A 112,440-nucleotide genomic window follows, 5' to 3' on the forward strand; every position below is an offset into this window, starting at 1 on the left:
CACCTTAACCCTGGCATCCCTATTTAGAGCATATAGATGACATGTATTTGTATTTAAACAATGGCAGAACTACAAGCTCATGTGACCTATTGTGAGCGTGTAGATTGGCCATTTTGTCTTAAAACTAAGTATATAGGGCTTAAGTAGTTAATAGGCAAGGTGTGATCAGACAGTACATCAGTACTTTTAGTACATGATGCATTGGTGGTGGTGTTAAAAAATTGACCCTGTTTGGCATCAACAATGTCCTGTTTCATCTCCAGCTAGCGAAGACCCTCAAGGCTCAGGTTGAGGCATGGCAACAGGAGCACAACAGGGAATTCTTAGTCAACGTGCAGCAGTTTATCGAGTACATGAAAAGCAGTGGAACAACCAGACAGAGAAAGAGCTGGAAAAGATGGAGAGGGTAAACTACACTGGACTAAAAATCAAGTCTATTAAAGTCTCATCTCATTTAAAAAAAAAAGTGTGTTCTTTTTAATAGCAACCGAAGAAGATCAAGCAAAAGGAAGAGGAGATGCGCTTCGGCACTACAAGACTGACCCTAGCCAAGGGGCGGCTGTAGCCACTCCCACCTTGCTAAAGGCCAGCTCCACACCTGCCAAAATGACAAAGGTAAGATGCTGTGCAGGGTTGTTGTGGTTCATCATAGGGTTGCAACAGTACATCGAACTAAGCAATTGAATTGATTTAAACCACCTTTCATTCCACAGTCCACCAGCTCCCCAACACTCTCCACATCCAACACCACCTACAGTTCAGGCTTTTGAGGAGCTAATTGTAATATGATAAGACTGTCTTCTAGCCATGTATGTTTATACTGATCTCCTGCCATGGTTTCATATGAAATATATTTAAAAATGCGATTGCATCTTTCAGGGATATAAATATAGTTTGTCAATTAAGGTATTTACTTTTTTATTTAAAAGAAATCTCCCAGAAATGCACATGTAAAACATGGAGGCACATTGTTGAACTGCGTAATTAAAGGCTCTTTTCCACAATAATTCTTATATCCACATGTGTACTAAAGGCTCTTTTCTTTCCACAGTAATTCTAAGGCTTAATTAATCTCAGAGTTGAGAGTAGTTATCGTTTTGCATTCATAGCGGTGGACCTACAATCAGGGGAAATTCCCAAGAAAAACTACAATGACATCACTGTGGTTTTGGGGGGAAACCCACAGTGTTTTGGGGGGACTCGTCCTGAAAAGTTTGGGAACCCAACCCTTTACACAACACTGATAGTGCGCTCAACTTGTGTCAAGTCTATGATGAAGCCATCTATGAAATTATGAAAAGTTTAAATCTGCAACACAATTTCATGTATTAGGGGTCCCTGCTTCATCTCTCTCAGCTAAGGGGCCAGAAAAACGAAGACCCCTGGTTTACAACATAGGCATATCTGAAGTTCAATCATTAGCACAGCCCATGGCTCTGAGTAATTTTAACTAAAGCAAACAAATTGGAGGCTACAAACTTAAGAAATGTCTTAATATGAAGCTCAGTTGAAAATTCTTTGTCGCAAACATTTCAAAATCATTGGTCACCAATGGTTTCGAAATGTGTGTAGCATAAATGTACACACACACACACACACACACACACACACACACACACACACACACACGCACACACACGCGCACACACACACACACACACACACACACACACACACACACACACACACACACACACACACACACACACACACACACACACACACACACACACACACACACACACACACACACACACACGTCGAATGTGTTTCATGCATATGGATTTACCTTCTAGAGACCAAGACACAGTCAAACTTTCAAAACACTTTAATTTTCATCTTCTATGCCTCCCAAAAAAGAGAAGATCACAAATAACATTTCCTTGGTGAGTTTGAACAAGGCAGTGACACATATAGCCTAGGTAAAGCGTAAAATGAACATGACATTATCTGCACCAGTCTAAAAACTTGGAAATGGATCAGACCCCTCCATGTAAAACCTTTGTTTGAGCTGGTTTGATTCTCTAAAACACATCAGCATAAAACAGCATTAAATATAGCCATTTTCTTCATTCCTGTTGATAGAAAAAAATGACCATGACCTGAAAGACAAACAATGCTGATCTATTGTATATATTAACCTTTCATTTAATACTCTAAAATTAATATAAATGAAGGCAGACCATGTTATCTCATGCTTTATATACACATCACATTCAGAAATTAGGCTGGAATGGGTAGAGCACAACAGAGATTATAGTAGCACAGATGCATTGTGAGAGAAAGGTTCGTCCCAAATGGCTGCAGATTTGAGCGTTTCCAGCATCTAAAGCCTGATGTATACTTTGTCATACAACGGTGAAACCTGTCAGAAACCTTTTAATCTGTTATTTTGAGCAGCACTGCTGTATAGCAAAGTAAAAAAATAGACTTTACTCTCTCAGTCTGGAATATATCTCTGTAATACGCCAGCAAGGCTTTCATTTCAACATCACATACAGAGCCATCACCAAGGGAACTGGAGATTTCCATGCAAACCACTGCCATGGAGACCCAGCAGCTGCTCTGTGATGTCACAGGTGGGTGATGGCAAAATGACACACCAAAAAGTTGCAGTTGAGGTTGGCGGTGGTGGTAGGGGCCTTGGAGACCTCAGTGAAAACAGGGGCTCCTAAGAACTGCTTTCCTTTTTATTTCATGACCAGAGAGATAATCAGTTTGTGATACATCTACACAGTACAGTATTGTAGATTTTCGGAACCTGCAGTATGCGTACCTCACCATACCGTAAAAACAAGTATTCAGCATACAGAGCCCTGCATGTGACTTGTACAGACTTGTACAAGCTAAAAACTTAACGCTCATCCAGCAAGTTGATTCAATGTAGATGCATCGTCACTTTTGGTCTTATTTGGGTAATATCCACAATAAAGTCCCCAGTCATATCACAGATACACACCTTCCCCTCAGCAGACCTAGAATGGCACTAAACATATTGCTGCCCTTTGACAGTTTGGCCGCATTTTTACAACAGAGTAAAAGACTATCAATAAATACACAAAATGGTACATAACAGGTAAAATGTATGTCACCGGTTAATGTGGACGAAATACAAATACTACACATTTAACTGATCAGAGCATCTTTCCAAAAAAGACCAGATTGAAAACCGATACACTTGATCCCTAGATCCCTATTCTTGGGCGAAAATAGATGATCTACAAGATCACAACGCGCCACGTTCCGATACGTTGTGAGCTTGCAGATCAGCTATTTTCGGCAAAGACATTTGGTGTACAGGGAAAAAAGGAGGAGATATAGTAAGTATAGGGTTTAAGTGGTTAAGACTATGTTGGGGGCGGGGTGGGGGATTGTTTCTGCAAAGAGAAACAAACGCACGGATGGGAGAGAGGAAGTGCAGAGAGAGAGAGAGCTAAAACAGCCACGCGGATAAGGTGGCATGGGAAAAGAGGCAAACATCAAAGGCAAACGTGCTAAAGTTCAGACCAAACATTCAGTTGTACATGTACATATAAAACTGCACATAATGAATGAACCACATACAATGCTGGATGAATGTTGCTCTTGTTAGAACTTTGCACGGCATGACACTGGACTAGAATGATTTCTACAGCCACATGGAATTGACTCTTTTGAACCGCCAGCGTGGTCACAGCATGCATACGATGACATTCACAAGTCCCCACAGGAAGATGGACACATTCAAACATGTATTCATGCACATGTACTGTATATAGACATACACACACAGGCACTCAAATGCCTGCACGCACGCACACACGCGCGCACACACACACACACACGCACACGCACACGCACACGCACACACATACACATCCTGCTGTATCATAGCCCTCCTGCACTACCCCATGCATGTGTAGTGCAGGTGTTCATGTGGCTGAAAAAGTGGGCGGCTAATAGCTGAATGGTTAAAGAGCCCTACTGGGAAGCCTAAGTCCCACGTTCGATTCCAAGCCCCAGCAATGTGTCAGTGTCCCTGAGCAAGACACTTAACGATTAACTGCTCAATGCTTCTAGTAGTTATAGGATGGGTAAATGCAGAGGACGAAGTTCATGTATGTGCAAATATACAGAGACAAAAACACCCCAAGGAGTGGGGACCAAATTATAATTATAAAGTAACTGAATGTCAAACAGCCCTCCCTGCTGGTAAAATGCTGGCACTGCAGCTGTTCAAGCTGTAATCTTCGAGCCTGAGTAGAAAATGGCTATACACCTCAACAGCGAATCATTAACACAAGGTGCGTCATGAGATGCAAATGGCCACTCTTTTCCCCCACCCACCAAATAATTCAGGATTCAAAGCAGTGATTGTTCCTTGGTGGCAAGTTCCCCCATCTCATTGTCTTCCTTTCATATTTCACATACTCTGCTATGAATGTTATGTAATAAAGACAACCGAGCATGGATCTCTGATGACCAAATTAAGCCTAATTTATACACTGTCGTGTGATAGCTTATAAATTAAGCCTTACTCATGCTCTTAGGTTATATCACATCTCTAAATCTTTAGTACCATATCTACTCCATACTACTCTACTTCCGTATATCTTGATCACTTACAATTCTCAGATACATACTGTACGTACATAAGCATTCATGTAATACTGATATTACATAGCTTTGTTGCCTTTTACGTTCACACTATCGCTTAAATAAAAAAGAAAATCTAGAATGCGAATCATGTAACACTTTTGGGAACTTTAGGTACAGTATAAGGAATGTCAACTATACATACTTAATGCATATTCACATCAGTTTGCTGATTATATCGTAAATATACTGTCAGGTATCATACAATATAAGCATACATTGGCTGGCAACTTATATACAACATAACCTGTGTGTTTACAGTGAATATGGATAACATAGTCCTCATAAATATATTTTCAGTAGCATATTTCATCATACATTGGACATACATTACACAAGAGAAGGAGGGGTAGGCTCGACATCAACCAACCGACTGTAAAATACTTTAAAAATATTTAAAAACAAGAACATTCAAAGGTCTGCCCAGTGAGTGACAAAACAGCGATTTGGAAATGAGTTTATAGGTACACACAGGGATTTCACATGGCAGAGAACATGGCTAAACACTAGCATGAAGATAAAGTATTATATAACCCCCTCTACCAAAAAAGGTTAACGTCTCTGAGCCCTCTGCCACCAACACCCCCCTGATCGGCCAAAGAAGTAAAGGCCTAAAAATAAGCTGTATGCTTGGATGCAGGCATGCGGATCACTTGAGCAAAACAACATTCAGCCAAGAAGAAGAAAGAGAATAGAAGCACACCACGGGACGGAAGCAACTGGGGAGGGGAGACAGCTGTTTTGTTTAGGGAGGGAGGGAGGGAAAGAGGGGTTTGCGGGAGTAAAAAGATGATGTTCCCGTTTGCTGAGATGCTTTAGCATTGACTTGAGTGTTGAGCTTCTAGCTGATCTCATGACTTCCGACTGTCTGCCAGAGGACCGCTATAGGCAAGAGAGGAGAACCGCAGCCAGCCTCCTCTGGTCTGAGATCAGATGAACCGAGAGGAGACAAAGGGAGGATCAATTGCCATCTCCTGCCTCCTCTCCCTTAGGCCAACCTCAGCTCTGATCCCGTGTGTCTCGTACACGTCAGTCCATACGTGTTCATATTCAACTTGATACCACCTCTCACATTCAGCTAAATAAATCTCCAGGAGCTCCAAATCTAGAGCTACAGACAGGCTCCCTTGTGGAATGTTGTGAACACACCTCTGTGATGTGGCAAAGAAGGGAACAGCAATGCAATGACTCTTAAGACCTGTTGATGTTTAACTCTAAGACCAGTGAGCATCACACCACTTTAAAATCGGACCGGCGGTGGTACAGTACTGTAACTCATCTCAAGTCAAACGATCAGTCGTCTGAGACACAGTACGGTTTTCCAAAGCGTAAATGTGTTTGGTCCCAAATCAGAGTAAGAAGGTTGAGAAAAAGGTGTGAGGGGTTGTCTGGAGAGGTGCCTGAAAAGAAGCTAAGGGAGAGACAAAAAAACGGATGCTGGATGTAAAAGTCCCTGTATGGTCCCTCCCAACTGTTCCTTCCAAGAGCATCCTCTGTTTCACCTGCACAGTACAGTGTGCTGCCACAGCCAGCGTGTCTTCCCCCTGACACCTCAGTTTAAATGTGTGAACCTTCCCACCACTCCTCCTGGTATCAGCCCAGTCACAGGATCAGCACTTCCTGTAGTGGACGAGAAGATCGGGGTGCCGTGTAGGGTGCCACATACGCTGGGTGGGGTGTGAGTGTATGTGTGTGTGTGTGAGTGTGTGTGTGTGTGTGTGTGTGTGTGTGTGTGTGTGTGTGTGTGTGTGTGTGTGTGTGTGTGTGTGTGTGTGTGTGTGTGTGTGTGTGTGTGTGTGTGTCTGTGTGTGTGTAGGGAAGCTTGTGTGTGTGTGTGTGTGTGTGTGTGTGTGTGTGTGTGTGTGTGTGGGGGGGGTTGTGTGTGTGTGTGTGTGTGTGTGTGTGTGTGTGTGTGTGTGTGTGTGTGTGTGTGCGTGTGTGTGTGTATTTGGAGGTGCGGGAGGGTAAGACCCTCCTCCTGTGTTCCCCCTTCAAAGAACAGAGCTCCAAACGCTTACAGGAAATTCTCAAAATCAAAGCCCCCGAGCAGGGAGACAGCCTGCCGCTGGCCAAGCGCAACGCCACGCCGCTCCTGGGGCCCCCCCGCTCCCCGCCTCACTTCTTGACGGCCTGTCGGTAGCTGTGTCTCTGGCCCTGGCCCTCCTGACGCGGCGGCTTGCTGCAGCTGCCGCTGCTGCCCCCGCTGGCCCTGCTGGTGTCCCGGGCGCTGCTCGTCTGGCTCGCCAGGCTGCTGTCCTGCAGCGTGGGGCTGGAGTGGGCCCTGTGCAGCGCGTTGTCCTCCAGGAGCTGGGATTCAAACACGGACAGGTCCTCCTCGCCGCTCCGTATCTTTGCCCGCAGCAGCATGACGTAGGTGCCGTATCGCGTTTTCTAGGAACGGGAGGAAGGTGTTCGAGAGGGAGAGAGAGAGAGAGAGATGTACCGGAGTGAAGAATGTACTTCAAGTACCAAAAGTAAAAGTACTAAAATGTTTGAAAATAGCAGATCTACAAGCTCACAACGCGTTGCATCGCGACACGTTGTGAGCTTGTAGGTATAAAGCTTGTAGGCTTGTATGTAATCATTTATATCTGCAAAGTAACGAGTAACTAAAGTTTTCAAATAATTGTAGTGGAGTAAAAGTACAATATTTGCCTCTGAGATGTAGTGGAGTAGAAGTAAAAGTAGAGACAATTGGAAATACTCCAGTAAAGTAAAAGTAACAACAAATTGTACTTAAGTACAGTACTTGAGTAAATGTACTTAGTTACTTTACACCACAGGAGAGAGAGAGATGTACAGGAGTGAAGAATTGGTACACTTTTGTTTATGTCTCAGTTCTTTTGAAGCTCGGCAGGCCGGGGCACTCCGACTTACCTCAAACTCCAGATACTCATCGCGCTGACGGTACTCATCCAGCTCGCGCCCTTTCACCTTGCGGTCGGGAGGGTACGAGCGCAGCTCTGCGAGCTCTGTGGAGATTGCACGGAACCGTGTCTCGTGGGATTTGACCTGCTCTTCCTGCAACCAAAGTGTCAGGGTCAAAGTTCTCATCAGGGAGAGGAGGGTCGACCAGAATGCCCTTCCTGCCTTTTGCTCCGTTACGGCGTGGCTCTACAAGCGTAGAGCCGTCTGTGTGAGTCGGTCGTTCTGTGTGTCTGGAGATAATCTCTCAAATCGCTGGACTGATAAGTGCCAAAGGTCTTGTGCACAGTAGGCTACACAAGTACCTCCACAAAATGTTTTCACATATGTTATTATACGTGTTGAAATATCTTACTTTAATAAAGGAAGTCAAAGGGACTCAAATTTGGAAGTCTGAGATCCACATTGGAGCCATGGCGAGCCATGGCGTTCAGTTTAGTTTTTTACTTGTCCACCCAATTGGTTGCTGTATTCGAGACATAATGATACTTAATGTTACGCACTTAAACACAATTTCATAATTCACAAATTGACATGAACCCAGATTATACTACATGCTACAGCGGTAGCCTAATAGTATAGCCTTACAGTACATGCTGCATCCATGCATCCATTCCACTTCCAGAAAAGGGCTTATTTGGTGAAAAAGAAATTCTCTTGGACACAAGCGAGCCGGCCACCCAGCCTAAATGATTTTGTACCTCTGTCAATTTGGAGGATGTTCCCGGCAGCAGAGGCCGGCTGAACTTCTTTTGGGATCCAATGGCTGCTGGGAAGGGAGGTGCTGAGAACATGGCTGCTACCGCGTTGATCCGCGTGATCCAAGACTGCATCTGCTCTGCGTTTCTGTGAAGACACGTGCAAACACAAGTACACACACACACAAATAAGCACAAACCGTAGACGCAACCACACATGCATATACGCGCGCGCATGCACGTTATTTGATTTATACTTAACAACCTCACAACATGTAACGCTGTGACATGATGGGCTTATATAGATCTGCTATGTTTGGTGCGCGACACCCGCGTGCAACTAAATATAATGGGGCTTTTACTCTCCGCGGTACGCATGCATGTGGGCACAACATCAAAGAAGTAACCATCAGAGAATGCAGCCTTGCTGCTGACAAAGAAATTAGTTTGCAGCCAATTAATAATATAAGAGAAAAAGACCAGTTATACACTAACAGACCTATTAGAGGCCCCTGAGAATAATCAGATTGAATCAGACAGCCTTGCACCATGTCCCCAGAGAAAAGCTAGAAAGAGAGAGGGGGGGGGGGGGGAGAATGAGAGAGAGAGCGAGAGAGTGCATATGAAAGAGAGTACAGTATCTGGGACAAATGCAGGCGGCAACTAGAGCAGAGAGCCTGTCCTCCTGGGGGATGGGAACATGTGGCCATTCATGTGCCACTTCCCGGATCCCGTTAATGTACACACCTCCAGCCAACTCTAAACGCACACTATACATTCTACATACAAATATACACAGTATCTGCGTACAGCTGCTCAGCTGTAATTGGCCAATAGAAGAAGTTGGCCTGGCCCTGCACACTGTTACTTGTGGTCCAAAAAGGAAACAGGGTTTGAGGACGTCGGTCCCTCCCTTCCCTTCGACACCCGGACCAACACTTCAAGCGTTCTAGACTCTTCTCCCTCCTGGCTCCCAAGCTGTGAAATGACCCCCCACGCACACTCTTCAGGACTGCAGACTCACTCCCCATTTTCCGCCGCAGTCTGAAAACTCACCTCAGCCCCTCCTCATTTATTTGTATCACTTCTTGTTGGCTATTTTATTAATAGATGCTCATACTATGAAGATGTATAATGGTTACTTGCTCACATAGAATGTTATAGATAGTTATATTATTTAGCATGTTGTTTAGACAGATGCTAGGTTATATCTTTTACCTGTTATCCTTATCCCTGTTACTTTACTTAAGTGCTACTTTACTTTACTTAAGCATTTATTTTCCTTCCATTTTGCACAGTAAGTTGCTCTGGATACGAGCTTCAATTGAGGAATGACCTTGCAGGGTTCATCCCTGTCTGCCAACTTCACAGTGGTGCAGGAGTTATGTTCTGTCTTTAGCTGAGAGGAAGGATTAGAGAGTGCAGTTGATGTGAAGTTGCTATACCTACCATGTGCATGTGCACAGCGTATATGTGTGTACATACTGTATGTGGCAGTGTCTCTCTCTCTCTGTGTGTGTGTGTGTGTGTGTGTGTGTGTGTGTGTGTGTGTGTGTGTGTGTGTGTGTGTGTGTGTGTGTGTGTGTGTGAGTGTGCGTGTGCGTGTGCGTGTGCGTGTGCGTGTGCGTGTGAGTGTGAGTGTGTGTGTGTGCGTGTGCGTTTGCTGAATTACACTGACATTTCTGAAATAAATACGCCTAGGCATATTTTATGACTTTGAAAAACATGGTGAAAATAGACGATCTACAAGCTCACAACACGTCGCTGTAGATCGGCCATTTCCACTATCTTAAAATGTTTTTCAGAATAATAAAAAATGCCTAACAAGATTAGTCATAAGGCATCAGACACCATGGAAAATAGGGCCCTTAGAGTTATATTACCACTTGTGATTTTACTGTGTAATACAATCGTTTCCACGCAAAACGTTTCCACATTTCCACGTGCAATCACGTTTCCACAGGCTATTAGCTAATGGGCAAAAAAGTCCATTGCTTTCCATTTCTATGAACAGTCCATTTCAGTCAAAGATGAAACAAGCGGTGGCAGGAGGCAGGACACTCACGGTGCCTGGAAGAGATAGACCCTCCAGTCAGCAGTGCGCAGGTAGAAGACGTTGGGCCTCTTGCTGTAGTCTGAAGCCTTCATGGCCAGGGAGTGGTGGATGGACACTGCGTTCTTAAGGTCTTCATCTGACAGCTGCTTCTCAACTCTGAACTCCCCCTGGAAGGAGACAGATTATTTTAACCAAATGAACCCCCCACCCCCCAAAAAAAATAAAAAAATGAAAAAAGACAAAGCAATATATATATATATACTGTATAATATATATATATATATATATGATGATTGAAACCAGGGGGCTTTAATACCCTATTTAACCAAGACAAGCTGACAAATGGGAGAAGTATCATAAGTGTCAAATGAGGAGGAGAGTTTAATTTCATTTAATTTCATCCTTTTGCTCCCGTTTGAGCTGACAAATCCATTGGCGCACTTCCACGGTGTCAGGATGAGAACTTCCCTGGGTGGGCGGGACACTTGTTTCTGTCCAAGCCGGGGGATTTAGCATAACAGCGGCCAGGGGAAGCTGGCTTCCCATATAGCAAAGAGGCCCAGACCACTTGACCATATGGACCCATCTACACAGTGCCAGGGGGGTGTGACCGGCTGTGCTGGACACATTCCACTATGTATGTCAAAGTGCTCTGTAGATACAGTAGGTAAACAGCAGCTACCCATGGACAGACTGCCTGATTGTACAGCTTTCAGTTTGTCATATAGTTTTGATCTGGTATTTTCATCTTTTTTTACAACAATGTAATTTAATGAGTGAATAAAACTCAACGTGGAACATTGTCCATCGGTTACATTATGACTTTAAAGAGGTGGTGCCATGTTTTTGCACTTTTTCTGTTTTTCATGTGTCTATGAGGTTGATAGAACTTCATTAAGCCCCCCGGTGGTGGTTTTATGGAGTTTTATGTCTTCTCTGATTATTTGGAGTTTCTTCCTGGAGGCTGAAATCTTGAGGGTCAAACGTGCCAATAGAGAAACAGCCCTTTAGTGACATCACAGAGCCCCCAAAAAACATACCCTCCCCCTCATTATCATAACACAACAGGTGTGGGCATGAGGAGGAGGAGGGACTAGGACAGGTGGGTGGTGCTAAGGTGGTGGAGGAGGTGCTAAGGTGAGAACCAGGCATACTTAATGAACTGGAGGCGTGTCCACATAAACATTTTTTTTTAACAATTTCTGTACACTTTTTTTTTTTGAAAACAATCCTTACATAATAATAATACCTTATGATCAGGTTTTAGGGTTGAAAAATATCTTGGCACTCCATCTTTAACTTCAAAATTAGTTATATGTTTTTTTTGTTTTTGTTTTAGGCCTACTTTCATTCATAAATACATTTAATTGTATTATTATTATTGTATTATTGTGATGTTATATTGTATATATTATGTTAAGAGCTCATTTACCTTTTGCAGGTACAGGATGAGGCCCTTCAGGTGGACGTAGAAGGTTTTCCAGCCTCTCTTCCCTCTTGGTGCTGTAGACAGAAGAAACGCTGTCATGAACACTGAACAAATGTAATTCTCTGGCTCTATCAGTTACCATGGAGAATGTGCAAGATTGACATCCACAGATATCCAACATATTGTAGCACCGAGCTGGGATCTAACCCCACTCTCCTCCTCAGCAACCCTGACTCACCACCCGCCACGGCAACAGAGCTGAGCTGGATTGACAGAGCTGTTGGAGCAGGGTCTCGTTTGGGGTCACTTCACTATATAGTGCATGTGTAGGGAGCAGTGCTGTGCATGTGCAATATTGCACTGATATGACTCATGTAAAGGCTTCTTTTTTTGTCAAGATGTTGAGAAGAGGTCTAAACTTTAGCAGTAAGTATACTACAGCAACTGGTTGAGGAACAAGAATGTCCAGTTCATATGACTTAACCACTTAAGCCCTATACTGTACCGTACACTTTATCATACGATGAATAGCTGAAATAGACGTGCGAGCGTCACAATGTGACCCGTTTTTTTACCTACAATGAAAATAGCCAATCTACAATTGCGACAAGTTGTGAGCTTGTAGATCTGCTTTCGCCTTGTGACACTGTTGTACAACGAAATATAAATCAGGCTTTAGTTTAATGAGGAGAGGGTGGGGCGAGGGCAGGGGTGGATTGGGCATCTGGCATATGCCCAGTGGGCCGACCATTAATGGGCCGTTGGTCTGCAAATTATAGAAGACTAGACCATACCCGGTGAAGGGCGCAGGCAAAAGTAGTTGCAAAGTTGGGGTTAATGCACGTCCTGTCGCGCGGTTTCTCCCCCGCGCGCGCCCCGTCGTGGCGCCCCCCTATTTTTAAGTATTTTTACTGTTTTTCTCAACTTTTAGGTATTTTTAGTGTTTTTATCAATCTTTAAGTATTTGTACTTTGTTTTTCAACTTTGAAGTATTTTTACTCATTTTCAGTACTTTTAAGTATTTTTACTCATTTTCAGTACTTTTAAGTATTTTTACTCATTTTCAGTACTCTGAATTATTTTTACTCAAGGTATTTGAGTATTCTCTCCGTCCCTCTCTCTCTCTCTCTCCATCTCCCTATTTTCACAACGCATTGCGAGGCATTGTGAGCTTGTAGATCTGCTATTTTCACAACGCATGGCGACGCGTTGTGAGCCTGATGATGAGCTATTTTCAAACATTTTAGTACTTGTACTTTTGGAACTTTTAAGTATATTTTGATGGCAATACTTTTGTACTTTAGGCCTTTTACTTGTGTCAGAGTACTTCTACATTGCAGTATTGATACTTTTACTTAAGTTGAAAATGTGAGGACCACCACTGGGCGTTTTTTTAATGTTATAGGGGGGTGTTGTGATTTATTTCATATAAATGTAATTGCAGGAGTAGTTAAAACAGTTAAAAAAGGAATGTATTAATTTAGAGTTTAAGAAACGCATATGATTATTTCATTGCATGGTGTGTGTATTTGTTGCAACCTTTATTGTGAAGGAACCACCGGAAGTGCTAAGCTATTCATTCCGTGTTTGTACATCCGGTAGATGTGTTGTTGTCGTTCGTGCTGAAAGCACGTTGATTGGGGGACAGGGCCAGTACCATGATCCGAGGCTTCTGGTGGCGCAGTAGGCCGCGATTCCCGCGAGCTGCGTCCATTGTGTCACAGTCAGAAACCCCCAGAAGTCACCAAATTAACACTGTTCAACGGGCTAATTAGTTAGCATTGATGACATTGACCACACTGACGTTCATACAGGTTGTTGATAAGATGTTTAACGTAGCTGTTAGCCGTAGCATGCTAATTGCTAACGCTACCCAGTTGCAAATTTGGGGTTAATGCACGTCCTGTCGCGCGTTTTCTCCGCCGCGCACGTCCCCGCGCGCCCCCCCCCCCTCCCCGGCCCGCGGTCACCCCTCCCCACACACACACACACACACACACCACGGTACATCCATGCGGCCCGTGGCCTGTCGCAAACACACACGGGCGATCATCTCCCCCCCCCAGCCCCCAGCCACACACACACACCACGGAGGCACGATGCTACTCCCCCCCCGTCCCCCCCGTCGTCGCAAACACACACACACACACACACGAAACACAGCAGAGTTTTTGACACACACACGCTCACTTTTAGATCCAGTCCTATTTTAAAAGTCTGCGTATGGGGGATGCAAGTATCCGCGCGCCTCGTGTAGCCGGTGTCTCCCGGTTTGGCTCCAATGGGAAACATGGCCACAGGCTGACTAAACAAGCGATTTAAACGGGTAGTTTCGCTGGCGACCTAAAATATTATGCAGCCGACCAAACCTTAAACATCCGTGCGGTTTAGAATCTACCATTAGTTTTGGGATACGATGTATACAAAAGGGTAAACAGCGGAGCCTTGGCGGACGTTCGCCCGATCCTGGAAGAGAACGACATAGAACCGTTCTTTATGGAGCTAATGTGCATTGTGCATCGTGTGTGGGGGAAAAAATCTGGAGTGTTGACTTTCCACAGTAGAGAGTGGGCGGGGTCTATGGTGTAGCGTCGGCGTCGGTGTTGCCATGTCCGCCGATTGTAAGCGCTTTAGGGCCGATGTTGGTGGTATAGGGTTCGTTTGGTTTGGCCTCGTTTTCATAGACCTTGCTGCTTGTTTCTCTCGCGAAACCTGGCAACGACGCATGCGCAGTTTGATCGGAGTCCCAAGACCCCATCCACCGTCAGCTTACTAGAATTATAGTAGGATAAATAAATAAATGCAAAATAATTGCATGACAAGTGGCATCATTCCTGTTGCCCAGGCAGACCATATGGGCTTAAAGGACATTTATCAAACATATTGTTTCAGTCACAGTGTTTTACTGACCTTTTAAAATGTTCATAGGGTCATACATAGCTGTTCTTAAAAACACTGAATGACTTGCTACAATGAAACAACTTATTTGCATACACACAGTACGCAAATTACAGCCTTTGCTATGTATAAGTTAGGCATATCCTGTTATGCCATCCTCATACAGCTTATAGATCTAACCTATAACAGATGCATTCTCAGATCATATAGCCTATATACCCTTGTTTTCTATACTTTAGCAAACTAAAGTTCTGATTGCATGCAGACTAATTTTTGCATGTAATCATGTTCATACTTCACCCATTCATAATAGTCCTCTACTGCTCAGTCCAGGTTTGTAATAGGTCCATTACATAATCTCCAGTGGAGATGATCTCCCCAGAGTAGGCTTGCTTGCTGCCAGTGCCATGATGTGCTAATTAGCCTGCATCCTCCTTATAAGAGCAACACACTCTCATTGTTTGTGATTACTGTAGGCTAACTATCATATTTATGGGTTGTGTAGTTGTGTATGGGTCGTGTTGTTATCATTTATTTTACTCAAGGCTCCAGAACATGGAGGGATGCTTTTCAGTAAGAGTGGTGGTATTAAGGGTATGTGCGTTTGTATGTGCCTCGACGGAGTGGGGCGGTAGAGTATCTGCGCGCCGGTTGTGGTGGGCCGGTCTGGGCCAAAAAGTCTGGGACGATTTTTTGTCCCAGTCCAGCCCTGGACGAGGGGGTCTCAAAAACGTACTTCTTTTGCCGTCTGAGTCGGCGTGCACCTTGCGCACCAGAAAGCCATTCTTGTACAGCAACGCTTTGGAGGGCTCGTCTTCCTGGTGGTGGTGGTGGTGGTGGTGGTGATGGTGGTGGTGCCTCCCACTGCCACCCACGTGCTCGTGTTCGTGATCGTGCTTCTCCACCGGCTGGGAGGCGGTGGGGTCGTCGCCGAGCTCCGAGAACGACTTCCGCAGCTCCTCCTCGTCGCTATGGAGACGAGAGAAATAAAAGAATCTGATGGGTGATGGACACCCATGTGCCACGGGCTCATTAGGGATGCGTATCGACACATCGTTATCATCACCAGCGTGGTCCCAGCCTGCTCCTCAGCTGCCACTCGCTTCGTGTCACTCTGTTACAGACCCAGAGCGCATACAATAATAATAATAACCACACAGATATGATATCTATGATGCCCCAGCTGATAGGAACTTCTTTTCCACGCACGTGACGTGAGACATTATTGCCACTGAAGGTTCGTTGCTCGCCAGAGGTTCTGTAATACAAAGCACCATCTACCTAGGGGAAACCTGTGAGAATGAAACCGTGCCTTCAAAGCTATAATTGTGTTCTCTCTCTCTCTCTCTCTCTCTCTCTCTCTCTCTCTCTCTCTCTCTCTCTCTCTCTCTCTCGCTGTGTATTTGTGCTTCTCCCTCTTCTCCTGACGAGTGGTCCACTCCCCTTGATCAAAAAGCATCACAGCAGGAGAGAAACACCATTGATCCTCTTACAGCTCTGAGGTGAAAAACAGGAACATCCTTGTCACTGGGGGACCGGTCCTATCAGGAACACTATTTCATAGTACGTCTCTCTCTCTCTCTCTCCAAGAAGCACAATGACTATCTCAGTTAAATCTGCATTGTAACCTCAGTGTTAATTTGGCAATATTTTACACTCTCAGAGGTGCCTCATAACTCCTAATCTTGTTGACTTTTTGGGACAAAAAGTGGGGGTTTGGGACTTTTAAGTCCATTTGTTTTGTGTAAACACCTCTAGATACCCACTGTCTGCAGCATGTACCTGTACACAGTGTTAATTGAATTCTGAAAGTCCATTTGGTTCCATTTGTACCATTTGGTGCCTTATGGGTCCAATTGTACACTCTCAGAGTTAAATTACAGTAACACAGATTTTACTGTGTATGTTCTACAGTATATTGGCCTGGTACTGTAGAAGGGCAATTCCACTTGTTATCTCACCGGGCAGGGAGGCCCTGATGTAAAAGTTCAACCTGAAAATAGAAAATGGATGGATGGATGCCACCCCACCCCCCATCCACCCCCCTCTGAGACTACACTATGATTAACCATCAGTACGTAACAGCAGTTAACCTATACAGGAGCCTGGGAGAGACAAAGAAAGAGACATAGAGGGGGAGAGAGAGAGAGAGAGAGAGAGAGAGAGAGAGAGAGCATGTGCAAAGTGTTCTATCCTGTTGCCTGGTAACTGCTAGCCTGCCTGAATCCCACACCATACAGAGTAGAAGGACAGGCAGAGTGGGGGGATGGATTGAGAAGAGAAAAAAGATGGGGCAGAGAAAACAAAGCCAGAAATAAAGGCAAAGCGCATTAGTCTTACATGAACATTATGAAGAATAGAGTATGAGTGAGAGGGAAGGGAGAGGTGAGGAGAGGAGGGGAAGGGAAGGGAAGGGAGGAGGGGAGAAGAGAAGTGAGAAGACACGGGGTAAGAGAGGAGAGGAGGTGAGGAGAGGGACAAGGAGAGGAAAATAGAGGACAGGAGAGGAGGTGAGGAAGTGAGGAGAGGAGGGCAAAGGGGAGAAGGAGAGTACAGTAGGTGAGGAAACCTACTGTACAGTGACACAGTTGGTCATGTGAAAGAGTCCATCCATCCATTAATGTTCACAAATCCAATATGCACTGCAATATACTCCTAAATTCATATTTTAAAAGAAGTGTACACTTTTTTCTGTTAACGACTTAGCTAACAGAGCCTTGAAATTATTACTATGATTGCAACTACATTCAATAATATATCATTCCTAATGCACAAAGGTTTCAGCTGTTAGCGTCGTATGAATGTGAAAAAGTTGGCTCCAGCAGGCAATAGAAAGACAGGGTTATTAGAGCCAATGACAGGGGAAGAGAGAAGGATTAGCAGAATAAAAAGAATAATAGAGCAGATGGGAGTAGCTCTCGCTCAATCCGCATGCTGTACGCCTCTCTATTCTTCATGTTGATCTCTCTGTTCCTTTTTCAATCTCTCTCAAACTGTCCTTCCATTATTATGTTTCAGCATCTGGCTGTATCACTGACTTGTCAAGTCTCTCCGTCTCATATGGAAGGAAGGGTTGTACAATGGCCATCACCCCCCTCTCTCTCTCTCTCTCTCTCTCTCTCTCTCTCTCTCTCTCTCTCTCTCTCTCTCTCTCTCTCTCTCTCTCTTTCTTTTTGAACCCCCAGAGCTCTTCTCCATCCTCAGAAAGCATGTGGTCATGTGTGTGTGTGTGTGTGTGTGTGTGTGTGTGTGTGTGTGTGTGTGTGTGTGTGTGTTTGTGCGTGTGTGTATGCGAGCGCGCATGTGGCGTGTGTGTGTACTGTACATAGAGAGTGCAGAACATGTGGGTGCATTCAACTGCACCGGGGAAAATGGCCAGAATGTCTCTGTGGGGGTGTGAAATAACATCTATCACTATGTTTTTCATCAGAGTAGGCCTATACAGACAAACAAACAGACAGACAGACAGACAGACAGACAGACAGACAGACAGACTGACAGTCAAATTCCATTAAAAGCAACAATGTCGACCTTTTTGCCTAAATATTTTAAACGCGGAGATACCATAGGCATAGAAAACAAGGGTGGAATTAATCTAAAAAAAAAGAAATTCCTTCCAATGAAGTAAATGCTGGAAACGCAAACTATGCCAGCATTGGCAGCATAGATACCACAAAAAAAGAAAAAGACAAGCAAAAACAAGCAACTCGCATAGACCCAAGATTCCAAATCTGTAAGTCTCCCTTTCAATTTCTGTGCTGCATGCTCACTAATTTGTCTCTTGACAAAATTGACAGATTTGGGCCCTGGCTGGTTCTTTTGTACAGCTTGTTGAGAGAGAGAGAAATAGAGAGAGATTTCTATGTCAGGGTTCATTTCCCCTAGTGTATTTCAACAGATATATTTGATGGGGAAGTTGTTTGCGTGTCTTAATTTTTTCTTACGACAGGGTTGCAGGGTTCTTGTGTATAGTATATGGTGCGTGGTTGTGTTCAGGGTTCTTGTGTACAATACAGTATGTTTCTTTCAAAACAAGCCTGAAAAGCTATGTATCAGGAGACCACAAGGGGAGGTAAATGCAATTTCCCATAGAAAGGAGGTGTCATTCACTGCTCACCCTTTTTTCCTTTTCTCCTTTGTACATATAGTGTTTTTTATTTGTTGATGACACGTATTATTGTGTTATTTTTTATGCTATGTTGATGAATTGAATACATAGGACCACAATGGAAACAAGTCCCCAGGACTTTTTTTGCGTTATCCTTTTAGCCTTAATCTCCAACTGCACCTCGTACTATTTACATTTCTGACTAATAAAGTATTCAATCAATCAATCAATCAATCAATGTGGTGTGTGGTTGTGTTCAGGGTTCTTGTGTACAGTATGTGGTGTGTGGTTGTGTTCAGGGTTCTTGTGTACAGTATGTGGTGTGTGGTTGTGTTCAGGGTTCTTGTGTATGTATGTGGTGTGTTGTTGTGTTCAGGGTTCTTGTGTATGTGGTGTGCGTGGTTCTATTCAGCGATCTTGTGTATGTGATGCGTGGTTGTGTTCACGACGGCAGTGTTTGAATAGCTGTTATTACTTCAGTTTGAAGTGGATCGCCTCCCTCTCTCTCTGAATATCCCGTCCTCGATCCGCTCCTCCAACCAGTACTTTTATTCTCCCCCCCCCCCCCCCCCCCACCTGCTCTGGGGGCGCTGCTTCTATTTTTGGGTGAAGTAGTGGGAGGCTGTGGTCACACCATTGTACTGGAATGCAGGTATGCACAGTAATATCCTGAGGGTTAGTTTAACAAAACCAATGCTCAGGATCTTGCTGTGTAGAGGTCTCTTTCTTTCTCTCTCTCTCTCTCTCTCTCTCTCTCTCTCTCTGGCTCTATTTACCTGGCTTTCTTCTCTTGTTTTCGATGTGTCCATGTGGGGAGGTGACATATGCTGTATGCACATTCTACAGTATGTGTTAGTTTGTGTATGTACATTTGTGTCTATGTGAACTTTGATGATTGTGGATTGTGTGAATGTGTGTGCATACAGTACTGTATGTGCTTGTATGGGCTGTATGTGTGTATGTGTACACTTTCAGGGCTGGGTGTGCGCGCGTGCACGTGCGTGCGCGCTTGTGTGTGTGTGCGAGTGTGAATGTGTGCGTGTGTGTTTGCGTGCGTGCATGCGTGTGTCTGAGTGTTTGCACTAGCGAGAGAATCCAGGGAGGCAGGAGCCGATGCGGTAGCAACGACTCGTAACCATGGTGACGTAACTATGGCAACAAAGCTTGGAAAGCCAGTGACTTAATTGGCATCTCGCAGGCAGTGCGGATCCTCCATCCAGAATAGACACCCTTGACACAGTAATGTTACCATCACAAGCCAGACAACACTCAACGTCATTAATAAGGACGCTAACAAGCTAATCAATATCCTTCATGCTATACATCTGTGCCCTTCAACAGACACTGCTTGTGTGGTGTGCTGCGCTGTGCTGTGTGTGTGTGTGTGTGTGTGTGTGTGTGTGTGTGCTGTGTGTGTGTGTGTGTGTGTGTGTGTGTGTGTGTGTGTGTGTGTGTGTGTGTGTGTGTGTGTGTGTGTGTGTGTGCGTGTGTGTGTGTGTGTGTGTGTGTGTGTGTGTTTGACCGCCACGTGTGAATGTGAGAGATAAGGACACAAGAAAGAAGGGAGAAAACTATAGCCTGTGTGTGTGTGTGTGTGTGTGTGTGTGTGTGTGTGTGTGTGTGTGTGTGTGTGTGTGTGTGTGTGTGTGTGTGTGTGTGTGTGTGTGTGTGTGTGTGTGTTTGTGCACAGGTTTAAGTGATTTTTTTAATCTATTGACCCTTGATATCATCCCGATGTTAAGGAGATACTCACATTGTCCACTGCATTTTCTGATTCTTGATTGAGTTGTACAGGGCCTGCGGAGATAAACCAGAAGGACATGTCGTTTGATGACAGTGACAAAAAGCCAACAGATTCACGTAGCCTCACAAGGTGATTTGTATTAATTGAACGGCAGAAGGGGGAGGGAGTGTCAATTGTGGCGTTCAATCTATGTGCAACAACTTTAATCTCAATTTACCATCTTCATTTTCTCATCCAATCAATCCATCAATCAGCCAATACGTCAGCCTACAATCCATCACTTTCACAGTGACAACTACTATCGGACAGACAATCAATGGATAAACAAATCAATAAATCGACCAATAAATAATTGTGACTCTGCAGTAGACTCAATGAGGCAAAACCACATTTCAGCATCAGTACAATGGTGAAAACTAAACTGAACTAAACAAACAATCAGATGAGAACTAAATGCTCGTCACACTCTTCCGCTCCTATCCAAGCCGCATATTATTCTCATCTGTGAAACCAATCTCTGTTTTGCTTGCTTGTCATGATACATTGTACATGATGTGTGCCTGTCTTTGCTATCACAGCACTGTAAAACAGGTGAGAACTCAACTAACTTTGTAATTCTAAAGGGGTGTACAAACAGATGACTATCACTGCTAGCGAGGTAGCCGTACCACCTGCAAGTACATGGTAAAATAAAATCCTCAGTGTTCAATTGTACATTTTGTATTCAGAATTATACTGTCAGAGTGAAATTAACACTTTAGATTGTACTGTGCACACTATGTATGAGTACAGTTTCCCAGTGACAATGTCCAGTGAAACAGAAGCCTCAGGGAAAAAAAGGGGAAAGGGTGATATGATGAAGAAGCCCAGCCATTTGGCATCTCTGCTGCTCTGTCCTATGCTGAGAGCTGCAACAGGCTTGGGAGACACGGCACGTTAAGGCTTCAACCACCACAAAATCTGTAATGACAAGCCAAGCCATCTAGACGCTTCTTGCTCCAATCTGTGCTGGTTGAATGCGATACAGCGCCTGGCCGCTTAGCAGATAAAGCTACAGGTCTGTGGGGGTGATGCTGGAGGGGAAGGAGGGTGGAGGGAGTGGAGAGGAGAGGAGAGCATTAAGCCATCAGACGATGGGGGGGGGGGGGGTGTCCCGATACAGATCAAGACGGGGGAAGAGCCTTGACAGACAACCATGACATCAGAGGTGATGGAGAGGACACTGGGGGCTTGTGCCTCACCATCCCATTCACTGCTAATGTTGGTTAGAAACGCTTCATATTGTACAGTGTGAGTCTATCTCTATTACTGTGACCACAAACAGCCATCTGGGGAGAGAAGCCTCGCCCCCAATCAAAACTGCTCTCTTCCTTATGACGCTGTTAAGGAACTAACGCAGATGGTTCACACTTCTCTTCTGCCTCTTCACGTGTTCTAAATGCGATGCTATGATTTTGCATTGAGATGTTCTTTTCCAGAGTCAAGTTACATTTGGATTCATAATGGCTCGGACGCAGTGTGACTAATCTAGTTACATTTACAAAGTTCTCTCAGAAAGTGGGACTAATCCAAAACAGTTGAACACCAGAGCATCGTGAATATTCATATCCAGCCTGTGCGGAATTTATAGCTCAAAATGTTTCTGTAAAAGCTAAAGTGTTCCCAGCTCGGCTGTTCATGAATATTAACCGTCAAGACAGAATAGATACCAGTTCCCAGGAGACCAGACACGTACAGTCATGTAATTACAGGAGAAAACTTTCACAAATGTTCTTTCATATATATATATATATATATATACACGCACCTCACAATGCATCCATTGCGATGCATTGTGAGCTTGTAGGCCAGTTATTGTCTCTATTCATCATATGACAAAGTATATAGTATATAAGGCTTAAGTGGTTAAAGAAGGGAAGGCTTTTGACAAGTCCTTTATGTTGTAGCACAAATCAGCTTGACGTCAAATCTTCACAATGATCATTTGTAGGCATAAAATGTGTATTGATCGGCCGGAGCTGGAAAGGCCATGGACTCTGGCTACAGGCAGTGGAAATAAAGAAATCTCTCAGAATCCACTAAAACAACATACACTAATAAGCTAGGAGTCTAGCCTGTACCTAGCCTACTTAATGTTGCGTTCCGAACAAAGACACTGAAATGGACCATATTGTTTTTGTTTTCATGATACACAATGAAGAGTGATCTTTACTTACAAGAGGCAAGTCTCATCTGTGCATGTACTGCATGAATTAATACATCTCACAGCCATCTGAGCTTATCTGACAAGATGGCATTTATTCTTCACTTGAGCCAGATTTGACCTCTTAAAACCTAATGAACAAGATCAAAATCCAGCTCAAATCTAACTAAAACAGGAAGCTAGAGGAACGAGGGCTGGTGACAGAGGGACAGACAGAGAGATAGAGAGAGGGAGGAGGTGTTCGTATCGCAGCATCAATCAAACTAATTTGGCCTCGGGCCTCATTGAGACAAGGATGTATATATTTTTTACCTCCACCTGCAAGCTTTATCGCCGTCACACAAAGCACAGCAAATGTGGGCCAATAGCCTTGAGGGGAGGACTTACAGAAAACATGCTAAGTTGTGTTTGGCCTAATCGGCTCCACCAATCCCATTATGGTAACTCACAAATTAATATGCACAATACAATAGTCTATACAAGACATTTTTATGGTGTCTAAATCCAGCAACAGCTTAATGACATGGCTTGCCAGCAGACCACACTAAACGGCCATTTAATCTAGGAAGGGGTGAGCACCAAACATTAGTGTTCTAAATGCAAATGTTCATAATGCAAAAACCAATCGACCATCTTCAAAAATCAACAAATCAGCTTTTGAAGGACAGCAGCCCATCAGGTCAATAACGTGCTGGATGTCATATTGACCTAGAATCCAAGTGGTGAAAATCTATTTGTCTCTGGGTTTGGGAGATTATGTACGATAGTATTGACAGTTCCCTGTCAGCAGCTGTTTTTCTATAAGCTATGATGAATGATGAAACAATTTAAAACAATTCTCAGGGTTTGAAATTCCCAATTCAGTTGGATTCCATTATGATTTGTATTCTTCTGCATATTTTACCTTCCTCCTCTTAACGGCCTGTGGGTGGTTCTGTCCATCCGTGGCCTTGCCCAGCAAGTCTGGGAACACCAGAGGCTTGAGCGAGCGGGAGCGCGGGGTTCTGGGATACCGGAAGGGGTCCATCATCCGGAATTCCCGTCCGTAGCGCACAGAGCAGAGGGAGCGTGAACGAAGGCGGCCAGACGAGTGCAGGCTGTTAACGCCGATCATGGTAGGAGAGGATTCTACAGTACGTAGACACAACAGAAGTATGCTCTATCTCTTTGGACTATTATTGGACACTCACTTCATTCACAGTCCACCAAAGATACAGCCTCAGTGTTTTCACTTCCTGCAAATGTTGTGCAGTGGTGTAAAATGACCACAACAAAAATGCTGCTTTATCCAATAAGAAAAATTGTGTGGCAAAAAGGCAGTTAATCTAACTTGGGTGCTCTCCAATGGCTGACACTCTTCCCCACACAGTTCCCAGGTCATAGTTAAGAGAAGCTTCAGCGTTGAAGTGGTTGACCAGCAGACAGCAATGGGAGTGCTCGTACTGTCACAGAAAACAGCTGTTGAGTGACTGTTGAGTTACCAGGAAATCATCTGTCCAGCCAGTCAACCAGTTGGTCAGTCAGTGGTGCCACAGGACTGTCAGCAGGCAACAAACCTGCACTGACCCTCCTGAATGTCCCGATCAACACCCTCCGGGCATCAGCACCAGAGTGCACACTCGCCTCTGAATAATTGATCTGACGGACATGTATTATACATGCGCAGAAATGACGGCCACTGCTTCACTGAGACTCGACGTCACGGCGTTGCTGATTTAGGCTGTTGTTTTTCGGGCTCTCTTCCGTGAGTCAATCAATGCTGTTGGTGGTGATTATTTCCTCTCTGTTTCAGGTTAAATCCAGAGGCTTCTTCTTCCAGTGTGAAGGCACAGGTGTTCTATAGACCTACACTCTAAAGACATGGGCTCTGAAAACGGCACTTCCTGCTTTCAGCACTTCCTTCCTTGTTGTTAGTGAAGTGGTCAGGCGTTTCTCTCTCTGCCCTCAGTTACTCCTGAGGTGGCACCTTTCCAGCTGGCAACTTTTTTTGTGATAACCAGTGGCTACACAGAGATGTAAAGCATACACACACACAGGGACACGGGCTGACAGCAAGCTCACAGATGATAACCTGTACTTGCAGAGAGGTGTAAACAGACGTCCGACGTGAGCCAGTTGGGTGCAGAGGGCGGAAATTAGGATCCACAAAAAGGCACTGGCCAATTCAAGGCTCTTTGGCATGAGCCCAAAAACCACATGAACACACGCAGTGGGGGGACAGATAGTGAGAGAGAGAGAGAGAAAGAGAGAAAATTGAAGGAGGGATGACCAGTTTGCTACTTAGGGAGCAGGGACTCCAAAGAGTACTCTCACATCACTAGCCGTTGCTATAAACAAAATTAATTCGTCACAAACGCAGAAATGAAGAGAAGCCCAGCAAGCATTTGCGGGTGGCGGGGAGATAAATGAACGAGCACAGTCAGCACACAACACAGGTGTCGAGGTTAAGAAGCTGGAATTCAGTCTGGCTCAACAAAGAGCAACCAGCAATCCTGTTGCTTCTGCTTTTAAAATGGATACCAGTCAGTCAGTCAGTCAGTCAGTCAGTCAGTCAGTCAGTCAGTCAGTCAGTCAGTCACAGTGATGATGGCTGTCAGATCACCACTTCTTCTTTACAGAAATAAGTCCATCACTTCTTCCTGCTGTCCTCTGTCTAAGTGGACCGGTCCCTCGTCAACGTTTAGTCCTTCTTCTTCTCCCCCCGCCCGTACCCACTGAGGTGTACTTCTTTCAGTAGCTCTCCACCGGCGCTTCTCTTGATCATCCCTTTTCACCGGTTTTAAAATCCCTTCCCATTGCACTGCACTGTGGGTGTGGGTGGACGTGAGTGGAGGGATAAAGCCAGTCCCCCGCTGATGTATTTCAAGGCTTGTTTCGTTCTCTTTTCCGCTTGTTCGTTGATGATTTTCTTTGTCCCTCGACCCAGTGCTTTTTCTAGCTTTTCTGTCTGCTGCTGCGGAAAAGGGAAAGGAGAGGAGAGGAGAGAGCAGGCTGGCTGAATTGCAGTGAGAAATGAAGCTGATAGGGACGGTGCTCTCTCTCTCTCTCTCTCTCTCTCTCTCTCTCTCTCGCGCGCTCGCTCACTCCGTCAATGCGTACCTCCCTCCCTCCTTCAGTCACTCGGCAGCGAATCACAGTCTACCAACTGCTTTCACCATGAACACATACATAGACACATGCTGACGTGGACACAAAAGTGTGTGCACACGCACTTGGCCACACACAAACACGCTTTTTAAAATATACTTTGAATGCCAATTAGCATTCAGTGGCTGTCTTCATATTGAGATGGGAGAGCCTATCGTGAGAAGAGCGTGAGATGGGAAGAATCAGCAAGAATGGATGTGTGTGCGTGTATGTAAATTTGTGTACTTTATGCACATGCACACGCAAACACACACAAAACACACACACACACACACACACACACACACACACACACACACACACACACACACACACACACACACACACACACACACACACACACACACACACACACGTACACACACGCGTACACACACGCGTACACACACACACACACACACACACACACACACACAAACACAGACACACACACACACACACACACACTTCAGCACTACTTCATGAACAAAGCAACAACCCGCCAAGGAACGTGACAAACAACTGTGCATTTTGCATTCAGCAGGACTGCTATTCAACTATGAATAAAACATTACAAAAATAAATAAATAAATAAAAAATGCACCAGCATCATTTCTCAAACTAAATTTGCCCTGTTCCTTTGGTCTGCGCTTGAGTGCCACTGATGATTAGGGTTTTTAGCTTTAATGAATTCTTAAGAGCGTATGAGCCACGGCCATTGCTCTTAAAATGAAATTGGACTGTATACCGGTATGCACTGATCACAGTCAGTCAGTGTATACGCTACCTTCGACACTCTTGTATGACAAACACACTGACTCATTTGTATACAATTTCTTATCACTAAACCCAGTGTTCCCTTTACATTCTCTCATCACTGATAGACAACTAATACCTTTTATTTATTAGTGATGATTTTAGTATTGTAGTACTTCAGCATTCTTTTAACTAGGAGTAGTTTTAGATTATAGTAAGCCAGTGGAACGACAATTCGGTCAATTATGCATTTCATGTATTGTTGAATGACAACAAATTGAGTGTATGAAAAGAGAAGAGATAAGATAGAGCACCTGCCACATCCCTGGGTTTAGAAGATGGATGAAGTAGAATTAACCCCCCCTGAGGAGATTTGTCAAACAGAAATATTGACTAAATAATGGGGAACAGGAACGACCCAAAGAAAACCCAAAGTGCTCTGACAGCAGATTTAATGAGAGTGTCACTCACACAGTCCAGAAATTGATGGGCCTGATGGTTTGTGGTCTACAAACCATCAGGCCCATCAATTTATGTTAGCAGCACGGCTATAAGAATGGCTGTGTTGGTCCGTGTTGTCCACCCACCGCCAAAGTGGTGCACAGATGGAGCTGCCATGGTAGGAGGCAACTCCTACCATGTGTCTCCTACCTGCCTACCGTGTCTCCTACCTGCTCCGGTAGGAGACACAAAGTGTCAACTTTGAGTCTCCTACTGGAGACATTAGCATCTTTCCGCCGATTATAAAGTTATTGGCTTAGAAATGCGACAAAAACAAAGCAATCTCCATGAATTGAAGGCTTCATGGGGTGTGTAATTGATAGAACATAAGTAATGTTTTGGGTGAACTATCCCTTTAACTATTTTAGTGACTCCATGACCTATACTCTAGCACCAGCCTCAGGCCAAAGGTATCAACTTTTCACACAAGATATCTCATAATAGGCAGATTTCAGGAAGCAGCCTGCTGATTTTGGTGACCCCATGGCTTTTCCCCCTTCAGCTTTCCAGTTGGGGGTATGGTGCAGCATTGACTCTAGGCTTTTGAAATCTAAAGGCCTGATTGTACTTGCCGCATATGAAGTTCTATCAATTTGGTGTTGGCCGACATGCATGCATTCCACACATGTGCACTACACTACGCTACGCTATACTACACTTATCACTAGCAGTGTAGCCTGTGAGACAGGCCTGCCTGCACACACTTCCATCTCTTCTAACAGTAACAGCAAGCCCATTGGTTTGTCTTTACAGGCTTTTAATGACAAATTAATAATAAAGATGCGGGTAGTGACAAGTCTCCTCACACAACCTCTCTTCAAATGTACGTACGTGCAGTCATAACATCTCAGAGGCACACAGACGTCTGTGCAGACATGAGCTGGTGATGACAATTACGTCATATGAGGCTAACATACACAGACGTAGCAAGGGGATTCAGCTTCAGCATGAAGTGAATCATTCGCAAACGCACCTGGGCACCTTGCCCGTACATATAATTTCAGATTCTGTACAGTAGGCCTATTCTAGTAGGCTGTTCTATTTTGTGGGGGGGTTTTATGTCTAGGAAAATATATATAAAATAATCTTTGTGACTTATTAATGATGCCGTTTTGTTTAGCTAACATGTATTCCAATTATTCAAGTAAGTTTGATTTTGGGGGTAGGCCCTGTTCAGCAGGTAGATGATTGCGTCCTCAACCCCCATGTCCGCCTGGTACACAAACTGGAGGGGGTCAATGTGGTCACTCACCAGAGTACTTAACAGTACTTAACTAAATTAACTGATCTCCAACTGAGAAGGTTGGAAAACAAGTTATTTCCAAAGAGTGACACGGCTATATAACAAGTAGAAATTAGCCAAGAGGTTCAGTAGCAGACAGTGCTGAAGATAAGAAAGCCCTGTCACTGGATTCAATCACTTTCAGTCTGTCTTTATCAGTCAGTCTCTACTGTATATTCCCCTCCCTTCCTCACACTTTCCAGAAGTCACGCTTCTTCCCTCTTTAAAGAGAAAGGGTTTAAAATAAACTCCCTCTCTTCGGGATTCTGTCTGTCTTTCTTTCCATCTCTTTCTCTTTCCCTCTCCCAGTCTCTGAGTAAGGCTCCCCAGGCCAGCTACGTGTTTGCGTTCTTGTCTTTCTCTCGCTCTCTCCTTCCCTCATGTTACGCACTGAGACAGCTTGGGGAGCAAGGGGAGCACAGGTCTCTGTTGACCTCAGCATCCACACCCTTCTCCACTCTGTCTGTCTGTCTCCTCTCTCTGTTTAGATCCTTCTCTCTGTCTCTACATATGGGAGTTTATTTTTAATTAATATGTGAAATAACGTTTTCATGATTTGCTCTGGTCTTTGCACATAGTAAAAGTATGCTTTATTGTGCTCAGTGTTATTATTTTAGAGACAAAAGTGCTTTAGTGTAGTGAAGTGTAGCGTAGTGTGTCTCTACCCCCCCCCCCCTCACTCTCTCTCTCCTTTTTCAGGCATGACCTGGTTGTCTGTGCCCAGACAGGCTGGTGAGTGCTGGCACCACACATATCAGCACGGAGCCGGCTATGCTCTAGGGCCAACATTTTTTTGACATGTTTGTGGTCGGACTTGGTCAACATCGGGGACAAACGCAAAAGCTCACGTATTCTCCTCCATTTCACAAAAGTGAATGAATTGACTAAAATCCTCCATCTTTCCTCCCAGTGCGCCAGCCCATCCCTCAGCACAACCAATAACATCAATACGCTTAATTACTGTTTGGGGGTGTGGCTCACATGTGTGATTGAGCTGTACTACATTTTCATTTCAGCAGAATTTGTTCTCTTGGTGTCATGTGGGCTGGTAACCTACTTCAGCGCATCATTAGCTTACACTTCAAGCTGTGCAAGAAGCAGAGAGAGAGAGAGAGAGAGAGAGAGAGAGAGAGAGAGAGAGAGAGAGAGAGAGAGAGAGAGCGAGAGAGAGAGCATGACAATGAGGTTTGCAGCAATTCACCAGCTTGGGCCAAAAATTCAAATGATATGGGATACTGAGATAACAATAGCAGCAGCTTCTATGTTTTTATTCAAAATGACAAGGGGGAGAAGAAATGTTGCACTTTTCTCATACTGTAGGCTTAAAAGCTGGCTTGCGCTGTTACCACAAAAATGACAATATTCTGTCCAAATAGTGTATTATTAGTAACATAACTTATGCCATTTTCCAGATGCTCTTATCCAAAATGTTTTACAGTATAATGACTACATTTTTTTTTTTTGTTATCAAAGTTGGCCTCTATACATGGCAGTGTCAACGTCAAACTCTACACATTGATTTATACAGGATCCTTAACACAACTATAAACACACTCAGCCTGAATACTGAATAAGCCTGTTTATCCAAGCCTCACTCCGACTCTGTTTGTTCGACCTTACCAGTCAAACATACCGAGTATATTGTTTTAGCAGCTAGGTTCACACACGTAAATCAAAAACTGTGTATTGAAAACATTATGGCTCCCTGCTGAAGGTGATGCGACAGGACAGTATTGAAGCAGCATCAGATAGTCAAGTGTTTGTTTCTAATGAATCTTAGAAGATTATTATTTTCTAACAACGCTTTTGAATATCATCGCCTTAGGGTGGAAACCTTGTATGTCCAAAACTGTTACTTTTCAGGAAATGGAAAATTAACATGTGTTCCAATTGGATCCAATATAGTTATTATTTAGTCACAAGGTCTTGTTTTCTTTTGCAAATAGCAAATCTTCTTATTTCTGATTATGATTTGCATTGATTAAACATTTTATGTATTATGTTTCAGTCATCTGAACATTTCACTTTCCCGGACAAACTTAATTCCCATGGGGTTTGGATAAACCAGGTTATTCTGTACAGTCTGTGCAGCAGTCTGCACAGAATTTCACCCACTTTTTTAGACCTGTAAACCTGTGATGAGAGAATAAAGTTGAAGCAGTCTGTGTCACTTAAAGTTATTGTGTGTAACTTTCAATCAAACAAAAGTTATTTTTCACTGTTAGCAGCACGGCTATAAGAATGGCTTATTATACTGGTATATTTTTCCACGTTTCTGACTTTGTCCAAAACATCTTCAGGTGCTAGGACGCTACAGCATTCCTTTTTCAGCGTGACTTCCATATTGACAAACACAAATAACAACGGAGCCACAAGGGGTGTCGCTAAAGCATACTACTGAAATGCGTGTTACACAGTATGACTTAAACCGTATGGAACAAGGCAGGGGCTTCTTTTGTTATTAGCTGCAAGACCAGTGCAATTAACTGTCAGGCCAGCTGTGGTCCTTTCATACCGTAGCTGTCGGGAAAGAAACTTTGTATCTTTATATTTAAACTTTTTATGTTTTTTTCCTAAATTAATACCTTAATTACTTCATCAAACAAAAGTGTCACAAAAAGTAGCAAAAATAGCAGATCCACAAGCTCACAACGCAGCTTGTAGATCAGCTATTTTGCTATTTTCTATGTTGAAAGTGAAATTCAAACTGGTTCAAGTCTGTCTGTGGGTTTTCTAAATATTGAACCAATGAAAAGTGACTAAATAATGACTACACTGGATCCATTGGAACACAGGTTCTTTTGACAATTTCCTGAAAAGTAACGGTTTTGGACGTACACGGTTTTCTGCCCGACAGCAACGGCGTTCCATTTCTGCGAGGGGAAAAGTGAAGCCCACTCAGCCTGGAACAGTTCTGCTGAGTGATAGCACGGGTAACTAGGGGAAGAAATGGCCCCAGTAGTGTACATAGTTGATGACCTCATTATGAAAAGCTAGAATGGGAACACACTGATTGTGGCAAACACACTACAGCTCTAGATGGGCACATTAATATTATGTGTACTTACAGTAATGTTGTTTGTTACCATCGTACTTCGTACTTCATAAATGTAATAGTTTATATGGATTATTTATGAATGTTAAATAAGTCGGGAGTAGGAGTAATTACATTTTGCTTCTTCCTACTCCTTTTTGAACATGTTGGGGATGATAAATGATCGCATTTTAAATGTTTTTGTTTACTTCATTTTTCATTTGATAGTGTGGCTTTCATTGTTATTGTTATTTCTTGTTTTATTTGACCTGCAAGTTCAAAATAAAGTTTATCAAATCAAAATCAAATCAAAATGCCAAACTCACATGAAACACAGCTTTACCAATAATTTTATGTGGGAAGCATAATTCATGTACATGTTTTTATGGTAGAGTAAACCTCTATGACATTGATTTTACAGGCTACATTGTTAGCTCATAGCAAGTCGTGTGAACAGGATGAGTGAACACAGGTGACCTTATTTGATGACCTTATTTGAAACGCAAATCTACAGCTGTGGTCATAATGTAATGTGCAGATAAAAAGGCAGTCGCTGAAAATGTTATACAGCAAGCAGGCTACATGTCTACATGTACATGACTCTATTACTGTAAAACACACGGCCATAAATCATCAGATTACAGTAAAGGCGAACAAGCATTTGAGAACTTAAGGTGGCATGAAGAACATGGGCAGGGTGGCATGGTGTGTTGCAAAGCACAGCTCCATAGTAGCTCTGCACACCCTATTCCAGAGATTACTGCATGCTAAGTCCTTCTATTGTGGTGGTAATGGGAACAATATCAGTGGGTTTAATCATATGAAGTTATTCTGGAGAGAGAGAGAAAGAGAGAGAGAGAGAGAGAGAGAGAGAGAAGAGAGAGAGAGAGAGAGAGAGAGAGAGAGAGAGAGAGAGAGAGAGAGAGAGAGAGAGAGAGAGAGAATAGATTAAGTAAGATTGAATAATCGAAAAGAAAAAGAGAAAGGCATGGAGATGAGGAAAAGAAGGAATATTTGACAGAGGGAGAGGCAGAGGTAATGAGACAGAGGGAAATAAATAAGAAGATTAAGTAATGAGGGACTAAATGAAGAAGAGAGAGAGAGAGAGAGGGGGGGAGGGAGAGAGACACATTTGAAGAAAGAGAGACAAGAGAGAGAGGCAAAGCGAAGTACCATGGGGATGCCAAGTCACACTCATTACTTTCCAGACTGCCAGGCAGCTGATTTGTGTTTTAGCTTGAGGGTTCAGCAGCACTCCTCCTGTGTTCACTGTCCCTCCGAGTCAAGCTGCAACATATGGCAAAGGCTTAAATAACCCAAAAGAATCACCCCGCACTAGTGTGCTCCAGCATCAGAGCAGTCCGTATACAGTTCGGAATGAACGCATACTGTACGTAGACCACATCAACATGATCAAATCAAGAATCCAGAGGGATTATTTGTCACTACTCATAAGCGTACAAGCAGCGGAATGCTAGTGTAGCGAGGTCTGCAAGACTGTGCCAACAGCAACACAACGACACAGCAACACAACGACAACAACAATGACAATAATACTGGATATGATATGATAATAGAAATATTCAATATAATATTAAAAGGGGTAAGAAAGATAAAGCCCCATGAGGAATTTCTTTAGCAGCAGTGTGTGTTGGGGTTGGGGACAGCTTAGTGTCTAGATGAATAGAACGTGCAATAAGGCATAGCCGTGTATACAGATATATTTGTACATTGTGTATCAGTTTGAGCATTCTATACAACATTAACTACAGTTTTGAATGCAATGTGTTGTATTTCGTTTTTTATTTTTGTTCTTATCCTTTTGTTTATTGTCCACGTCCTTGGGCCAGGGCTCTATATTATGTACTTTCAAATAATATATTATGCCTGTAACATATGTAGACACAGTACTGTATATACAGTACTGTACTACAGTATACAGACGGGTGACACATTAAACAAGTAAGTTATTGTAAGGTGGGGGGTCCCTGGAACAACATATTTTGAGATGGGGGTCCGCGGCCAAATACATATAATTTTGGGGGTCCTTGAAAAAGTTTGAGCAACACTGATATTATAGCAACATAAGTGCTTTTGGTGTGTGTAGGCCTAAAGTATGTATGTATATATTATACAGTATAACGTCGGTGTCCAGCCAGGACCAGCTAACTCCATTTTCAGTTTTTTTTTTCATAAATCAAGGCTATTGAACACCCTTTAGGTCTGTGTAAAATATCAAAACATTTGAACCAATGAAAAGTATTAAAAAGCGCCTCTGACGAAAACTCCCAACTCCATTGGATCCTCAAACTGTCCGTCAAAAACAAACAACTCCCCCCTCTCCTCTACAGCGCTGCTTTTCAACAGCATGAGTAGAGCGCGTTGCACAGTGAACGAGGAGGAGGACCACGTAAACAAGCTCCCCGTAGTCTGTTAAAACTATGCAGTGTACCTGTTTATCAAACTTAGCACTGACGCTAATGTTATGAAAACAAGTAATTATATTTCTAAAATCTATTAAGTGTTTAATGAGGAGAGCAATGCGACAAGAAGAAAGGCGTTCATAGCATTTCTGTCGCGCTATTCTACTACCTCTTTGCAGAAGTTATTGTAATATTTAAAGTCCTGTTTATTATTGTAGGCCTATATAATAAGTGGCATGAAGCATCAGGGCATTAATTCACACGTTGTTGTGATGCATTGTGAGCTTGGAGATCCATTGTTAGCTTTTGAGAATTTGTACCCTTTTGAAACCTCTCCCTCAGCAGCGAGTGGAGCTACTGTTGTTTGGACACCTAACTTTGAGATTTCTTGCAAATGTAAAGTGCGTTATAAATAAAATCCATTATTATTATTATTATTATTACCTAACTCCACTTCAGCTTGATTTCTGCTCGTCTGAAACTGCTAACTCCACTTGCGCTGGGTAAAGTGTTGATTTACCCGCGATTTGGTTAAAGTGTTGATAATATAATGACACATGCAAGTATCTGACAATATATAAAGTCACTATACCAACTTTGATGAGGCAGTATTGCTTTGTTTTAAAAATATAAGGTTTTCTTCATTTCCTGAAAAACGTATATTTTGTTTTTGCGTTTCCTGAACAATGAGCGTTTTGGAGTTAGCAGTTTCTGGCTGGACAGCAGAGATATACACGAACCGCTGCAGATAATGAAACACTTTGAACCTCATGAAAGACCACACTGGTCGGGAGTCGTGTCAGGAAGGTTTGTGAAGAGCCATAGAATAAATGTAAACTTTTGTCTATAGTAAAACCCACAGACAGAATTAACCACTTTCACTTTCAAAATGTTAGAACGTTGAATGTTTCAAAAATAGAACAATTAGTAGATCTACAAGCTCACAGCACATTGTGATACAGTACAACAATGTAGAGCAAAGTACGACAAAGTAGGGCATTCATTTACAAAAAATATTATATATAAAAACTAAAGTTGAAATATGGAGATGCAAGGTTTCTGCCTGACAGCGACGACATGCTTGTTTGTGTCAGATCAGGTCTGAGCAATAAATTGTTTCAGCATTGACACAGCAATGTCTGTAACAAATAAAAAAAATGGCAAAGAATGCAATGTAAGGCAAACTGGGACCATCAGTCACACCATGTTAAAACTAATTTAGCCTGACAGAAAAACAAAAAATAGGAAGATTCTCATTTTTAATGACTAATCCTGAAGAAAACGGTCTAGACCATCTGATGAATATACAATTTATTGTGATAATGGTACTGTCAGAGCCGAGGCTCCTAGAAAGGGTTCTGTATGTGTGTGCATGCACGCACACATGTGTGTGTCTGTGTGTGGGTGTGTCTGTGTGTGTGTGTGTGTGTGTGTGTGTGTGTGTGTGTGTGTGTGTGTGTGTGTGTGTGTGTGTGTGTGTGTGTGTGTGTGTGTCTGTCTGTCTTGTCAGGCTCATGCTAACACACTTAACGAACCAGAGGAAAACACACATGGAAATGGGAAAGAAGGAAAATGAGCAGAGGAAATGATGGAATGGAAGAAATAGCGTGAATCATTTGGTAGCAGGAAATGAGTGATTAGACAGGAGAGAAAGACAGGGGGATGAAGAGAGAGGCATCGAGAGGAGATACAAGGAAATGAGAGGAGAGCTACTCGGAGTGGGTGGAGGTGAGAGAGGCTTCGCAGTGTGACAAAGATAAAGGTGCAGCGAGAGAACGAGAAAGGTAAGAGAGAGAGAGAGAGAGAGAGAGAGAGAGAGAGAGAGAGAGAGAGAGAGCTGAACAGTCGAGACAAGAGAAGGATCAAGTGGGAGTGGGCAGGCAGAACATTTAGAGAGTTGGAGAATAGAAAGACAGTGGCTTGAGGGTGAAAAAAGAGAATGGACAATCTGCAACAGAAAGAGTACAGAGTGGGAGTTGGTGGAAAGCATATTTTTAAAAACTGCTCCAAGATCTATAAAATACATGAATAAAACAGCTACCCCGGGTCAATGGACCTATTTATTTCTCTCTCTGTCCCTCCTTCAATCTCTGTTTCTCTCTCACTCTCATGCTCACTCTCACTCTCTCTCAGCTTATAGCCATACAGAGCCATGAAATGCAGGCTGATGCGATCCGGATCTTAATAGCGACCAAAGTCTTTCATTTGAGAATTAATTCTGTTCTGCAGAAGGACGGACACTGGCCCATAGCTCCCTGCATGCATTATAGATACCCCATTAACACTTGTTGACTTGTGTTCTGGGGCGATGCGTGCACATAAAACTAATCAACGGCATCATCGTTAAGAGTGCGTCAACAAGCCAGGCAACCCCCGCTGATTGGGTTATTTCCGCAAGTCGTTCGCCTCTGGGCCTCGCAACCTCGAATGTCTGATGGCCCCAGATCTATTCTAAGCGAACTCAACAGGGTTAAGCTAATAGCCCATGCTGATAGCCTAATCTAATAGCGTTGCGGCCGAGCAACAGAGAGCCCGAGGGGGAGTTGCGTCTCCTTCCTCTTGTCTCCAGACAACACAACAATTAGTCTCCCACCCTTGCCTTCGCCGAAGTGAAACCAGGAAGTGGCAGACCTAAGCAGGCCTCTGATTGGAGGCCCCTGGAGACAAGGTGTGTGTGTGTGCCAGCTGGCGCTGAGCGTGAGCCAAGCCACTGTGTGCTCAAACACTGATGCAAGGGACAATGCGGTGCTGGAACACAAGCAGCTGATTGTCTCTTTTAACAGAGGTGTGAGGTGTGTGTGTGTGTGTGTGTGTGTGTGTGTGTGTGTGTGTGTGTGTGTGTGTGTGTGTGTGTGTGTGTGTGTGTGTGTGTGTGTGTGTGTGTGTGTATGCGCGCACGTGCGTGTTTGTGTTTATGCACAATTCAACACCGCTTAGGTAAATATTCCCACCTGATATAGAAATGAAATGAAATGTGCGTGCGTGCGTGCGTGCGTGCATATGTGTGTGCAGTGTACAGTATATAAAGTATGTGACTCACTTTGAGCTGATCTCTGGGAAAATCCTGGCCATCATTTAGTCCTTCCAGGTTCCCAATGAACTGTGTGCATGACATCCTCTTGCCGATGTTCTGAAAAGAACACAAAGGACTCAACTCATCTAATATCTCATACCGTCATTAACCAAATGCAAACAAATTGGCCCTTACGGGTCTATTTGGTTCCCTTTGATCAGTTACATTAACACTAAGGATTCACATACAGTACAGTACCTGAGGAAGTTAGACTTGCTTTTTTTTTGTCTTTTTCATCTCTTCTTAGCTCATATTTTTTAACATCTCTCTGTGTGTGTGTGTGTGTGTGTGTGTGTGTGTGTGTGTGTGTGTGTGTGTGTGTGTGTGTGTGTGTGTGCGTGTGCGTGTGTGTGTGTTTTACTGTTTTATTACGGGGCCAGAGCTCAGCTCTGGACCTGTTTTGTTATTGGCAGTATTCTGTCACTTCTTCTTCTGCCACTTTTCGCAGTTCTGGCTGAACCGTGCAGTCGCTTTTTACGAAACTCGGCCATATGGTAGATGGTCATGAAAAACTATCAAGAAATAATTCTCACAATCTTTCGTCCAAAGGTGGCGCTATAGCACTCAATTGAAAATGGCAACTTTGAACAGGTACAACTCATGCCCTGTTTGACCTACAGCCATGAAACTTGGATACACATATGCGTCTCCTCATGCAGAACAACTTTCACCCTCTGACTTTTGACCTCTGACCTTTAGATCTCCCACCATTTTGAATTATATGAAAAACAGTCATTGGCTCCTAACTTCTGCATTTTTTCACTTATGGAAAATCCGTTGGAAATTTTTGTAGGCAGAGGTCCAAAGTTGAAGTGTTAAACGTTTCGTGCAGATTGCTCAAAAATCCCAGGAGGAGATAGATTTTAACTATTACAGTTTTATGAAAATTATTCATCTGCACCTAAAACATACGTGCAGACTCACATTTCTTTGAAACTTTGCAGAAATGTACAGGGTCATTCCAAATATCACTGAAACCAATCTTACTCCAATTGGCCAAAGGGGGCGCTATAGCAATTCTTTGAAAATGCAAACTTTAAACAGGCTTAAGTCATGCCTCGTTTGGCCGAAAGTGAAACTTGCTTACACTTGTGCCTTGACTCATGAGGAACACATGTATCGCTGACCAGTAAGCTCCGCCCTTAGATTGTCCGCAATTTTGAGCAGTTTGAAAAATACTTGTTTTTGGCAATTCTGGCTTAACCATGCATAACCATTTTTACGAAACTCGGCCATATGGTAGATGCACATGAAAAACTATCAAGAAATAATTCTCACACTCATTCGTCAAAGGGTGGCGCTATAGCACTCAATTGAAAGTGGCAACTTTGAACAGGTACAACTCATGCCCTGTTTGACCTACAACCATGAAACTTTGATACACACATGCGTCTCTTCATGCCCGACAACTTTCGTGGTCTGACTTTTGACCTCTGACCTTTAGATCGCCCACCATTTTGAATTATATGAAAAACAGCCATTGGCTCATAACTTCTGCATTTTTTCACTTATGGAAAATCCGCCGCTTTTGTTTTGTCGGCAAAGGTCCTAAGTTCATGTGTAAAATGTTTCGTGCAGATTACTCAAAAATCCCAGGAGGAAATAGATTTTAACTATTGCAGTTTTATGAAAATTATTCATCTGCCCCTAACACCTACATGCAAGACTCACATTTCTTTGAAACGTTGCAGTAATGTAGAGAGTCATTCCAAATATCACTGAAACCAATCTCACTCCAATTGGCCAAAGGGGGGCGCTATAGCAATTTTTTGAAAATGCAAACTTTAAACAGGCAAAAGTCATGCCTCGTTTGGCCGAAAGTCGTGAAACTTGCTTACACTTGTGCCTTGACTCATAAGGAACACATCTATCGCTTTGACCAGTAAGCTCCGCCCTTAGATTGTCCGCAATTTTGAGCAGTTTGAAAAACACTTAAACCCAGGATTTTTCAGCTATTTGCGTGAAACTGTATCATCTGTGTGGTCTCGTTTTTCACAGTTCCTTGTCTGTTGGTCCAATGGCGTCTCCCTTAAATGAGTGCCTCACAATCTCAAGGTCGCCAGTTCAAGCCTCACTTGATGCAGACTTCATTTAAGTTGAATTGCAAACAACATGACTGTATCAATGAATACATGTGCAAATGGTAAAGATAACCTGAAATGCTTATTTGAGAGTACGCTTTTTCAATGTATGACATACTTCATTCTGAAAATAGCCGATCTACAATCTCAAAACTTTTCAGATAGCAACGTGTTTCTGAGCTTGTAGATCAGCTGCTTTCACTGTTTTCGTTTGCGAGGAGACATACAATTTCTCTATTGGTAAATGGTTTGTGAACGAGTGATCTTAGTGTTGGCTTGGTTCATGACAGAAGGCAAGAGTTTATGATCTTCAACAGACATCATCAGCCTCTCTCTCTCTCTCTCTCCAGTTTCCACGTCTCTCTCTCTCTCTCCAGTTTCCATCTCTCTCTCTCTCTCTCTCTCTCTCTCTCTCTCTCTCTCTCTCTTTCTCTCTCTCTCTCTCTCTCTCTCTCTCTCTCTCTCTCTCTCTCTCTCTCTCTCTCTCTCTCTCTCCAGTTTCCATCTCTCTCTCTCTCTCTCTCTCTCTCTCTCTGTCTCTTTCCCTCCCTCTCTCCAGTTTCCATCTCTCTCTCTCTCTCTCTCTCTCTCTCTCTCTCTCTCTCTCTCTCTCTCTCTCTCTCTCTCTCTCTCTCTCTCTCTCTCTCTCTGTCTCTTTCCCTCCCTCTCTCTCCAGTTTCCATCTCTCTCTCTCTCTCTCTCTCTCTCTCTCTCCAGTTTCCACGTCTCTCTCTCTCTCTCCAGTTTCCATCTCTCTCTCTCTCTCTCTCTCTCTCTCTCTCTCTCTCTCTCTTTCTCTCTCTCTCTCTCTCTCTCTCTCTCTCTCTCTCTCTCTCTCTCTCTCTCTCTCTCTCTCTCTCTCTCTCTCTCCAGTTTCCATCTCTCTCTCTCTCTCTCTCTCTCTCTCTCTCTCTCTGTCTCTTTCCCTCCCTCTCTCCAGTTTCCATCTCTCTCTCTCTCTCTCTCTCTCTCTCTCTCTCTCTCTCTCTCTCTCTCTCTCTCTCTGTCTCTTTCCCTCCCTCTCTCTCCAGTTTCCATGTCTGTCTTTCTCTCTCTCACTGGCCCCGTATTATCGCTGCTTGCAGCTATATTTATTATTATTATTTTTACTATTTGACCTTTAAGCGTCTTCTTTTTAGCTTGTTTTTATCCTTTTTGTTATCTCTCTGTAAAGCAGCTTTATAAACCATGGTTTTGAAAGTGCTATACAAATAATATGATTATTATAATAATGTCATTATTATAATGAGTCATACAATAATGACGAATGACAGCAGCAGCCATGATGAAGGTGCCCATGACAATAAGTCATGTAGCATCTATCAGCCACAACAATCACTGCAATAATTGATAGTAATGGAGATGACAATGACGACAATCACAAAACCCTTCCCCAGAATCATGAGTGATGATGATGATGATGATGATAACAGTGGCCATGATGAAGATAAGAGACGCATCGTCCGGGGCCATTCTTTGAATCCTTCCCAATTTTGCCCTTGAGAGCAGGTCTCTCATCTGCAGGCCTGCGTTATCTCACAAAGCAGTGGTGGATGGCCTAGATTTACCAAGGGGAGGCTTTGAATGTAACAGTAGCGGATTTATGAGGGTGAACAGAGAGAGCCAGGCTGGCAGACCTGAAGCCTCCTCCCACATGAGCTGAAGGATAACTCTGGGTCTTATGTTTCCCCTAAAGCAGTGTTTCCCAAACATTTGTCATTTTTATGTCTTATTATCTTCTTCTTCTTTTTTTAAACCTCTTTTTTTTTTACTTACTCCTTTTGTTGTTATTATTATTATTATGTTACAAAAAAGGTTGATTTAAAGAAAATGTTTGTAACATTGTGCTACTTATACATTCATATATATGTGCTACTTATACATTTATATATATATATATATATATATATATATATATATATATATATATATATATATATATATATATATATATATATATATATATATATATATATATATATATATATATATATATATATATATATATATTACTGTAGCCTATATACGCACATTACAGCAAACTCCAAACAAAAACAAAATGGCTGCAATGTGGTTTATTACAAATGCCAGCTTGTACTTACATGACCATGCAGATCAGTGTTCAGCAGCATCAGGGCACAGGTGAGAGTGTGGACTGAATCTAAAGGATGAAATGCAAACCATCTTTAACACGAGATCAGAAAACTACTATCAGAAAAATGTAACACCTTTAAGCGTGTACAAATGTAACCAAGTGGTGGTTACATTTGTACAAACTCAGAGTTACAAATGGATAAATGAACACTGAGGTTTTTATGGTATACTGTCCACCCACTCTGACAAAATAGTACATTCTAGGCTAACCACATTACTAGACATGTGAAAATGTTAACTTGTCAACCATGGCCACTTTTGGCATTGTTGTAATGGCCATGTAAAACAAATGTCCCTTGAGGGTATAAATCACATGATTACCAAATTGATCCATAAAGAAATACGATTAAGGTCATTGGTACTTCTAGGATAATATGACCTTATGTGTAATGTCTTTAAAAAAAATCCTCTGTAGTGTCAGTACATTACAGAGGATGCAGTTATATGTACGCCGGTATTTGTTTTTTTTCTCCTTAATTTTTCACCTTGATTTAGCCGTTGCCAATTGTCCCCATGTGAATAGTCCCTGTCACTGCCAGCCCTTAATGTTGGGGGTCGACACAGTCGCCATCTGCTTCTCGTCACCTGACAGTGAGGGGTTTCACGGGGAGGGTGTAACGTGCGTAGGAAGTTAGGAACACGCTATCCCTCCCAGGTCCGCTCCTTGCTGAACAGGTGCCCTGATCAACCTACGGTATAGCACTAGCGTATCGCTAGTGCTATACTGCTATCGACAGAATTCACCCTCCGTTGCTAGCTTCCCACCCATGAACACGGCCATTTGCGTTAACTGGAACGCCCAGCCAAGCTGGTGATGGGCAGGAACTTTACCCCTGTGCCACCCAGACAAAATCTGTATTTTTATTTTTGTTTTCAGGATGATTATCAAACAGTGGTGGACAAAGTGCACAATCCCATTACTTGAGTCAAAGTATTACCTACTTCTAACTTAATTGGGTGAAACCACCCAATGAGTGCACTGACTTGCTTGTAGGACCACTATGCTACACAAAGCCTATAGAAACAAACGCCTATAAAATCAAAGCATAGAAATAAACTTGAATGGACAAAAAGGAAGGTTATTTTATTTCTATTTATTTAAACACCTCCCCTACACAGACACAAAATAGCATGGCAGTGTTCTGTGTGTGGTTGTAAGCGTAAATGTAGGCTATTAGTCAGACAGTGGAATTGCTGTTGATGCAGATTCCTTAGAAATATAAATAAACCGAAAAATAAAACAATCAACCTACTTTAAAATCCCAGTTACACTTCCAGCTTAACTGCCCAACAACACTGCTTCTAATGTGAGACAAACTCAATAAAGTATTAATTCACAACCAAGCAAAGCCTTGTTAACGCCCACTCACTTTTTAAAGGCAAAAGGAAGTGTACTGTGTTGGGAATGACATCTACAGTACAGTCCATCTCAAATGAGGTAAAACCAAGGGGCAAGGCTTGGATATTTACGATGAGGCCAACACGGAAGCTTATGAATGGCCAGAGTGAGGCACTGTTTTACCCTGCGCCGACCTGCAGTGTCAGAAAGAATTTATTTTAACGCAAGTGAATGGGTTTTTGACAAACTTTAGACTAGATTTTCTTACCGTAATAAAAATTGTCATAAATTCTATATGCTTCCAGTCGCTAGTTTAAAGTCTCCTTTCAATCATCATGATATGCGTTTTGCTAAATTATGGTCCCATTTATTCTAAAATTGACGATAAAGTAGGCTATGCTCTTAGGAGGAGGAGGCCTTAGGAGGGCCATTCCATTCCAGCGTACCGCAAGCGGAGCTAATACCATTAGACGGCCCAATCTAGTGGTATCGGCCCAAGGAACCATCACGCCAGAAGGAAATGTTTGGATCGGGGCGGTGCATCTGATCTGGCGCAGCGCTCAGGTCCTGGACCTGGTGAGACGAAGGAGGAGCCCGGCCAGGAGACAACCCACAGAGCCTAGTCCCTCCACGTGCCAGAGCCTCCCCGAGTCCCGGCAGAGTACTTCCGGAGAAGCGGACTGAGTGGCCCTGTCTTTCCCTATAGGACTGACCGTGGGTGCTACTGGGACGTAAGTCGGGGCTTGATCAACCCTGGCTGGGTCACCTGGGCGAGGGTGTATGTTGTATGTTGCGAGACCCGAAACACCCTATGACCCCAGGCTACAACACTGATGATGCGTCCCAGTTGCATCCATGCGATGTATTTATTTATTATTGCTCCAGGAGGGGCGGGATGATTTGATTGACAACCTACACAACCAATAGCATTCATTCCCAGCCCTGCTCTTGATTGACAAGCTACCCAACCAATAGCATTTTTGGGGGTTGTTTTCCGGTTCGCTGGTCACGTGTCTGGTCTCAACCAATAGCGTTTGAGTTCCGGCGTGGCCAACTGTATATATTAACGATGGAGGAATGCGCATTCCTGAACTATCGGCTTCATTTTCGTTCTGTAGAAAGCAGGGGAGTGGCTTTGTCCATTCCTTTTTTACAGTCTATGGGTAAAACAGATCTCTAGTGGTGAGAATTCTCAGCCTGGTCAAACTATTCAAATTTGAAGAAGTGCTGCTGACTTCAAAGCTATATGCTTAAGTGTAACAAGTAACGGCAACCTTCATAGAAATGTAGTGTAGTCAAAAGTACAATATTTGTGTCTAGTAAAAGTCCAAAATGATTATGAATAAATAAATACTTAAGTAAAGTACAGCAGCCCAGTATTTTGTTACTGTCCACCACTGGTATCAAGTAACACTTTGTTCCCCAATTGATCTATTCTCTTTACTGGCTTATAATGTACCTACCCTCTGATGGGATGACTTTGGGGTTGCAGTGGAGATATCTCCTGGAAAAGTGTGACAGGACTCTCTCCCTCTCCTGAGTCTCCCCCATCAGAGCAAACTGCCTGAGGAAGGTCCTGGAGCAGACATATAGGAACAGCCAGTACACACAGTCTGTGTTAATTTAACTCGAAGAGTGTACGCATACTGTACACTCTTAGTTACAAATGAATCAACTAACCCTGATGATTTGACTATGCACGACCAGGGTTGGGAATATTACTTTCAATGTGACCTTTCGTTTACAATTACACATTTTAGAACCTACGTAACCGTGCTTTACCAGATCTGATCTGAGCGTGAACATGCGTAAGGTTTCAAAAAGGAATTACAAGTAATTCAAAGTAAAGTTTTTATTTTAGCCAACTGTAAGTGATTAAATACACATCTTGTGCTTAGGTAAGTACAGTATAATCCCATTACAAGTAATCATTTGCTTACTAGTATACAGCAGATAGACACACAAATGGAAGGTCATATTTATCCCCAGTCCTCGTCATATAAGTTAGATTCAACAAGTTTGTAAGGGGGCACTTGAGCAAGGCACGTGACCTCAAACAGTAGAACACTGTGGCTGTATTAGGAATATTACAATTGTGAATATGTATTAAAGAGCATGCAAAGACCTTCCCCACATAATTTAAAGTACAAAAATCCCCTATGAGCATTAGTGGGGCAATGAATAAATTGACTGCAATATGTATAATTCCAGATCAAAATGCAAAACCAAGGCTGCCCTCTAGAGAGCAGCATTACCATCTACTGATTATTACACTGATGCTATCAAGATGTCAAGAGAGACAGCAACATCAGTGAGGACAAATCAAGCACCATGCAGTAGCTCTTCTGTTAAGATCTCACTTTGTAACACAATTTGTCTATGTGATGAGAGTATTTAGTACCATCTCTGTAGATCGGAAATATCTACTACAGCCAAAGCAATAATTACTCAAACATTTCACTCCTTTGCCAAAAGACTGATAATAAAAAATAGAAATGGGCCTACAGACAATTGTAACACACTAACAGGTTTACATAAACCTGTTATGAATGTGTGATTGTAACTATGATGTGAAGAGTCAACTGTTGCATAGAAAATGTTAGAATCTGTGTGTGCTGTCCTTCAGTGACTATCAAAAAGCTAACCAAAGAGATCCAGGCTTGTGACCATGTTGTAGGGGAACTTACCGTAGAGCCTGGTCTACAGCTTGGCCTGTGAAGTTAAAGAAACTCGAATATTCTTCTGCCACCGTACGGCTGAACTCATTACTGTAGACAGACAGACAGACAGACAGACAGACAGACAGACAGACAGACAGACAGACAGACAGACAGACTTAATGCAATAATTAATTTATCATGAAACAAAACAAAAACTGACGAGAGCTAAATGTCAAGGTCCAAATGGTCAAACACTGTCTTTCAAAGCTCAGACAGTGGCCCCAATTGAGGCTGTCACTTTGTCAGCTCCAGATACAGACTGGAGGCCAAACAAAAAAACTTTTAGATTCCCAGGTGCATCTGTCACCTTTTAATTCCAAATTCCTTCTCATCATCAGTGCCAGGCAGCCACTGACTGACAGGCTGATCCAGTGAGCTCAGCAGCAGAGGAACGCAGACAAGTCATAGACCATGGCAGAATTTAGATACAATGTAAAGTGACAGGTAGAGGAAATCGCAATGGGCCTCATTCACTAAGGCAGTTGCACACTCCAGTGGAACAGCCAAACTTTGTTCGGTTCAGCAGGGATTTGTTCGGTTCGGCTTTAAACCCAAGGCTTGTTTCCACTCTTACAGTAGTGTTGAAATCTGACAATCAACACACATGGGATTTTTCCTTTCATAGTCCATTGTACTCAAAGCCTACCAAACCCATTTTATGGTCAACATTTCCCATGGACAGGTCTACACTGTCAGAAGAATTACCTCCACCTGCATGTGTTTGGTATTTTAGGGACTCTGTGTGGGAGGAAAAGTGCAGTAGGGGGTGTGTTGTTTACAAAGCAGAGGTGAATGAGGACCGGAATGTGGGCTGTCCGTCGCCCACCTGCTTGGCCCCGGTCTACTGGCATATAGTGAGGTGCACACTCATTCATTGTTATTTTCATGTGTGATTTTGGTCTCCAAAATCACACAAACCTACTTCATACAGTATATTATGTTTGTCTATTTCACTTTGTTATGAATCCAACAAAAACTGTTTTGTTGTATCCAACAAAACTGTTTGATACCAACAAAACTGTTGACGCACAGATAGTAGTGACTATCCTCTATAAAAAGCTTACTGACAGATAGATTATTAGTTAACCCATTTGACCTGAGCAGACCACTAATAGTAGCACCTATAGTAACAGGCTAAACTGAATCTATTTACGGCATTACATTGCTTCACAAACTTAGCAAATAGTGTTCTAACCCGACACCCTGAAGTGATCGCTGCCACCCCTATTGATCTAGAACACATTCTATCTTACAATTTAATTACTGCCAGGTTCTGTTTGGCTCATCGCCGGACATCATTAAACCTTTTTTTAAGGCGCATCTTAAGGTACAACTTAATGTAGTGTTAAAAACAGGGAGCAGACACGTACACAGAAGTGTGGACACTTTACTGCACTTTCATGATCCCCGATGGTCCCTACTAATTTCGGTGACCCCATGGGCTTTCCTCTAAGCGCCACCATTAGGCCGACTTTTCTAATTGCACACAAGATCCATTTGCACAAACAATGTCTCAAAATGTAATCGGTGGATTGACATGAAACTTGCTGAGTGCATTCATGTTCCTGGAGGAGCAACTATTTCAGTGACCCCAAAGCCTTTCCTCTAGCTCCACCCACAGGTCAACTGTTAACTTTGCACACAAGATATCTCCTAATCTAATAGGCAAATTGCAGCATGAACCCCATTGGCTTTGGAGACCTCACGGCCTTTGACCAAAATGTTTGGTTGGGTGTAAGGAGCGGCATGCCCTCGTGGGGCTTTCATAGACTTAATCTGGTTTCTTAATGTTTTGCAGTTAGACAGACAGTCAGTCAGTCCGTCAGTCAGTCAGTCAGTCAATAAGGGGTAATGACATTTCTACGCCATCACTAAGTAAAAAATACTGCTAGAGTAAGGAAAGATATTAGATTAGCAAGGATGAATAAATCTGTAATTAAAAAGAGATAATTAATAAGCCTAACAGCTCAATGACTCCTAATTAATAATCCTAACAGCTCAATAACTTCTAAAGATTGTAACAACAAATAAGTATAGCAATTCCTCACTTCTTGCTGAGATGACGCGCCACGTCTGACTTTCTGAAACCGTCTAGGTTGTAAAGACGCTTGGCCAGGCGTTTGGCAGCTGCCACATCGACACGGTTGCTGCCGTTGGTGAGCGTGTCACTGCTGCCCAGACCCAGCCTTTCGCTCAGGTCCTGATCCAACTCTGAGTCCGTGGCCAGGCGGGCCTTCTCCCTGGAGTGAGACAAGATGTGAAGGGAAAAGGGTTAAGCTTTAAGGGACAAAAGTAGCAGTGAGTGTGCGTCGGGGACAGAGATTAAGGAGACATAACAAATTAATAATCAGGATCCACATGGGAACATCGTGGCTCCCATGTGGAATTTGGACTTCATGTCTGTCATCTATGACGTCAGTCGACATATCTATGACGTATGACTCCATATTTGACCAAGGTTTCAACTCGATCAGAGCCCCTTGACTTCCATTATAAAATTAAAGTTCAATATTTTAAACAGTATAACATATATTATGTGAAATTCGTGGACATACTTCTGTGGCCTACTGGCAGTGTGCACAAGAAATGTGGCACTGATTGGTTTGCGAGATTAACCCTGGAAACACAGACAGACAGACAGTCACACAGATAGACAGACAGACAGTATGTAACCTTTATCTAACCAGGAAAAAATCTGACAGACCCTTTTCTAAAAAGCTAGACTCCCGCAGACAGAGCCACGTCATAAAAAAGGGATGTCTGTGGCACAGAATGGCACAGGGGGAAAAGTTCCTACCCACCACCACGGTTGGTTAGTCCATTAAGACCGGGTACGTATCTGTGTCATTTTAAGATTTCTTTGGCTATTTTCTGAAAAATCGTGGAACATTTGTGCAAATCTTTGAATATATGTATATATGTTTTAAAGCAAACATTTTCAACTCCGATCTGTGATTCTGGGGAGGTCCCTGGAACAACATATTTTGAGATGGGGGTCAAATATATATCACTTTGAGGGTACTTGATATGGAAAACACAGCTGCACACAGACACACACACACCTGCCCTCTGCAGTGCTCTAATTTGAAAGTGACTGGTCTCATTTCTCTGCAAAAGCCATTGAATATGATGGAATATGATTAAAGATTACTGTTCTGCCCCCACATGTTTATTTTCTATGACACCTAGTGGTGAAATGTTGTATTGCATTTAGTGCTTTGCTTTTTGTGTAAGTCCCTTTTGGCCCTCCTGTCTTGCCATAGCTAGCTCAGAGTGTGTGTGTTTCAGACAACACATGCCAAACAATTGAGAGCACAAAAATACAAGCTGCAGCCTCCAAGCTTTCTTCCTTTGTTTTGTGGACTTTGAAGGTCTAATCCTGTAAGTTTACTTTGAAAATAATATGCAAATGTATACTTTGATTTATTATTTGTGCATTTTCAGTTTTAGACTGCTTTACTGTGATTTTCATGTTTACTGTTGGAAGCTAATTACTAGAAGCATAACACTAACAATGTTAGCCTAGATGTCAAGTAGGTCTCTTAACAGGCTACAAATGTTTTCATTTTGTCTTATGCAGTAGATATGTGCAAAATGTATGCTGAATGTAAGTTGTATTTTTTTTGTTTTATGTTCACAGTTTTACAAATATATTGGATCCTTCACTAAAAGGACTAAACTGCACTCCAGTCTCCTGGGTCTGTCTTTTTCATGGATTAATATAATGTTAGCTATCTGCTAAGCTGACAAACAGAAAGCAAGAGCAGAAAAGTAAAAAGGATTAACATTCAGTCTGCTTTCAACGGAAAGTGAGCCATTAACACTGCAGACCAGAAAGGCATCTCATCTTAGATTCAACAATCTATCATGGATGAACAAAAACATAAACCAGACAATCGACAAGCACATTCTGAACACTCCAGTCGTTCCAGTCGCTCTGGCAGCTCTAGCCATGCCTCATCACACAGTTCTGCTGCTATCAGAGCAAGAGCCAAAGCGGAAGCTGCAAGAGTCAAGGCTACTTTTGCTCAAAGACAAGCAGACATGCTAATCCAGCAGGCACGGATTCAAGCTGAAGAATCAAAGAAAAGAGCGGAGTTTGAAGCGGAACAGCAATGTAGAGCAGTTGAATTACAGGCTAACCTTGATGCGCTGAAGGTTCAGGGTGATGCTGAAGCAGCATGCGCAGAGGCTGAAATCTTAGAAGCTTATGAAGGAGAGTGTGGAGAACCTACAAAGCAAAATGTGACAAGATTGGCTTCATACCCCTCACAGCAACGCACTAGTGAATATGTACAACAACATTCTGTAGACCATGGTCAGCAACAACTCCAACACCAGGAGCAAGAACCTGTTTCTTCACCAAAGCACCAGCAGAACATGGACAACGGTGATACGGATAATTGCGGTGACTCGTTCCACTCGTTGCATGAATTGCCAGCTGAACGCCAGAGCAAGCCCAAAGCCTACAGCCAGCCAAACCCTGTGAACCCTTTGAACGTAAGGCGTACCCAGCAGCTCCACTTCGCACCCTCTCAAGGTGCAACCAACTTCACACCTTCTCAAGGTGCAACCAACTTCATGCCCGCTAGATTGCCCTCACATGATCAATCAGGAACGTCAGACTTAGCCAAATACCTTATTCGCAAAGAAATGGTTAGCTCTGGACTCCTGAAGTTTGACGATAGACCAGAGAACTACTGGGCATGGAAGGCTTCCTTTATCAACTCCACTAGTGACTTGAACCTCAGCTCCAGAGAGGAGCTAGATTTACTGTCCAAGTGGCTGGGACCAAAGTCTGCAGAGCTGGCCAAACGAATCCGTTCAGTCCACATCAATGACGCCACAGAAGGGCTCCTAATGGTGTGGAAGAGGCTGGAGGAATGCTACGGATCAGCTGAAATGATTGAAAATGCCTTGTTGATGAGGTTAGAGGAGTTTCCAAAGATTGCAAATAAAGATAACCAAAAGCTGCAGGAACTAGGAGACCTATTGCTAGAGCTCGAGGCAGCCAGAAAAGATGGATTCTTACCTGGACTTTCTTACCTCAACACACCCCGGGGAGTCAATCCCATCGCACAGAAGCTCCCTTATAACCTTGTGGAGAAATGGATCTCAGTTGGCTCGAGGTATAAGGAAGACTTTCGGGTTCAATATCCTCCTTTTCACATCTTTGTACAGTTCATCCAAGACCAAGCAAGGATACGAAATGACCCCAGCTTTTCTGAACTTACCATGAGTGGTTCAAACAGGACAGATAAAACAGAGAAACAATCTGTCTTCACCAGGAAAACTGAGGTTTCCACAGACGGTGCAGACAAACAAAACAAGGACGAGAAAAGGGTTGAGGATCCAGACAGAATGTGTCCTTTACATAATAAGCCCCATCCTCTAAGAAAATGCCATGGCTTCCGCAGAAAGACCTTAGAGGAGCGGAAAGCTTACCTCAGAGAGAAACACATCTGTTTCAAGTGTTGCGCCTCATCAAGTCACATCGCCAAGGACTGTGCTAAAACTGTGCAGTGCAAAGAATGCAACAGTAATGGACACCCAACTGCGCTACACCCAGGGCCAGCAGTATGGAATACAGTCAGCTCTGTCATAAGCGAAGATCAAGGCGGGGAGCAAGAGGAGAATGAGACTACAGAGGTCATGTCGAAGTGCACAGAGGTCTGTGGGAATTCAGTTGGCTCCCGATCATGCTCCAAAATATGCTTGGTCAGGGTATACCCTGCAGGTCACCGAGAGAAGGCTGTTAAAGCATACGCTGTCCTCGATGAACAGAGTAATAGGTCGCTGGCCAAGACTGAGCTATTTGACCTGTTTGGAATTGGAGCAGGTGCCGCTCCTTACACCCTTAAAACATGTGCAGGGGTCATGGAGACGTCAGGAAGACGTGCAAGCAATCTCATAGTTGAGTCAATAGATAGTAGTGTACAGATCCCACTTCCAACATTAATTGAGTGTGACATGATGCCCGATGACCGTGCAGAGATCCCCTCAGCAGAGATAGCGAGTCATTATCCCCACCTCAAGCCAGTGGTAGACAAAATACCAGTCATTGATCCTGACGCAGACATTCTCCTGCTCCTCGGCAGAGACATACTACGTGTACACAAAGTACGTAAACAGTTCAATGGACCCAACAATGCACCGTATGCTCAGCAACTTGACCTCGGCTGGGTCATTGTTGGAGATGTATGTCTGAGGGGAGTCCATAAGCCAAGCCACATTAATGTCTATAGGACCAATGTCCTACCTAATGGACGAACATCTTTCATGAGTCCATGTACAAGTGTTATCCATGTCAAAGAAAAGTTTGACAAGAACACATCAATGTGGCGTAATCAAGGCTCCAGAGAGACAGGCCTCCTGGAAGATTACGCTGATGACCTTGGAAGTAATGTATTTGAGAGGACAAAGGAGGACGATAACATAGCATTGTCTATAGATGATAAAGCCTTCCTTGAGATCATGGACAAACATGTCTACATGAATGATGCCAACACCTGGGTAGCACCCTTACCATTCCGTTCCCCAAGACACCGTCTTCCGAACAATCGAGGGCAAGCGGCAAAACGACTCTCATCTCTGTGTCGCACACTGGAAAGAAAGCCAGTCATGAAAAAACAATACACAGATTTCATGCAGAAAATCTTCGAGTCAGGCCAAGCCGAACTAGCTCCACCGTTGAGGGAGAAGCAAGAGTGCTGGTACTTACCAACTTTTGGCGTTTACCACCCACAGAAGCCTGATCAAATACGTGTGGTGTTTGATTCTAGTGCCAAGCACGAAGGTATTTCCCTCAACGACATCCTCTTGAAGGGACCAGACCTTAATAATACTCTTCTTGGAGTCCTTATTCGCTTCCGTAGGGAGCTGGTTGCTGTATCTACAGACATACAGCAGATGTTTTACTGTTTCACGGTCTTTGAGGAACACCGTGACTTCCTGAGGTTTTTGTGGTTCGAAGACAACGACTTCACAAAACCAGTGACTGAGTACCGAATGACGGTGCATGTGTTCGGCAACAGCCCTTCGCCAGCAGTGGCCATTTATGGCTTGAGAAGGGCTGCAGAAGAAGGAGAGAGAGAACATGGTACAGATGCCAAGCGGTTCATAATGAGGAACTTTTATGTTGATGATGGGCTTGCCTCATACTGCAATGCAGATGAAGCCATCACCTTACTGACAAGTGCAAGGGAGATGTTGGCGGAGTCAAGCATCAGACTACATAAGATAGCATCTAACAGCAGCACTGTTATGGATGCTTTCCCCCCTGAAGATCTTGCCAAAGGTCTTAAAGATCTGGACTTGTCATCGGATCCACTACCTCTTCAACGCAGTCTAGGCCTCAGATGGGACCTGCAAACAGACAGTTTCTCCTTCTGCGTGTCTGATAAGGAAAAGCCGTTTACAAGAAGGGGCATCCTTTCAGTGGTCAACAGTCTCTACGATCCCTTGGGATTCGTGGCACCAATCACAGTTCAGGGCAAAGCACTTGTGAGAGATGTCTCCACAGAAGAGTATGATTGGGACACTCCATTACCAAAAGAGAAAGCAATCCAGTGGAATGTCTGGAAAGATTCCCTAAAAGAACTTATGCAGCTCCAGATCCAGAGAACCTACATTCCTGTTTCTCTACTCTCCACAGTATACAGAGAGATTTGTGTATTCTCCGATGCTTCGACTATGGCTATATCAGCTGTAGCATACCTCAGGGCAATCGACACAGAAGGATGCATTCATGTCGGGTTCATCATGGGGAAATCCAAGCTGGCGCCACGTCCTGCGCACACTGTCCCTCGTTTGGAACTGTGTGCAGCCGTCTTGGGAGTTGAAATTGCAGACATGATAATGGATGACATCGATGTAGAGATTCACAAAATCAAGTTCTACACGGACAGCAAGATCGTACTGGGCTACATTCATAATGCATCCAGGAACTTCTATGTCTATGTGGCAAACAGAGTGACAAGAATCAGAAGGTCCTCTAACCCAGATCAGTGGCACTACATAAGCACCAAACATAATCCTGCGGATCACGGATCTAGGGGTGTCCCAGCGGCTCTCCTAACAGATACCAACTGGTTGACAGGTCCAGCTTGTCTGACAAGACCCGAGATGGATGAGGTTCCACAGCCAGAAACATTTGATCTTCTGCTTCCTGAGACGGATGTAGAAGTCCGCCCTCAAGTTTCAACCTATGCTACGAAAGCTACAGGCGGACTTCTCGGCTCTCACCGGTTTGAAAGATTCTCCAGCTGGAAATCTCTTACCCGTGCAACAGCCAAGCTCATTCAAAAAGCCAGAGTCTTCTCGAAAACTTCAGACTGTAACCAGAGAAAGGATGAACTCAGTCAAGCAAGACTGATCATACTGAAAAACGCACAACAAGACGTGTACAAGGAAGAATTGAAAAGCCTAGCAAAAGGTGAAGAAGTGTCAAGGCACAGTACACTCAAGAGTTTGGATCCCATCCTTGATGAAGAAGGCTTACTGAGAGTCGGAGGTCGGACTTCATTAGCAGACATGACTTGGGAAGAAAAGCATCCAATCATCCTTCCCAAAAACAATCACGTATCTACATTGTTGATACGATACTACCACGAACAAGTGGCCCATCAAGGTAGACACTTCACTGAAGGCGCAGTTCGGACAGCTGGACTGTGGATAACAGGAAGTAAGAGACTGGTGTCAAGTGTGATAAACAAATGTGTCACCTGCAAAAGAATGAGAGGAAAACATGAAGAACAAAAGATGTCTAACTTACCTGCAGATAGACTTACCTTGGATCCTCCTTTCACAAACGTTGGACTTGACGTCTTCGGGCCTTGGACCATCTCAGCGCGCAAGACCAGAGGTGGCTATGCAGAGAATAAACGCTGGGCAGTCATGTTCACGTGTCTGAGTACACGAGCGGTACACATCGAGCTCATAGAGACAATGTCAACCTCCAGTTTCATTAATGCCTTGAGGAGGTTCACCGCCATCAGAGGGCCTGTGAGACTCCTGCGTTCCGATAGGGGCACAAACTTCATTGGAGCTTGCAGAGAACTGCAGATAAACTCTGAAGACCCGGAGTTGAAAGCTCACCTGCAAGACAAAGGCTGCACCTGGATATTCAATCCGCCACACTCCTCTCACATGGGAGGTGTGTGGGAAAGGATGATCGGCGTTGCACGCCGCATTTTGGATGCCATGTTGTTGAAGGACAACTGTCGCCTCTCTCACGAAGTACTTGTGACACTTATGAGTGAAGTCATGGCAATCATGAACGCAAGGCCTCTAGTTCCAGTATCGTCCGATCCTGACATGCCAGCAGTTTTCACACCCGCAATGTTGCTCACTCAGAAGATTGACCCAGTATCTGCTCCTCTAGGGAACATAGATCTGAAGGATCTCTATAACAAGCAATGGAGGCAAGTCCAAAGTCTTGCCGAAACTTTCTGGAGACGTTGGAGACAAGAGTACTTGACGACCCTCCAGGCCCGCAAGAAGTGGAAGTCAGACAGACCAAACTTGCAAGTAGGAGATGTGGTACTCCTCAAAGACACTCAAGTAAAGAGGAATGAGTGGCCCACAGGCATAATTGAGGAAACCATCCCCAGCCATGATGGCAGGATTCGAAAAGTGAATGTAAAGATCATCAGACAGGGTACCCCTAAGGTTTATTCCAGACCTGTTTCAGAGGTCGTACTGCTCCTCAGTAAAGGGACATAGTGGCATGTTATAATGCCATGGCGGGGAGTGTTCTGCCCCCACATGTTTATTTTCTATGACACCTAGTGGTGAAATGTTGTATTGCATTTAGTGCTTTGCTTTTTGTGTAAGTCCCTTTTGGCCCTCCTGTCTTGCCATAGCTAGCTCAGAGTGTGTGTGTTTCAGACAACACATGCCAAACAATTGAGAGCACAAAAATACAAGCTGCAGCCTCCAAGCTTTCTTCCTTTGTTTTGTGGACTTTGAAGGTCTAATCCTGTAAGTTTACTTTGAAAATAATATGCAAATGTATACTTTGATTTATTATTTGTGCATTTTCAGTTTTAGACTGCTTTACTGTGATTTTCATGTTTACTGTTGGAAGCTAATTACTAGAAGCATAACACTAACAATGTTAGCCTAGATGTCAAGTAGGTCTCTTAACAGGCTACAAATGTTTTCATTTTGTCTTATGCAGTAGATATGTGCAAAATGTATGCTGAATGTAAGTTGTATTTTTTTTGTTTTATGTTCACAGTTTTACAAATATATTGGATCCTTCACTAAAAGGACTAAACTGCACTCCAGTCTCCTGGGTCTGTCTTTTTCATGGATTAATATAATGTTAGCTATCTGCTAAGCTGACAAACAGAAAGCAAGAGCAGAATAATTACTGTGATTATGGTAAGCTGAGTATGTTTATAAACGCCCATCATTGACAGTCTGACAACCAAATCTCGCAATACTACTGAGCCTGAAACGATACCTGCCGCTGTTTAGATGCCTCGATAAAACGACAAAACAACCTGTGATATCTCTTCTTTTATATTCCTGAACCGATTATATGACAAAGGTCGCAATCGAACTTCCGGTGCGAGTTTGCCACCCATGAGCGTCATGGCGCATGCCCGGCGTCCAGCGCGTCCCTTCCTTGCCTACTGTAGACACAGGATCTGACACGAATTCTGACCTGATGTTCAAGATTCAATTTATCCCCCGCGCAAGCAGGCCTGCTCTATTAGGTCAATGGTAAAACTGGGTTCAAATCCGGGATAGAAGAGAAAACTTGAATAGTGCTGCTTTAAGCAAGCATGATACTGTCAACTTGAACCAGTGCAGCAGTCCTGTTTCAGACTCCTGTTGGAATAGATGAAAAAATCCAGGGCTCTTGTACAAAAATTCTGTTTTGTTTTTGTTTATTCGGGAGAGGGTGCTGCTGAGAGATATTAACACACAGTCGAAGGCTGTAGACATTCCGGTCACGGCCGGCCAGAGGAAGCAGTGACACTCCGGCCGCTCCGATTTGTATTCCAAAAAAGCACACAAAAAAGCATCTCCTGAGGGAGCAGAACTCTTCACAGTGGAAGAAGCCAAGAAAACCCACAACACAAGGCCCCTGCTGCCCACACATGGAGTGAACTCCTTATGTGTGACTCAACTCTGACTCAACCTCGCTACAGCAAACAGGAGTTAGTATCCTAATGTTGGCTTACTGGTTAAGAGATAGCAAAGCTATGGCAGTTCTGCGGTCATTTTTGGCTCCTCAAACAGACACAGACTCCCTATTGCCACAGTGTAGGCTGAGGAACACCGTCCCCATTTCAATTCTGCTGTTCCACTAACCATGCAATGGGTTCAACAATCATTCAGAGAGACAAACATAGAAGTTCATCATACATTTATCCTGCAGATACAGTATGCTATATCAGTACTGCGGCAGCTGCTGGAGCCTGTTTGTCTTTGAAACCGAAGGCAACTGGGTGACTGAAACACAAAAGACTTGCAATAGCCATTCCAGGTGAGCGATTATTCAAGGGTGGAGGGAGCTTACCTGTGGCAAGACCGCCTGACCGGCAAATACCTTTCATCTCCCACTGCGGCAGAGCTGCGGCAGCAGAAGACGGAAGGGTTCTTCTCTGCTGTAACCGTCCCCTGCCGGGCAGCATGCCTCAGGCTGGCCACTCGACCCACCCCAGCACTCCTGGTCCCGGGCTCAACATAACGCGAACGCATCTCTGTCCTGGGTCAGTATGTCACTCCCTGCTGAACTTAGTGCAGCGTTGGTACGGTGCAACACCTGTAGACTGCCTCAGATATAGGCCCACAGACTAAGACATTCTTCCAACTGAACTGAGATTCTGAGTGAAATGTTAGAGCCTGCATGAGTCCTTTTCACGCCCCCCGGCACCCCCCCCCTCTATTTGCTGTCATCTGATCCTCACCCAAAATTTCCTTCCCCCCATGTAAACGAGCAATTTTGTGACTGTCTCTCCCCCTCTCTCTCACTATCTCACTCTCTTTTATTTAGTTTCAGTTCCTCTGTTCATTCCTCTCTCCATTCCTCTCTCTCTCTCTCTCTCTCTCTCTCTCTCTCTCTCTCTCTCTCTCTCTCTCTCTCTCTCTCTCTCTCACTCTCTCACTCTCTCTCTCTCAATCTCTCTCTCTCATTCCCTCTCCAACTCTCCCTGCCTCTCTCGCTGTGTAAACTTCAGCATTGTCCCTCGCCGACCTTGGGTTAGCTTGGCAGGAAACTTGGCTGCCTTTCACTAGAAATCCCTTTCTCTCCCTCCCTCCCTCCCTCTATCCATCCACCTCTCTCTCTCTCTCTCTCTCTCTCTCTCTCTCTCTCTCTCTCTCTCTCTCTCTATTTCTCACCCCTCTTTCCCTTTCCCTAGCTCCAATTACTCATGTTCTGTATCTGCATCCTCTGGGCTTTATGTACACAGTGTCCACGGTTTGTGGTGTAAGCTATTAGTGTGCCTAGAGGAAACAAAAGATGCAAGGTGTCAGGGACAAAACTCAGGGGCGTTTTCTCAGGGTGTGCACCTCAAATATTGTTCCCCAGCCTTTTTGTACATAAACGTTAACCATGCTGGTGTCTGTTCACAGAATGCACATCATTGAGGCCTCCGTTGTGAATACTGAGAGATTACTGTAACATTGTAGTTGCAGCGCAGTATCGCAACCCACCACCTGTTGGTGTTGTCTAATGAAGAGCTATAGCACAACACTTGCTGAGGTTCTGAAAGAACTGTCTAACGGCAGCCCCTGCTTCAACCGTCTATTAGCACATAACTGGAGGCCGTCCGACGGGCCATTTTGCACAATGGGCCTCTGTCTACCGGCCCCGACCATCTCAAAAGGTTTTTTTAATGGGGGGGGGGGGGGGGGTAAATTCCAACTTCTATCAAAGTATGGACAGCAAGTCCTCAGAAATATTTGCACTGCTGTTTCTGGAATCCTTTGCTGTAGGGCTGCCAGAGCTGGGCTGGTCATGAACAGCCTGATAACAAAACCAGTGTAATGCAAACATTCACTTGAAAGTATGATCACCCACAATAGACTGAATAACAACTTGGAATGAAAGGTTTTTTTTTAAAGTGAAGCTGAGGTACTGTTTAGGACACAGGCTTTTTGTGTGTCGTTCACTAGGATTTGAGCCTGGATTATGTTTCCTTTTTCTGTGTCAAAGGGCTGGTAAGACTTTTCAAGCCGGCACACATACACAATCAAACCACTGTTCGATAAACAACAGAAAAACAGACAACACAACGGGAATCCTGGCACAACAACCAACATACTGTACACAAACACACACACACACACACACACACACACACACACACACACACACACACACACACACACACACACACACACACACACACACACACACACACACACACACACACACACACACACACACGTTTTAAAGTTTGTTAAGCATCTGAAAAGTGTTACTGATTTGTTTATCCTTTTGGCACTTTTTGCTGAGTTGGCACTTTGGTTGGGTTGCAATTTTTTTTCGTTCTATCTCCATTACCTTAAAAATGCATATGCACATCAGTGCCTTTTACCACACAGCAAATAATGTTCAATTTATTCTGATTTATTATGTAGTAGAGGCCAGAGTTCCTCTACATAATCTCATAATCTCATAAGTACATACATACATACATACATACATACATACATACATACATACATACATACATACATACATACATACATACATAAAATGGTTCTGTGGTCCTCTGCTGCCATCTAGTGGACTTTACAACAAGGTGACCCTGTGCAGTCACAGTTCCACTGCAGTGTCCTCACAAGTAATTTATATAATTTATATAAAAAGACAACCTTCTTCAGGAACTTGCATAAGCTTTTCATAGCTAAACCCTTGTCCAATTCCCTGAGACCCAGTCTGACTTCATCAGCGTGGATTCCGAAAGCAACGATACATACAATGGTGGAGACTCCAGGGAGTTACATTGTGCATCTCTGACAGTCAAGGTGAGCCTGTTGCAGTAGCCATCTGCCTGTGTCTCTTTCACACGCGCACACACACGCACACACGCGCACACACACACACACACACACACACACACACACACACACACACACACACACACACACACACACACACACACACACACACACACACACACACACACACACACACACACACAAATTGCCTGGCTGGCGGAGACAGCAGAGGACCAAAGTCAGCCTTCACTTTGACCTTCTCTCCAAACTGCTCTGCTCCAGAATAGCACTGCAGAGATGCTCTGTGCAACACACTTAAAAACGTTACAAAACATGCCTGAGTAACTGAGTCACAGTTGGAATTATATTGCGACGATAACGCCTCTTTCCCAGGAAAATAACATGCACAATGATATTTAGCATATTGGATTACCTAACTCAAGCAAGTTTCAAGTGTCTGCAAATACATTTTTGTACCGTGCTGAAATGAACCACATCCAATGGCTGCAAAAACATTCAAACCAGGAAACCCGTCAGCATTCCAATTGCTATGATCTTAGAATAATCATGTAAGATAAAGAAGTTCATCATGACCACTCTTTTGTAACATTGTGCATATAAAATATGCCGTATTTTTGCCATAATACATTATTTATTTTGATTGTTGGTATCGGTCATTGTCAGTCATTTCTTTGCGTATTTACGTTTTTGTCATATCTGCCCGTGCCTAAAAGACACACAATTAAATCGTTAATCGCAATTATTTGTATGACAATTAATCGTCAAGTAAAATGTCATAATCGTGAACTACAGAGCAATGGAACAGTTTCTTTCTCAGACATTTAAACCAAAACTACACAGCACTGGAACAGTTTCTTTCCTAGACATAATAAAAATAAAAAAAAGAACTACCCGCCACTGGAACAGTTTAGTTCCAAGACTTTAAACCAGACCTATCCGACACCGGAACAGTATCTATCCCAGACATTTAAACCAGCACCGGAGCTATTACTTTCAGAAACTGCTGACCGAACATGTTTTGGATCCTGACTCACCTTGGGAAGGAGAAGGAAGGGTTACTGTACCAGCTGCTCCCCAGCCGGCGTGGCTCTCCGCCTCTGGGCGGCGTGTCCTCAGAACCACTGCTCAGCCGCTCGCTGGAGGGAGCACGCGTGGCGTCCGAGTCCCCGGTCTCAGTGAGGATGGAGTCGGACCGGCTGGTCCTCTCGTGATGTGCCAGCGGGGCGAAACTCAGCTGGACGATCTGCCTGGCGCTATGGCACATGGGGCCCTGGATGGCTGGGGTCAGCGTGGGCAGGTCAAACGTCAGCACGGTTTGGGTGGTGGAGGTCAGCAGCTCCTCGCTATCCAGGCTGTTGTAGGACGTGCCCTTGGCCCGGTGAGACTCCATGATATTCTCAAAGTGGCGGCTGAAGGTGTCCTCGGTGGCGCGGCGGGGACCGGAGACCAGGAGGGGTGATTTCAGGGCTGGGTGGTGGTTGTCGAAAAACGTTTCCAGTGGCCTGGGAGAGAGAGAACCGAGTAAATGACCTCATCAACAACATAGTGTTTATAAAGCTCAGTTCCAGTGCGTGAAAGCTAAGTACGAAGTTCACACACAAAATGTCACCCCTCCCACACCAATAAATGACGTTATGGCTGTCTGTACTAAACCATGTATTGCGCTGTTGCTTAAAAACCTGTGTTTAATGAATGAAAAAATGCCATCAAACCAGTTTGTGGTCTACTTGTAAAACTAGGCTGCGGGTGGGATCAAAATAGAGATCATAATATGGGTCAGATAGACGGTCCTGCTTCACCAGCAGTGTATTCTCTTATGTGTGTTGCCATACAGTGAAATCCTGAGTGTTAATTTAATCACTTTCAACATGGTGTGCCTATTTTGGGCATGTCATTAAAGGCGATTTCCATAATATTTTTTCAAAAATGTTCCAATAATTTTCAAGAATTGTTGTGAGCATGTTGTGAGTTTGTAGATCGGCATTTTTTGCTATTTGTCGTACGACACAGTATAGGGCTTAAGTGGTTAACCCAGAGTGTAAAACTTGAAGTTAAATGAACACTCAGGATTTAGCTGTGTGAGTGTACAGGCCCACATTTGTTTGTGTGTATGTGTGTATGTGTGTACGTGTGTGTGTGTGTGTGTGTGTGTGTGTGTGTGTGTGTGTGTGTGTGTGTGTGTGTGTGTGTGTGTGTGTGTGTGTGTGTGTGTGTGTATGTGTGTGTGTGTGCCTGTACCTGTGTGCATGCGCGTGCGCGTGCGTGTGTGTGCGTGTGTGTGAGTGTGTTGTGGGTACAAGAATAGACCATGCATATGAATGCACACTCTCTCGTGTTCAGGCTGGTGAACCCAGCTCACCTCTTCAGCAGGTGTCCGTATACCTCTGGCTCCTCCAGGGCAGCATGCTGCCTCATCCTGCTGTCGCCCTGCATCCTCACGCTGGCCCAGCTCACCACCTCCTCCTCCTCTTCCTCTTCATCTTCCTCCTCTTCCTCCTGCTGCTCTTCCTCCTCTCCTCCGCCTATTCCTCCCAGCTCCCCATCTGGCCCCTCGTAGGCTAGACCCCCCAGGGGGCTGCTCCCCGTGCCCGAGGTGCCTAGCACGCTGCGGTTGCTGCCGAACGCCGAGTCGGCGTCCTCCTGCTCGGCGAGCAGCAGCACCTCGTCAATGTCGGTCTCGCGGTAGCAGCGGAGCGGCACCGCGTCCAGGTCCGTCTCCGAGTACTTGAGCGTCCGCCGGATGATGCCCGTCTTGGGCGACGCGCCCAACGCCGCCGGGGGAGGGGTCACCAGCTCCACCTCCACGTGCTGCACGTCGTGGTTGGCCAGGAGGAGGGGCAAGGAGGATGGGGGCGTTGGCGTGGGAGACTCGCTGGAATTGCCACTGGGTGGCGCTGTGGAGACTTCCAGAGTGTCTGACAGCAAGAGAGGGAGGAGAGCGAGAGACAGAGAGAGAGATGACCACTGTTGTGTGAAATTACAGCAGCATAATTTACAAAAAAAAGGAGATTGGGGAAAAAGGAGAAAAAAGCAAACTCTCCTTTGACTGTTAAGTAAGTTTAGTGAGTCTAGTCTCAATGAAATCGTATTAATATAATATAATATAGAATTTCAAATACACTGTCATCAATCAAAAGATCAATTCCTGGAACGATTACTTTTTAAAAGGCATTCATCTGGCAGAAGTAATTTGTGCCATGAGAAAGGATATGATGCAGTATACACACAAACAAACAAACAAACAAACAAAAAAACAAAGGGGATATTGTATACACATACAATCTCACAACACGTCGCGATTTGACACATGCCAGGTGTAATGTGGTTAACACACATTTTTTATTCAATTGCTAAATTGCAAAATGATCAAATATGAAGCCAGATTCCCCAAAGGAAATGCATGTATTTAATTCAGACTGCCCACCATCTTAACTACACACATCCTCAGAGTTCATTTATCCATTTGTAACTGAAAGATTTGTTCACTCCCAAAGCTAAATGAATACTAAGGATTTTACTGTGTAGTGTACAACATTAAGTGCTATACTGTACTTTCTAAATCTGAGTTGTAACTACACCCAGTGGACAAGATACACTTTTCAAATGCTTGCACTGACATTTGATCTACTATGATGCTACTAGTGCATGCAGTCCCGTCATCCAGTCTAATTCTGGCAATAGGCAGGGAATCAAAACTTCAAAGCTTTATCATGATGTGTCAGCGGTGTATTTAGCTCTCACTTTTCTCCCCCCTGCTGGCGGCCTCCTCAGCAGGGGTCCCGAATAAGAACTCCCACTTGGCACGTGCTATCCTCTGACAGTGGAGTGAGGGCCCAGGCACCAAACAGCCACTGTCCGTCTGCAAATACAAATGCAAAATAAAAATAAAAGATACTGCTGGTGTGATACGCGTATGCACATTATGACATCTATCTGAAAATAAATAAAGTGGTAAAAAAAAAACATGCAAACATGCACATGTGTCCGGATAGCTCAGTCGGTAGAGCTCTTGCCTTTGAACCACAAGGTCAATCCCGGGCACGGCTTGGGTGTGGCAAGTTGTGCGGTAAGTACTGGGAGCTGATGATAAATGTGGCACTCCACCTCAGCAATCCATCTCCCAGGGGTCTAGCACATTGTAACAGGGATAGACCCCTGCGTTCTCGGCTGATACCAACAATACGCCTCTCCGACCTATACTTACATGCAAACGTATGTATGTACGTGCAAATACAGACTACAAATCTATCTCTGTAGTTAATGCTGGGACAGTTCAATAACTTAAACGATCAAATAAAAACTATCACAGTTATTTTCAGACATGCCCGCCTTCCGTTCTAAATTAAACTGCAATAAGAATTTTACTGTATTAATATTTAAGTTAACATTTGATTTGATGTGAATTGATTTGATTTTGGGAAAGGATATACAAGTAAAATCACACTATAACTTAAACCCAGGACACATTAAAGAGTAATGAAACACTTGTTTCCAATGTGGTCCTGCAGCATAACTAAAAATAAATAGTCCAATAAATTTCATAGCACCACTACATTTTAGCACGTCACATGAATTTACAAAATACAAAACCATTGACAAAATACAAAACCATTGTACATTAGCGACAAGCTAACCTTAAAAACAATTACATGGATTTTGATATAACTTTTAACTAATTGACTGCCATTGTTTGACGTATTTTGACGTCTTTCTGGGGGAAAATAAAATGTGAACACATGTTATGCGTGTGTGATTAATTGTCAGCATATAAACAGTTGATAGGTTACTCATTTCTAGGTCATTACTACAGCTTCTCCCACTTGCTGGAGTAGTAGACTGACTACTGAATAGCTTACTGGCTATTGAAACGTTTCTATTTGAAGAATGTATTGCCCAAAATTAACCACTTAAACCCCTCTATAGGCCAACTTAGTAAACTAATACTTGACCTGGTCGGCCCTGTACTTGATCCACTCTGCACCAAATCTCTTCGCTGAAAATAGCCTGATTTAAAAGCTCACAAAGCATCACATTGTGACCTTCTAGATCTGCTATTGTTGGGGAATGATCCCCCCAGAATAGGGATGCAAGGGTTCAAGTGGTTAAGAATAAACACAAATTATATTCTAATCATTGTTAAGTGGCCATAAGCAGGATATTCGACTCCTGGCCGCGTGGTTATGAAAAATGATGTCGCCGATTATCCCTCACTTGACCTTTTCAATAAAATAAAATGAGGCTGTGGAGTCAGATAACAGCGTCAGCTCACAAGGTGATGTGTCCGCTGATAGGTGGTTCTAAATGTCAAGCTCATGTTCGTTCTACAGTAGATGCTGCTTACTGCTGCTACCTGCTGCCATGGTTATCTTCCCCTTCCCCCAAGAGGGCTGTACTTGATCACTCCTAGCTCAGATATTTGGCTGGCAGGATTCTTTCAATACGCCTGTTGTCTGAATGAATTACAATTTGTTTCTTGAATGTGTGAATAAGTCATTTTAAACGATCACATCCCCATTGTTCTTGTCTTTCTAGTCTATGTGGTTGTGAGCACATTTCTCACCTGTATTCCTGAGGTGACGGCCCCTGTCTCATTGCTCTGGTGACTGGACTGACTGGACTCTGGGGACACACAATCCCTGTCCCCAAGGCTGCCTGTCACACCACTGGAGCTCCGTGAGGAGGACCCGCCCATGGCTCCGTTCTGGTCCCCTTCTGGAGGCTCCTCCACCCTCAGAAGGCCTGGCCGCTGCCCCGGACCGTATCCCTCAAGCCCGTCTCCCTCGCCGTCATCGCACCCCTCGTCCTCCTCCGGGGAGTCTAGCACCACAGGCCCCAGAAGCAGGACCTCTCTCCTCCTCTGCTCAGCACGTTTCTGCTGGGCGGTAGGGCTCAGGGCCCCACGTCCGCCCCCGGATCCACGGGTGAGGCTTAGTCTTGTGCTGCTCTCTTCTTCCTGGAGCCCCCACTGCTGCCTGGAGGTCCAGCTGACCGGTGCCTCCTCAACACTCTGATGAATAAACAGCCTGCGGGACAACTCTGTGCATTCCTCTCCCTCAAAACAGCTCAGCTCCCCTCTCCTCTCCGGACCAGGGGACCAGGTGTCTCCCGTGTACTGAGGGGGCTGACACCGATGGAGGGTGGGGCTATCTGGCGTTCTGTGCTCAGCCCGGAGCAACCTGGGGTCCCTCATGGGAGAACTTACCTCAGTGGGAGGTTGAGAGGGGCGGAGGAATCGCGAGGGGAGGGCGGGAGAACCTGAAGCTACAGTCTCTGAAATGATGGAGCTCTGGTCCTGCCCCTCCTCTTGGTGTGTGTGGTTGGCATGCGAGTTAGTTTCCTGTGAGTGTGACTGAGAAATGGAGTTTTCAGGCTGGTGGGAGTCTGTGTTGTCAGTTGCTGGCGTGTGTTGCCCATGTAAAGGGATGTTCATCTGAAGTATTTGCTGCTGGAACTGTTGTGCATTTGGAGGTGAACTGTGAAGCTCATCAGAGTATGAGTTGCTGCCCAGCTCACCTAAAGCATTGTGCAAAGAGGACCTTCTTGACTCTGTAAAAACAGAGGGCACTTTGGTAGCCTCCTCCGCCAGCCTGTGAGCCACCTCTGGACTGTCAGCTGGTGAGGAGGGCCTGCTGCCACTTAGCTGGTTCATGCCCTCGACTAGTTTATTGCCAAGTTGAAAGATTGCTCCCTGGGGTGAGGGGCTCCTGGTACAAGCTCTGTGAACTTGTCTTGTTGTGGCTGGACTCCCTGTAGTACTCCTGTCCTGTCCTGACCAGTGAAGCGGGCTCTGGTGGCCCATGCTAGGGGTTGACAGAGGGGACGTGTTTGAAGCAGGCTGCCTCGTTTGGGAAGAGAGCTGGTCTGAGGCTGGGCTCCGGGGCAGGCCATAAATAACCTGTGTCATATGGTTACTGGAGAAAGCACAGGTGTTCTGACGCTGAATGGGAGACCCAGCCCAGGACTGGCAGCGGGGCTGCTGGTTGTATCGTGATTCTGAGCTTTGCTCGAGGGCATGGGCTAGCTTGATCCTCAGCAAGGGAGATCCAAACTCCTCCACGGCCCTCTGGGTAGCTGCCCTGCCGATGGGGTCTAGATGGGATTGGCGTGGGCCGGGGGAGCCCATGTGCTGGTGACCCCCTGGAGATCGAAAGGCCAGCTTTGGACTGGAGCCACAGGAGGAATCAGGGCTTCCAAACCATATGGGGTCGCTGAGCCTTTTGTTGAAGTGGATGGGGTTGGATCTGTCCTCTTTGCCTGCTCTACGGCACGCAGTGCTGCGAGGACTCTCCACCGTCTTCACGTTGGCCTTCTTGATGTAGCTGAAGGTTACCACAGAGCGCTTCCCATCGCCGACTGGCTCCTCATTGAACCTCTGTCCGCTGGAAGAGGTGCGAGGGGAAGCGACCCTCCCAGAGGAAGGTGACGAAGGGGAGTGAGAGGCAGGGACTCCGTCACATGGTAAACTACGGCGTTTGGCAACTGTAGGGGACTGGCAGCTGTGGGCTGGCTGAAAGCTCACAGTGTGTCTCGCTGGAGACTGGCTACGACTGTAGTCGTGAGCAAGGCGGTGAGCCGTGGAGGCACAGGCGACAGTCTGGCAGGTGGTCTGGTTGGCTAGCTGAGACAGGAGAGCTGCTGTGTTGTCATGGGCTGATTCCACACCCAAAACCCGCTCTCCCACTTCCTCAAAACCTCCTTTCTCCACATCCTGCTCAGGGGCAGACCTCACCTCCACATACAGATGAAGGACTTTTCCAGACTGGGACATGACTTTTACTTCAGCACATCTCGAGGACACAGATAGAGAGAGAGAGAGAGAGAGAGAGAGAGAGAGAGAGAGAGAGAGAGAGAGAGAGAGAGAGAGAGAGAGAGAGAGAGAGAGAGAGAGAGAGAGAGAGAGAGAGAGAGAAACAGTGAAAGAGAGAATGAGAGAATGAGAGAATGAGAGAATGAGAGAGACAAAGAGAGAGAAAAGGAGGAAGAGAGAGGGACACTGAGATAAACAAGGAGATAAGCTTCCTTGTTGCCTTGTTTTCCTCTTCCTGGTGTTTTGATGCAGCTTATCTGCTGGTGGTGAATGTCAGTGTATTTTTAGGTGATCGTTCCTCTGCGTCCCTAGCTGGGACGTCTGTGTGCAGAGTGGACAAGCACAGGGTGACTGACCGGAGGACAAAACGCGCCCATGGGACGTCTTCAGCAGCTTTCCACTCTTCATGCCTGTTAGAGACAGAAAGGAAATGGAGGGCTGTAAAAATCATTATTAAGAAAATAAAGTCATAATATGATACCCTACTTAGATTACAGAGTGTAACTTCGATTCATTGGGTGGATGTTAATGTGTGAAAAGGTATAGCCCATTAATCGAGTTCCTCACTTACGTCTAATTTATACTTAGTCACATGATGACTGTGTTGCTTAGTTTTCAAGCTAACCATGTGACGCAAGTATAAATTCGGATTTAGCTTCAACTCTCCTGGTGCACCTAAACAACACTCCTAACTCAAGCCCTGTAAAACGCTGTTAATGCCCCACCCGTCACCGATGAGTAACAGTTTCATTCTCTGTTTTTCGGGAGGGCTGTAGCACTTTCTGCTTGAACAAAAGAGAATTACCACTGGGAATAGCCAAGGTAGTAAAGAAGTCAAATGGTAAAGTGACATCACTCCCTGTTCCCTCTGCCCTGCCTGGTCTCTCAAGGAGAGACACTTTTGAAAATGTATGCTATGGAAACTTTACTCAATTATTTTACATAAATATCAATTTCTAAGATCCATAATAATATATACCCAAAAATATATACATTTTTGAATATAAGACATGAGTGAATATCTGTTTATGAGACTGTCCCAGCAGGCCACCTTATTTTCAGTTACATGTACCGTACATAAGCCAGATCAAGAGTTTTCAAAAAATATTTAAACATACTTGTTCTGTACACCACGTGACATCTGGTGAATTAGATCAGTGGTTCTCAACCTTTTCAGGCCGTGACCCCCCAAATAATCATATTTAAATTGGGGACCCTCCACCCTGACAAGCACTTGGATAGGAGTTGAGGCATTACATTTAGTTTGACTCGGTTCCACAGATAAATATTGTGAAAATAGCTGATATACAAGCTCACAACGCCTCGTGTTGCGTGGTGTTGAGAGCTTGTACATGAGCTATTTCAAAACATTTTGCTTCTTTCTTATACTATTAGACAATTTGGCCAATGTTTGACCAGTTTTTATGGTATAGTTTGCTGATTACTTTTGATGCCGTAATGGTCTCTTTTCATTTCATTTCTTTTTTTTAGGAATTAAAAAGGTCTTAAAAGTCCTTAAATTGTCATTGTCACTATCTCTGGGATATAAATATATATTATAATGTGCTTTAATGAGGTGTGCAATAGATACATGGTATCAACTGGTAAAAAGTTAGCACATTCTGCTGTAAGAGGAAGCGGGCAATTACCCCTCACTTCCTCCTCTTTGTCTGTGACTCACCAATGATGACACAAGAGTGGTGGCACTGTCACTCCCATTCTGAATGCAACAAATCCAAGCTCAGTCATGATGCACTCCGACAAAGAAAATGTAATTTAGTTTTGTTTAGGCCCTGAGAAAGGGGGTCTACGAGTTGTTGTTTTTTATTTATAGCAAGCAAACTGCTTGACATTGATGGAAGGATCGAAGAAAAGCAAGAAGGTTGTGTGCATATGGTGGGGTGTCTGCATACTGTATGTGGTGTCTGCATATGGTCTAACTTTGTTAGAGTAGAACAATATTCAGCCTGTCAGAATTCACCTGTTTCACACGGGCCATACTGTATCTGTTATGTCTGGAAAGTTGGGGGAGGGGGGGGGGGGGGGCAGTAGCCTCAGCCAAATGTGTCATTCTTCCCCTTATGTTCAGATCTCACCCCCTCTGTGTTCCAACAGAAGTCTGTTATTAAAGAAGCATTAACCATATGGATGTCAAGTTATTGTCAATTTAGCGACATCGCAATAACAAAAATGTCTTTGGTAGTATTGTGGGCCTGTGATGGCGAAGAGGAGACAGGCAAATGCAAAACAGTAAGTAGACCTGCTGGGTGACAGTCAACTTAACTATGTTATATTATGAGTAAGTAGACCTGCTGGGTGACAGTCAACTTAACTATGTTATATTATGGGTAATACAGCAAACTTGAGAAGCCACTTGGCACATCACCACCCAGAAAAGCTTTAAGCACAACAATCTGTGCGGAAAAAACTTCAGCCAGGCCAAAGGACTCTTTCTCTTCTCTTATATTCTTCGTATGTATATTTCTTCATGTTAATAATGCCGTTGATGGCCAATATCTTGTAAAGAAGAATCACATGAAAGAGGACATACAAAATCAAGACAGTAGCCAGCAGAGACAGATTGGAGTTGCCTTATGGTAACAGTGGGAGAGAGAACATACGCATCACAAATTGAAGTTGACAGAACAAAGAGTGCTCATGATGTGAGGCTCGGGTTGGCACAAGAGGCAGGTCACTTTTTTTCGCCCTTGACCCCGATGTGCTCATCTGTGCTCACTTCAAATGATCCATATGTACTGTCTCTCTCCCTAACTCTAACCCTCTCTCTCTCTTTATACTCATTTTATAATGATATTAATAATGATGATCATTTATACTTCACCTAATTTGTACTTTGTCATCTAATTTGCAACTATTTCCCAAAAACAATTTAGTTGAAAACCATTCTTTCTCCTGTTGTTCAGAACCCCATGTGGTGTCTGATTCTTTTCAAGGGCAAGAAGAGGAGCATCACTTCAGCAGCATCATAAATGTGAGCACTGAGCAGGCCTCTGGGAGCCTGGAGACGGCAGGCTGATTAGACACGACTACTAGTATTTTTTATGTTTGTAGCCACCAGCAGACTGGAGCTAAAAAAGAATGTGTGTGTGTGTGTGTGTGTGTGTGTGTGTGTGTGTGTGTGTGTGTGTGTGTGTGTGTGTGTGTGTGTGTGTGTGTGTGTGTGTGTGTGTGTGTGTGTGTGTGAGTGAATGCAAACGAGTCAATAAACAAGATGGGGTCTAATAACGGTGTAGCTCCCATGTGGATCACAGGTTTCATGTGGCCACTATGACATCATGAGTCATCTATCTATTATGTATGACTCCATATATGGGAAAGGTTTCTGACCGATCAAACCACCGTTGCCTTTCATTATCAAATTATAGTTAAATATTTCTAAAAATGCAAGCAAAAAAAAGTGTGGAGGTACTTCCTTTGGCCTACTGGCAGTGTGCACAAGAAAATTTGCCACTGATCGGTCCAGCAGGTCTCGAGATTAGCCGTGGACACACACACACACACACACACACACACACACACACACACACACACACACACACACACACACACACACACACACACACACACACACACACACACACACACACACACACACACACACACACACACACACAGAGACAGACAGACAGACAGACAGACAGACAGACAGACAGACAGACAGACAGACCCATTTCTAGACGGCTCACCTGCTACAGAGCCAGGCCATAAAAAGAGACAGAGAGAGTGAAGTACAGCAGGAAGAGGCAGAAAGACAGAGTGAGGTTGTGTGTGTGTGTGTGTGTGTGTGTGTGTGTGTGTGTGTGTGTGTGTGTGTGTGTGTGTGTGTGTGTGTGTGTGTGTGTGTGTGTGTGTGTGTGTGTGTGTGTGTGTGTGTGCGTGTGTGTGTGTGTGTGTGTGTGTGAGAATGGAGAGTGGTGCTGGCAGTCGGCCAGGGTAATATAGGAGTGATAGATTTACAGGAAGAGCAGTAACAATATCGCAGGGCCCAACGTAAACAATGTAGTGCAGCCTCTCTTTAACCAGACGCAGTGCCAACACACCGCGCTGAATCACAGTGGGGAATAGGACATTACATGAATTTTACTTTAATCAATTGCTACGCTGGCAATTTGCTGCCAAAATTACAGCTCAAAGAAACTGGAGTCTTGGTGACCTTGTTGCAAAGACATATTGACAACGGGTTTCAGAGTAGACATGGACACAGGTGGATCAAGGACATGCATGCAGAAAACAGGGCCAGTGCAATGCATGCCACAGACAGAAGGCTACACATATCATATTGTTGCTGAAACCTTGTATCTCCAAATTTGAACATTTTATGTTTTTTCGTCATTTAATGCCCTACTTCGTCATACAAGAAAAAGATGTGAAAATAGCTGATCTACAGGCTCACAATGCATTGTGATGCGACACATCGTGAGCTTGTAGATCTGCGATTTCCCCTATCTCTGCACTTGTAAGTTCCATTTCCTCAAAAGCAGCGGTTTTGGACATACAGTACAAGGTTTCCACCCGACAGCAACGATATGCAAATTCCCTATTAAATATTCAATCGATAATAATCCCACCTTCCTTTCTTGCTCGTCCAGTTATCCATTACTATAGCCTGGGGTCCTACATGCTGCAGTGCTACCCTTGAATGCCCTGTCTTCTGAGCTCTGGCCAAGTTGGCACTCGTGCCGTTTGGGATGTGTGGGCACACCACTCCAGCAACACACACCTCGACCGTGCCAGGATTCACAACAGAGGCCCATCATTGCCACCCTCCACCTGCCATGCTGTGCACTGATTTAGTGTACAACGTCAATCACACAAATTAGCCAAACGTCTACTGTAGGTTATCAAACAGGGAAACTTCTCTACACTCCTCGCTGTTCATTGCTTACTTGTATGTTACTTGATGGTTATACAAATTTGACAGATTTTACAGTTATTGTAACAATAACTGTAAAGATTGTTAATAAAACAAATGTCTGAAACATAATGCCAAATGTCAGTTTTTTCCCATTTTAGAGAATGTATGTAAAATTCACACTAGTTCAAACAAAAATATCTTGAATTATATAATAATAACTTAATTAGTGTTTTATTTTTGTTCTATTGAGTTGTTCACTTCCAGCAGCAATCTCGAATATCTCATTTTAAAACAACTCTCTTCAAATGTTAATATCTTTAGATTTATAGCATATCATATGACTGCCCATAAAGAATGTAATGCAAGACTTTTTCATGCATACAGAAAGTGCTTTATGGATTTCTCCTTTGACCCAGCTCTTTATGACAAGCCCTGGATCTCTGCAGCCGCATGACATGCTGTTGACTGAAGAGGAAAGAGTATGAGGATATACTTAGGATTTTCTTTCTTTTTTTCCCAACTGATATGTAAAAAAAACACTGAGATTGTTGAATATTATATGTATGTGGGAGTTGGGCTTGTATGTATTTTGGGCAGATCATTTTCTTCTGACCCATCCCCATCCCGCCTCTCAGCTTTTCTCAAATAGTCTGATTTGAATCTGCATCCTTTCAGCCACAAACTGATGCCTTGAAACCAGCGCAGCCCCTTTAGACAACATGGGTGAGTCATCCTTTATTTCCCTCACTGTGGGACTGTTATCTGAGGTGTACACACACACACAGAGGACACCAGGTGAATGTAACAACCATCACTCAACTCCCTCGCTACCCTGAAGCCAATCATATTCCACCAGGGCCCAGGTCTGGGTGTTTATGATTCAAATCACACAGATAATTAAACCCCAATCTGTGTGTGTGTGTGTGTGTGTGTGTGTGTGTGTGTGTGTGTGTGTGTGTGTGTGTGTGTGTGTGTGTGTGTGTGTGTGTGTGTGTGTGTGTGTGTGTGTGTGTGTGTGTGTGTGTGTGTGTGTGTGTGTGTGTGTGTGTGTGTGTGTGTGTGTGTGTGTGTGTGTGTGTGTGTGCAGGTCTAATATTAGTCGCCTAGATATGGCGCTGAGGGCTTGTGCTAATAATAGCTCCCTGCTCGTTTGCTGCTGGCCTGGCGCGCTGCACTAGTGGCTATGATTTCAACCAGCATGATACGTTGTGAAGTGCAGCCAGTGACAGATCAAAGTCCAGGAAAGAGAGGGGGCTTTGTATTAAGTTAAATGTGTGAGAAGAGATGGCTGGTCATATCCATAACTTCAGATCAACCTTCCACTCCCATAGGCCAAAGCCCCAAAGAGCCTATTGATTACTCTCTACACAGATCTGGCCATCTTAATTTGACACGATTGCCTACTTTGCTGTTGCACTGAATCATAATTCAACAGGAACTGACTAAGTTATGGTGTAGAGAAATTAAAGAGGCGAGCTGAGAGGCAGTCATTTACAGTATGAACAGGACTTTGCTTGGATGAGATGCAAGGCCATCTCTCTCACACTCTCCCACTCTCTGTCTCTCACACTGCCTTTAAAGACACATCCAGACAATGACTTGGGTCCTCTGACTCATGCAGTGGCATGAACGTGCGTGTGTGTGTGTGTGTGTGTGTGTGTGTGTGTGTGTGTGTGTGTGTGTGTGTGTGTGTGTGTGTGTGTGTGTGTGTGTGTGTGTGAGAGAGAGAGAGAGAGAGAGAGAGAGAGAGAGAGAGAGAGAGAGAGTCAGTCAGTGGGTGCAGTGTAAGTGAAATATAGTCTGACACAGTAACAAGATGAGGGAGACATTGGGAGATTGGGAGATATCGACCATGACCTTGAGCCTACAGACATACTGTATTTATTAATATGAAAATAAACTATTCTCAAGATAGAACAGATAACCAAACGACATTTAAAGGTAAACATCTTTTTTACAGCACAGCACTACAATATTATTCACCTATTGATTGAAAGAGCATCGCCCATATTGATGAGTGGATCGTGTTTCATTCCATTTGTGGGCGGCAGTGAAAGTGCATAGTCTGCTCTGCATACAAGCCCACAAACACACACGCGAGCACGCGCGCCTTCAGCAGCCAGGAGCTATTTCACAAATATGCTCAAATGTGCTCCATTGTTATTTGACTCCTTGTAGGCTGAGACTATTTGCCTGGCATCCGTCCCTTCGTCATCACACACATGATAAAAATCAGCTAGGCCCTCAGGGGCTTGCTGAGACGTGACCAACACAGGACTCAATTCAGATATCACAACTCGGAGGACAAGGTGGGAAAACTTCCAAAAGAGTCGCTGCTGGGAGAACAAATGTCCCAGAAGGCATCTATCCACCCACAAACAGTATATACTACAAATGTTCACGTCTTGGAGACCAAAAAAGGCACATGGAGAGGGTCTCTGAGGAAAGTGCACTGTGTGTTAAATGAATAGACAGGATTTGACTGTATACCAATACCAATACATTTTAACCCCATTCAGTGACCATATTCAACCTAATTAACAGTGTCTTCTGCAGGGGTCATGTACCAGGCTGATGGACAAAGACAGCAGCTTACTGACTGGACTTGTTTCTAACCTGAGAGAACAAAAGCAAAGATCTGCAACGCCTTAAATAAAACGTTCCCATGTGTATGACTAAAGAATGGGGAAAGTCATGATAAACAGTATATCATGAGTCTGCACATCAATGTGTGTGTGTGTGTGTGTGTGTGTGTGTGTGTGTGTGTGTGTGTGTGTGTGTGTGTGTGTGTGTGTGTGTGTGTGTGTGTGTGTGTGTACACACACACAGTCAAAACGCTCTGTCCTCTCTTACTGCAATAGGTTTTGCTGGAAAGAAACCTATTTCTGTGTCTCAAAAAAAAATGTGCACCTTTAGGTCGGCACATCGCGTGCGGTCTGTTTAGGAGCGTGTCTCTTCATAGTAGGTCGGTGCCTACCGTGCCTCTTCAACAGGGACACGGTAAATTAGTAATTATATTCCACTCAGTAACACCCCGTCTACTAAAATGTCTTCAAAAGTTTCACTCCTAATCACAACTGATATAAAGTCATTCAGATTCAGTAAGGCCATTGCAGGATTTGAGCCTGTGACCCGTAAATAGTGTCTGTCTCTGCACATTGATTCTGTAGATGTGCGCTGTTAAGTGTATAATGTTTACCTGTCGTGTGTCATGTGATGTGAACAGTTGTATCATAGCCTACATTCAGTTGTCTGATAATGGTTTTGAAAGCATTGTTGATCACACAGGACATAACAGAAAACAAGAGTGAAATGACATGCAGTGACATGCCTGCACATACAGGTTAGACCCAAATATGCGCGCCTCGGTGTACACAGTGAAGTCCTCAATGTTAATTTACATCTGAGAGTGTAAACATGGACCTAAATGTTCTGCTTTTACACTCGCAGAGGTAAGGTTTAGGGTTAAATTAACACAGTGCAATTACAGTACAGTGCACACACAACCTTTCTGAGATGTACTGTCAACCAAGTGTATACAAACACACAACAACACACTCACACACGTGTACACACATTCACACACATTGATGACGTGCAGACGCATTATATGCATGATATATAATTAGTCATAGAACATGACATGCTCATCTGTATTCTCTGATCCTCAGTAATTCCTTATCTGTGGAGGAAGCGAGCAGAAAAAGCAAACGGTATCAGTTACATCTTCACCCCCCCCCCCACACACACACACACACACACACACACACACACACACACACACACACACACACACACACACACACACACACACACACACACACACACACACACACACACACACAGTTAAACACTCACCTCACAGTTAATGTCCTCTCTTACTCTTGTGCCTTGTTTAGTACTCTTCTCTGCTGTATCTCAGACTCACGTCTCCTCTCTCAGCCAGCATATCCACGTTGGATTCACACCTCCTCCCACAGGACTTAGCGTAGCTTGTCTTCCTCTGTTCCCTCCTTCCTTTCACTGTCCCTCTTTCTTGCCCTCCTTCCTTCCTTCCTTCCTTCCCTCCTCGCCTCCTGCCTACAGCTGAGCAGAGCGTTGAGACCTGCCTGGTCACTACTGTCAGCTCCCTCTGTGGGAGACCACCAGACCACACCCACGCTAAGCTTCTCTACCAACCAATTAGGAAGCTTGTGTTAACAAAACCCGCCCCCTTCCCAGTCCTCACTTTCACTCCCTTACCACCATGGGCACACAAACACACACACACACACACACACACACACACACACACACACACGCACCACGTGTGCGCCTACATGCACGCACGCACGCGCACGCGCGCGCGCACACACACACACACACACACACACACACACAGACAGAGAAACAGACAGAGAAACAGACAGACAGAGAAACAGACAGACAGCAGAGTACTGCAGTTAGTAGTGGTCTGTGTGAAAGACAAGGGGTCGTTTAAAGACATGATTTGTTGGCAGTATTTGAGCACCATATTTCACGAGTAGTTGCACTTGGCACTACACAGTAAAGTCCTCAGTGTAACTTTAACTCTGTGAGAGCAAAAATAGACCCAAAGGATTTTACTGTGAACATGCTGTATAATGCAGCCTGTCTGTGTAATGGCCTTATTGTGCCATGTCACTACAGCATATGAACACAGCTTGTTTTATTAATTCAGCATAAAGTACTGTGTACAGTGTAGCAGTATACTCACAAGACATCCTAAAAATAGGACTATAGGACGGCTTAAAGTAAAAAATAGCATCTCTGGGAAGACAAAGGAGAAATGTGGCAGGTGATGTCTGAGGAATCTCAGGCTAACAGCATTTAAAAGCATTTCTCCAACCCTGAAATCATCGGGGAAAAACAAATGAACTGGTAACAGCACACTTTCACTCCCTTGAAATATTAAAGTGAACTGCTGCAAGCCTTGAATAGACCACAACCCTTGTTCATGCACGTGCTGTACATGCTCACCTAGCTACAGTACAACACATTACAGAGTGAAGCTTCCACTTGACTTGTAATAACCACCAGCCATTCCACCTGTCTATACTTAGTAAGTACAGGTATGGCATGGTTACAGCGCCTCCTCCTCTTTAAAATAGGGGCTAAAGCAGCACACAAATAAAACAAAACACAACTTCTAAGCCACTCATCAGTACCAAAAAAGTAATTCTGAAACAACAGCTGGATGCCTTAATGACACACTGTATATGGCATCTCTCGTGTCTCTAATTGATGACACACTAGACAGATTCCCGTTGGGCACTGGCCTACTCGGGAGCGATGCAAGTTGGGAACGAAGCAAATAGGGAATGCATGTCCCACCCTGTTATGCAATAACCGTTATACCCGTTGTCGGATTACCCGTTATAACCGTCTGTCTGTCTGTCTGTGTCCCTTTTGTGCCTATGTATGGAGATCTCTGTGTCTGTCTGTCCTCGGCATGCCCATATACAGTATGGGCATATCGTGGGGATCGGTGGCTCTGGAAAGTCCTTGTGCAGTGGTAAACGTCTGTGGAGCATGTGTGGAGAATGTGTGAAGAGTGCAAACTGACTGTGGAAAGTGGACTGACTAACTAATCAAATGGCAGGTGTGGGGAATTCAACAGGTGTGGTGAACCAAATCAAACTTAGGCTGGGGGCAATTAATTGGCTCGTTTGGGCCACGGCCAGAGCCTTTTCCGGCAGTTCTAGACAACCACCTATCCGACCGACTCTACGCCGCTCACTACACTCCATCGGGGTGTCGGCGACGCGCGAAGTCGCAGTCAGTCGATTGGTTCTCGAGATACATGGATTACAGACGTACATACAGACTACGTACCTACCTACGCACAGAGATACCCTGCATTTATTGTAAGATTGGGTTTGGATATTGGCTTAATTCCTCGCATCTGTAAGTGACAGTGACATTACCAATCAATTTTCTCATGAACAGAGCACAAAGTTCTCTGCAGTTCAGTTGTGCACTGCCATACCTACAGTACCCAACATAACAAGCAGTAATTGTGCTTACGTCTAGTCTGACATGAACTTAGTAGATTTGAGATGGAATTTGATCTTAAGACCATTTTATAATGGACAGCCAGACACATCAACTATCTAGATGGAGACAGATGGACTTGTCAGCAGTGCAGAGGCAAACAGACTGAAAGCCATAGACATACGGTAGGTACAAACAGTCACACCATAAAGGATTCATCAGTCACTACTTGTCTGCCTTTCTGCACTGATCTCATTCTTCTGTCTACCTTTACGTCCATCTATCAGTCAGTCAGTTTGCCGGACCAATCATTAGCTAGTTTATCCATCTATCTATCTGTCTGTGTGATGTCTATTGTCTAGCAGAGTGAGTGAACACCAGACACCAGGTCCACCTGGAGACAATTTTGGAGCCGGCCACAGACTTAGAACCAACGATAAACTGTGCCATTCACAGCCATAACTTTCCCCACCCCCTCTGCTCCCCTAAAATGCCCTTCAGTAACTTAGACACAATCCAGGCATCTTATCAAACTCTCAAATCAAACTCTTGGGAGTTTTCCAGGAATTGCTTGCTAGAGCTCAAGAGTATATAAAACACAGACGTAATGTATACCAAGCAAGGTATCCAGTGCTGCAGGTTAGACACAATAGCTCCGAACACTAATGATCATTGCAATGCTGTGGATCTAAATCCTTAAATGTGGTTGCTTTCTTTTGGTAGACAGCCTACGGCTTTAAAGTGTAATGACCAGTGGGCTGATGATTGTGGGCTGATGATTGTTAGGAAGAGACAGGGGCGAGTCGGGTGACTTCTTGATAAATAGGTTTTATTGCAGCTTTTGCACATAAAATGACTCCAACAAAACTCAACCACACAGAACAGAAAAAGTGTGTGGGGCGGCCGCGGTTCCCAAAAACCCTAGACCCATCACCCATTGTTCCAACATGTAACAACCAATTTGACAATATAAAGTATGTAACATAAAACAACACTGTCAGAGCCCCAATTGGGTATTGGTGATGACCGTACTGCTGCACAGAGACAAAGAAAGCCAGGAGGCTATGGATTCATGACATTCTTACTTTACAAGAGTTAATCAGAAGTAATGTAGGCTATGCATTGAAATAAAATTTACTTTTTCTCTCCCTCTTTCTCTCACCGCTCTGGTCTCAAAAGATGCACATAGGTATTGTTATTATTATTATGTATTATTATTACAGTACATGGACAATCTGGCCAAGATCATCATTCATTAATGATTGAACCTCAAAGCTGAGTCCCTCTGCAATGTCATCTACCATGGTGAACATAGAGTGTTGCGTTGAATTCTAATGGATTTTGATTGCAAACAGTGTGCGCGCATTGTTAACCCTCCTATGTAGGTGCGTATCTCGGTGCCCTCAAAGGTTATGATTTTAAATGTAAGTGCCTTGTTTTTCGCTGCCTACACCAGAGAGAGACAGTGGGAGAGAGAGAATAAAGTATTGTTATTGCCTGTCTTATTAAAATGTCAAAGCCTACGTCTCTTATAGAACAACAGCCAAACTAATTCATCAGTATTTGAAACTTGGCTTGTGTGTTTGAGTCCATGGTGCAAATGGACACCTAGAGTGTTGTTTTTTAATCACCATGGGGGCGGGGGGGGTTGCTTGAGCTCTACACCCCCTGATAAAAACAACTTCCTGCAGCTATATTAAATAATAAAGAAATATCTGCACTCTCACTGCACTGGATTTAAGACCAGCTTGGGGCTGGTCTAAGTGCATTAATCGCTATTAAACGTTTCTCACTGTACGTAAGATAGCAATGTGCCAAACCATTCATTTTAAAACTAACAACGCACAGATGAGCCAAGTACATTTAGCAATTACAGCGTATACAAGGTGGCCGCTGGGTGTGAAAATGACAACTGCGTTAGTTGTAAACATAGCAATGATAATTGCGCCGGGCCTAGCGCCATTTAGCACCGGTTGTAAAGTCGGGCTTTATGTGTGTGTGCGCCTGGAGGCATGCAGGGAAATATCTCACGGTCCCATTGGCAGACCCTGGAATGCTACATAGCCCTCACCTGATTGGTTTAACTGTCCCCAGTAAGCCATGTACCCAACATGAAGTCTCAGAGGTGCTGAGGCAAATGCCTCCTTCACATCCAAGAACCCAGAGCCTCGGGTATTCCAGTGTGAGGGTCGTCCGCTGCATCCACCTGGGTTTCTTCTGTGCTGGCGAGGGGTTGATAAAGTGCCACCCAGTCCTGATGGAGTACTATCTTACGTCCGTACACCAGCTGCACCCAAAAGACCACATCAGAGAGTTTGGCTAGCATGAGCATGGCCCAGTCCATTTACAGAGCTTCAGGGAGACCCCCTTCTTTCTTGATGGGTGAAATACCTATGCCCCCAAGGCAAAGTCCTGTCCCGTGCATCGGGACCCGCTTCTGGAGGAGCCCAGCCTCGGGACCCGCTTCTGGAGGAGCCCAGCCTGAGTCAGTTAAAGTATCAGTCTCTTGTAAGTGCTCCTGTAGCTGAGTGAAGTAGTCAACACAGACAACCCTCTTAGTTCTGGCTCAGGCAGAGGCCCAAACACTGGTGTCCACAGTTCTCTGCTGATTATTAAGGCCAGTCGGGGTGCAACGTGTCGACTCCTGGATAGACGTCCGGTAAGCCCACTGGACCAGGGGCAAGTTGGGGTCCCAGTCTCTCTGTCGGCGGTCGGAGAGAAAGGCGAGATGGGTAGCCAGAGTGTGGTTAAATCGCTCTACAAGCCAGTCACTCTGTGGGTGCAGAGAGAGAGTCCTTGTCTTCTTTACTCCGAGACGCAGACAGACCTAATGGAACACCTGAGCTTTGGAGCTGCACCCCTGGTCTCTGTGGAGCTCCTCGGGCACAGAAAACTCTCAGAACATTTCAGTGACTAGCTTCTCTGCCGTTAGCAGCACTCTTGTCCGGAACCACGTATGCCTCTAGCTACTAGTAATCCATGGCATAGTGGTTCCTATGGTTGGTGACAGGAAAAGGGCCCAGAATGTTTGGAAAAGGGCCCAGAGTTTAGAGTTGTGCATAGAGTCTGATGGGCTATGGTTTCAGAAACGGCAACATTCAGGCACATCCACAATGGCCCCTGTTTGAGTAGGTCCAAGACGATGATACAAGCGTCCTGTCAGCCAGCCAGAACTCATGGTGTAAGTTCTTACTGGCCACAGCTATCCGGAGGGACAGCAGGGCCAGCTGGGCATCTTTAGCCCATAACCTCCAGTTAGCCCTTGGAGCGAGCAACTCATCTTTTTAAATATGCCCCCTGTCTGAGACATCGAAACAGTGGCTGTGTCACTGTAATGGCTAATCATGTTGACAGGGCTGGTGGAAAAAAACATATTACCTAAGTATGCCCACTTAGACAGAAGATGAACTTAAATCACACAGCTTATTTACTCACAAGTATCATATAGAGTAGAAATTAGGCTTATATAGGGTTATATGATTTTCTGCTAATATGAAATGTAGACCAAAATATAGTGTTACCAGTAAGACTCCCTAATCGGGAGATAAGCGACCGTAGGTCACATGTATACAGAAGAGGGCTGTAACGGCGATTGGTTCCTAGTTGTGTGGGCAATGGATAGTTTTGTGCGGCATTTCATGCGAGCTGCAGTGCCAGGGGGTCCTCCACTGGGGGCGCCACCACTTTTGCATCCGTTCTGGAGCACCAGGAGTGGGTGGTCCCCGGGAATGCCCCGTGAGCAGCCCCGTTGGGGTGGTAATTTGGTAATTTGTCCACATGTGCTCATTTTCTACACTTGGGGGTCCCCGAGGCCGCTGGGGGTCCCTGGAGCTCCGGGGGTCCTTGGAGGGTGTAGTTTGGCAGGTAAGGAGTGTGTGTGCAAAATCTGGCATGGATCGGGGCAACGGGTGCGGAGATATGAGCAGGGCAAAAGTGTGACGGACGTGTGTGACGGAGTGACGGAGTGACGGACGGACAGGACGGACACCTGGAGCAGGTTTCTATAGAAAGTGCGACCTACGGTCGCAATAATATGTATTTTAAAGGAAACAGATTTTATTCAATTAGGCTTGAGGAGTTCAACACACTGTGACTGCATTTGACTCCGGGGGCACACTCTCCTTTCAACAGACCCCCCTTTCCACCAAATAAGAATCCCCAAAAAGCAAAAGTGGGAACAGTTTGGCTTCAGCATGGACCAGCACAGTCTCAGGATGTAGAGCGGCTGTTCAATCACAGACTCCTCCTGGCAACAAGTCAAAGTGGCCTTGAGCAAGACGATCCAGAAGTGCTCCTGACAAGGAGGTTGGTGCCTTGTTTGGTTGCCTCCTCTGTCGGTGTGTGAATGTGTTTAAATTTGGTTGGGATACTAGATAGGTCCTATATAAATGCCACGACCATTTTCCTTTACCATTACAGAATTTATCATAGGGTGGCACCATATCAAGAGTATACAGTAGCCACTGTCATTTTATTTCACCATAGACGGTGAAGAAACTGATGGGCTACTATCACCAGCGGAATGTCTCTGCAGTCTGCACCAAACAAACCAAGCCAGCTTTTACACCTTACAGCTGTGTCAGCACTCCTCTAGCAGATGCGGACGAGATTTTTAAAAGCACCGGGGCATTAAGCAGCCTGTAGCACACAGTGTTGAGGAAACAAACTGAGGCTCCTTCGACCCTTGTCCTCTGTGCTATTTTCAAACCAATAACGTTAAGGACAATCAAATTAAAGGATTACGTTGATTGCTTCCACCACCATGGCAATCTTTTTTGGCCGATGCCCTCAGAGTCCTACAAAGAAAAACAATGTCAGCCATTGATCGATTGGATTTTAAAATAAACCTCCTCTCAAATGCCATAAAGGAGTGACAAACTGTATCAAGCAACTGATGAAAAATAATCCAGATTGAGTCCCCCTTATCGCTCTCTCTCTCTCTATCCACTTGCCAATGTGTATAATGAAAACACACCATTGAAACTACAAGGTTAAATATATATTCCATTAATCATTCCAATCCAAACTCAAACATGCTGTGTGCAAAATGCAATTAAAACAGTAAACTAAAATTTCAAGTGTAAAGACGTGGCATTGCAAGGCTTCCGATCTGCTCAACTATCTTCAATTCTTCAATTAAACCCCTTCTTGGAACCATACTGCCTGTGTATATTGTGCTATTAATTACAGTTAAATAGTTTGAGGAGGACATTGTGACCATTAAGCAGCAGTCTAAATCAATTACTGGCAATGAAATGTTACTTGACAAACAGCCTGTGCATGCCAAGAATAAGTGAAGCCCACATCTCCTAACTCATTCCACTGGCTCTCTCCCACAGACCAACACGAGGCCCCAAACAACAGAGCAGTGTGAGGAGGCATTTCGGCATGTAACAAGGAGAGAGTGGCTCTTTAACAGATTTGCATTTCATTAATCACACAGGATCCAGGCCACTGCGAAGCTGTCCATCTGCAACACAGCCAGCACAGCGAAAGAGACCCACAGATTGGAGCAGCAGACCCCCTCATTACAGGGGGAACGTGGCAGAATTGTACAATGCTAATGCTCACCATCATCACACAGGCTCACTATTATCCGGTGCTAACAGGCTCTATTCATGGCCAGCGCTCCCACCTCTCAAACGTGCACCCACTACCACCCGTCCATGACAACATATTCTCTGAGCTCTCGCTGTAGGATTGGATTGAATATGCCATGAGACTATTTGTTACAGTTCCTCTCTGCTTCTTTTAATGTTACTTTCTAAAATGGAAAATTAAGCATAAGGATATTCAGTACTGTATGGGATTTAATGTTTCGGCCATCTGTCCACTCCTTGGACCTCCATTCATGAATCCCTTAAAAACAAAGAGCACACACACACACACACACACACACACACACACACACACACAAAACAAGACCTGGCTGAAAGTCAGTGATGAGAAAGACAGAAGAGGCAGTAGGTAGTTAGTAGGGTTAGTAAGAGGGCACCAAGCGTGGGAGAGTGTGGGAAGATCCAAAACAACTACTTTGGAAAGAGGAAAGAACAAGCTTTCATGTGTGCTCTGCTCCATCTGCTAAGTCTATGTCTTCACCTCCACAAACAACATGACATGATGGGAAGAGGAGTCCGGTGGCCAACCTCTACATTATTCCAGTGAAAATGGATTGAGACCCCGTACTGTACATGATGAACCACTACCACCCCCTCTATGATGACCTAACAGAAATGAGTAGCACCAATTGAGCCACAGACACATCATCTCTTGACACAAGACAGAGCGACTTGGTCAGACCTTTGTGCTGGTAGTCATCAAACTCCATAAACAGCGTCAAAAAAGTCACACGTTGACTTTTGGGGAATATATGATTTGCGATTCTGAACTCGGGCGGCGCTTATTCAAGAGGACTTCGCAACGTTCAGCACAGCAACTTGCTCGGCTAAGCACGCTGGGCGTTGCCTCCCGCGGCTCAAGTCCGCTTGAGATGGCGCGCCTCTGTCGTTTTAACATTTTTTTTTGTTGGACCGTCAAAAACGATGTGCCTTATTTGCCCCCCCTTCTAGTCACATGTTGAGTCACAATATGACTTTTGGCGGTGAGACAGTGTTGTCATATTATCCACTGTTGCTAGTCTGTATATACTATATCCATTCACGGATGATAGATGTATGCTCAGTGCTCACATTACTGCCGATAGATTGTACATTATACTTGCCTACATTTATTAATAGTTTATACATTATGCTAACAAAGTCAGTCCAAGTGCAGAAGGCTGCAGTGGGTCAGACTTTAAATCTGTTTTAATTAAAAAAAACCATTTTGTTTCTTTATTACATATTTATTTTGAATCTTAGTTTTCTCTTAGTGTCTCTCTACTCTTACCTGTACAGGTATCTGTCCAGTTTCATGCCTACTGCGGTGCTATGGTCGGTCGATCGGTCAGTCCTATCTAACTGCTTTTATTCTCCCGAGAGTTGTATGCAGGACCAGGGAATCTGCAGTTGGATGCCATGGTGTATACAGCTAATGTTAATTTAACTCTGTCAGTATAAGGGTCCATTTCTACACAATTGAATTACACATTTTAGAGTGTAGCTCATTGGTGTTTCCTCCCTCATCGCTGTCTGTAAATCTGAGCCCTGCACCGCAATGTTAAAGTGCCAAAGTGCATGATATGCAAACATTTGATCCTTATACGTTTTTAACAATGCCATAAGTTACAAATGTTTTGGTCATTTTAAATCAATTAGTCACAAGAGTTTGTATGGAGAAAATATAACAGTGATTTTGTATATTTAGTTGGATACACCAACATCAATGATTCACAGGCACTTGCTGATGATGATTGCTGTGATCAAAATGATGAAGATAGATGATGAGTCAAATGCAAACTAAACATTTGCAATTTCATTCTAGCAGCACAGTTTACTGCTGTTACTAGCCTACGGCAATTGTTTCCACAGAGATACTATAATACGTTGGTCAAGCAGATATGGAAAGGTGATGGAGGACATGTGTGTGCGTGTGTGTGTGTGTGTGTGTGTGTGTGTGTGTGTGTGTGTGTGTGTGCGCGCGTGCGCGCGCGCGCGCGCGTGTGTGTGTGTGTGTGTGTGTGTGTGTGTGTGTGTGTGTGTGTGTGTGTGTGTGTGTGTGTGTGTGTGTGTGTCGGTCTGTGAATCTATCTTTGTTCAGACATTCTCTCTGGCCCCGTCTCTCTCCTCCCTTCCTGTGTCCAGAAGAATCCGATCTCTCTTCCACCTGTATCATCCAATCACTTAAGGCCAGGAGGAGTAGGCCAGACCGATCCCCCAGAGAGGGCACTTCATAAACAGCAACAAATGAAGACAGACCACTTTATGCTGCCCTTGGCTGTGGGGACAACTCTGCTCCTCCTGACCAGGCAGACATTTGACAGGGTCCTACAACAGTCATGTGGATTTGTCCCCTAAGCTGCAAAGCAGAAATCTGCAGCATCATTTATCATCAGCAGCATACATCATCATACATTATACAGTCATAGCCTCCTCATCTCCATCTCATCCACTCAGTGAGTATTCTACTTTGGAGGGACTATAAACAAGCAGTGCAGAATGCAGTGGATTTGGCTGAAAAGCTTAGGCTACCGGTGTGAGATTTGAATTGGGTAACGATGAGATCTGCTAAGCCTGTTGAGCAAAGGATCAGAACAATAATTTGACATTTTGTATTTCATTGAAGGTATGTGCAGCAACATGTGTATAGCAGCAGGTGAGTCTGTCAGTTTTACATTTTGTGTAACCAATTAAGCAAAAGAAAATGCATTTGAGTCTTTGAAAAACTCTATCCCCCCAGGGGAATAACATCGCCATATTCAAACACTCATTAATTCACTGTACTGTAGCCATTATACTTTAATATCACTTTGTTACAGGTGTAGATCATTACTCATACTGTGTTACTCTGTGGTGCTCAGGTGCAGGGCCTTCAAATCCTGATAAGAAATAAATTCTTATCACACACACACACACACACACACACACACACACACACACACACACACACACACACACACACACACACTCATAGCTATAGGCTACATAAATCGCTCCCTATGCCAACTTTTCGAGCCAAGGGCAAAACTTAACACAAGCTCTATGTAAAGCTATCGGTGTTGCATGAAGATGTGTCTAATGGCAGTATTGTTTGTCAATGATTCCCATTCATAGTATAATGACCTTTTTAGAGGTTGCGTATCCTACAGGTTCATCATGACGATGGCCGCATCTTTTTGCAAATTGCAACGTACAGTAGCCTACCATGGCTCAAGTTATGCTCTTTTCTCACTGGCTGCTGATGTATCGGTGATGCATTACACACCATGGCAAGGAGAAGGAGCTATAAGCTAAACCTAAAATAAACACGCATCCCCCTTTAAATAACGTGCAGGCTGGCTATAGTTTCTACTTACCAAATCAGTTATGATCCGTGCTGGCTGGCTGTGTCCACATGTAACATATTGCCTGTCGGGGTGCCAGAGATGATCAGAGATGCAGTTATAGCCCAGAACGCCGTCTACTGCAGGCAACACGCTGATATTGCCACTGCAGTCCACATTTAGACTGATCCTTTCCCTTTGGTATGTGAGGTACGATCTGTTTCACGTCAAGTTGAAATAGACGCGATGTTGAACGGCGTCGTCAACGTGTGGTCCTGAAACGGACAGCTCCTCCTGTCCTAGAAGTTGTTACGACGGTGAGGAAAGATGCAGTGAAAAGGTTCAACTCCAGTTCAGTATGATTCCATCTTCTAGACATCATAACACTTATATGATAGGCTACACTCTCTCCCATCTCTCCTCCTCACTCCCTCCCCGAGTCCCCTACCGGCAGGAGCATGCCCAGTCTCTCTGCACATTGCCCAGTCTCTATACATTTCAGCCATATGAAAATAGCCGATCTACAAGCTCACAATCCATTGCACCGAGCTAGTAGATCTGCTATTTTCAAAGGATTTTTATACATTTGAAAACTTGTGAAATGGGACGTTCTGCATATTGAGTACTTTCTTTTTTTGGTACTTTAAGTACATTTTGATACCAATACTTTTTAACTTTTACTCAAGTAAATTTTGAATTCCGGACTTTTACTTGTAAGAGTATTTCTACATTTCAGTATTGATACTTTTACTTAAGTAAAAATGTGAGTATTTTTTCCACCACTGCCCTATTAGAGATCTAGGCTACCCTGTGCCTCAGCACTGTTATCACCTGCAGGTATGACGACTTATTCAGATATAACCGTGTGATGTCATTTAGCAAGTTCTCAAAGCACATCCTGCAATGTCAAGTTAAATTGAGATAGACGTGTAGCCTACATGGTGCACCAAATATCTGTCTCATTATAGCTACTATCGTCGTCACAGGTCGTTTTCTGTAGTCATTCGGTCATTCGGTTTCCCTGTCATTCAATTAGCTTACATCACGTGTTTTGGCCACTCAGAGTTTAGCTAAAATGTGGTGAAGTCATTTTGGGGGACGTAGAACATATAGCCAAAACATAGGCTAACAGTCTACCTAGTCTATTCATTTTCTTTCTGGCAGCATTCCTTTTGGTATTTAACAAGCAAGCTGTTGTCTTAAGAGGGTTGCTCAAAAAACTATAGGCTACCATAAGCAATTGTCTTTGGCCAACATTTATGAAGTCAAGTTACATTTACTTTGATCTGAAGAACATACTATTAAGCAAAATGTTAAAGCAATGCATGCTGAAAACCAGAAAATGAATGTTTAGCATACTTCTGTTCAATAATCCACTATTGTCAAATGGTGGTGGTCATGTTTGCAAGTATGAAACAATACAGTATAATGCTTAAAAAGACAATTCTAGCACTGGGATTAGGCTACACCAGCCTGACTGTGGATTCAATTATGCAAATTATGAAATATCAATATATTTCAAAAGGCTTCAACATTTCGGTGGGGTCCCACATGGGTCAGTTCTTGGTACACTACTGCCTAACAGTACAATCAAATCTAAATCTGGTGATGGTGCATTTAGTCACTGGTGCAACTCTCTGGAACAAACTGCCTGATGAACTGAGATCGGCCACAATGGTGTCGGTTTTAAAAGCAGTTTTAAAAGCAGTTTTAAAAGCAGACTTAAGACCTATTCTTTGTGTGTGTGTGTGTGTGTGTGTGTGTGTGTGTGTGTGTGTGTGTGTGTGTGTGTGTGTGTGTGTGTGTGTCATTATTCTGTATTATTCTGTATGATGTGCTATGTAAACAGAATTGACTTGCCTTAACTCCTCACTACTGATCAATATCAATCCAGTTACCTTTTTAGAGCATTCTTCCTTTTGTGTTTAAATCTTTCTATCTTTGTTTCATATGCAACCAGACTAACACCAGACATTTTAGTCACAGCAGCTACAGTTACAGTTAGGCTACTAAAGCAAACAGCATTCCAAACCCTCGGCTGCCATCTATTGGCTGTGATGGAGAAAACATAACGCATAACTGGACCAAAGGGCAGTAAGCAGGGCAATGAGTTCCACTTGTCTCCTCACGTCAGCGGCCCTGGCCTGACGCCTGGTTGAAGACACACCATGCAGCCTTGTTTTCACTTTCGCAGTGTGATTGCTCTGTCTTTGTCAGGGCCGGATCCTGAGTCCATGGGTCGCTGGGCCTGAGACTGACTCAGGGCCCCCCTTCTTTACGGTGGTTGCAGGTGCTATATAGCAGCGCTGCTGTACAAAGAACATTTTAAGCTGCAGTATGGTCCTTTAGAGCTTCTGTACTGATTCTCACTGGTTCATCATCTTTGTTAACGCAGCTCTGGTGATATACAACCTTTAAGATACTGTAGGTGCTACTACAGCACCAAAAGAGCTTCCTGTATCATTATGAGCTAAATAATCAATTTTAGTGAAATGTAGCACTTGTCTTTCTGCTTCTTCTTCTTTTGGCTAATTCCCATCAGGGGTCACCACAGCGGATCATCTGTTTCCATCTGCTTCTGTTCTCTGTATCTTCCTCGGTCACTCCAGCCACCTGCGTCCTCTCTCACCCGATCTTCTCCCGATGTACCCCTCATCCCTCCTCTGCACATGTCCAAACCTTCTGAACCTTACCTCAATTTTATCCCCAAACCCTAACTGTTTCCAAGCCACACAGCACGGCATGGTCTCCTATAGGGCATAGCAAAACATATTTGAATATTTAATTATATTACATACTATATTGAATAAATAATTTTTTTTGGGCGATTTTCGAAAAGTTTGGACACAGAATCAAATGTCTTATGATCATGATTCAGATGGCAACTGGTTCCAGGCTTAAAGGAGAAATCCGGACTAAAATAACAGCCTTTTTTTCCTATACTTATATTGATCCCAAATGACTGGCCATGGGGTCTATTTGCAGAATTGCCCCTGTGTCATCCAGTTTCCCCAGCAGCCCCCATAGCATAGAACAGAGCCCATAAGCATCTCGCTACTTACACTATTTGTTGCTGTCAAAAGTTTTTTTTTTCATGAATCTGTTATTAGTTGTCATTACACACGCATCCATTCCTTGGTTGTCCCACACCTTTAAAATAATTTATATCAATATTTTCGGAAATCTCTATGGGGAAAAGGAATCGGGTTTCTATCTGTGGCACCACAAAATGGCACCACTGCTATGCCCTATACCGTCTTACAGTACATATCTTCCCTCTCTCTCTTGCTGGAATCCTTCTGTCACAAATAACTCCTGACACTTTCCTCCATCTGTTCCACCCTACCTGTACTCTTTTCTTCACCTCTCTTACACACTCCCCATTACTTACTATTTAGCACATATCTATTTAGTTCTATTTTGCATTTTTGTTTTGTGTGAGATATGATCTACTGGATAACCAAATTCAACATGAAGTTGATTATCAAATTCACAGCTTCTGTAACTTAGTCATAATTTGAATCTCTTTGTTTCCTGCCATATAGTGAAAAAAGCAAATCATATCAAAATATCAGATAGTTTCATAAATAATTCCTTAATTTTCCTTTCCTTTAAAAAAAAACATGTAATAGTACCTCTGAGCTTTTGCCAGAAGGTGGCACTGTTAACGTTTCTGATCAGAAACGCACTGTTTAGTCTCCAACATATCATCACTTGGATATACTCAAACTGAGAGTTTTTAGTTGTAGTTTTGTAATTGATCAAATATAAAACTAACCCACATTTTGATCATATACTTTGACACAGTATAGGTAGAGTTAAAGACTTGAGTCGTGACTCATCTGTGAATGTATCATTAATTATCTGAGATAACTGGGTGTGTGACATTCTGACTTGATAGGACTATGGAATGAATTGCATTAGTGAGGTGAGAATACTTTTTTTAAGAGACTTGGGATTTGACTTTGATTCATTTTACTTTACACATAGGCCTATCAAGTCTCAAATAGGGACCATAGGCCCTATTTGAGACTATGGACTTGCAAAGCCATGACTTGTAGCAGCCTACTGTACAGTGTTGTAGGCTATACTTTGCAGATTCTGACAAATGCCAGAATTCTAACTATTGGAGTTAAAATTCTATAGCTGTCCAATTATTTGCCACAACTTTTACATATCACAAATGTAGTTCATCTAATTCTGGCAAAAAGCTTTTAGAAAATATAGAGTAAAAGACAAAACTTAAAATAGACACATTTTGTTATTTGTATTGAAGCACCTTTAAAATCATTTACAAATGAGGGAAAAACTAGAAAAAGTGCTCCGCGGAGCACATGGGTCTCCGCCAGGTCAGGTTGGTTATTGTGGCCTCCTGGTGGCGCTATAATAGGTCATTACTTCCTATGCCTTTCACGGCAGTCATGATTTGAGGCATTTTCTTCAAAAAATAAGTTTAGCAAAAATCAGCCTGCTGGTGGCGCTATCACAGGCCAATGTGAAAACGGTGGCATTTCTTCCTCGGCCTAGTGGGAATGTGCGTGCAAAGTTGCATGGCAAATGCACACTGCTTTCATGATTTGAGGCATTATGTTCAAAACAAACCAATCCTGCAAACTTTGGAAGCCAATGTTAGCCAATCAGGATGAAATATGAACAATCAGACAGATCCGTCTTGATAACATGACTATAGAGATACTGTGTACCGATTTGCGTGATGTTTGGATAAAAAAAATTGCTTTGCAAAAATCGCCCTCCTGGTGGCGCTATAACAGGCCGATCTGAAAAATTCTTTCTGCTCTGGCATTCAGGGAATGTGTGTGTACAGTTTCACACCGATCGGGTCAACAGTGCCGGAGATTAGCTGCTCTCCGGCCTTCGGCCTGGCGGAGACAATTAACAGGTTTCTGTATGTTCACATCTCACCTGCACACCTGACCTGGATCGGATGTTACTCCTGCATTAGTGCATCTTATCTATGTAGGCAATAGGCTAAATAAATCAACTCATTCATAACCCTTTGCACGGATTTCAGATTACGTAAAGTCGTACGAGCAACTTTATATTGTTATGAAATTACACGTGATGTAACTTACTATGTGCAAACTGGCTAATAAAGATAAGGAACGCTCAATGCTGTACAGGGGTGACGTGAGTGTAATTATTCATGATGCGGTTGCAGCCTGCAGGCTAGACTACTAGGCTACTTCAACTTCCACCTGAAAACGGGGCATTGCTGAAGTCTAAAGGTTATTAGGCTAGTCTGCTGTTGGCGCAGTTTTACAATAGACACACAGTCATTTACAGATGAGGATTGAGGATCATTGCATGTTTAAAATAGCAGATCAGATAGGCGTCGGCGTCTGCAAGCATGGGCCGCGGGCCATCAGTTTGATGCCCCTGGTGATACCAGCGATGACGTCAGGACTAAGCTCCACCTCCTCTGCCTCTATAACCTCAGACCATGGGAGGGAATGGACGTGCTGCTCGGCCTCCTTCCTCCCGGTGTGACTGACTGACAGCTGTGTGTGTGTGTGTGTGTGTGTGTGTGTGTGGTACACTGCCTGCCAGGAGCCGCCGCATCATCATCATCCTCCTCCCTTTATTGGACCTGAACTGAGAATCCGCTTTACATTGTGGGCTCCCATCCATCCTTCTGGGGTCGGGCTTTTCCCCACATTTTATTTCTGCAACGAAATCGAATAGAAACACCCATCAGGCTTCTATTAGTTAGCCGTTTAGGCAAACAGATATTTGAATATCTGTTTGAAAATGGAAAAAATGATGAACGAGACGGAGCTCAAAGAGTACGATTTCGAGCGGCGGTTCGACGAAAGGCGGGCTCTGGAATGGATGCAGGAGAACTGGTAAGTCTCATTTGGGGGACGGAAAACTGTCATTTAATGCAGAAGCCGGCGAATCCGTCCCTGACAGTGCGAGCCAGGCCGGGTCTTTGATCTACTGTAGCCGGTTCACTGAGGGTTGCACGCCATGTGGGATGATGCTGCATTTGAACTTGCAGTTGCATCGGCTATTTGAAAATAGCAGATGTACAAGCTCACAACGCGTCGCGATGCAATGCGTTGTGAGCTTGTAGATCTGCTATTTTCAAAAACATCTTGGAAGGAAATGTGGAACAAATTTGGAATCTTTTTAAAAACATTTTATCAACAAAAAAAATCGTATGGGTGTCCCTGGCATAAAGTATTTTCAGATAGGGTCCGACCCGTGGACAAATATTAATTTGGGAGTCCTTGACATGAAAATGTTTGAGAACCACTGGTTTAAAAAACAATAGGAAACAAGACCAAATAAGCAACTACACTTTGGAATCATCAGCTACTGCTGCTGCTGTCCTTGTAAACCTGTAGCCTACACGTCTATTGTTTGCAACAGGCCTAATTTATGAATGACATAATAACACTAGAGTGGAAAACGTCACTTCGCTGTCCGCTCCTATTCAAACGTCCTTGAGGATGCACGATATGACCGTTTCAACTTCACCTCCGCTCACATTACATATAGGCCAGACTCTGTCTGCAGAAAACATAGTTTAGAACAGGTGTCTTCAACGTTTTTCAGACCAAGGATCCCTTAGCTGAGAGAGAGATGAAGCAGGGACCCCTACTACATTGCAGATTCAACTTTTTCATAGATTTCATAGATAGCATCATTGACTATCATTGGTGTTGTGTAAATTAATGTTGTTTGTTCATTTCATACATTTAACCACTTAAACCCCCTACACCAAAGCTCTTTGCCAAAAATAGCTGATCTACAAGCTCACAACGCCTCGCGTTGTGAGCTTGCAATGGTTCAAGTGATTAATGTAAAAAGAAAAATCCTATCACACAAAGATTTAGCGGCCCCCCCTGTAGTAACTCTGAGGACCCCTTAGGCCCCCCTGTTGAAGACCCCTGGTTTAGAAAACAGACAATTGCAATTCTCTGCGTTTACTTGCAAAAATGTACATCATTTTTCTTGCAATGGTCTAAAATGGCCACTGGTTTCTAAAATACTATATGGGACATTACTGAGTCATGATAGGTTTTGCATGAATATATAATTACATATTCACTGTGTGTAGGCTACCGAAATGGAGCAGCCAGCCCCAGACTAGTACCATTGCATCACGTCTCTCATTCAAGTGCCCTCCTCATTGTCCAATGAAATGTGTGCAACAGAGGGAGTGATTCTTGCCCTCCGTGAAAACATTGCCAAGGAAACCTAGTAAGACTACATTCTTGCAGTGAAGCTCAGGGTTCAGCTCCATGAGACGACGAGGGACGGAAATCTAACACGGCTCAGCGGAGTTAAATTTCAGATGCAGAAACACAAGCAGTGTTGTGTTTCTGTCTCTGAAGCAAAAGCTTGGAGCTGCACGCCAGCCAAACCCCGGCATCTGCTCAGAACCGAGGTTAATATTGAGCTCCACTGTGTATGGCAAAATCTATACACCTCAAGAGTATAGCTCAACAATCGTAAAATACCACCGATGCTTGGCTTGCATTTAATACTCGGTGCTTCCGAGGTTGTGAGTAATGGGCCCTGGTTCACCACAGCACTTCTTCTGCTGATTAAACAAAGCGCCACACTGACTGCACACTTCTGCTTTGAAACAGCATTTACAGTGCCCCCCCCCAAGGCCAGCTTATTCATTCCTCTCTAGAGTACAGAGATGATGAGCAGGGGAGTTTGCGTGTGGGCTGGGGATAGTTTTCCACTTCTCAACATGACTCACCTGTCTCCTTGACTATCTTTTTAGCTTCCATACTCTTAATCGTCCACCGTAATAGGGACACTTTCGTTTGAGTGGTTGAATTGCACTTTTACACACACACACACACACACACACACACACACACACACACACACACACACACACACACACACACACACACACACACACACACACACACACACACACACACACACACACACACAGGAGCAAATCAATCAGAACCCTCCTAGCACGTCTCTCCCTGTCAGCACAGCAAACGAAGCACTGCACTGTTGTCTTTCTATCCTCCTTCCCCTCCCCCCAACACACACACACACACACACACACACACACACACACACACACACACACACACACACACACACACACACACACACACACACACACACACACACACACACACACACACACACACACACACACACACTCAAAATCAGATAACAAATATATCATAATATAGTACTAGCCCACAGAAGCTGTTGTCACCGCTAGAACCTTTCTTGCATGTGTGTGTGGCTGTGTGCATGTGCATGTGCATATACGCACACAGTATTTTTCACAGTATACTGTGTCCATAGGGAGAGTACTAGGCTAGCCAGGGCTTAGAGAAGGGGTTCCTCCCATCTCATCAGTGGGATGTACTGGGGACGACCATCAAAATCCCATATGTAGCCTTAACTGGGTCAAGCAGAAGCATCTCTTCAGCCTAATACTGTACTGTATGTATTCTGCCAATCTGGATTAGTCATCTGTGTCTGTCCATGCCCTGAACTTCCTGTGGACACACACGCAGCAGGCTCGTTACATGCAGACACGCGTGCTGCTCACGCACTCTTTTAAATAATACCATTTTATAATAAATTGGAAATATGTCATTTAAATGACACAAAGCATTGAAGAAGAACAAAGCGTGTTGCAGTGATGGCATGGCTCCCATTCACATCCTTATTGCATTCTTGCACACAGACACGTACTGTATGCACGTGCAATCGTGCATGCACATGGACATGTATGTTTACACAACATACTATTCTGTGCTTTTTACCTGTATGCTGTCGTTGATCTTTTCAGACATTATTGACTAGTTGCTGTTGCAGCCAGATCCCAGCAGCTTTTTAAAACTAGTATTGGTCTATAATTGCCTCATCACCGTAGCCTTGAATTGGTCACTGTGTCAACTACTAATCGCTGCTAATCCCCCATTAATTACAATTGGAGCCCATCAGTTTCAGACATGACCTGAACATCTAACTTACTAGGGATCACTAGAGGTTTGCCCGTGCTGAGTTCACATGGTGTAATGAGGATAATCCATTCAGTAATAATACCAAATACTGGGTTCCAGGGAGCTGTGGGTATGTCCAATGGAAGCGTTAGGGTATAAATCATGAAAACAATCGTTTAATCGTTTATGAAGTACAGTTATGAAACTAATATACCTGTTCATTGTAAGCTAACATTTTCAAAGATTTTCAAAAGAATTCCAAATTCTTACCTTTTAAAATATTGCAGATCTTGTTTGTAACATACAAGCTCTTTGCATCTACAAGCTCTTACAATGTGCAATGCAGCATATGAGCTTGTAGAGCAGCTATTTTGGCTATTCGTCATACAGCAAAGTAAATAGTGCTTAAGTGGTTAAGTATAGTGCACAGAATTTCGGACCAGACACGTGTGTCTGAAGTCCAATTTGTTTGATCGTAGTAGTTTGTTTGATGAAGTGGTGTAGTCCAAAGTCCACGTCCAGCTGCCTATAATCTGTGTGTAATGTTCTTATGTAACAGCATCACATCTGTATTGTGACAGGGTGGCTCAGGGAGGTGATTATTTTTTGGGTTGTTTTTTATTTAGCCGGGCTGCAGGGGTGCACAGGTTTTCACTTAACAGCAGCAAATACAAAAATTAAATTCAACGGCAATCGGACGCTGCGTTCATGTTTTGAGGCATTTTGTGTGCATCATTTTGTTCAAAATGAGCCACTCCTGCAAACTTTAGTTGCCAATCTTAGCCAATCAGGATGGAATATGATAAATCGGAAAGATCCGTCTTGATCACATGATTATAGAGATAATGCATACCGATTTGTGTGATGTTTGGACAAAATCTGTAGGAGTAATATCAAATTATTTTCTTTGCAAAAATCGGCCTCCTGGTTAAGCAATAATAGGCCAATGTGAAAAGGGTGGCATTTCTTCCCTTGGGAATGTGTGTGCAAAGTTTCACGGCAATCGGACGCTGCGTTCATGATTTGAGGCACTTTGTTAAAAAACAGCCACTCCTCCCAACTTTAGATGCCAATCTTAGCCAATCAGGATGGAATATGAAAAATTGGACATATTATCTGTCTTGATCACATGACTATAGAGTGTACCGATTTGCGTGATGTTTGGACAATAACCTTTCTTTCTACTGTAGGTTCAGGTTGCTGGGTATTGTGGGGATAGTTTTGATGTTGTAATGCTTCAACTTCCATACTGGTTCAAAGTTATTACAGCCTATTTGTCATTAGTTTACCACATGAAATGGTGTCCTTTTTCATTATGTAAAAAAAGTTTGTAATATGCTGTTTTCAAATCAAAATAAGTAATGCTTTTAGGCATGAATATCTACTAACAGCTTTATTAATAAGATGTTATAGATTATGTGTGCTGTACATAGCTGGTAAAACAATGAACACATTTCATTTGCCCATTACTGCACTGATGTCGTGTGTGACCATCATGATAGTATTGTGTTGTTAATTACAGTATGCCTGGTGGTGGGATAAATATTCCATTGTATTCTATTCTGCTCTATTCTATTGTGTGTGTTTTTCTCCCCCCTCCCTCTACGTACTGTTTCAACAGATTACAGTGAGTGATTATAGTCCAGTAAAAATGTGTGTGTCATGCTGTCATAACCTCCACAGGACCACATCCTTCATGTTCTGTGGCCTGTATGCAGCACTCATATTTGGGGGCCAACACTTCATGAGGGAGAGGCCCAAGCTGAACTTGCGTCGACCCCTGGTGCTGTGGTCTCTCAGCCTGGCCATCTTCAGGTGAGTTTAGATGCTCAAGGACAAGTGTGTGGCTGAAGCTCCAACAGAACAATGTGTCTTTTACAGTATAGATTAGTAAAACATGATAAAGTCTTAGAGGGCAAAGACCCTGTCCTTTTTTCATTTTTGTGGCCAGTTGTCCAACAGGTCAAAGGTCTGTATATTTGTACTGTAGCCTATCAGTTTTTATCAGGGACACTACACTATGATCTTATCATATCACACTTGGGTTATGTTTGGAGCCATTTTAAAACATTTAAAGTACGATCTTTATCTAATTGGTCCTCAATAATGGTAATTATAATATGGTACCATTTTTGTCTACCTCGTCTGTTGTGATTTTGGTTGACCAGCCATGTGGTCCTTTAAGAGTCTCTCTCTAACTAAGAGTGGTGAGTGATGTTTAAGTTGAGTCTTGTGCGCGGAGAACAAGATGACACCAGGCAGTATCACGTGACAAGTTCTGAAGTTTATTACACACATAGAGAATATATTTATTGGACACGTGACCAGAAGATAGAGATAGAGAAGATAGAGACAAGGACAAAAGTAGTTGATTGTCATGGCGTCAAGTATATCAGTAGTGCTTACGCAGAGGAGAGTGATTCAAGACATGTGCTGGGTCAATCAGATAAAAGTCAGTCCCATAATCATAATCATAATTCATAACAGCGTCTGTGTGTCAGAGGAGGGCTGTGGACAGTTAAGAAACCCACCTACCAGTAGTAGAATGCCTCTGAGTCATGTCACAGCGGAGGAAAGGTGTTTTATGCACATTTGTTTTAGCAAGGTATGGGTCCTTTTCAAAACAAATGAAAAATGTTCTTTGTAAATGTATTTAGATTCAATTTGAAGAGCAATAGACCTATGTGATTGATTCACTTATCACATTAACGCAAAACTGATTAATGTAAACAATGTTGGATGCTACAACTGTTGTTTTAATCCATTTAACATGCAATTTCATTTCATATGTCACTTATTGTAGGCTGCTACGTAGCTGCTAGATTCCATCATGGCTTATCAGTGTCATCTGAAAGTTTTAAAGTTTGTCGGATCAATATAATATCTGACCTGTCTCGGATCCCAGATTAATCGCGTCTCTCTCCTCTTGGACATGGACCGGGTCAGTTCTGAAATATGTCTGTGCCAATCGGATCTCTGAACGAATTTCGGGTATGGGTCTGTCATTTTAGACCTAGACATGTGAAGACCTCTATTGTAGACTCCTTTTGTATAAGAGGCATATTTTGAAAAAAAAAGATCTCTTTATGTTTTTCATAATGATCAAGTCATTATCATCTCTCTCTCAAATGTGTAGTATTTATTTTACATGCCAATAAGCTCTGTAGAAAATAGTTTTCACAATTTATATTATAAAAAACAAAAATAAATAAATAAATAAACAAACAAAAATAATGAGTCTGTAATGTGTAGCTCCACAACACACAGGAGCCAAAACAGAGTAATATCACAGTAAAATCTGGAGTATTATTTTAACACTCTAGATTTGACTGTACCAGACTGGATTATCAGCAGTGTTGTGTACACAAACAAAGGAAAGGCTAGACCTTGTGTCAGATCGCTACAGAATCCTAATTCGCTGATGATTACGCAGTAGGCTATGCACTTTTAAAATGCTGATATATTCTGCTTTTTATTGTATTACACATCATTTTTATAGCTGTGTTTCAACCAATCCCTAACACTGCACCTTACTTCAGCCCTTCAGAACCAGACAATTTATTTACACACCATTACAGTAGCTGAGATTAATAGAGCTGTGCCCTGGTAATGTAGCCAATTTAAACGTCTTTCCCCATGAAATCTAATTACCAACCAGTCCCAGACTGTCCTCTAATAATTACAGCAACTGATACAGCACTAAACGTGAGTCTGTTATGTGCATGTGGCCCTGCACTGCTATGAAAACCATATACTAAAAACATCAAGCAGCTGTCTCCCAAAGGCAGTGCACTAAGTTACTCTACTATTACTCTTAAGTTAATCCACTATTTGACACATGGTAAATACATGCTCTGTCTCTGCAGTTCTGCTGTGTTTGCAGCGTACAGTACATCATCAGTAGGCTGTGGATCTCTAATCCTAAAATCCACAAAGGTGCCAGTGGGCATGACCTGCCTACTCATCCCCTGAACTGACTGCACGCTGTGCAGAATAGCATGACTCTGGGCCCTGGGTGCCCTCCTAGTTTGGTGCAGTCTCATTGCTGCCACTATTTAATTTATACTGTAAAATAATGATAATCTTACAACATACAGCCATAGCTCTACAACTGTTGTACAACTGTACAATCTTAGTTACTATAGGATATCTTCTGAGCCAACTGCCGCTCTTGGACACACCAACTGCATCAGTGATTTGTATGTTGTGCAACTGACATACTTGAATGCAGGAGACTAAGACACGCCCATGGAGATCTCCAACATCAACACAAATCGCTCTTGTCAGACAACGGTTTCTGTTGTGTGTGATGTCAGACAATGCTGAGTACCGAAACCTGAGCACACTGACAGCGTAATAAACCCAGCAATGCCAGGCACGCTGATTTTGTCCTTGATAAATATGACGTCATGCTATGGTTAAATGCAGTTAACCAACAACATTCCCAAGTGTACAAAAAAAGCCAATCCTGATTATATCTGTGGAGGCAAACATGATGTGCATTAACTCCTGTATGATACCTTAACTGTTTACAGTGTCCTCTGATTGATTACAAGTTGTGAGATGACCATCAGTATATAGTTGAAAGTTATCAATCAATAGGCAAATATTGATACATTTTGGATTTGCATGCTTTTCTACGTGTTTATCAAATATTGATTTAAATCTCTTAACATGGGTTGCTATATTTCTGTTAAAAATAAATATCGATGGGTTGCCGATGGCCTAGTGGTTAAGGCGCATACCATATATAGGCTCTAATGCGAGTTACAGGTTCGATTCCCAAGCCTGATGGCCTTTGCTGCGTGTCCCTCTCTCTGTCTCTCCATGTTTCCTGTCACACTCTATCATAATAAAGGCAGAAAAGCAACAAAAATATCTAAAGAAAATAAACGTCGCTCAAGCCATTAATGTGCCTCTGAAATGGTATGAAAGTGGACATGTTATGGTGTAGGCTGTGATGCTGTTATCTGTTACATAATACATGCAAATGAACTGTGGTGTGGACCTTATTCCTGCAGTATCATCGGAGCGCTCAGGACAGGGTGGTACATGTTCCATGTCCTCTCTACCAGCGGCTTCAAGCAGTCAGTGTGTGACAACAGCTTCTACAGTGCCCCTGTCAGCAAGTTCTGGGCCTACGCCTTCGTTCTCAGCAAGGCTCCCGAACTAGGTAAGGCTTCCCTGTCATCTCTCATGTGACAGACATCTGTGCCATTGTGCCATTGTGCCATCACATTTTAATTAAAGTTGCACAAGCTTGTCTAGAATATCTGCTTTTGGAAACAAATACAGGATAAAACTGGAGAGATGATGATGGTGTGTGTGTGTGGGGGGGGTCCTGACAATCGAGCATGAATTGCAAAACTACTTCTGCTTTTGACGGATCATGATTTTAACTGTTTAACCTTTGCATGAAATGGGATCTGCATGGCAGCTTGAGTAGAATAAATTAAGTTTAGCGATGTAACCTGATTGGGTCAGTATCAGAGTGATACTAGCCTTGTACTGTACATCTGAGGAAATGGCTAAGCCTACAAAGTAACCTTGAGTGATCAAGTCAGTTTCCTGTTAATGCTGGTCTCCAGGAGCCCTTAAATGTCCTACTGCATTTGCATCGATCAGGGAAATGCCTATTACCTTCCCCGCATCCTGATGACATCTCCCTGTCTGTGCTGTAATCCAATCACTGCATGTTCTCTGTCAGAGGAAGATGGCATTACTCCTGGTAAATGGAGGTGGATGCTGAGCTGGCGAAAAAAATCCATTAATGTCCACTGTGCGACTGATATAGAGAACACCTCCTCAGCTACAGACAGAAAGGACATCTTACTCCTTCCATTGGCTGTGTTTGGTTTATTACTACAGGCCCAATGTGCTGAGATACTTGTGATACTATGTGATACTAGTGAAACACATTACTGCTGCAACTGGCGTTTGTGCAAATAAGTCATATAAATCTAGGGTCAGAGTTAATTGTTTTTTTTTTTCTTTTAAATTTTTATCCCACGATTTTGTAACCCCTATTTTTTACACCCAGTGCCAATTGTCTATGTAATCCTGGGTACTACCTTCCCTCTGCCAACTAGGGAGGCCAGGGCTGAGCTCATGCCTCCTTCAATGCATGAGAGCCAACTGACCTTCTTGAGTTTCCCTGGTTGGACGTAGCGCGTGGAAGGAACACGTTATTCCAACCAGTTCCTTTCCCCTCCATCAGGCGCCCCGGCTGGCCAGGGGGAGGCAGTATAGTGACCAAGATTACTGCATGTTTTTGTGAGGGTACCTACCCTAGAGAACACGGGGAGAACATGCAAACTCCACACAGAGAGGCCCTTTTGCCAACCCCACCTAGGGTAATTGTTAAAGTCATAGAGTTAATTGTTAAAGTCATTTTGGAGCAACGCCACAGTATGGGGGTTTGGGTTGAGAAGGTTGTGGGATTACCATAACTTGAATAATTATAGAATCCATGCAGTTTGCTCCATGGATACGCAAGCACGTTTGTGGGCTTTTGTGTGTATGTGTATGTAAGTGTTTTGTGTTTTGTGTGTGTGTGTGTGTGTGTGTGTGTGTGTGTGTGTGTGTGTGTGTGTGTGTGTGTGTGTGTGTGTGTGTGTGCGTGTGTGTGTGCGTGTGCGTGTGCGTGTGTGTTTTTTTTCTCACCATAAGTCCTGACTTTTCGTTGCTCACAGGAAATAGCTGATCTACTGTACAAGCTCATACAATTACAAGTTTGTGAGCTTTTCAGTGCACGATACTCGTGCACAACTGAATAAAACTCAGGCTTAACTCTGCCTGCTCTCCCACAGGCGACACAGTCTTCATTGTGCTCCGCAAGCAGCGCCTCATCTTCCTCCACTGGTACCACCACATCACCGTCCTGCTCTACTCCTGGTACTCCTACAAGGACCAGGTGGCGGGCGGTGGTTGGTTCATGACCATGAACTATGTGGTGCATTCCTTCATGTACACGTACTACGCGGCACGGGCAGCCGGTATGCGGGTGCCACGGCCCTGTGCCATGCTGATCACAACAACGCAGATCCTGCAGATGGTGATGGGCCTGGCTGTGCTGATCCTGGTGTACAGCTGGATGCACGAGGTGAGCTGCCCGTCCTACGTCGACAACATCGCCTGTGGAATCCTCATGTATCTCAGCTACCTGGTCCTCTTTGCATCCTTCTTCTACAACTCCTACCTCAAGGGTTCCTCCGGGGACAAGGGAACCAAGGCAGAGTAAGATGGCTTGCCCCTGGCGAAGGGCCACGTTTTAGCCCCTGTGCCGGGCAGTCATAATAGAGCGTGCCATGAGGTAGAAATGACCAAAAGTGTTGTCCCATCGTGAATGTTTTGAGTCACAGATAGTTGCTTTCACTGGTCGCTGGGGCCACATCTAAGAGTGACTTTTTTTCATCAACATTTTCTAGGTTTCTGTAGCTTAGAAGGAATGATGTAACCACGGATCCACAAAACAGACACAGTAGTAGAATCTTAAGACAGAAGTGGCACGCAGAGCCAGTGCATGGTCAGCACACTTTTATATGTGATCACATGTATAATAGGGACTAGGATATACAAAAATGTTATGATGATAGAAGGATGCTTAGTTTATGTAGTATGACAGAGGACTTAAATTATTGGCTTTTTTAACCAGACTCTTGTCTAGTGTCAGAGTTTTGTGAGAAATAGCTGTATGAGGGCTAAAGCAACAAAGTCAGTTTATGAATATGTCTGCATGTTTTTACTTTGAAGGAAGTCCATTACGGTACACTATGCAGACTGCAGAGAAGCTCCAGCTTCGACTCAAGTGAAAACGTTTAGACCTAACACATCTGACACGCATTCTATAAAAACAGTGATAATAAAAAAGGGAATTGACAATTTAACATGCACTGCATGAATGAGGGACATTTTGTCAAAATTCGTTTTAGCAACTTTACATGAGCAACAGGAACAAGTGCACTTGAAACAAGTCTGAAACACGTGGAAGAGGAAAGGGTGCAATGTGCACCCTGCTGATATCATCTCCCCAAATTACAGAGCTGATGGAAGCATTGGCCTGACTCCAAACTGTCACTCTGCCAATGCACTGTTCATTTTAATCACTGAGAATCACCCTAATCTCTGCAATAATATTAATGAAACCATCTATGGGTTGTGCAAAAGGGAACACATTGATTAATTGCACATTAAGGAGGTTTTATTAAATGAACTTGTGACACAGATGTATTATTGTATCACAGAATACAGACTTTATTATTCAAATATGAATACGGTCTTGCTTTTCTGTGTGCTGCACTGCTGCTCAACCTATTGCATGGGGAAAACTGTGAAAATGATAGGATCTCTGAGCAAATTCGCTAAGCATTCCTCCATCGGCAGCCGTCCTCTCTCATATGGTCTACATGCTCTGTTGTGCTCCTTTGCATGCAGAGGAGCTAGACATTTGAACTCATTCACCTCACACTCATCGCCCTATTCCACGTGATGTCCTGTTTACACAAGGCAGATATTTTGCTTTACTCGTCCTGAGTGAGAACATACGTGGTACAACATATTGAGAACACTGCTGATATTGAGTTTCACCCTGTCTTGCACACAGTCCATGTCTGAATTGTCTCAAGGTCTTAAAAAAAGCCCTTAGTGCCCCTTCATGCCTAAACTTCACGACAGTAACTTTTCATGGAAAGCATACAATAGTTCTAATAATTACTTTCATCTTACTCTTTCTCCATGTCATAAGTAAGTAACTCTCCCCTTTCCCAATGTCTTGTAATGCAGGTCAATTGGATTAATCCAAATCAGTCTAGAAGGCCTTCATGAAATTAATTAGGTGGTAAATGGTAACAACCACAATCAAATTAGACCTACATAGCACTTTAATCAGGCAAAGAGCTGTACATCTAAATGGGAAATGGGCAGTTGTCCACATTTTTTGTTTTGTATACTGTAGATCGATAGACAGATACATTTCTATCATACATCCTAATGCATTGCACACCCTTTGGTTCTATTTGAGAAAGGATTCATTGAAACAGGGAAAAGGAGGATATTGTGATGTTTGAATTTCAGTCAGAGTTGATAAGAATGGAGACATGGAGAGGGAGGAGGACTGAGTGGCGTGATGACCTGAACAATGTGTCCATTGTAAATAATATCTTAAGAATTTATTTATTTTCTTAATATGTGAGTTTCCCTAGCAAATCTGAAGCTTGCCCAGTAAATGTTGAACTAAGGGCCTGTCTTGTCTTAAACTGTGCTGATTGAGTTAATGTCTTTTTTTTTTCTTCATTCCATCCAATCCTTAATTGTAATGTGTAATGCATCTATGCTTTGTTTCCACTGTAGAACTGTCCAGAATAACTTTTGCCTCTCAAATGGAAAATGGAAATGGAAAGTTTTATTGAATTTAGAGCCTGCCTTATTAAAATAGCCTGTAATACTATGTTATTCAAAGGGTTCCTATGTAATGATTTTTTTTTCTTTTACATTATATTAACTAAACATTCCACCTTATTTCTGTTATAAACATGTATCCATTAGATTAGATAGTCTACTTCTCACATTCGTTCAAGTAGGCATTTACATCTGGACAGTAAAGGGAGATTTGGCTTGGAGTTTTATGTTCTGTAAATGTCTGTCTCCAACCACTATCACTGTATGTTCACCCCCTTGGCAGCTTCTCTGTGTATTTCTATTGTGGAAGAGCTAAATCTCTTATGCTATCATGCTCATTGCCATCCTCTGTCATAGTTGTGGGAGCTCGTTGCTGTCAGGTGGAAACCTTGTATACGTACAAAACAACTCATTTTAAAATAGTGAAACTAGCTGATATACAGTAGTTTGTAGATCAGCTATTTTCACTACTTTTGCTTGACACTCTTGTATGATGAATTAGTGCATTAAATTACAAAAAAAGTTGAAATTTGGACATACAAGGTTATTGCCCAACAGCGACGATATGTACATTACTGTTTTTGTCAAGTAGTTTCACATACTGTCAGTAATTTAGAAGGTTTTACAGGGTAGCCACCAATAGATCGATTAACTCTCTTTCTTATACTTGCCTTCATAATTTAAGCGCTACTTATACCTCCTAAAACCCTCCTTTTTGATTCCAAGGTATAGGAGAATTATTTGAATTTTCTCACCAACAAACAGCCATAGTAGCCTGAATGTTGCCGTTGTTTCAGCATTACGTAACAGTACTGTGCATCTGTTATTATATTTTATCGATGGCAATTCAATACTTTTCTGCAAAACAATCACATTACAGGTGCACTCTGCATTGCAGCTGCAATAGAGAGAGACATCTTTAGACCAGCAGTGCTTGGAGTAATTTGGACATATTCTAAGATGGCACGAATATATTGATGATGATTTGAAAGCTGCTATGCCTACTTGTACACCACTAATCTTGATACAGTGATTAGAAGTCATTTGTGCCAAATGACACTTCTAACGGTTTTCTGTTTTGCATTAATAGCACAGTCATGTTAATTTGTGCATTATCTTTGCTGTTGTAGACTTAATAAACTCCTGTGGATCTACTGTCAACTGCAACAGAAGGGAAAAACCTGTTTAAGGGCTTTTATGTTTAAAGGTTCAAATGTTGCTATAATAAATTCAATTTGGTTTTAGTATGTTTCATACCGTTTCATCATCAGAATGCTTTGTCTCAAATATGGTCCCAAACACCAGTGATTTCCAACCTTTTACCTTTGGAACCCCCCTTCTTAGATCTGGCAAAAGACAGAGACAACCTCATGCATGCACGCACACGCGCACGCGCACGCGCACACGCACACGCACACGCACACACACACACACACACACACACACACACACACACACACACACACATTTCTATCCTGACGTTTTTATATGCGTTCTAAAAGCAAGTCAGTGGTTTCATTAGGTGGTTTTCAGATAATGACAAGGTTCTGTAAATGCATTGTTATCAATACAGCAATGCGTTGATAGACACGCGTGCTCAAACATGTTTCTCAGACGTGTTTCAATTCAACAATGACTGTACTTCACAATGTTGTTACATGTGGGACTTAGCTATATTATAAGTTACAGGATAACATAATGTATGATGAGTTTGATTGATATCACAACAAGAACACACGAGACAGTGGATGAAAGTAAAGAGTTATTTATAAATGGTCAGGATTTTTTTTTTAATGATTTTATGCAACATGTTTTACAACCTCTGGACAGTGAACGCCCCCCCCCCCAAGATCTTTGGCACCCACGTAAGGTGTGAAACACTGCCTTAATAGACCCGATTTAACAACACACTTGGGTGCTCTTATGCACTTCTGCAAAGAGAAGGTTGCACCGTTGCAATTAATTTTGATGTGGCATAAGCTCCTTCAGGACAGTATTGGGGTGAGTTTTAACTTACAGACTGATACAGTAGTTTCACATTTACAGTGTCCCAAGATGCAAAGCTGTTAACAACACATACAGGCATCGTATCCATAGTCAACAGCTTTTACAACCCCCTAGGATTTGTAGCCCCGATAACAGTGCTGAGAAAGAAACTGGGGGTAAGAAGCTGTGTTATTCATCACAATAATCCTGAGCTGAAATAGTATAGTGTGCTCTAAGAAAAGCCCTGTGATTGTTGAAGGAGGACAAATGAGAGTTGATGACCACATGTCAAATGCAGACTTGACAAAAGAAGAAAAACATCATCCCAGCCAATCAGCACATAGTCGACTGTCACTTAAAGGACGACTTCACCACTTTTCAACATATCTTCATATAATAGGTCCTCACTAATGCTCATGATAAAATGATACCATTTTTTCTACTTGGTCTGTGTCTCATAGGAGGGCTGTGGACAGTCCAGAAACCCGTCTACCAGTGACATCATCGTTAGGCAGGATTTTTTTTCTCCAAAAAGATTACAATTTTTTATTCAGATTTTTATTAAGGCGAGAACAATGGGATCTATTATTGCATTGCAACTTTCCAGGAATACAAAGCCTGCAGTTTCTATTAGCTTGGATTCCCCATCGATGATGTCACTGGTAGACGGGTTTCTGAACTGTGTACAGCCCTCCTCTGAGACACAGACTGATTAGAAAAAAATTGTACCATTTTATCATGAGCATTAGTGAGGACCTATTATATGAAGATATGTTGAAAAGTGGTGAAGTCGTCCTTTAAATGAGGGTGCTTTACACACAGCTGGTCTATAAAATGTTGGATTCAAAAGCCTTCTTTCCAGTATCATCCACAAAGCTCAGAGGGCAGTTAGACAAACAAAAGAATTCCCTGCAGACACTCTAACCATGGACCCCCCTAACCTTCGCCCATGTAGGCCTACAGATGTCTTCGGGCCATGGAACACCATCATCATCAGCAGCTGTACAAGAGGAAATGGTGCAGGGAGTAAATTGTGGGCTGTGATATTCACCTGCAGTGGTTGATCTAGAAGTCCTCCAATCCATGTCAACCTCAAGCTTCATTAACGCGGGTTAGGAGGTTCTTATCCATCTACGGCCAGGCAGCTCCAGTCTGATAGAGGAACACATTTCATATGAGCATGTGTAAATATTACTATATCTATTATATACTGTATCTATAATTTAGGGGAAAAAATCTATCAGTAATTTTACCTTTACATATTGATGTATTTGAATTACTTCCATACATTTGGGCTGTTATTTTATCCACTTGTTTCCTAGGCTTTTCACTGTGTTCCACTTCCTGTCTTTTGATCCAATGAAATCCAATGACGCCGGTCAGATGACTAATGATATCCAATGAAATCCGACAGGAAGTGGAAAACACAAGGCCTAGGAAACAGGTGGATAAATGATGCCGTATAAAACCCAACAAAGTAGACTGGGCTCTAATCCCAGGTGGTATCGGAAAAACTGGGCCCTTGAGAGAACTGGGTCCTCCCAGGGACCACTTGTCAGTTAATGGTCATTGAACTTGGCTACAGGAATAATTCATTAGGATTGTAGGTTCCCCTACAATCCTAAATCCCCCTATTAATAACTTGGTGTAGTAGATTTTATTTTTCTTTGCTTGCGTAACTAATACTGATACACTGAGAAATGTTGAGAAAGTTCCAAGTTCCAACATCATTCCTGTGATAGAGTACTTCAAATATATATCACTAGGTTGATAAAGATGCCACGTTTGACCGGTTTTGTTGCCAGAACACCACAATGTTCTTTGCTGCTGATAATGACACATGGAATGTTTTTATAACGCTTGTAAAAACCACTCTGCCCCTCCAAAAGGTTTAAGAGTAAAAGCATATTTAATAGTTGATACATTTTCATGCAATTTAATCACACTATAAACTCTAATAAAGTATGCCACGGGCAAATTTCCATTTTATGTTAAATTTAATGGACAATAAAGTTTTCTTTATCTTTACCTTCTATCCCTGAGATAATGCTTACAATGTCAAAGTAACTGATAACCAATATATTGTCAGGGCCTGCTACCCCAGGAACCAATAAATATATACCGTATAATAAAAAAATATATCATACAAGTGCATTCATTTTTGTACACTTTCAACAACAACGAAGCTATGCTAACATGTTTCTAGAATATTTTTCCCCATCTTTATATTTTGAGTAAATTAAGGCGAGAACAATGGGATCTATTATTGCATTGCAACTTTCCAGGAATACAAAGCCTGCAGTTTCCATTAGCTTGGATTCCCCATCGATGATGTCACTGGTAGACGGGTTTCTGAACTGTCTACAGCCCTCCTCTGAGACACAGACTGATTAGAAAAAAATTGTACCATTTTATCATGAGCATTAGTGAGGACCTATTATATGAAGATATGTTGAAAAGTGGTGAAGTCGTCCTTTAAATGAGGGTGCTTTACACACAGCTGGTCTATAAAATGTTGGATTCAAAAGCCTTCTTTCCAGTATCATCCACAAAGCTGAGAGGGCAGTTAGACAAACAAAAGAATTCCCTGCAGACACTCTAACCATGGACCCCCCTAACCTTCGCCCATGTAGGCCTACAGATGTCTTCGGGCCATGGAACACCATCATCAGCAGCAGCTGTACAAGAGGAAATGGTGCAGGGAGTAAATTGTGGGCTGTGATATTCACCTGCAGTGGTTGATCTAGAAGTCCTCCAATCCATATCAACCTCAAGCTTCATTAACGCGGGTTAGGAGGTTCTTATCCATCTACGGCCAGGCAGCTCCAGTCTGATAGAGGAACACATTTCATATGAGCATGTGTAAATATTACTATATCTATTATATACTGTATCTATAATTTAGGGGAAAAAATCTATCAGTAATTTTACCTTTACATATTGATGTATTTGAATTACTTCCATACATTTGGGCTGTTATTTTATCCACCTGTTTCCTAGGCTTTTCACTGTGTTCCACTTCCTGTCTTTTGATCCAATGAAATCCAATGACGCCGGTCAGATGACTAATGATATCCAATGAAATCCGACAGGAAGTGGAAAACACAAGGCCTAGGAAACAGGTGGATAAATGATGCCGTATAAAACCCAACAAACTAGACTGGGCTCTAATCCCAGGTGGTATCGGAAAAACTGGGCCCTTGAGAGAACTGGGTCCTCCCAGGGACCACTTGTCAGTTAATGGTCATTGAACTTGGCTACAGGAATAATTCATTAGGATTGTAGGTTCCCCTACAATCCTAAATCCCCCTATTAATAACTTGGTGTAGTAGATTTTCTTTTTCTTTGCTTGCGTAACTAATACTGATACACTGAGAAATGTTGAGAAAGTTCCAAGTTCCAACATCATTCCTGTGATAGAGTACTTCAAATATATATCACTAGGTTGATAAAGATGCCACGTTTGACCGGTTTTGTTGCCAGAACACCACAATGTTCTTTGCTGCTGATAATGACACATGGAATGTTTTTATAACGCTTATAAAAACCACTCTGCCCCTCCAAAAGGTTTAAGAGTAAAAGCATATTTAATATTTGATACATTTTCATGCAATTTAATCACACTATAAACTCTAATAAAGTATGCCACGGGCAAATTTCCATTTTATGTTAAATTTAATGGACAATAAAGTTTTCTTTATCTTTACCTTCTATCCCTGAGATAATGCTTACAATGTCAAAGTAACTGATAACCAATATATTGTCAGGGCCTGCTACCCCAGGAACCAATAAATATATACCGTATAATAAAAAAATATATCATACAAGTGCATTCATTTTTGTACACTTTCAACAACAACGGAGCTATGCTAACATGTTTCTAGAATATTTTTCCCCATCTTTATATTTTGAGTAAATCATTGTAAATAACGTAAATGCTCTATACTGTTGTTTCAGTGAGCACCAACCTCACCCAAAGAAATTCATCATGTGTGCAAACATACCTGATAATAAAACAAAAATAATGTATTGATCTTTGAGGCCCATATAGTCTGAGGACGGAGGACCCTTGGAATCTTTTAGTTTTGTTAAACCTTGTTAAACTGTGGCCCATGATGACCTTGTATGTCACCTAATTCTAATAGGATACTTTTCTGTTTTCCTCACTCAGTCCCAAGGCGGTCCTCCAGGTCATGACCTGTTGATTAAGAATACAAGCTAAAGCTGTGGCTAACTTTTGCTCATTTTAAATAATGGGGATTCAAGGGCAGAGGTCGGTTGTAAAGGTGTTACATTTAGCCTACTCAAGTAACTTTTTAAAGAAATAGTACAAAGAGTAGTTTTAATACAGACTTGTATTTCTAATTAAGTCATTTTTTTCAAGTAACAATAAGGTTACTTGAGTACAGTTTTTTGCTACTCTACCCACCTCTGCTCAAGGGTGAGAGTCACTCACAGGCAACTCCTATCATTTTCCCAACACAATAAATTATTTCTATCACTCCTCAGAGGACACGCCTCTCTGGCTAAACCTGCCTGTTGGGTGTGAACAAAATGCATTGTTGCCCAAGTTGTTGCCATTATCATTGCCTTGCTTTCTGACTAAAGTAATGTCTTGGTTCATGGCCAGCCAGGGGCCAGGTTGGTTGAAAGACAGTACATCAGATAAGAGCGCAATTGTGGAATTTATGCAAAGCATGTAGATGAGCTTACAACACAGCTTCAAGAGGCCTGCTAGGAGAGAACTGTGTTTATAATCCCAGGTCAACCGTGACACACATGAGCAAGAGCAAGCATAGTCAAATAACTATATATAAAAAATATATATCGTTTTCTATATGCAGAACTTTTCTTATCAAAACTTTGGCAAATACACAGTCTCTTGCACAAATACATTGGACAAAATCAATTAGATTAAATGAAAAAATAGAAGAAAACGACAATTTCCATACAAATCTACAGATGTACACAAGGCCCATGGCCCCCACTTAGTAAAAGTGTCCAGTTCTCCTCTGGGCCCACTTCACAACTCAAATGTATCGTTCAAACCTAAGGCAAAGGTAAGCTGTTACTGCCATCGTGTGGCAAAAAAATTAAACTTCTGTCGTTTTCCTGGCATTGACAGGCAGTAGTACAGCGTGTAACTGACATGGTACTGAAAAACAGATACTTTATTCCCGCCAGGTTTAATTCAAAGCAGCTGCGGGGGGCTCGCGAGACCACATTGACATGGGCATGATGGGCACGAGCTCGCCTCATAGTTTCAATATATCGAGCTCGCCATCACATTGTTGCACGCGACGACGGTG

The 112,440-nt window shown here is 43.4% G+C and overlaps 2 protein-coding genes across 3 annotated transcripts; one reads left to right on the plus strand and one right to left on the minus strand.

The window, feature by feature from the left end:
- Window positions 1–1,848: 1,848 nt before the first annotated feature.
- Window positions 1,849–75,935, minus strand: LOC311060701 (uncharacterized protein). Of its 2 annotated transcripts, none has more exons than XM_084078994.1 (17): window positions 75,737–75,935; window positions 64,732–67,388; window positions 62,913–63,030; window positions 61,531–62,086; window positions 60,206–60,673; window positions 47,234–47,425; window positions 45,153–45,233; window positions 43,929–44,041; window positions 41,075–41,133; window positions 36,859–36,948; window positions 20,503–20,546; window positions 15,378–15,610; window positions 11,747–11,817; window positions 10,324–10,481; window positions 8,262–8,406; window positions 7,513–7,656; window positions 1,849–7,026 (listed from the first exon to the last, which is right to left on the minus strand). In XM_084078994.1, the coding sequence occupies exons 2-17, from the start codon at window positions 66,937–66,939 to the stop codon at window positions 6,751–6,753; spliced, it is 4,956 nt and encodes a 1,651-aa protein (XP_083935120.1). In that variant the 5' UTR covers window positions 66,940–67,388; window positions 75,737–75,935; the 3' UTR covers window positions 1,849–6,750. The 2 variants fall into 2 exon arrangements, with proteins under 2 accessions (XP_083935120.1, XP_083935119.1); XM_084078993.1 differs by having other exon boundaries at window positions 75,718–75,935.
- A 16,409-nt stretch (window positions 75,936–92,344) lies between these two features.
- Window positions 92,345–106,338, plus strand: LOC311059492 (very long chain fatty acid elongase 6-like). The gene is made up of 4 exons (XM_084077478.1): window positions 92,345–92,650; window positions 97,433–97,564; window positions 100,771–100,922; window positions 102,559–106,338. The coding sequence occupies exons 1-4, from the start codon at window positions 92,556–92,558 to the stop codon at window positions 102,987–102,989; spliced, it is 810 nt and encodes a 269-aa protein (XP_083933604.1). The 5' UTR covers window positions 92,345–92,555; the 3' UTR covers window positions 102,990–106,338.
- The last annotated feature ends 6,102 nt before the right edge of the window (window positions 106,339–112,440 follow it).

This window comes from Gymnoscopelus microlampas (genome assembly GCF_963454915.1).
Source record: "Gymnoscopelus microlampas genome assembly, chromosome: 14".
In the NCBI taxonomy this organism is placed as follows: domain Eukaryota; kingdom Metazoa; phylum Chordata; class Actinopteri; order Myctophiformes; family Myctophidae; genus Gymnoscopelus; species Gymnoscopelus microlampas.

Coding starts and splice junctions, on each gene's coding strand:
- LOC311060701 (XM_084078994.1), bottom strand. CDS start 66,939: ATGTCCCAGTCTGGAAAAGTCCTTCATCTGTATGTGGAGGTGAGGTCT. Junction 63,031..64,731: donor CCGTCACCTCAGGAATACAG/GTGAGAAATGTG, acceptor TTGTATTTGCAG/ACGGACAGTGGCTGTTTGGT. Junction 36,949..41,074: donor ACACTGATCTGCATGGTCAT/GTAAGTACAAGC, acceptor TGTTCTTTTCAG/AACATCGGCAAGAGGATGTC.
- LOC311059492 (XM_084077478.1), top strand. CDS start 92,556: ATGGAAAAAATGATGAACGAGACGGAGCTCAAAGAGTACGATTTCGAG. Junction 92,651..97,432: donor GAATGGATGCAGGAGAACTG/GTAAGTCTCATT, acceptor TAACCTCCACAG/GACCACATCCTTCATGTTCT. Junction 100,923..102,558: donor CAGCAAGGCTCCCGAACTAG/GTAAGGCTTCCC, acceptor GCTCTCCCACAG/GCGACACAGTCTTCATTGTG.